Source organism: Arvicola amphibius, chromosome 12, assembly GCF_903992535.2.
Source record: "Arvicola amphibius chromosome 12, mArvAmp1.2, whole genome shotgun sequence".
NCBI lineage: Eukaryota > Metazoa > Chordata > Mammalia > Rodentia > Cricetidae > Arvicola > Arvicola amphibius.
The window spans coordinates 117,877,430-118,021,608 of NC_052058.2; the positions used below are offsets into that span (position 1 = coordinate 117,877,430).

The 144,179-nt window shown below is 38.3% G+C and overlaps 1 protein-coding gene across 1 annotated transcript; it reads left to right on the forward strand.

Annotated features, from left to right (window-relative positions):
* The first annotated feature begins 117,353 nt into the window (after nucleotides 1-117,353).
* LOC119802802 (developmentally-regulated GTP-binding protein 2-like) lies at nucleotides 117,354-119,000 on the forward strand. The gene has a single exon (XM_038313948.1). The coding sequence runs from the start codon at nucleotides 117,367-117,369 to the stop codon at nucleotides 118,459-118,461; it is 1,095 nt and encodes a 364-aa protein (XP_038169876.1). The 5' UTR covers nucleotides 117,354-117,366; the 3' UTR covers nucleotides 118,462-119,000.
* The last annotated feature ends 25,179 nt before the right edge of the window (nucleotides 119,001-144,179 follow it).

The following is a 144,179-nucleotide window of genomic DNA, read 5'->3' on the forward strand; positions in this document are numbered from 1 at the left end:
GAGTTCATATTATTATATTATTCAGCATCTAATATTGTTCATTCAGTATATTTGCTTAATATCTTATGTGCTACAGAACTGTACTTTATAATCTGTATGGAATACCTGTGACATATACAGACAATAACTATTCATGCATTTTAATCACTACAAAAATTACTATAATGACAGAGAGTGGAGCCTCACCACTTGCTCATCACATATAGGATGCATTTAGTGAAAGTAGAGCTACTTTTAAAACTAAAAATCTGATGGTGCATAAAAATTCATATTGTAAATTTCAGTCACATTAAGGGTAATTAAACATTTCAAGAAAATTTAGTAAAGTTCAAAAAATGTTGGGTCTACTAACAATTAACTTCTTAAAATAACTGTAGTGCAAATACATCAAAATATCAGCCTAGAGGTTTGGAAGAAGTAGCTACAGTGAGAGTCCTACATTAATTTCTAGGGTAAAGAGGAATAAATATTCTAAATATATTACTGAAGAAGAGAACTGCTAGATGTAGCACTCAGTATTTTACCTCAAATTTTCTCTTCCAAGAGTAGAGATGAGGGTATGTTCTCTCTTTAGACACCTCAGAAGAGACAATGAAAACCAACTAATTTAATCAGCTGTGGTATGACTGAAAAATGAATGTATTTCCCACTGAACCACAGAATATTGGTATAGATATATCTCTTGTAACTATACACCTGCATTCTAGTAACCATTATTATTAAAACATCTGTGCAGCTGCTCTACTGTGTTCAGAAGATACATTTCTTTGCTCTAGCTCTATGATCCTTTGCCCTTTCTGCTAGGATTCGTGAACCTTTACTGGTATATGGAGGTGCTATGCATATATTCTGCTTCTGGATTAACTTTCTGCAGTCTCTTATTATCTATACCTTTACCAGTTATGGGCCACAGCATTAATTATCATTCACTAAATGAAGAAGATTATTAGATGAGGGTTGAGGGGTGCAGTAATTTTGGGGTATATGTCATTAGGAGTTGGTTCAATACTGTGTCTACTTAAGCAACATAAAATTAGTAGGTTCTCTTCTAGGGTCTATGGCCTATCTTGCTATAGGTTCGTAGACAAATAAATGGTATCCTGTGTAGATTTTACCTTCTGCCATGTGTCTTAATTTCAATCAGAAAGTGATTATTTCCATAATGTTTGTTTCACTTTTTCACATGTGCATTTGTGGTTAGAACAGTTATTACTACAGTTTATAAGGCTAATAGGAACTGTGCACAAAACGTGTCTAAACCCAATCCTGACCAAATCCTAATGTGAAAAGGTAACATGGGTGTAACATCACACAGAAAGTCATAGAGCTACTGGCAATTATTAGCTCTGAGAATGGATGACTCATTTTTTTTCTAAGAATGTAGCCCCTGATCACCTAATCATTTTTCAGTTGAAGACCACATATATAAGTTCAGTTGAACAACAGAAGTTATTCTTGATGACTAAAAGAGAGGGCATGAATTTGAGGACATTGAGAGCAGAGTATGAATATTAGAATAACCTTTAAATATTACATTGTATGAAGCACTCAGTGAACTAATAAAATATTAGTAGATAGCAGTGAAGATGGTTAAATTTCTCCCCTGTGATTCTGATTGGTGTGTTTATCTCTTGCCCTTTAATTACCACCACTAATCAAGTTATACAGTTTCCTTTTCTATTTCAGTAGGAAGGTTTTCCTATTTGGAACTTTCTCTGTGATTTGTCTAGATTCTTAGAAGAAGACTGCATCCTTTATAATACTTGACGTAGACTAACAGTAGGACAATTTCACTATCTTTTGCATTTCAGCTTCCTTAATCCTTTATTCTGTCCTTAAATACACCAAGATCTTCCCATCTAATGCTGCAAAAGTCTTGTTGAAATGAATATCTTAAAACTGTGAGAATATCATACATGCATATAATGCATTTAGATAAAATCCACTCCATTTCTCCCCAATTTTCTCCTTCCACTACTTTTCCCTCTAAATTTCATTGCTCTGTTTAAAACCACTGACTAGACATAGTATGTGTATGAGTGTTAGACCATCCACTGGATCAGAGGTAGCCATTTGTAGAGAGGAGCAGCGGGCTGCATTCCTGCCACCCGGATCCTGGCCACCTGGCTAGCTTATGCCCCAAAATAACAATACACAAACTGTATTCTTTTAAACACTGCCTGGCCCATTAGTTTCAGCCTCTTATTGATTAATTCTCACATATCTTGCTTTAACCCATATTTAATAATCTGTGTAACACTACGAGTGGTGTCTTACTGGGAAAGATTCAGCAGGTTTGACCTGGTGGCTGGCTCCATCGCGTCTGACCCAGAGAGGAGAGGCATGGCAGTTGCATGAAGCTTCTGACTAACTTCCCTTCTTCTCAAGTTCTGATCTGTCTACTCCACCTATCTAAATCCTGCCCTATCAAAAAGCCAAGGCAGTTTCTTTATTAACCAACGAGAGTCCTCCATCAGCCATTCAGTGCCTACATTCCCGGAAAGTAACAACAGCATGGGTATGCATACATACGCACTCTCTCCCTCTTTCATATAATATGGTGTTGTTGGTTGGGTTAGAACACTGCCTTTACCATCTGGAGACCACAAGCTTTGACAGCAACTGTATTCAATATAAATCTCTTTACTTCATGAAGTTAATCAGCTTCAGGTATGTCATAACAGTAATACAATGTGAAGGAAACCAGTTGTTTCACTGATAAGTGAAGGAAACTTAAAACTAAACATAAACTTCTCCCAGATAATATCATCAGGAAGTGGGGGGAAACCCTTGGTCACATCTCTAAACTCTGAGTCTTTGCAATAGTAGAGACTATTTGCGTAAAAACCTATTGCCCAGAACTATGGGTGTAAGGTGAAGCTTTTCAGTGTTTTTATATTGAATAACTCACTTATACCACTCATTCTTTGTTTCTTAAACTATCTTGTATTTTACCAATGCTTCATTATTTAATTTTTTTTAAAAAAAATTCCATTCAAAATGGGTTAGGTACTTTATATTTCAATGTCAGCAAACAGCTTCTCCAGAGTCACTCTCATTGCTAATCCAATGAAATTCATGCAATTCAAAGAATAAAGTTCCCTTTGAAGATCTTGGTGTTCATATGTTTTAGCAATGGAAATTTAAACAAGAGGACTGTTGTGGAAGAAACTTTTAACCTTCAATATCTGATCTCACTTCAAATGGGTATGTAGTAACATTTCACTTTTTCTTTTTTTTTTTTTTTGGCAGGGAAAGTGGGTATTTATTTTGTGGGTTAGGAAGGGGAAAGGAAAGGGAGAAAGGGGGGAGAAGGGAGAGAGGCAAAAGTTGCCTCTTCTGCAGAGAGATGGAAAGGCTCTCTTTTTATTTTCATCTTCTGTTTTTAGTCTTGGTGTGTGAGTTAGTGTCTTTGTAAATGATGGGATGGTGGAGTAAAATGGTTGCAAAGCAACCTCATCTGTTTCAAATGGAATGTTGAGAACTATTCCTATAAGAATCTTCTATATGGAGTTTCAAAGGGAAAAATGCTTTTAAATAAAAATCCTCAAAAAAAGAGAAAAGAAAACCAGAGAGCTTTGAAGCACATATCTGCAGGGTTTAAAAGAATCACCAGAAAAAGAAAATTGGACTGCATAGAATATTTTTTTACTGACAAGTTTTAGGTGATTATTTGAAAAAAAAAATACACCACTAATTTTAAAATTTATCTCATAATGTGACATGACATAATTAGCATCTTATTAAAATTAGTTTGCTGATCTTCTTGAGTTATTATGGAATTTTAAGTTTAGGTTTGGCTGCCTGATCTCTGCTTAGAACCACTGAAGAAAGAAAGAAATCTGTTTTGGCTGCAGTATAATATATATATTTAAATTGTAGATACATATTAGCATTTAACCTTTACTTCTAGCTGGATATGATTGTTGGAAGAAGAAAGAGACTTTCCTTATAGGTAGAAAATCCTTCATTTTGTCTTATCACATAATCACAAGCATGTTAGCTATTGCTATACAGGCTAGGTAAAGGTGTGAAGAAATGTTGCCCAGCAGAGATCAGATTAAACTTCTGCTTTCAACAAATGCATCTAAAGTGTCACGCTAGAGTGTTTAGATCTCAAAATATAGAGTGAGGGAAAAAAACACAAATGCTCCTTGAGTTCTTTTTCTATGTTCCAATTATCACTAAAATTTTTAAGTTACAGGCTAATAATTACCAAAGTGAGATGAATTTAAAAACGGTATCTTCAGAATTGATTTCATGAATGACAGCAACTTTAGCCCTGGTTCCCTGGTTGTCCTGGAACTATCTCTTGTACAACAGGCTAGCCTCACATTCACAGAGACCCGCCTGTCTCTGCCTCCAGAGTGCTAGGCATGCACCAGTGCTGCCTGGCTTTTCTTCAACAGATCTTAAGTACAACTAGAGAGCTGCTGGTTACTGCCAAGCCATACTTACCACTTTTTCATCTTTAGGGCTATCATGAAATGGTGGTTATTGCTGTGGTTCATAGGTGTCATAGAAGGGTGGGACTGTTGGCTGTTTCCACCCTTTAATACTTGTATGGTGCATTCTGGTACTATGAAGAGTAGTTCTCATGGAGGAGGCACTTAAGTCAATTTGAGATATTTTCAAGAAAATATTCTTATTGTAGATACAATATATGATGATATATCATAGTGTACATATGAATCAACTATAGAAATATATAGAAAACAACTATGTATATAGAGAGTGACATCAGTAGTTTATCTCCTTTAGAGAGTAAAATAAGCAAACAAGAAAAGAACAATATAGTGAATGATGAATATAAATGCAGAGGAAAATGGTTTGAATGTTTTTAAAGAAAAACCTAAGTTACATAGGAAAAGTAGAAGCTAACTCTGGTAATAAACATATATCCACATTTTCCATTAAGAGGCAAAAACCTGCCTGGAAATGATGGTGCATACCTTTAATCTTAACACTTGGGAGGCAGAGGCAGGCAAATTTTTGTGAGTTCAAAGCCAGCCTGGTCTACAAGAGTTAGCTCCAGGACAAGCTCCAAACCTACACAGAAACCCTGTCTCAAAAGACAAAAACAAAAATAAAAAAGAGGCAAAGCCTAAGCTCAGATGACAAGTTCATTACAGCTTGTCAGAAAAATATCAGTTAAAGGCACTTATTTTCTGTAGTGCAGTAAAAATAATTAGGAGACTTTTGTGTGCTGCTAAGAGAACAACCAGAGTGTTATTAATTGCTCTGGGGAAAGGTTAGATGTACGTTAAAGAGAGGGCAATGCAAAGTTTGCTAGTGAGTTTGGAATTTTTAATTATTTTTAATAGATTCTGTAACTGATTCTTTTGTATTCCCATGTCAACTAACATAAGAGAGATAAACCACCTCCTGAACACTAAGAGAAAGTTCAATGCAATTTATTTTTGTTCATTACTGCTAATAGTTCAAATTGGTTCTTTTTATTAAAAGAATTTAAACAGCAATTTTCAAGAGGGGGCAATTTTTACAGATTTCTTTTAAAATTGATTGACATATATTCAATTATCTTTTAACTTTGAGAAATCACATTATCTAATACAAAAATATAATTTCTTATACATTTTATGTCCATGTCACAATTTAACTAAAACAGTCTTCAATATCTTCAGTTCTTTTTTTATCACATCAATCAGTCACAAATATCCAGTTATATTCTATTGGGTAATATGTAATATTAAATAATAGGCACTAATATTACTACTTCTGACAAAATGAATCATTCTTATATACTATTGACATTAGATTAAATATTGTGATAGAAAATATTAACTGAAAGATGGATTTTTTTTAATTCAAGCAAAGCAAGTGACCTTTCAGTGCTTGCCTCAATGGAGACCCAGACACTCAGGACATTTCCTGAAACTTTGCTGTGGAAGTTAGGGCTCAGACTTAATTATTCTCAGATACCACAAAAACCTGATGACTAGCTTGTTCTGTGACTACCACATTACATGTTACATACATTGAAGAAAGATTTAAAGAAGTTAAGGACTAACAGGCAAATGGTATTCAAATATCAATTGAAGAGCTATCAAATATTACATATTCATTAAGAATATTAACATTCACACTTTAAAATGAAATTGAATTTGAAAACTCATGGTTGTCTGAACATGTAAAAAATACATTCTAAGAAGGACAACATTTACAATTTTATGCTTTGTTGATAAAAATCACAGACATTAATCACACGAGGCTCATTCTTCATGGCCACACACAAAATTGGTTAGTGTGGCTTTAAAACATCTGTGTTTGAAAACTGTGGTGTATATCAAAGACCAGAGATCAATGTTGAAATGTGAGCTATAATATTAATGGTGTGCAGGCAATCTATGTGAAATTGGAGGTTTTTAAAATGATTTGATTGGGTTGGTGAAAACACAAAGTTGTATATATGTGTGCTTCAGAATGAGGAGATGAAAAGAATTGATGTGTATGATATTTGAAAAGACTGGGGACATTAGATCCTTTGCAGACAGGGGAGGTGTCTCATGTTCTACATGGTATCTCTGACACTGAAGCCTTACTTTCTCTAGTTCATGGTATGTCTCAGGTGCTGGGTTTGCACAGTTCTATACAAAGAACTTCCTAATAAACATGGTCTCTATTATTTAGAGTTTCAGTAATCCTGCCTATATTTTGCTTCTTTTCAGTTATAGTAAAATTTGTGTTCATTACTTACCACACCTTAATAAGCAGTTATTTCCTTTATCCTGCTTATACTAATCTATAGTAATATTCCTAGTATCATTCAGTAAATTATTTGTGGTATAGACCGTTACATTTGTAGCACAATTAATAAAACCCCAGAGACAGAAATTGGGGTTCAACCTGAAGGTCAGAAATGAAAAATAGCCAGCCACTGGCTCTTACTTGCACCTCAGTCCAAAATGACAATCCTGCCTCCAGGAATCGCAAGATGAAACTGTGTATGAGAACTTTCACCTCCTGTTTTATATTCTTCTCTAGGGCTGGCATTAAAGGTGTGTTCCACTATGGCCTAGTTTCTATGGCAAAATAGTGTGGATACTGGTAATTAAGGTACATGTCAACACTGCCTGATACCTAAGGTTGATCAGTGCAGCAGTTTTACTCTCTGAACTTCAGGCAAGATATATTTATTAAAATACAAAAGAAATATCACTATACATATTAAGTGAAAGCTTATGCTGGCAGGATATATAATATTTAAATATTAATCACATTACTACTTGGATATAAATAACACTGATTATATTCTTATTCAATCATGGTAGTGATAAATAAGGATAAAATTTCTGGATTATATGTCTGAAATGTCAACATGAGTTGTTATGAAATCTGTCACTTGTGAGATAGACAGTATTTGACTATCTAATCTTAGAAGCAATTAAAACAAGAACAGAATCCAAAAGCAAGATGTAATCGTAATTTGTAATTTATGCAAACTCATGTTCTAAGAGCTTCAGGAACCACATCAGCTTATGAAGAGAGTGTTATGACTTGTCTGTAAACTTCTCAACACTGTTGTTTCTGTGACCTTCATCTTTGACCATTATTCCAATCAATTATCACTGGGATAGACAGTACTACTCTTGACCATTTCTGTCATCCTTGATTTCAAAACAAATTCTGCTCTTTCCTGGCTAAGACATATATTATCTATACCATAATCAGTCCTTTTTTCTTTCCATGCTAATAATGTCACTAAACATTCTCCCCCAACACACACTGTGAACATTCCAGTACCAGCACCATCTGGCTCTTTAAATACATTCTTCCAGGTTAGTGTCTGCCCATGCAATTCAGTCTCTGCCTGTTCATTCTGCAGTTTGGATCGACTCACAGAACACGACTTTTCCAATGGCCACTATAAACACATGCAGTTTCCCTTACAACTGCCTACATATTTAGACACCTAGTTATAGTCATCAATTATTAACTTCTGGTTCACTATTTTCAGGTTGTGTTTTTTTACTTGTATTATTAAAATCCAAACAAACCAACAACCAAATATTTTTCTTCTTTCTACCACTTTCTCTTGGTCTAGTGCCCCCTGGTTGTAGCAGCATGATTTTTTGCCTATGCAGCTGAACTATCAACCATGCAAACTCATCAAGTAATGCTTGCCATTACTCCCTCTATAAATGCTATGCACCCTTCCCTGTTTGTGTTTTCTTTGCTTATTTAAATTTAGAATCTATCTCTCATTGACCAACCCCAAGATTTTTGACTCATACATTGTTATGAGGCAATATTATTACACACATAGGACTATTATGCAACTACAATTGAAAATTCAAATGAATGAGAAGTTCAGGTACAGCTTCATCAACTCTTTGGTTTAAAGCAAGGGGGCAATATCTCTTAACAGTGACCGTATATCTTGAAACCTGCCATTCAGTGTCCTTTCTTAGTTTCACAGCAACAGGTGCTTGTCTACATTTTTAAAATATCTTTAAAATCACAAAATGACCCCAGAAAGACATAGAGAAAGAAGCACACTAGACAAATGGTATATATTGGAGCCTTCGACACGTGTGAAGGCTCCAATCAGCAAGATGACCTAAATCAGAAGTAGGGCATCCCAAAGAGCAGACATGTCTACACTAGTGAGATAGAACTCAAATGGGAGCTATGGAGATCATAATGTGCAACGAGAGGTCAACAACAGAAAAAAATGGCTTGAAGTTCAATGCCTACAGTGAGAACCTGAGTCCTGAATTTGAGTTACTGACTCAGTTATAACCACTATGTGCCTTAGTACTACTCCCAAGACAGACCTACACAGCCATACTCCTGTTTATACCTATGTATTGTTGATTACTTTCCTGGTGTCTTTCTTAGCCACTCCCAACATATCCCAAGAGACCTCATAGAAAACTTAATGAAAAACAAATCAAAAAGAAATGTTTAACATTTTACTAAAATTTCATGGCCTATAAAAATATTAGGAATAAAATTACACAGGATACATGTACTGATGAAGAGGAGAGTCCATAGTACTAAACATTAAATAGAAATCTTATTCATAGCAAATAATATTGATTTGGGTAATAGATGTATTGAGACTTTATCTTATGATTTTCTAGTGTGGTGTTTTTCTTTATCTAACAAGTCATCCTTTGATAGCTAAATTTGATATTGAACTTTTAAATCATTCGCCAAGACACAATTAACTTCCAGGTGTGGGAAGGTTTTGGCTGGGCAGAAAAATTCTCTTAGCTGTTAACTTCTTAGTTGCTGGAACCTATGACCTCATAGTATGGAAGGAACTGTTCAGATATAATTAACATAAAGACATTGGGCTGAGGACATTATTTTGGATGACTTTGGGAGATCAGGTATAAGTACATACTGAAACAGGCCAAGTAAACCCTGTCTCCTAGAGTCTCCTGAGGACAGTCTCGCAGACAGAAGTTTTAGACCAGCAAATTTTTTAGATTTTTAAATGCCAAAATCATAACACTATATTTTTGTATTGTTTTACTTACTATATTGGTCTTAATTTATTGAAGAGGCCAGAAGAAATGATTCAAAGTTGACCAAGTAAATTTAAGTATCTTAAAAATGTATGTTAGGTTTTAGTTATGGATAAAAACAGACTGGCCCTAAAAGATGACAGTAAATATCACTATTTACTATGTATTTCTATTTCTATACCACAAGAACCAGAAGACATGAAAGCATAGACATTCCCTTTGTGAATGGGTTTTTGTCTTTCTGTGCATAAGTGTGAGTGTACATGTGTATGGGTATGCCTGTACGTGCTTCCAGAAGTGAGTAAGCATGTATGTGTAGCATGCATACATACACATAAATGAGTATAAACTGTGTACATGCATGATGTATGTGTTAAAACATCTGAGCCTGAATGTGTATGTGTTTGTATACACATGTGTGTGTGGAATCTCCAGCTGGGACAAGTCTGGACTCTGCCCTCAGGGCACCAAGTAGAGGAAACCTCCCCTGGAGGTGCCTCAGTCCAGACTCTGTCCCAGAGAAACCCTGCTATCAGTGGCTCCACCCTTGGAGTGCATTAAAAAGCCCCCACCTCATGGGTTCCTTTGGTGGTTCTCTCATCTTCCCTTGAAGCCACCCAGCAAACATTTGCTTAGATTAATCTGCATTTATTAATTTGATGTGATAGGCTGATTACATCAGCGGGGGCATATTTCCATTAACCAGGCATTCAAAATTTACCAATGTGTGCAAATATAGAATGTGTACTTATGTGTGTGCAGGCATAATTATGTATATAGATACGTGGGTATAATTGTGTATGTGTATATTTGTGAATGTGTATATTTTCATCTTATGATGTCAGTGCATGTGTGTACTTATGTGTGCATGTTTGCATTTCTACATGTTCATGTATGTCTATGACTATGCATGTTCATGTATATACATATGTTTGTGGGGGTACATGTGTTTTTGTATGTGTTCATGCATATGTGAATATCTGTGTGTTTGTGAATGGATAGATGTGCATATGTATATATGAATATGACTATATGTTCTGTGTGTGTTTATGTGTATATATTTGCAAGTATTTCTGTGTTTGTGCACATTTGTGTTTAATTTTCTTTGTAGTCTTTTAAAAATTGACTAGAATATATTTTTGACCATATGTTGTGAATTTTATAAAAATATTAAATGTGTGTTGTGTCCATGGAAGAAACTTCTGGGACAGTCATGATTTGGTCTGTATTTTTCTTTTATGTGGGTGATTCTGTACCAATTAATGTGGACTTAGATAAAGAGGATTGGAGTGAAGAAATAGGATCTATACAAATATAGAGTCCAAAATGAGGCAGACTAAAGTCTCGTGCAACAGCCAACTTTATTCATAAAATTAGATAATTCATACTCTGGAGGTTAACAGAAGTCACTTGAGTAAAATGTACAGTCTCAAGAACAAGACTCATGTGGCAGACAAGCTGCATGTGGTACATAAAACAAATTTGGTAAAATCATGCTTTTCTATAGAAACATATAAAAAGTAATTGTTCTTGGGGTTTCTGTCCTGCCCAGTTCCCACAGTAGTTAAGTCCCAAAGAAATCACACAGAGTTCTACATTAGTTATAAACTGATTAGCCCATTAGCTCAGACTTCTTATTAACTCTTATAAAATATATTAGCCCATTATTCTTGTCTATGTTAGCCATGTGGCTCAGTACCTTATTCAGCGGGGAAGTCACATCTTGCTTCTTCTGTGCTCAGGTCAGAACTCCTGAGGAATGGACTTCCTTCTTCCCAGAATTCTTCTGTTCTCCTTGACCTGCCTCTACTTTCTATCTGGTTGTCTTGCCTATACTTTCTGCCTGGCTACCCATCAATCAGCATTTATTTAAAATATAACTGCCATAATATACAGTTGTCCCACACTAAATAATCATCAGTTGTATTGAACAATCTGAGATAAATTCACTCCTTTCCATTTTACCCGAGAGGGACATGGGAGCATAACCCAAGAATAATTTCATGTTTTTGAAGAAACTGCAGTCACTAGACTTTAGCATTTATTTCTTGAATTTTTTTCTCACAAGCATGCAGAAATCACATTCAACCATTCTTAGACCATGTTCTGGCATCTCTTTTTTAATATTTAAATGTACAGAATTTGAGCCAAATTTGAAGCAAACTTTATTTTTATTGGTTTGTACACAAGAACTGGCCAGCTAATGCCTCCTAAGTCAGATTAAACAAAGCAGCCCTGAATCCACCTCTTGTACCTTTTTTTAAAATTTTTTTAAGACAGGGTTTCTCTGTGGCTTTGGAGCCTGTCCTGGAACTAGCTCTTGTAGACAAGGCTGGCCTCGAACTCACAGAGATCCGCCTGCCTCTGCCTCCCGAGTTCTGGGATTAAAGGCGTGAGCCACCACCGCCCGGCTTCTTGTACCTCTTTTAAGGAGTAAATTGTAGTTTTACAGAGGGGAGACAATGGGGATATAAGGAAATTTTTAAAAAATTATGTGACCATACACCATGTGATTAGGGAGGGGTCAGGGAGGGTGAGGGGGGATAAGGTTGTTCTCAAAACCAAATCAAAATCATGAACTGGGAAAGGTCAGCTTATAGGAAACAGAGTAACTCAATTCTTACAGTAAATAGAAACTTTTTTTAAATGTAGCATAATGGCTCCTGCATTCACTATAGAGTCAATCATGTTCTCCACAGGATATGCAGATGGGTTTTGATTTGATTTAGATAAATTCAATTTTTATTTTATGCATGGGTATTATATATACCAGCAAATTATAAACATACTTGAATAACATGAGAACAGTGAAAGCACTGTGTGTGACACTCTGCACCAAGAACAGAGGTCTAAACTGTGTCCAGTACCATTGTTTAAAGTATTGTATTGATCAAAAAATCTAGAGAATAGTTTGGAAAGAGACCCATAAGTTTAGCAGTTCTGGTATCTTGTGGAATGTATGTCTGTATTTGTCTTTAGTAGGAATACAAATTTTATGATGTCCTATGCAAACAGGAAGTGATTCAAATACCAAGGATAAATTAAGCATGGTCTCTTCTTCAGATGAATGAATGAATCTATTAAAATTCTAAGGTCTAGTAGTAATAAATATAGTCATGAATAAAGATAACAGCAGCTGTATTCATCAAATATTCAAGCTGAACCAAAGTAGGACATGGAACATAAGACCAATACATGCACTCACCACAGATGCAAAGATCAAAGCAGCTATCATTACCAGAAAGAAATTCTCCTGTGACAGAGGGATCTGTGTGCTTTATAGAATAGCTTCTCCTTTGGTGTGCAGGGCCTTCACAAGGCCCCTAGTGGTCAGACTTGACTTCTGATGATGTCATCGATATCTCCTTTTGCCCTTTAGCTGGAGGTTTGTTATCTTTCTGGAGACTTCCACTGTCTGTTCACCCTCCACTCCTGTTCTTTCACTGCCTAAAGCTGGAAGAACCAGAGAGGAATCCATATTATTTCTGTGGCTCAGTCTGCAATGACAGATGTATACCCCTTCCCAATTTTCTTCTGGTGAAGTAATAACAAGACAGGTTAATGCATTAACTTGTTTATTTACTTTTGAAATAAAACCAAGGATGTTAAAATGTACACATATAAGTCTAAACTTTTTTCCCACGCCACAAGAGGGTGTGGGAAATCTATCTCTCACACACACGGGACACAGAACCACTCTGTGACAGAATCGGGAGAAAGAGACTCGGGGTTCAAACCCAGGCCCTAGCATTCGAAACCACCGCACTTAACAGGCTGAGCTACCTTTCAGCTCCACATATAAGTCTATTGCTAGAAATAATTCTAAACTATAAGTAGAATCTGAAACAATATTTAAGTATTTATGAATTAATGATAATAGATAAATCAAACCATCAGTTCTATCTGTTTACCTGATGAAAGGGAATTATTGATAGATTGATGAATATCTGAACCATTGATGTGGTATTTCTCTAGGTATGCTGTGATTACCATTGATGAATAAAGAAACTGCTTTGGACCTATAGCAAGGCAGAACTTAGCTAGGCAAGGAAAACTAAATTGAATGCTGGAAGGAAAGAGGCAGAGTCAGAGAGAAGCCATGGAGCAATAGCCAAAGACAGAGGAACTGAAACTTTGCTGGTAGGCCATGACCTCACGGTGATTCACAGATTAATGGAAATGGGTTAAATTAAGATGTAAAAGTTAGCAAATAAGAAGCTAGAGCTAATGGGCCAAGCAGTGATTTAAATAATATCATTTCTGTGTGATTATTTTAGGAGTCTGGGCAGCCAGGAATGAACAAGCGGCCTCCATACTGCAAACCAGGAATCTCTCCTATACCCTTAGATAAACCATAAATAAAATAAATATCTACCTGTGGAATGGAAAAAGGTTAAACAATTTTTGTAATCACCAGTTAAATTTATGAGAAAATCCTATAAAAGGAAAAAATTGCACTGAAAGCAACATTTATTTCTCTCTGCCTCCTAATTGTAGACAAATTAAAAAGATCATTAAAAGCAGATCCATGTTGTTTATTTTTGCCAACCGTTTAAGCCTCAATAGCCTGAGTAAGAAGTAAAGTCATTGACAGCCTACATGATGGCAGACTATGGGCTTTGAAACAGTCTTCCAGAACAACAATGAAACTAATGGAAAATTTGATAAAACAAATCTTACAAAATTATGAAAATGATTCAGACTTAAAATATTCTAAAAATTATTTAACAGTTGGAAACAAGTAGATTCCTATGAATAATAAATAAGATTTATGATTTTTCACCTAGGCTAACAAATTTCCCTCCCTTTCTAAGTGTTACTTGGACTGAAATCTGATAGTCTCAGAGAGAAGCAACAACTCGGTAGTTGTGGTGTCAATCTTAAAAATTTGAGGAGAAAGATTAACCCAAATCATCATAACCAAATTTATTAAAGCTAGCAATTAATTAAAACAAGTTGTTGTGGAATAGTAGTGTAAAATGTGTTACATTCATTTATGCTATGAAATATTGTTTAAAGATACAAAGATGTGTTACTTTCTTTTATGTTGCATTTGTTTAACTCTGTAAAGCTGTGTTTTTTTGCCTAACTAAAACACCTGATTCATCTGATCAAGAGATTTAGACAGGAGAGGATTAGGCAAGGTTGCCAGGCAAAGAGAAAAAAAACAGGAGGAGAAATCTAGACTTAAAAATAGAGGAGGAGCAAGAAAAGGAGGAGAGGAAGATGCCAGGAGCTAGTCACACAGATAGAAAGGAAGTTATAAAGAAAGATGTATAGAATAAAGAAAGATAAAAAGCCTAGAGGCAATTTATAAAAGAAGGGAAAGGGGTTAAGTTAAGTTAGAAAAGTTGACTAGAAATAAAACTAAGGCCAGGCTTAGTAAGTAAGAATAAGTCTCCATGTGTTTTTGGGAGCTGGATGGTAGATCCCCAAAGAGTTAAAAGACAAACAAAATCAAACAACTATAGCAAGCAGCTAATTAATGCAAGCTTTTTAATTCATATACATAGGCTTTCTGTCCCTAATGTAGGGTTCAAGAGGTCAGCATTGGACATGGGCAAGAGGCGGTGTTATAGCTTGAGAGTAGAGGGTATCCAAATGAAAAATTTGGCAGGCAAGTAGGCAGGTTGACAGAAGAAGAACATAAACATAATAAACTGATCATGACAACACTTTTTAAAAAAAGACATAATTGCAAGTGATCCTAACACAGTCATAACAACAGGTGGTCATAATAACCTTTAAAAACAAAGACATGGTTGACATTCCTTGGAACAGGCAGTATAGAATCATGTGTACTTAAGCTTACAGTTTGAGGATGGCCCAATCCACGAGAAACAGATTTAATCATAAACAGGAAAGAATCTAGCTGTTGTAATATGTCTTTCAAGTCCAGGATAGAGGCAAGTTTGTTCATTCGTATACCAGGGAGACTCAGCATTTACCTCCCTAGCTTATTTTCTATTTGGCTCAGCTTTTACTTCCCTTAAATTCCCCCAAGTTCTCTACTGGCTATCCTGGAACTAGCTGTTGTAGACCAGGCTAGTCTCGAACTCACAGAGAATCGCCTGCTTCTGCCTCACAGGTGCTGAAATTAAAGGCATGCACCACTACCACGTGGCTCAGAAAGCATTTTGTTTAACCCACTTTAAACTTCCCTCTTTATGAAAAAATATCTACTAACAGTTTAATCAGCAGTATTTGTTTCACTGCAAACACCCACTGACTGAAACAATTCAGCCCCAGACAAAATCTGTTGATGCTTTGAATAGTGTCCTGCAGATGGCTGACATAATATTAAGAAGTCAGAGATCAATGTCATCAGGTACACCATCCGCAGGCCAACATTCCCAAGTGGTCATCTGTCACCCCTCATTGACCTTGATATCCTGTGCAAGGAGGACACAGAGAATAAGGCAGATAAGAGACAGGACCATCTTGACTTCCACAAACAGACACATAAATCCTTAGCTGAGTATCCAATTCTTATTGACTAAAAGGGTTTTAATGACTAACTGGCCTTTATAATTGTGAAGTCACTTCAATAGCCACAGTAGAGAATATGCTTCTGATCTTCTAAAGTTATCAATGCTACAATGAGGAACTCAACCACAGTGATGCAGCAATAGCTCAGGGTGCAAGGGTATGATTTCCTTAGATGATCCATGGTTTTAGGTTCTCAAATCACACACAGACAACAAAGATGTCAAAAGAAATTTCCTCTGAGACTGCAACAGTGTTGGAATTCCTACCAACCTTTATTTTTTATTGTTTTTATTTTTATTTTCATTAAATTATATAATTTTACAAATCTTCACCTCCTTTCCTCTCCCATTTCCCTTCAACTCCCCCTAGCCCCCTTCCCCTCCTCCTCCCTCTCCAGTCCAAGGAGCAGTCGGGGTTCCTTGCCCTGTGAGAAGTCCAAGTTCCTCCCCCATCCATCCAGGTCTAGGAAGGTGAGGATCCAAACAGACTAGATTCCCACAAAGCCAGTACATACAATAGAATCAAAACCCAGTGCCATTGTCCATGGCTTCTCAGTCAGCCCTCCTCGTCAGCCAAGTTCAGAGAGTCTGTTTTAATCACATGCTCCATCAGTCCCAGTCCAGTTGGCCTTGGTGAGCTCCCATTAGATCAGTCCCATTGTCTCAGTGAATGGACTCACCCCTCATGGTCCTGACTTCCTTGTTCATGTTCTCCCTCCTTCTGCTCCTCATTTGGACCTTGGGAGCTCAGTGCAGTGTTCCAATGTGGGTATCTGTTTCTATCTCCATCCAATGTCAGATGAAGGTTCTATGGTGATATGCAAGATAATCATCAGTGTGGCTATAGTAAAGTGCCAGTTTAGGCCCCCTCTCCTCAGCTGCTCAAGGAGCATGCTGGGGACATCTCCTTGGACACCTGGGAACCTCTCTAGAGTTCAATCTCTTGCCTACCTTTAAATGACTCCCTTAATTAAGATATATATTTTCTTGATACCATATACACTCTTCCTCCATTCCAACTGTCCCATTCCCCCAAGCTCTCCCCATCCTCCCCTTCTCACTTCTCTCTCCCCCTTACCCCCAACCTGCCCCCACCCCCAAGCTCTCAATTTTTGCCTGGCAATCTTGTCTACTTCCAATATCCAGGAGGATAACTACATGTTTTTCTTTGGGTTCACCTTCCTATCTAGCTTCTCTATGATCATGAAATATAGGCTCAATTCTATGGCTAGAATCCACTAATGAGTGAGTACATACCATATTCATCTTTTTGGGCCTGGATTACCTCACTCACAATAGTGTTTTCTATTTCCATCCATTTCCATGCAAAATTCAAGATGTCATTGTTTTTTACTGCTCAGTAGTACTCTAATGCATATATATTCCACACTTTCTTTATCCATTCTTTGATTGAGGGGAATCTAGGCTGTTTTATGGATCTGGCTATTACAAATACCGCTTCTATGAACATAGTTGAACAAATGCTTTTGAAGTATGATAGGGCATCTCTTGGGTATATTCCCATGAGTGGTATTGCTGGATCCTGGGGTAGGCCGATCCCAAATTTCCTGTGAAACCTGCACACTGATTTCCAAAGTTGTTGCACAAGTTTGCATTCCCACCAGCAATAGATGAGTGTTCCCCTTACTCCACATCCTCTCCAGCAAAGGCTATCATTGGTGTTTTTGATTTTAGCCATTTTGACAGGTGTAAGATGGTATGTCAATGTTGTTATGATTTGCATTTCTCTGATCACTAAGGAGGTTGAGCATGACCTTAAGTGTCTTTTGGCCATTTGAACTTCTTCAGTTGAGAATTCTCAGTTCATATCAGAACCCCATTTTAAATTGGGTTAATTAGCATTTTAAAGTCTAGTTTCTTGAGTTCTTTATATATTTTGGAGATCAGACCTTTGTCTGTAGAGGGGTTGGTGAAAATCTTCTCCTAATCTGTAGGGTGCCTTTTTGTCTTATTTACAGTGCCTTTTGCTTTACAGAAGTTTCTCAGTTTTAGGAGGTCCCATTTTTCAATGTTGCCCTTATTGTCTGTGCTACTAGGGTTATACGTAGGAAATGGTCTCCTGTGCCTATATGTTATAGACTCTTTCTCACTTTCTCTTCTATCAGGTTCAGTGCGTTCAGATTGATATTAAGATCTTTAATCCATCTGGACTTGAGTTTTATGCATGGTGATAAACATGGATCTGTTTTCATTCTTCTACAGGTTGACATCCATTTCTGCCAGCACCATTTGTTGAAGATGCTTTCTTTCTTCCATTGTATACTTTTAGCTCCTTTGTAAAAAATCAGGTGTTCATAGGTTTATGGGTTAATATCCGGGTCTTCTATTTAATTCCATAGGTCGACTTCTCTGTTTTTATTCCAGTACCAGGCTGTTTTCATTACTGTAGCTCTGTAATAGAGTTTGAGGTCAGGGATGGTAATGCCTCCAGAAGTTCCTTTATTATATCAGATTGTTTTGGCTATCCTGGGTTTTTTGTTTTTCCATATAAAGTTGATTATTGTTCTATCAAGGTCTGTGAAGAATTTTGTTGGGATTTTAATGGGAATTGCATTGAATTTATAGATTGCCTTTGGTAGAAATGCCATTTTTACTATGTTGATCCTACCCATCCAAGAGCATGGGAGGTGTTTCCATTTTCTGGTATCCTCTTCTATTTCTTTCTTCAAAGACTTAAAGTTCTTGTCAAATAGCTCTTTCACTTCCTTGGTTAGAGTTACCCCAAGATACTTTATGCTACTTGTGGCTATCATAAAAGTTGAAGTTTCCCTGAATTCCCTCTCTGCTTCCCTGTCCTCTGTGTATAGGAGGGCTACTGATTTCTTTGAGTTGATCTTGTAACCTGCCACTTCACTGAAGTTATTTATCAGCTGTAAGAGTTCTTTGGTAGAGGTTTGGAGGTCACTAATGTACACTATCCTATCATCTGCAAATAATGAAAGTTTGCCTTCTTCCTTTCTGATTTGAATCCCTTGATCTTGCTATTGCTAGAACTTCAAGAACTATGTTGAAGAGATATGGTAAGAGTAGACAGCCTTGTCTTGTTCCTTCTTTTAGTGGAATGACTTTGAGTTTCTCTCCATTTAATTTGATATTACCTGTTGGCTTGCTATATATTGCTTTTATTATATTTAGGTATGATCCTTGTATCCCTAAACTCTCTAAAACCTTTATCATAAACAGGTGTTGAACTTTTTTCAAATGCTTTTTCAGCATCTAATGAAATGATCATATGGTTTTTTTCTTTCAGTTTATTTATATGATGGATTACATTGATAGATTTCCATATGTTGAACCAGTCCTGCATCTCTAGGATGAAGCCTACTTGATCCTAATGGATATTTTTTAATGTATTCTTGGATTCTGTTTGCCAAAATTTTATTGAGAATTTTTGCATCGATGTTCATGAGTGAGTTTGGTCTGTAATTATCTTTCTTGGTTGAGTCTTTGTGAGGTTTTGGAATCAGGGTGACTGTAGCTTCGTAGAAAGAGTTTGGCAATGACTCTTCTGATTCTATTATGTGAAAAACATTAAGGAGAATATGTATCAGCTCTTCTAGGAAGTTCTGATAAAATTCTGCATTAAAACCATCAGGTCCTGGGCTTTTTTTGGTTGGGAGGTTTTTATGACAGCTTCTATTTCCTCATGACTTAAAGGTCTGTTTAAATTGTTCACCTGGTGTTGATTTAATTTTGGTAAGTGGTACTTATCTAAAAACAAGTCCATTTCTTTTACATTTTCCAACTTTGTGGCATATAAGCTACTGTAGTAAGACCTAATGATTCTCTGAATTTCCTCAGTGTCTGTTGTTATGTTCCCCTTTTCATTTCTGATCTTGTTAATTTGCATGTTTTCTCTGTGCCTTTAGATTGATTTGGATAAACTTTGTCAATCTTGCTGACTTTCTTCAAGAACCAGCTCTTTGCTTCATTGATACTTTGGATTTTTTTCTGTGTTTCTAATTTGTTGATTTCAGCTCTCAGTTTTATTATTTCCTATATCCAATCTTCTACTCATCCTGGGTGAGTCTGCTCCTTTTTCTTCTAGAACTTTCAGCTGTGCTGTTAATTCTCTAATGTGAGCTTTGCCAATTTTTGTTTGTTTGTTTGTTTGTTTTTTGAGACAGGGTTTCCCTGTAGTTTCTAGAGCCTGTCTCTGTTTTTTTTTTTTTAAATGAGGGCACTTAGAGCTATGAAACTGTGTCTTTATTTTCGTTGAATTCAAGGAAGACTTTAATTTCTTTCTTTATTTCTTCCCTGACACAGGGGTGGTTCAGTAGTTGACTACTCAATTTCCAAGAGTTTGTAGGCTTTCTGGGGTAGAATTATTGTTAAATTATAACTTTATTCCACGGTGATCCGATGAGACACAGGTGGATATTAATATTTTTTTATCTGTGGAAGTTTGCTTTGTTACCGAGTATGTGGTCAATTTTCGAGAAGGTTCCATGAGGTGCAGAGAAGAAGGTATATTCTTTCCTGTATGGGTGGAATGTTCTATAGATGTCTGTTAAGTCCATTTGGTTCATTACCTCTATTAAGTCTCTTAATTCTCTGTTAGGTTTCTGTCAGATTGACCTGTCCATTGCTGAGAGAGGAGTGTTGAAGTCTCCCACTATCAGTGTGTTCGGTTTTATTGCTGCCTTGAGTTCTAGTAATGTTTCTTTTACATATGTGGGTGCTTTTGTATTAGGGGCATAGATATTCAGGGTTGAGACTTCATCCTGATAAATTTTTCATGTAATGAGTATAAAATATCCCTAACCATTTCTTCTGATTGATTTTAGTTTGAAGTCACCTTTGTTAGAAATTAGTATGGCCACACCCATTTGTTTCGCACACTCTGCATTTTGCTGTGGAGACTGCAGTCCCTGGAAGGTTTCATTCACCAAAACTCAGGAAATTACTTTCTGCACAGTTTGTGAGTCTTAATGTCAGTCTGAATGTGGTAGCACACTGTCAATAGGGAGTGTTTGAAGGTCAGGTGGGTGACCCCTGGAGGCTGACATAGCTACAATACTGGCTTTAAATTTGGTACAGAATGAGAAAGGTATTAGAGGATATATTGAAATCACTCTTGGACCAGAGTTTATTGTATATAGGTATATACAATAATATATATTATAAATATATACATTATATATTATACACATATATGTATATATACTTTAAATTCATTGTCCATAATTTAAAAATTCTTCCAATGGAACAATTATAAAAAATTCATCTTGAGCCGGGCGGTGGTGGCGCACACCTTTAATCCCAGCACTTGGGAGGCAGAGGCAGGCAGATCTCTGTGAGTTCGAGGCCAGCCTGGTCTACTAGAGCTAGTTCCAGAACAGGCTCTAAAAAAGCTGCAGAGAAACCCTGTCTCGAAAAACCAAAAAAAGAAAAAAAGAAAAAAAAATTCATCTTAATTTTCTGCTATCTGTTAGAAAACTTCCTCTTTATAACACTTTGCTCAAGTGTGTATCAAGTTATCAATCTGTCTTCTATTAACTATTCAGCAACTCTTTATCAATCATCATGTCTCTCCCTCATAACCTATTACTTAACATCTGTTCCCATATAAGTATCTACTATCTATCTATCTATCTATCTATCTATCTATCTATCTATCTATCTATCATCTATCTTCATCTACCTACCTATCATCTATCTGTCTGCTTGTCTATCATTTATCTATCAAACAACTATGTATCAACCAGCTATATATATATATATATATATGTACATATATATATATATATACTATCTCTGTATCATATATATTTAAATAAATTTTCTATTATCTATCTGCCTATCATTTATCTACTGTTTTCTATTATCTGTATATATTTACCTATCTGTCAGTTTCTCAATCATTTGTAGAAAATAATAACTTCTATTGAAGATCATACATTATTTCCTCTTGTATGAATTCTTATTCTTAAAAGTGTTAAGATTTCCTTTTCCACAGATGCTCATCAATGATGCAGTCTCCCAGAGGTGGACCTTCTACATCTAGCACTACAGTTGTGCTTGTGATCTCTGGCTACAGAATGCAGGGATGCTTGCTGAATAGAATGCTTTGGTTCTTGTGTATTGTGCTTGAAATGTCACCTTTAGGGGTTAAAGCTTTCTCTTGATTTGAGAATGTTCTTAGAGAGAAGACACTGTGTAACAAGTGGTATGATTTTTAAATCAGTTCTTTAGTTCTGATATGACATTGAAAATAACCACTTACACTTTTAATTGAGCTGAATCTTGAGTCTTGAGACTAGACTTATATAATTAGCCTAACAAAATAAAGACATCAATTCTCTTTTCAACAAAGATTTAGAAATATTATGCTTCTCTTCATTACTCCTTGGTCTTTGCAACTGACAGCACAGGAAAGTCAAGTGCCTCTCCAGGCTTCAGCTTAAGTTAACAGCCTGCATTATGAGGAGAGATCTCCTAAGGATTCCTAACAGTGTGAAGAATTACAGGCAGAAATGATCTGGATTTCCTGGCTTTTAGATGAAGGATTAAAAATTCATTAGCTTCTGTGTGACTGAGTTTTTACAACCTCCTGCTGAAAGAGAGCAAGAGGGTTCAGCAATGTACATTTAGATACAACAAATGATATTAGTATGTGTGTTGGGGGTTTCTTTGGCTTTGTTTTTTAATAGAATATTAAAACTCTGAAATGTAATAATACAAAAAATGACCTTAACCAGTGACTATTTTTGAAATGCTTTCCTTTTCCTGATTCCTTATGTAGTTCAATTTTTCTCTCCAGAGAGGCATGGCGGCTCTCCAGGAGCATCCTCAGAGACTGCCAATGTGGTGGGCTTCACATAAACACTGGGATAAGACAAAATAACAGCAGAGAAAAATAAAATAAGGAGAAAATTTAAAGTTTAAATTGAATTGGTGTGGTTCCTCTCTTCTCGGGTGAGCTTCACAATGTTTCACAGCAGCTTGGAGGCACCATGTGGCTGGCCTTCTGTACCATGTGTTAGAGGGGAAAATCTGCATTCTAGTGCCAACACAGGCTGCACACCAAGCTGCACAGGTGTTGGGGTCACCTGAGCCCCTTTGAAATATTGTGGTCACCAACTGTAAGACCAGTAACATCTCTTTGCAACTATTTACATAGCTTGGTAGAAGTTGTATAGCACTCTGCATATTTTCAGTAAATCCTAAACTCATGGAGATGGTAATAAGTTCTAGCTGCAGTCAAAAGGGTTTCCTCTGGACTGATAGTCACAGGCTGAAGTTTTCCTGTCCTTTGGAATCATAGGAATAAAACAAGCAAAACCCATGGAAATGCTAGAATAGCATTTTCTTTTCGTGTCTGGATAAAACTGAACTTTCCATGCACACTGATTCATAAGTTATTTTTATTCAGCAATATTTTACACCATGATTACTTAGAACCACTACACTTTTACTAAGCATCAGGCCTGATTATCACTGAGCGATGCTAGCAGCCCTTTTTGTTGACAACACACCAGAAGATTAATCTGTTCTGTGAGGAGCCAGGGAGATGGCTCAGTGGATAAAATTGCACTATATACAAGCCTGGTGATCTAAATTTGTTTCCTGAGACACATGCAAAAAGCCTGATGTCCTGGAAGGCATCTGAAATCTCAGTGTTCCTATGAGGAGATAGGAAATGGAGGAGGGGAATTGACAGGAAGCTTCCAAGCCAGGTGATCTGAAAACATAGGGTGGCAGAAACAAGGAGAGATTCTGCTTCATCCAGTTAGAGAATAATTACTCACTTCTTAAAGTCACCCCTCTGGCATCCATTTGCACACATGGCACAAACATGCTAGACCACACACACCCACCCTCCCCCCCCCCCACACACACACATGGTACACACAGGCCAGAACACACACACCAAGGGATTTAGAACATGGTGAGGTGATTGGCCTGTAAATATTATGGACTTGGCAGATATCATGTGCATCCAATTAGCTTCCTTTAGATGTAGTACATTATCAAAATTTAGTACTTGTTAAGTGAATACAAATGTGCTGTCTTTTCTTTGTGCAGTTCAGAAGCTTTGGTGCAACGTTTTACAGTTTGTAATCTCTTGATCTGGAAGAAGTGTGCAGAGGGGTGTCTGTGTATTGAGATTCACTGAACTTAATACATTTTATTTTCATTCACAACATACTAAAATTAAAAGTTTAAAAACTGACTTGGGAATAATTTGAAATGCATTACTGTATTAGTAACTCATTAACAAAATACTTCAAAGTTAATGCTTACATTTTAAGCCCCAAGCAAATACATTTTCTTACAGTTCTTATAATGTTATTAGACAAGATTGTCAAAAAACTAAAATAAAAGAGACAGATTTACTCTTCTATGGAAGTTAAATGATAGGGCTTTGAAGTGATATTTTGTTTATGATTTATCAAATGAAGCTTTCCTAAATATCAGAGTGCAAAGATAGCTACACTAGTTAGTCATAGAAGCCAGGTAATGATGGCACCCATCTTTATTCTGCACTCAGGAGATAGAGGCAGAGGGATCTCTGTGAGTTAAAGGTTCTCATGAGGCTACTCCCAAGGCTATACTAGGTTGATCCAGTCTAAAAGAGAAACAAAGCCAAGTTGTAGTGGCTCACACCTTTAATCCCAGCACAGGAAGGTAGAGATGGGAAATGATAAGGCTGGGCAGAAAGAGTAAAATAAGGCAGGTGGAGACAGGAGCTTGAAATTCAGTCTGAGATTTTAAGAGACAGCATTTAGTCTGAGGCTTCATAGAGACAGGATCTACACTTTGATCTGAAGATTCAGTAGAGGTAAGAACTAGTGGTTGACTGCTCTGCTTTTCTGATTTTTGGCATTTATTCTGATATCTGACTCTGGGATTTTATTATTAAGAACATTAGTGTTTGTGCTACAGGGCTTCTATCTTTCTTTGCCTGACATAACCTCTGCAGGTAGCTATGGGCCTATAGTAGCTTCCTGTCTTCATAGATTCCACATCCTTCAGATTTTCCACACCGACTCACTATGACATGGCCTCTTCCACCCACCTCTTCTCCATTTCAGACTTTGATTTTAATAGACATCAACTATTTTCATTTATAGCTACCTGATTTCCTGGTTCAGATTTATTGTCAAGTTGACACAAAATAAGTGTCACCTGAGAAGAAATAACCTGAAATAAAGAATTACGTTCACAAGATAGAATAATATTATATCTGTGAGTGTTTGTCTTTTTTTTATTGATTGCTAAAGGAGAACAAAATCCACTGTGCATAGTTCAATCTAGGTAGGAGGGTCTAGGTTTATGAAGAGCTAGTAGGCATGAACCAATGAGAGTCAGCCAGACAGTGAGCTAGTAAATGGCATTCCTCTGTGGTCGCTGTTTCAGTATCTACCATGACTTTTATCAGTGTTGGATTCTGAAGTGGAAATTGAAATTGACCTTTCAAACTTCTTGTTCTCTAAATTGCTTTTGGTTGTGGTAATTATCACAGCAACATAAAGGATTCTATTCCGTTGGTCCTCCTGTCTGTTTTTATGCCAGTATCAGGCTGCTTTTAGTACTGCAGTTCTATAGTAAAATTTGAAGTCAGTGAAGGTGATGCCTCCAAAAGTCCCTTTATTGTACAGGGTTGTTTTGAATATCCTGAGTCTTATTTTTCCATATAAAGTTGACTACTATTCTTTTGTTTAGTGAGGGCTGCAGGCAGGCCTGCTTTTCATCCCACCCAGATCCTACATGGCTAGCTTCACACCCTAAATAATTACACGGAAACTGTATTCATTTAAACACTGTCTGGTCTATTAGTTCCAATCTCTTACTGTCTAATTCTCACACCTTGATTAACCCAATTTTAGTAATCTGTGTAGCACCACGAGGGGTAGCTTACCAGGAAGATTCTAGCCTGCATCCATCTTGAAAAGGAGAGTCATGGCAACTGCTTGAGGCATCTGACTAACTTCCCTTCTTCCCATTATTCTGTTCTGTCTACTCCACCCACCTAAGGGCTGGCCTATCAAATGAGCTAGGCAGTTTCTTTATTAACCAATGAAATAAACTCAAACAGAAGACCCTCCCACATCACTTTTGAGGTCTGTGAAGAATTTTCTGGGATTTTGATGGGCATTGTATTGAATCTGTAGATTGTTTATTGTAAGATTGTCATTTTTACTATGTTAATTCCACCTACCAGAGAACATGGGAAATCTTTCCAGTTTTTGGTGTCTTCTTCAAATTCTTTCTTCAAATTTTTAAACTTCTTGTTACACAGGTCTTCTAGTTGTTTGGTTAGAGTTACTCCAAGATATTTTATGCTATTTGTGGCTATTGTGAAGGGTAATGTTTATCTGATTTCTTTCTCAGCACTTTTATCATTTGTGCAAAGGAGGGCTACTGATTTTTGAGTTAATCTTTTATCCTGTTACATTACTGAATCTGTTTGTGAGTTGTAGAATTTCCTTGGTCGAATTTTTGAGGCCACTTATGTAAACTATAATATTATCAGCAAATAGTGAGAGTTTGACTTCTTTTCTGATTTATATCCCCTTGATCACCTTTTGGTGTTTTATTGCTCTACCTCAAGTACTATGTTGAATAGATATGGAGAGAGTGGACAACCTTGTCTTGTTCCTGATTTCAGTGGAATCACTTTGAGATTCTCTACATTTAGTTTGATGATGTCTGATAGTTGTATATTGCCTTTATTTTGTTTAGGTATGTTTGTTATATCCCTCTGTCTCCAAGATCTTTATCATAAAGGGGTGTTGTGTTTTGTCGAAGGTTCTTTTAGCATCTAATGAGATGATCATGTGTGGTTTTTTTCCACTTTAATTATATGGTGAATTACATTGACACATTTTCATATGTTGAACCATCCCTGCATCTCTGTGATGAAGCCAACTTGATCATGGTAGATGATTTTTCTGATGTGTTCTTGGATTTGGTTTTCCAGTATTTTATTGAGTATTTTTGCATCAATGTTCATGAGTGAGATGTGTCTGCTTTTTAATTTTTTTCTTCTACTGAAATATACATTCCATGTAACCAGTCAGATAAACCTGTTCTAATTGTCATTGTATACTGCATTCCTGGAGCTGTGCCTGATAGACCTTCTAACATGGGCCTTTGGGGTCAAGCCTCAAGGTCCTCTTCAGGGTTCAGATCAGTTGCTACAGCAAAGTGAAAGTAATTTAAGGTATCTGAGGTCACATGAACTCTCTCATATGTGTGCTGTTCCATACATCTTTTTATTCTTCTAACTCTATTCTAATTCTCCTAATAATTCTAATCCTTCCTAGCTTCTTCACTTCTAGCCTAAAAAAATCTCTTCTTACAGGAGGTTTGAAGCAATGAAAAAATTACAGGAATTACCTCTCATTTATCAAAAGCATATTTCTAGGGTAAGTTATAGGGAGCTGAGCCATTTACTATAGCAACATTAGGATTCAAGGTTTCAGTAGTAAAATGGCAATCAGTGCCTGGTGGTTCAGTGCCCAGTGACAATCTTTGAGATATAGGTCTTTTGCCAGCTAGACTTGGCAAGTGAAGAATTGGCATGCTTTTCTTAGAGTACCTTGTGTAGTAACCTTGGTTAGACACCTGAGAATTGACCGTATATATAGCTGTCTAGTTGTAAACTTATGATCTATTTACAAGAAACATTTAGTCAATTTGAGTTTGCTCTGAGGTAAAAGTGAGCTAATTTTATACAGTTTGAGAAAAATACAAAGCAGGCTTTTAGATCTAGTATATTTTCTATATTTTAAAATTATACAGATAAATAAAAAGTTATTTTCCTAGCCACTCACAGATATAGGTGTCCAAGATTGAGAAGTAATCATGAGATTACATATACACATCACATATTACAGACAACAATTCAGGTATTAGGGAGACATCAAGCTGCTTTAGCAAAAGTGAAGGACAGTTTCCAGAGTCAACGGTCCTTTAGATTTTGCCTGGACACACTTAACATCCATCACAGAATTCATTCTTCTGGTGGTTGACATGTGAACACTAGTCATCACTGCTGCAACTCTTATGCCTCTGACTGACAACATTCACTACTTTAAATAGAGTCTTGTTTTGGCCCAGAAGTCAAGGAATTACCTACCCAAAGTTTGAAATAGCCCTTGGGGACCAGATGTGACTCTCAAAGACATGAAGAGTAGATGAATTTGGTAAATTGGCATCTGTTGGCACATTGAAAGGGTTAAAAAGTTTCAGGGTGGGGCTTAGTGGGAGGATTCAGGTGACTGGAGGATCTTCCTCACAGGGAACTGTGGCATACTTTCTCCTTGTGTGTTTTAAGTGTCCAAGGAATGAGTAGGCTACACCACCATCAATTCCCAACCAGGATACACTGCCTCACCACAGGCCAAAATTGCAAGCTAATCAGTCAGTAACAAACTAGAGCATTCAAAATTGTGACCCAACATTGACTTTTCCCTTTGGTAAAGTGATTACTTCAGGTAGGTGTTACAGTGCAAGAGCTGGCTGTTGTTGACTGAGGTTTCTGTCCCAGGAGGTTGCACATTCGTTAGTCCCAAATAAACACACAGAGGCCTACATAATTATAAACTGATTAACCTATTAGCTTGGAGTCCTTATTAACTCTTATAACTTATATTAGCCCATTGTTCTTGTTTGTGTTAGCCATGTGGCTTGGTACCTTTTTTGGCGAGGCAGTCACATCTTGCTTGCTCTTTGGCTTCCTCTGTGTCTGGATGATGACAGCAGACTTAAACTTCCTTCTTCCCAGAATTCTTGTTGTCCTACCTCTACTTCCTGCCTGGTCACTCCACCTATACTTCTTGCATGACTACTGGCCAATCATCATTTTATTAAAATACAGATGACAGGGTACAGACCATTGTCCCACAACAATTGTATATATATTAAAGCTACCAGGAAAAACTGCTAGTATCTCATGAGTCACTAGTACACACATTTGGTTAGATTTGTTGTATTTTTGTACACTGTCTTAGTTTTGTTTCATTGTTGTGAAGAGACATCATGACCACAGCAGCTGTTATAAAGAAAATATTTATATGAGGGAGCTTGCTTACAGTTTCCAAGGTTGAGTCAATTATCATCATGGCAGGAAACATGTAGGTGTGCAGGTAGAAGTGATACTGAAGCTGAAACTACTACATCAAGGAGGCAACAGGGAAGCTACTGACATGCTGGATGGTATCCTGAGTATATGAAACCTTAAAGCCTTCCTCCACAATGGGACAAAACAGAAAGTATGGCCTAAGTTAAAGCTGTGCCCTCCAGCCTCAAGGTGTAGATCAAAGTCATGTATCATCCAACCTCCTCCAACAAGACCACCCATTCTCTAACAAGACCACACCTCCTAATAGTGCTGCTCCCTATGAACAGGGAAACAAATACATTCAAACTACCACATATGCATAAGGTCTCATTCAATAGCACAGACTAGTCTTGTGCTCTTACTGATCCTCCTGTCTCAACATCCCAAATTCTGACTTGTTTGGAATTATTTAAATTGAGTCAAGTTCATTCAATGATTCTCCATCCCAATACTCCTCATAACCACAAAAATCCCCATTAAACATTCCCTGTAATTAATATACATTTCATAGAATCAATATTTACTATAGCATACTGAAGAAGTGGTTTAGTCAGTAAAGTGGTTGCTGTGTAAGCATGAGGACCCAGATTTGGATTCTGTACTTTTATATAAAAAGTTGAGTGTGGTAGCATAATCCTACAACCCAAGTACTGTATGGAATAGTTATTGGAGGACATTTGTAGCACATTGGCCAGACAGCCTATCCAAAATATTGAACTCTGTCTTTAGTGTGAGAGCCTCTCAGAAAATAAGATGGAGAGAAATGAAGGAAGACACTTAATGTAAGTCTGGTTTCCATATTCTTGTATGCACATACTCACATGGACATATCTCTACACACTTTCATAAGCACACAGATACCCCACTACTACACACATGTTGAAATATTTTCAAACTTACTCATGCATTTAAGTTTTCTTCCAAATAAATTTTTCCTCCCTTATAAGAATTTTACCTCCTATTTGAAAAAGATATTTGAGATACTAATAAGAGATATGATGTCTTCTCTACATTTTGATTATGCAGAGAAAAAAATAAAAAATAAAAAAATAAGAAAAAAAGATTATGCAGAGCAGAGAATGTAGGAATGCTAAGTTCCCAATTTCTGCATTTATCTGCTTCTTCTAAGATGCTTCTGAGAATAATAACTGTCTCTTTTCACCAATTATAAAAGCACAAATTTGTGGAAGTATGCTTGGGCAGCTTTTTTTATCTTGTGAAAGTTGTGTCACTCTCAGAACTCTTCACAATTTATTCTTTGAACTAAAAGCAAAGACCTTACATACACTCAAGCACAACTTAAAAGGCTTACCAGCTTTGACCCCAATCAATAGCTTTCCATCTCTCTAAGGCTGAACACACACACACACACACACACACACACACACACAGAGAGAGAGAGAGGGGGGGAGGGAGAGGGAGAGAAAGAGAGAGTGAGAAAGAGAGAGAAGAGAGAGGACATAATGTGTGTTTCTTCTTCTCTGTGTGAAGATTCCCCAGGTTTGTTCTTCTCCAGAATGTTTCCCATTTCTCTCTGTACTCAAATGTCTCAAAGAGAAAACTGGAAGAACTGAAAAAAATATGTGAATGTATGCATTTTTACATTCTCTTGAATCATAAAAGGAGACATATTAATCATAATCATTTCCTTCCTTCTCATACTTTATCTTGTTCTGGGACAGAAACTCACAACCCATATGCCTACTGGGGTGGCTGCTACATACTTGTTCAAAGCAGAATTCTTCTGAGGGAAGCCTGGAAACTCTGTGTTTATACATCTCTTACAGATCAACTACACCTTTAAAGGTGACAGTTCTACATCTAGCACTACAGTTGTGCTTGTGATCTCTGGCTACAGAATGCAGGGATGCTTGCTGAATAGAATGCTTTGGTTCTTGTGTATTGTGCTTGAAATGTCACCTTTAGGGGTTAAAGCTTTCTCTTGATTTGAGAATGTTCTTAGAGAGAAGACACTGTGTAACAAGTGGTATGATTTTTAAATCAGTTCTTTAGTTCTGATATGACATTGAAAATAACCACTTACACTTTTAATTGAGCTGAATCTTGAGTCTTGAGACTAGACTTATATAATTAGCCTAACAAAATAAAGACATCAATTCTCTTTTCAACAAAGATTTAGAAATATTATGCTTCTCTTCATTACTCCTTGGTCTTTGCAACTGACAGCACAGGAAAGTCAAGTGCCTCTCCAGGCTTCAGCTTAAGTTAACAGCCTGCATTATGAGGAGAGATCTCCTAAGGATTCCTAACAGTGTGAAGAATTACAGGCAGAAATGATCTGGATTTCCTGGCTTTTAGATGAAGGATTAAAAATTCATTAGCTTCTGTGTGACTGAGTTTTTACAACCTCCTGCTGAAAGAGAGCAAGAGGGTTCAGCAATGTACATTTAGATACAACAAATGATATTAGTATGTGTGTTGGGGGTTTCTTTGGCTTTGTTTTTTAATAGAATATTAAAACTCTGAAATGTAATAATACAAAAAATGACCTTAACCAGTGACTATTTTTGAAATGCTTTCCTTTTCCTGATTCCTTATGTAGTTCAATTTTTCTCTCCAGAGAGGCATGGCGGCTCTCCAGGAGCATCCTCAGAGACTGCCAATGTGGTGGGCTTCACATAAACACTGGGATAAGACAAAATAACAGCAGAGAAAAATAAAATAAGGAGAAAATTTAAAGTTTAAATTGAATTGGTGTGGTTCCTCTCTTCTCGGGTGAGCTTCACAATGTTTCACAGCAGCTTGGAGGCACCATGTGGCTGGCCTTCTGTACCATGTGTTAGAGGGGAAAATCTGCATTCTAGTGCCAACACAGGCTGCACACCAAGCTGCACAGGTGTTGGGGTCACCTGAGCCCCTTTGAAATATTGTGGTCACCAACTGTAAGACCAGTAACATCTCTTTGCAACTATTTACATAGCTTGGTAGAAGTTGTATAGCACTCTGCATATTTTCAGTAAATCCTAAACTCATGGAGATGGTAATAAGTTCTAGCTGCAGTCAAAAGGGTTTCCTCTGGACTGATAGTCACAGGCTGAAGTTTTCCTGTCCTTTGGAATCATAGGAATAAAACAAGCAAAACCCATGGAAATGCTAGAATAGCATTTTCTTTTCGTGTCTGGATAAAACTGAACTTTCCATGCACACTGATTCATAAGTTATTTTTATTCAGCAATATTTTACACCATGATTACTTAGAACCACTACACTTTTACTAAGCATCAGGCCTGATTATCACTGAGCGATGCTAGCAGCCCTTTTTGTTGACAACACACCAGAAGATTAATCTGTTCTGTGAGGAGCCAGGGAGATGGCTCAGTGGATAAAATTGCACTATATACAAGCCTGGTGATCTAAATTTGTTTCCTGAGACACATGCAAAAAGCCTGATGTCCTGGAAGGCATCTGAAATCTCAGTGTTCCTATGAGGAGATAGGAAATGGAGGAGGGGAATTGACAGGAAGCTTCCAAGCCAGGTGATCTGAAAACATAGGGTGGCAGAAACAAGGAGAGATTCTGCTTCATCCAGTTAGAGAATAATTACTCACTTCTTAAAGTCACCCCTCTGGCATCCATTTGCACACATGGCACAAACATGCTAGACCACACACACCCACCCTCCCCCCCCCCACACACACACATGGTACACACAGGCCAGAACACACACACCAAGGGATTTAGAACATGGTGAGGTGATTGGCCTGTAAATATTATGGACTTGGCAGATATCATGTGCATCCAATTAGCTTCCTTTAGATGTAGTACATTATCAAAATTTAGTACTTGTTAAGTGAATACAAATGTGCTGTCTTTTCTTTGTGCAGTTCAGAAGCTTTGGTGCAACGTTTTACAGTTTGTAATCTCTTGATCTGGAAGAAGTGTGCAGAGGGGTGTCTGTGTATTGAGATTCACTGAACTTAATACATTTTATTTTCATTCACAACATACTAAAATTAAAAGTTTAAAAAACTGACTTGGGAATAATTTGAAATGCATTACTGTATTAGTAACTCATTAACAAAATACTTCAAAGTTAATGCTTACATTTTAAGCCCCAAGCAAATACATTTTCTTACAGTTCTTATAATGTTATTAGACAAGATTGTCAAAAAACTAAAATAAAAGAGACAGATTTACTCTTCTATGGAAGTTAAATGATAGGGCTTTGAAGTGATATTTTGTTTATGATTTATCAAATGAAGCTTTCCTAAATATCAGAGTGCAAAGATAGCTACACTAGTTAGTCATAGAAGCCAGGTAATGATGGCACCCATCTTTATTCTGCACTCAGGAGATAGAGGCAGAGGGATCTCTGTGAGTTAAAGGTTCTCATGAGGCTACTCCCAAGGCTATACTAGGTTGATCCAGTCTAAAAGAGAAACAAAGCCAAGTTGTAGTGGCTCACACCTTTAATCCCAGCACAGGAAGGTAGAGATGGGAAATGATAAGGCTGGGCAGAAAGAGTAAAATAAGGCAGGTGGAGACAGGAGCTTGAAATTCAGTCTGAGATTTTAAGAGACAGCATTTAGTCTGAGGCTTCATAGAGACAGGATCTACACTTTGATCTGAAGATTCAGTAGAGGTAAGAACTAGTGGTTGACTGCTCTGCTTTTCTGATTTTTGGCATTTATTCTGATATCTGACTCTGGGATTTTATTATTAAGAACATTAGTGTTTGTGCTACAGGGCTTCTATCTTTCTTTGCCTGACATAACCTCTGCAGGTAGCTATGGGCCTATAGTAGCTTCCTGTCTTCATAGATTCCACATCCTTCAGATTTTCCACACCGACTCACTATGACATGGCCTCTTCCACCCACCTCTTCTCCATTTCAGACTTTGATTTTAATAGACATCAACTATTTTCATTTATAGCTACCTGATTTCCTGGTTCAGATTTATTGTCAAGTTGACACAAAATAAGTGTCACCTGAGAAGAAATAACCTGAAATAAAGAATTACGTTCACAAGATAGAATAATATTATATCTGTGAGTGTTTGTCTTTTTTTTATTGATTGCTAAAGGAGAACAAAATCCACTGTGCATAGTTCAATCTAGGTAGGAGGGTCTAGGTTTATGAAGAGCTAGTAGGCATGAACCAATGAGAGTCAGCCAGACAGTGAGCTAGTAAATGGCATTCCTCTGTGGTCGCTGTTTCAGTATCTACCATGACTTTTATCAGTGTTGGATTCTGAAGTGGAAATTGAAATTGACCTTTCAAACTTCTTGTTCTCTAAATTGCTTTTGGTTGTGGTAATTATCACAGCAACATAAAGGATTCTATTCCGTTGGTCCTCCTGTCTGTTTTTATGCCAGTATCAGGCTGCTTTTAGTACTGCAGTTCTATAGTAAAATTTGAAGTCAGTGAAGGTGATGCCTCCAAAAGTCCCTTTATTGTACAGGGTTGTTTTGAATATCCTGAGTCTTATTTTTCCATATAAAGTTGACTACTATTCTTTTGTTTAGTGAGGGCTGCAGGCAGGCCTGCTTTTCATCCCACCCAGATCCTACATGGCTAGCTTCACACCCTAAATAATTACACGGAAACTGTATTCATTTAAACACTGTCTGGTCTATTAGTTCCAATCTCTTACTGTCTAATTCTCACACCTTGATTAACCCAATTTTAGTAATCTGTGTAGCACCACGAGGGGTAGCTTACCAGGAAGATTCTAGCCTGCATCCATCTTGAAAAGGAGAGTCATGGCAACTGCTTGAGGCATCTGACTAACTTCCCTTCTTCCCATTATTCTGTTCTGTCTACTCCACCCACCTAAGGGCTGGCCTATCAAATGAGCTAGGCAGTTTCTTTATTAACCAATGAAATAAACTCAAACAGAAGACCCTCCCACATCACTTTTGAGGTCTGTGAAGAATTTTCTGGGATTTTGATGGGCATTGTATTGAATCTGTAGATTGTTTATTGTAAGATTGTCATTTTTACTATGTTAATTCCACCTACCAGAGAACATGGGAAATCTTTCCAGTTTTTGGTGTCTTCTTCAAATTCTTTCTTCAAATTTTTAAACTTCTTGTTACACAGGTCTTCTAGTTGTTTGGTTAGAGTTACTCCAAGATATTTTATGCTATTTGTGGCTATTGTGAAGGGTAATGTTTATCTGATTTCTTTCTCAGCACTTTTATCATTTGTGCAAAGGAGGGCTACTGATTTTTGAGTTAATCTTTTATCCTGTTACATTACTGAATCTGTTTGTGAGTTGTAGAATTTCCTTGGTCGAATTTTTGAGGCCACTTATGTAAACTATAATATTATCAGCAAATAGTGAGAGTTTGACTTCTTTTCTGATTTATATCCCCTTGATCACCTTTTGGTGTTTTATTGCTCTACCTCAAGTACTATGTTGAATAGATATGGAGAGAGTGGACAACCTTGTCTTGTTCCTGATTTCAGTGGAATCACTTTGAGATTCTCTACATTTAGTTTGATGATGTCTGATAGTTGTATATTGCCTTTATTTTGTTTAGGTATGTTTGTTATATCCCTCTGTCTCCAAGATCTTTATCATAAAGGGGTGTTGTGTTTTGTCGAAGGTTCTTTTAGCATCTAATGAGATGATCATGTGTGGTTTTTTTCCACTTTAATTATATGGTGAATTACATTGACACATTTTCATATGTTGAACCATCCCTGCATCTCTGTGATGAAGCCAACTTGATCATGGTAGATGATTTTTCTGATGTGTTCTTGGATTTGGTTTTCCAGTATTTTATTGAGTATTTTTGCATCAATGTTCATGAGTGAGATGTGTCTGCTTTTTAATTTTTTTCTTCTACTGAAATATACATTCCATGTAACCAGTCAGATAAACCTGTTCTAATTGTCATTGTATACTGCATTCCTGGAGCTGTGCCTGATAGACCTTCTAACATGGGCCTTTGGGGTCAAGCCTCAAGGTCCTCTTCAGGGTTCAGATCAGTTGCTACAGCAAAGTGAAAGTAATTTAAGGTATCTGAGGTCACATGAACTCTCTCATATGTGTGCTGTTCCATACATCTTTTTATTCTTCTAACTCTATTCTAATTCTCCTAATAATTCTAATCCTTCCTAGCTTCTTCACTTCTAGCCTAAAAAAATCTCTTCTTACAGGAGGTTTGAAGCAATGAAAAAATTACAGGAATTACCTCTCATTTATCAAAAGCATATTTCTAGGGTAAGTTATAGGGAGCTGAGCCATTTACTATAGCAACATTAGGATTCAAGGTTTCAGTAGTAAAATGGCAATCAGTGCCTGGTGGTTCAGTGCCCAGTGACAATCTTTGAGATATAGGTCTTTTGCCAGCTAGACTTGGCAAGTGAAGAATTGGCATGCTTTTCTTAGAGTACCTTGTGTAGTAACCTTGGTTAGACACCTGAGAATTGACCGTATATATAGCTGTCTAGTTGTAAACTTATGATCTATTTACAAGAAACATTTAGTCAATTTGAGTTTGCTCTGAGGTAAAAGTGAGCTAATTTTATACAGTTTGAGAAAAATACAAAGCAGGCTTTTAGATCTAGTATATTTTCTATATTTTAAAATTATACAGATAAATAAAAAGTTATTTTCCTAGCCACTCACAGATATAGGTGTCCAAGATTGAGAAGTAATCATGAGATTACATATACACATCACATATTACAGACAACAATTCAGGTATTAGGGAGACATCAAGCTGCTTTAGCAAAAGTGAAGGACAGTTTCCAGAGTCAACGGTCCTTTAGATTTTGCCTGGACACACTTAACATCCATCACAGAATTCATTCTTCTGGTGGTTGACATGTGAACACTAGTCATCACTGCTGCAACTCTTATGCCTCTGACTGACAACATTCACTACTTTAAATAGAGTCTTGTTTTGGCCCAGAAGTCAAGGAATTACCTACCCAAAGTTTGAAATAGCCCTTGGGGACCAGATGTGACTCTCAAAGACATGAAGAGTAGATGAATTTGGTAAATTGGCATCTGTTGGCACATTGAAAGGGTTAAAAAGTTTCAGGGTGGGGCTTAGTGGGAGGATTCAGGTGACTGGAGGATCTTCCTCACAGGGAACTGTGGCATACTTTCTCCTTGTGTGTTTTAAGTGTCCAAGGAATGAGTAGGCTACACCACCATCAATTCCCAACCAGGATACACTGCCTCACCACAGGCCAAAATTGCAAGCTAATCAGTCAGTAACAAACTAGAGCATTCAAAATTGTGACCCAACATTGACTTTTCCCTTTGGTAAAGTGATTACTTCAGGTAGGTGTTACAGTGCAAGAGCTGGCTGTTGTTGACTGAGGTTTCTGTCCCAGGAGGTTGCACATTCGTTAGTCCCAAATAAACACACAGAGGCCTACATAATTATAAACTGATTAACCTATTAGCTTGGAGTCCTTATTAACTCTTATAACTTATATTAGCCCATTGTTCTTGTTTGTGTTAGCCATGTGGCTTGGTACCTTTTTTGGCGAGGCAGTCACATCTTGCTTGCTCTTTGGCTTCCTCTGTGTCTGGATGATGACAGCAGACTTAAACTTCCTTCTTCCCAGAATTCTTGTTGTCCTACCTCTACTTCCTGCCTGGTCACTCCACCTATACTTCTTGCATGACTACTGGCCAATCATCATTTTATTAAAATACAGATGACAGGGTACAGACCATTGTCCCACAACAATTGTATATATATTAAAGCTACCAGGAAAAACTGCTAGTATCTCATGAGTCACTAGTACACACATTTGGTTAGATTTGTTGTATTTTTGTACACTGTCTTAGTTTTGTTTCATTGTTGTGAAGAGACATCATGACCACAGCAGCTGTTATAAAGAAAATATTTATATGAGGGAGCTTGCTTACAGTTTCCAAGGTTGAGTCAATTATCATCATGGCAGGAAACATGTAGGTGTGCAGGTAGAAGTGATACTGAAGCTGAAACTACTACATCAAGGAGGCAACAGGGAAGCTACTGACATGCTGGATGGTATCCTGAGTATATGAAACCTTAAAGCCTTCCTCCACAATGGGACAAAACAGAAAGTATGGCCTAAGTTAAAGCTGTGCCCTCCAGCCTCAAGGTGTAGATCAAAGTCATGTATCATCCAACCTCCTCCAACAAGACCACCCATTCTCTAACAAGACCACACCTCCTAATAGTGCTGCTCCCTATGAACAGGGAAACAAATACATTCAAACTACCACATATGCATAAGGTCTCATTCAATAGCACAGACTAGTCTTGTGCTCTTACTGATCCTCCTGTCTCAACATCCCAAATTCTGACTTGTTTGGAATTATTTAAATTGAGTCAAGTTCATTCAATGATTCTCCATCCCAATACTCCTCATAACCACAAAAATCCCCATTAAACATTCCCTGTAATTAATATACATTTCATAGAATCAATATTTACTATAGCATACTGAAGAAGTGGTTTAGTCAGTAAAGTGGTTGCTGTGTAAGCATGAGGACCCAGATTTGGATTCTGTACTTTTATATAAAAAGTTGAGTGTGGTAGCATAATCCTACAACCCAAGTACTGTATGGAATAGTTATTGGAGGACGTTTGTAGCACATTGGCCAGACAGCCTATCCAAAATATTGAACTCTGTCTTTAGTGTGAGAGCCTCTCAGAAAATAAGATGGAGAGAAATGAAGGAAGACACTTAATGTAAGTCTGGTTTCCATATTCTTGTATGCACATACTCACATGGACATATCTCTACACACTTTCATAAGCACACAGATACCCCACTACTACACACATGTTGAAATATTTTCAAACTTACTCATGCATTTAAGTTTTCTTCCAAATAAATTTTTCCTCCCTTATAAGAATTTTACCTCCTATTTGAAAAAGATATTTGAGATACTAATAAGAGATATGATGTCTTCTCTACATTTTGATTATGCAGAGAAAAAAATAAAAAATAAAAAAATAAGAAAAAAAGATTATGCAGAGCAGAGAATGTAGGAATGCTAAGTTCCCAATTTCTGCATTTATCTGCTTCTTCTAAGATGCTTCTGAGAATAATAACTGTCTCTTTTCACCAATTATAAAAGCACAAATTTGTGGAAGTATGCTTGGGCAGCTTTTTTTATCTTGTGAAAGTTGTGTCACTCTCAGAACTCTTCACAATTTATTCTTTGAACTAAAAGCAAAGACCTTACATACACTCAAGCACAACTTAAAAGGCTTACCAGCTTTGACCCCAATCAATAGCTTTCCATCTCTCTAAGGCTGAACACACACACACACACACACACACACACACACACACACACACAGAGAGAGAGAGAGAGGGGGGAGGGAGAGGGAGAGAAAGAGAGAGTGAGAAAGAGAGAGAAGAGAGAGGACATAATGTGTGTTTCTTCTTCTCTGTGTGAAGATTCCCCAGGTTTGTTCTTCTCCAGAATGTTTCCCATTTCTCTCTGTACTCAAATGTCTCAAAGAGAAAACTGGAAGAACTGAAAAAAATATGTGAATGTATGCATTTTTACATTCTCTTGAATCATAAAAGGAGACATATTAATCATAATCATTTCCTTCCTTCTCATACTTTATCTTGTTCTGGGACAGAAACTCACAACCCATATGCCTACTGGGGTGGCTGCTACATACTTGTTCAAAGCAGAATTCTTCTGAGGGAAGCCTGGAAACTCTGTGTTTATACATCTCTTACAGATCAACTACACCTTTAAAGGTGACAGTTCTCTCTCTCTCTCTCTCTCTCTCTCTCTCTCTCTCTCTCTCTCTCCCTCTGTCTCTTCTCCATGGGGATCAGTGCTTACAGCACTCACAGAATCTTGCTTTAGGTCAAGTCCCAAAGCTCAGACTGGGTTTCCTTGGAACTCCATTGATTTTCCTTGCCTGCTTTTTTTAATAGTTTTATTTTTGTTTTTAGTTATGTGCATGTGTGTGTTTACATTTGTGGAGAGGGTTAGTTGTGTATATTTGTGTCTTTTATATTGTGTACATGAGTACATTTTCCTGCAGAGGCCAGAAGAGAGCACTGGGTCCTCTGATGTTGGAGTTACAGGCTGCTGTGTGTCACTCAAAGAGGGATTTGTGAATCATCTTAAGTTTCTTGAAAAAGCATTAAATGTTCTTAACTTCTGAAGCAATCTCCTGCTCAGGCAAATGGTTTTTATAAAGTTACTTAATGTCTCTGTGTATCATTAAATGTGGAGATTAGCAATACCTATATACTTCAATCATTAGGATTCTGTTTTTCCTGACATTATATACACAGAAAGTGCTCTGGAGAGGAACTTGCACAGAATAATTCTATGTAAACATTTACCCTCTATGACACACACAGTCATTTCCATTGACATTAGTAGAATTTATTTCTCAGATATTAAAAACCAAAAAACACCCCACATTCACCATTAGTTTCAAATATCAAACAGATGGAAGCCATCCAAAGAAACTCATGAGGTTTGTTGAAGGAAGGGGACCATGGACAAACACATTGCCTAGTCTATTATCTCAAGTATTCATTGAATGATCTCCCTGCCTCCTCTTTTACAGAGCCTAGGCAGGCATGGATCTTTATTATTATTTTTTTATTAAAAATTTCTGCCTCCTCCCCGCCTCCTGCCGCCTCTCATTTCCCTTCCCCTCCCCCACCCCTCCCCTTCCCCTCCCTCTCCAGTCCGAAGAGCAGTAAGAGTTCCCTGCCCTGTGTGAAGTCCAAGGTCCTCCCCCCTCCTTCCAGTTCTAGGAAGGTGAGCATCCAAATAGTCTAGGCCCCTCTAAAGCCAGTACATGCAGTAGCATCAAAACCCAGTGCCATTGTCCTTGGCTTCTTACCAGCTCTCATTGTCTGCCATGTTCAAGGAGTCTGGTTTTATCTCATGCTTTTTCAGTCTCAGTACAGCTGGCCTTGGTGAGCTCCCATTAGACCAGCCCCAGCATCTCAGTGGGTGGGTGCATGCCTCGTGGTCCTGACTTTCTTGCTCATGTTCTCCCTCCTTCTGCTCCTCATTTGGACCTTGGGAGCTCAGTCCGGTGCTCCAATATGGGGCTCTGTCTCTACCTCCATTCATCACCAAATGAAAGTTCTATGGTGATATGCAAGATATTCATCAGTATGTCTATAGGATCGGACCATTTAGGCTCCCTCTCCTCAGCTGCCCAAGGAACTAGCTGGGGATATCTCCCTGGACACCTGGGAACCCCTCTAGAGTCAAGTCTCTTGCCAACTCTAAAAAGGCTCCCTTAATTAAGATATATACTTCTCTGCTCCCATATCCACCCTTCCTTTATCCCAACCATCCCATTCCCCAAGCTCTCCCCAACCTCTCTTTCACACTTTTCTCTCCCCATCTCTTACATTGGAGGCTATTCTTCCATCCTTTTTTCAATCCTCTTGGCTTACCCTTCTCAGTGCTGGGATTTCAGGCCTGTGCCGCCATGCACAGCTTGAACAAATTTTCAAGTCAATCTCTAACCCAATCAGATTCTCAAGTGTCTAAGAAACAACCAAAACTTCACATTTGAGCCATGTGTGCTGTTGCTGGACATAGTGACACACAATAATGCCTGTATGAGGGCAGCAATATGGTCCTAAAACAAATGAGCAACAAGAAACATAAAAAAATGAAGACCTCATTCTCATTGGGTCCCACTCATTTGGTGCAAGTTGTACATCATTCTCACAAATTTCTCTATGACACATATGCATTGATGTCTCTCCTAATTGTGCCGAGCTCTCAATTCCATTGTGGTTGCTTTTACAACAGTCTAGTCAAAGTTCCAGTCTCAGGATTCTCCACGGGCCCTGGCATTCTGTGTTCTTTCTGCATGGACCTTTCTTTAAAATGAGGCATTTCTTGGGATGAATGCTTTTCCTGTGAAAGAATGCTTACGTTTTCAGTACACAATTTAGTGGGCTCTGTCATAATTATAAACATGAAGCTGTCACTCATACATTATAGGGCTCGTGTCAATATCCAGAACTTTGTCTTAAGTTCCTTTGCCAGGAACTATTATCCTATTGGAAAGATTTGGTCTAATGTCTATTAATAGTTTAGATTTGAATAATTTCTATTAAGCCACATAGTGAACACATACCCAAAGTTGTATGCGTACAAAACAAATGCAAAACACACACAAACTCATCCACACAATGACAATAAAAACACATTAACACATACAAACACAAATGAGTAATTCCATTATCTGACTATAATGTTTTTGGAACATTATAATGTTATAATATGTTCTTGGAACATATTTGAGAGATGTTTATAATATGTGTCTCACAATTAGATAATTACTCTATGCTTATGGTAACTTCATGAGTCATCTTAACATGTAACAAATTGGTAAGAATCACTAGTAATACTGACACTGTTTGCAGTAACTGGGTAAGCACACTAGGGAAAGGTGGTTGTGTTACTTTACACATTATGTCCAGTTGGTACAACAACCAATCAAATTAGAATTTACAATATGCAGGTGCTAAACTGAGTTAAAGGAGACTTGAATTACATCAATAAAAAGGACAGTTCTCAACAGGCAAATTTCAGTGAAAATTTTCTGTGTTAATGTTTTTCATTTTTACTGACAATCTTTTGTGTTCCCAATGCTCCCATAATCCCATTGACTTCTGTGAGAGGTAAGATGGCCAGATAAAGCAAGAAGAATAGTTCCTGAAGAGAAAATCTATATACTGGGCAGCTGAGGCCCTGGAGCTAGCTAAAGCTGCTGTACCAGTAATAGAATAATTCTGAAACCTCATTTATTATACAAATAATGTGTCTTCACTCATACCCAGATGGTAAGATTTTTGAAGATTAGTTCATTAATCATAGCTTCTCTTTTCTGTGGCTCCTGAAATGTTTAACCCTTTAGCTTAGATAAAAGTAACATTTTCTTTTACAAGAGAACCTAGAAGATGATAAAGCTGAAAGCCTTTGGGTCAATCACAGAGGAAAGAAAAGATCTTTCCCACTTCAAAGGGAAGGTAATAGATTCACAGCAAATTCACAGAGGATGGAATTTAAGAGGGAAACAGGGAAGGTGTGAGAGAAGCTTGGGCTGGAAACTGTCACCAGGCTTTTGAGGAGTTCAAGAAAACAACAAAGCCAATCTTTTGATATGGAATATTTACAGACACAAGTACCTGCATTGTACTATTTTTTAACAGTTGAGAGAAGTCAGTGGGACTGGACATAAAGCACAGGGTACATTCACTCACATAAAAGAAGGGCATGCACAAACTGTAGTTCACATGAGCGTGCTGATAAGAGGTAGGTACAGGTGTCTGCATGGATCTTGGCTGCAGTGACATGTACACAGTCTGATGGACACCTGTCACAGGACTGTCTGATGGACACCTGCCACAGGACTCCCGTCATAGGAGTTAAGAACATTTTCAGGTCTGTCGTAATATACTCAATGTCCTTGTTGAAATCACCACAGTCCCACTCTCTTCGATTCTGTTCTGTCTCCTTCCACTTTACAATTTCTGTATTCAAATTTAGCTTGAATTTGTCAGAAAGCAAAACAATTGTGTGTGTTAAACTGTGATTTTAACAGGTATTTCTTGTTAGAAAATTAGTTTAATATTTTCTCTTAAATATTTAGTATGATTCTACAAACAAAAGCAAGAAAAGGAAGGGTTTATTCTATACATAAAACATATTTTTTTTCTTTCTTTCCTCCAAGAGAGGCAACTTGTAAAATGGCTTTGTTGTTTTCTTGCTTGGAAAGCATTGGGATGAGGAGTCTCATGACATCCTTTGGTATTATCCCATGCAGTTAATAATGTATGGGAGAAATCTAAACCATGTAATTTCTTGAAAGTCAGTACTCTATTTCTGTTTTGATAACCCTGCTCATTTATATTTTATGGTATATTATTATAAACCCTTTCAGGATATACGTGGTATGTAAATTATGTATTAGGAACTGGTACTGCTGAGCATGGAGTCCCCATGCATCATAGTTTTGCTGTGGGTCATTAACTTATAAGTCATGCTCTGATCCACAGTCCTAAACTCTAAACGCAAGGCTTAAACTTTAGTAAGGTCTCTTGTTCTGAGTAGGCACTGCCAAAACTGGGGATGTGTTGAATGATGTTCACACATATCCCTCCATAAAATATTTATCCCATTTATTATAGCAAAAAGCAAAATAATTTAAAATGCACTGTGATAGTATCTCTCCTATCTCTCACCAAGCAAGATGGGCATTGACTGCATAATCTAAATAACTGTATAGAAAAGAAAGGAGGTTATTGGGTATATTCTTGCAGTCTGTCTTTTTAAAAGCCTGATTGGTAACAGTGTCTTACAACCATGTAAAGAGAAATAAATCTCTGCAGTGATTAACAAAGCAACATAGAACAGCATCATGTTAAGGTTTAGCTCTGGACAGACATGATCCTGGTTCCAGTGCTACTTTACCATCTCAGTTTTCCACGGTCTTGTTGAACTGACCAAATTTTCAGTCTTATTTCCTCACACTCAAAATGGACAAGGGCATATTGCCAACATTGTTATACGTAAATATAAATTAATATAAAATGAAGAATGGAGAAATAACACACAATTGTCACTAAATATTTCATTTTGCATATTTTGTATGTGTCTCTGATATGGAAATCAAGTGTAGCTTGGGTGACTTTCTGTTTTGTGAGCATCCTGATTTGTAATAAACAACTTTTTTAAGAACTCTAAGTGTTAGTTCTGAATCCTTGATGTGATCACTGCAACTACATCTGGGGAATTTCTTTTTAGTCTTTGAATTTCATATTTGTTTATTTACAAAATAAAAATGGAATCAGCACATTGGCTATATATGTGCTTTTATACATATACACATGTATAAGTATATACATGAAGCAATAATAATGAAGAGACCATGAATTTAGGATGGGCACACAGGAGAGTTTGAGAGGGGGGAGATGAGTAGAACTGATATAGATACAATGCTCAGGTCTCAAAACTAAAACTAATAGAAAAATTTTTGGAAAATTACTGAAAATTCTGTAATCCAAGAATCACCTACAAGAAAGTTGTGCTTAATTAATACTTTGTCCCTTGGGTTCACTCTTTGCGAAACATTGCCGAGGAGATACACTACATGGCTGATGGTTTAGCAAGTATAATAACATTTGCATGGATTTAGAAAGGACCACAAAATATTTTAAAACTGGCCACAACTTTGTTTTCATTCCTTTGGAAATGTCTACTTGGTGATTTGCCTGCATCCTAGTGTGAAATGCAGATTTCTTCTGCAGGAGTCTGATGATTTTGAAATGGGAAAATCCACTCACAAGAATGAATGAAAACTGCTTTAAATTCTGAGATGCCCAGGTCAACACTTGATATGCTAACAATGCTGGCATTGGCTGGAGCCCAAATCTTCCTGTTCAACTACAATAGGAACCACAGTTGGACTCCTGCTGACAGGTTTCCTCTCTGAAAAAGGTAAAATCCTCTGTCAATCCACTCCTGGAAAACCTAAGCTTCTGCCCTTCACACGCAGCAATTCTCCTCAAGAGTCTGCAAAACATATCTCCAATAATAATGATGACCTAACAATTGCCCCTACCTGGAGTGGCATTTCAGTTGTATTTTAATAAATAAAGCTTGCCTGGATGTCTAAGAAACAGCCCCACTGGTCAGCCTTACAGACAAGGTAATGGTAACATACACCTCCTTTAATCCCATATCCACACTAGTTTGCCATAAAAACTGGGTGGTGCATGCTTTTAATTACCTTAAATCCCAGCCTTAGAAAGAATTGTAAAATGGGAGGAAACAACTCTCAAACACAGTCTCACTCTGAGATTCCTGGAGGTAGAATCTCCATTTTCAGACTGAGGTCAAGGTATGAGTCAGTAGTGGTTGCTGCTTTGCTTTTCAGGTCTTCAGGTTGAACTCCAATATCAGTCTCTGGGGTTTTATTAATGATGCTTCACCTATCATTACCAGCAAACGTTTGGAGACAAAGTTGCTGTTGTCTGCCAATCCTGTCTCTCTGTTAGGAAGCTGGAGACGTGAAGTGCTAGGTCAGGATTCCCTTAGAATATGGCATTGTGACTACTCTTTCAGCATCTCCTCATAAGCTGTAGGATTGGTTGGTGACGGAGCTTGCTCAGGAGCTGTAGGAGTGACTGGTGTCAGAACTCTCTCAGATACTGGAGACATGGTTGTTATATCATAAATTCTTCAGAAATTAAACATGTGATGATTCTGTCAGTACTTTCCCAGAAGCTGGACATATGGCATGGTCGCCATGACTCTTTCAGAAGACGAGGTGTGAGAGGTACATTGGTTTCCCATAAGCATCCTCATCTACCACACAGATATCAGAGATAGGAATGGTAGACCACAGTGACTGATGCCATTGAGGCAAATGAATGTCTTTCACACTAGGTCCATTGGATTCTGGTGCTACAGCTGGCTAGCTCGGGTATGTCTTTGAATTTATAGACCCACTTCTAAAACCAAACTAAGCCCCAGTGGCCACTGCTCACTGCCTCATTTCCTGGTATCTGCATCTTGACAGCACTGCTCACACAGAGGCCATCTTCCTGGCTTTGCATAGCCTCTCTCCCCTTCTCTCTGAAATATAATCAAATTTTCTGAATTAATGGGAAGGTCCTATGACTCAATTACTTTGAACTTGCAGACACACAAATTTCTTTCCTTCTTGAATCTTTATTATCTTTTGCCAATAAACTTGCTTCCCTCTGGTATAAATGGCACCATGAAAAAAAGCAAAGAACTTCTTCATGTCTGGTACTAAATCACCCTGGGAGTTTATTACAAATCAAACCTTCTGTATAGTTCATAGTTTCATTGGTGTTTCAAAGTTTTTAACTTAGAAACATTTGCTCTATCTCAAGTGGTATTAACAAAAGAAGTTGCATTGCTGTTAATTATTCAACATATCTACGGTTAGGAGAATTATATAATATAAAAATTTCAAAGAAAATTAGAATCATCTAATCTTAGAATTTCAACTCTAATAGAGATGAATATTGTGTTGCTGAAATTGTGAAAATTACAGTCTTTAAAAGGCTTTCTCATAATCCATTTAAGTATCCATCAAATAGTTCACTTTCGAACTATTATTTGTTGTATGTGAGCATGAATGTGTGTATACATGTATGTGCATGAGTATTTTAATACTTTGCCCTGTCTTATTCTTATGTTATTCTTCAAAACTAGACAGAAAACTTTTCTGTTATTAAGAAGGAAGAGTTTAATCCACCTGAAACTGTTATTTCTCAATAGTTGTAGAAATGAGACTTAAAATACTTTCTGATATGCTTAGGGAAATTTATTTTTTGATCTTGATCCAAATTTTCATAGGCAAAATGTCTGTCATTGACAGTTGATGAAGGGTTTAGGTTTTAAAAATAGTTTGATATCAGGTACAGAGTCATTTTGAAGTTCAGTAATTTTAAGGAGATAAAAACAGGCTTATTGGGCAAATATTTTGTATAGGTAATTAAGTAAACTTCGTTCACTTTTGTTATGATAGCAATAGAAACATGCCTATTCATGGTGGGTTTTTTCTGTTGGTTTAATTGAGTTTTAAATTTTTCTTTAGTATAATGTTTCCAGCCATATCTTGGATAATTGTTTGGTCAAATTATAATACTGAGTTATTTTAAATTATAATTTTAAACTGAAATATTTAAATATAATAATATTTGTTTTAAGTTATAAAGGCTGGATTGTTAGGTTTACTTTACTTTTAATTATGATTATGTTGTGTGTCCACATGTGGGTTTCTGTATTGTGCAGTGAGTGACTTCAGAGTTCAGGAGAAGCATGATCCGATGGATCCCCTGGAGCTCGATTTACAGGCAGTTGTGAACTGCTAGGAACTAAAGTTAGTCCTCTGATAGAGCAGTATGTAATTACAACTGTCAACACATTTCTCCAGCCCCAAATTTGTGGTATAAATGAATAACTTCATCTTTGCCATTTATTTGGTAGTTGGTTGATGGAATAATGCAATAAGGAAAGTGTAAATTGTTTGAATGTATAAAAAGTACATTAGGAATCAGGGAGGGAAAGTTCCCTCAGGGGCCTAGGACCTGTTCTCTCCTGAAATGGGAATGTAGAAGAGAAAAATTACCTGATCATGACATCCAGCATCTTCACCAAAGCACCATGGTCCTTGCCATAAACTTCATAGAGCTGGGTCCTGTTGGCTGTTGATTGATACTTTCTTTAAAAGAAGTCATAAGGAAATTTCTCATGAGAGCTACCTATTTCATCCAGTCATCAGATCCAGATGACCAAGGATCTGATGCCCTCTTCAGACCTCTGTGGTCTATAGAAACACTCATGGTGATGCAGACATATAAGAAATGTAACTCCAGTTCCAGAAGATCTGATACTGTCTTCTGACCTCTTTGGTCTATAAGAAAACCCATGGTGTGCCTATAAATATAAAATAAAATAATAAACTAAAATATATTTTAAAAATATAGTTAACATTTTTTAAGTAAAGTGAGCAGAAAAAAAAAAACCCTAAGGAATATCTGTGGAGATGAATTAATGATTCAGAGCTTTGCTGCCCTCATGGGGTACCTAGGTTCAGTTTTCGCACCTTATGATGGCTCACTCCTGTCTGTAACTCCAGTAGGAAGTTGTGTGATGCCTCTTTTCATTTTCACAGGCACTATAGGCATGTGATGCATGACATTCATAAAGGGATAATACTCATACAAAAAATTAAAATGAATTTATCTATGAAAACCAAACTGAACACATAGAATATATAATATTTTGGTAATTCAAGATAGAAATGGATTCTCTATATAAAAAATACAACTGTTCTTTTTTCTCACATTTGTAAGCAACTTTTTTGTTGAAACATTTTCTTTGCCCAAATCTTAATTTTGGAGAACCTTTTCTTTTACTCATTGACTCCAAATTTAAAGTGATTTATTTTTATTAGCTAAAGGTCCAAACAGTAGCAATGTCTGAGTGGACAAAGTGACAGAATGAAATAAAAGGCTATGTGTACAAAATAAACCCTTCACCTTTGGTTGGCCTTTTCTGCTGTGTTGGGTCAGTCACAACACACATAAAGAGATGGCAGCTGCTGGCAGAGCTGTCCATTTTCCATCCCATCCCACAATGGGATATAAACATTTATACTCTGTTACTGAAAATAAAAAAATAAGAAAAAAGCAAAAAAAAAAAAGAACAGTAAGATCAAAACACAGAAATATAAAGCCTCCCCCCCCCTCTCTCTCTCTCTCACACACACACACACACACACAAAGGGGAAGTCGGTTTGGTGTTGACCAAAAACTGGGTATGCAGCAAATGTAGAGGCAGGAACATCTACCACTGACTTTATATATGTGCACAGAAGAAAAATCTCTGTAGCAATCCCAGCAACTGAAATTTGAGCATATCCATTGTCCTGATGTTAGTTGTAAGAGCTACTTTGAAAGTAAGGATGGGATCTGAACTTACAAAGGGTGAAGGCTGCAGAAACTGAGCTGATTTTACTCAGAACTCCGCTGTGACAACAGTCCCTGATGAGGCTCCCAGTCTCCAGTATGTGGTGTGTACCATGCTTCTCTACAATATCATCACAATATTGTGTACCTACCCCTAAACTACACAAGAGGACACTGAGACAGAGTGATTAAGCGACCTTCCAAGATCACCCTTACTAACCAGAGTGAACATTGATTTGTACTACATGACCACTGCTATCAAAAGCTTTATTACTATGCAGTTCAAAATATTTTAGCCAAAAACTTGACAATGTAAGTTTCTATTATGAAACTTTAAGTTTTTCCTTTCTTATTTTGTGTTCAATATAGAGTTTCTCTGTATAACCATTCTGGCTGTCCTAAACCTTGTTCTGTTGACAAGGCTGACCTCAAACTCAGAGATCTGCCTTCCTCTGCCTCCTAAGAGTTGGTATTAAAGGCATGTACCACCAGTGCCTGTAAAAACTTTAATATTTTAATACTTATAGTTCAAATGAAATTTTTTTCCTATCACTAGAATGTTGGGACATAATGACATACAATAGAGAATGTATTCAGATAACCCCCCAAAAAACAGGTACTTATGCTATCCGGTTCTATGTCTTCTGGGCTCTATTGATTTGACTACTGTCACATGCCTGGGAGATTCACACAGGGGGTTGTGTCACACTGATAGTATCTCCCAGCTCTTTAGAGACCAATATTGCTCTGAGTAGAGCTCATGTAAACTCATCCTAGAAGGATGGCTTATAGTGTCCCTACTCTTATTTCTGACATTCTCCATAGCATTCTTCCACTAACCAGAAACTTAACAATTTTTCTACACACAAATAGGATAAGCATTACACTTGGGAAAAGCAGGGCAGGGGCTATGGGAGGAATTGGAAAGGATGGGATGGTAGAGAGTCAAAACTCATTACATGCACTTGTGAAATTCTCAGTTAAAAGGGGGCACATAATAAGAGTTAGGAGGGAGGGGAAGAATAAAAATTATATAGAGTACTCATATATAAAATTCTTTTAAAAATTATAAAGTAAAAATGTTTTTAAAGTAATATGAATTTTACATCACACTATTCTCCACCCTCCCCCAAAAGAATAAAAACAAAACAGAAACCTCAGGAAATGTCAGACACACAGGCTTTAATGGGAGGTCAGTTGTTATAGTATTATAAAATATGTGGCCATAAACTGACAGACTCCTAAACTAAGACTCATTGGTAAATCCTCTCCTTATCCTGCTCTTAGAAGGGACAGATCATGCTCTGCAATGGAATGTACCCGCAAGAGGAATCGTTAATCAGATTTCACCTTCTGTGACACTGTAAGAATCAAGCTGAGCAGACACATACAAAATACCCAGGCCTAGGAGGCATGATCAGTCACATAGAAGATGGGATCCACTTCAGACCAGAGAGTCCCAACTGCCACATGTGGGTTGTGGCTAACAAACACTCCTGAGGTTTACCGTCAAGGGCACAGACTAAGGACTGAGCCTTATCAGAGAATTAGAGTTTATCCTACCTCCTCTTCTGAAGGCTCTTTGTTGCAGTTTTATCTGCATACCATCTCTTACCATCAGAACTAAGCACACTAAGTAATAAATACACAATCTGAGCAAATCAACATTAGAACCTGACACAATAAAGACTTGGAAATTGTTAAGGTGATAATTTAATACAAATAAAGTGAAAATCTAAGGGATCCAATAGTCTTATTTCATTACCATGAAAAAAACAAGTGTCACAGTGATTAAACAGAGACAATTATCAGAGGGTAAAAAACTCTACTGCAAGTGAAGAGTACATCTGATTAGCACTATAAAGACCAGAGGAAAGAGTCCGTGATCTGGATAAATTCTGAAAACTTGAGTCAAAAAAGTCTAAAAACAATACACTATAAAAGGTTGCACAGCCACTATGTCAACCATAAAATGTATAATTAGGAAGGCGGAGGAAGAATAATGAGAGAAAAGGAACAAAGAGATGGTAAAACATGATAATCAAAAATACCCTTAAAAATCAATGGAGGACTGAACAAAATGCACAAAAGCTCAAATGTTGCCAGTGTCCAGTGGGATGTTTACATTCCTAAATCAGTGGTTCTCAAACTTCAAATGTGCTGACATTTTAATAAAGTTCCTTATGTTGTAGTGATCCCCAACCTTAAAAAAATATTTCATTGCTGTTTCATAACTATAGCTTTTCTACTGTTATGAATAATAATATAATATGGGATTCCCCTCTGTATGCTGTGAATACTGTTGGTTAATAAAGAAGCTGTTTTGGCCTATTGCAGTGATAATAGGGCAAAGCGGAAATTCCAAGCAGATAGAGGAAAAAGTAGGTGGTGTCAGAGAGATGCCAGGGGAGAAAGCTGCCCATGTGTGGTTACTAGTAAACCAAGACTCATGGTAAAATATAAAATAATAAAAATGGGTTAATTTAAGATGTTAGAGCTAGCTAGAAATATGCTTAAGCTATTGATCAAACAATATTATAATTAGTACAGTTTCTATATGATTATTTGAGGCCTGGGTGGCCGGGAAATGAACAAGCAGCCTCTGCCTACAGAATGGCACTCAGCAAACGTTTGGGGCTGATGCCTGATACCAACTTCAGGTCCAGATGCTTGTGTGCTCACTTGGGGTCAAGAAGAAAGTAACTGAGACCATGCCCATGGCTCAGTGCTTCCCACTTGGGCAGGCTGCAGGTTTGCTTCTGCTAAGAGTGCACAGGCAGGAGAGCATGGCAGATTCTGCCACCATACACAGAGTTATTTCCAGCTTGCACAGTGAACTGCAAGGCTGATTTAGCTTTTATTCATATAAAAACTATTTATATGCTCCACAGTGTTACCCAGAGTTGAGGTGGTGAGGACAGCTCCCGCCTAATAGTCTCAAAGGCAGTGACATTCCTCTACCATGTTGGACTGGATGGAGCCAACAGGTAAGGCCACAGATTTGTTCCTAGCCATGACCATTTAATATTTAGAAAATAAAAAAGCACTCCTGTTCAGAAAATTATTACAGATACACAATAAAGAGAGATTCAGATAAAAAAAAAAGACCTCTATATGGATCACAGTGTTGGATAAATGTACACAGGCTTGGGAAAGAGGGAAAGAAAGAGTATAGACAATTATAAAAAGAAGTAAAGTCTTTAAAGAGACAGTAAAAGTAATATAAAAAAGTAAGACAGTCATAGTTTAAAAGAGTAAAGAGAAATAAGCCATGTAAAGATTGTAAATACACAGAGAATCTGAATTATGTATATTATTGCATTTTCCTTGAGTTTTTGACTATGAATGAGCTATGTACAGAGAGACATTTCATTGTACAGGCTGATAAGGTAAAACAACACATATATTCTAAAGGTATCTTGACATGAAAATTTAGATCTAAGGATATGTTGCTTTGTAAAAGAGATTCCATTTTCGTTTCCACAGAGGTTGATAACCTCTGGATTCCTTCCAGACTAATGTGGTTCAACGGAATAATACCCACTGAAAGGTCTCTGTAAACCCCTAAAATTACTTTGCTCAACAAAATGTAGGAAGCAGTTTGGAGAGAACTACACCTAAATTCCCAAATATTGTTTATAAATTTTTTTTCCTCATTTTTTTATTCAAGATTTCCATCTCCTCCCCTCCTCCTCCCCCTTCCCTCCCCTCCCGTCCACCCATACCCCCACTCCACCCCTCTCCAAAGACAAAGAGCCATCAGGGTTCCCTTCACTATGTTAAGTCCAAGGTCCTCCCAGCTCCCCCTAAGTCCAGGAAGGTAAGCAACCAAACTGACAAGGCTCACAGTGAGCCCGTCCATGCTGTAGAGTTCATGTTCATTGCCATTGTCCTTGGTTTCTCAGTCCTCCTCCACCGTCAGCCACATTCAGAGAGTCCAGTTTGGTCCCCTGTTCCATCAGTCCCATTCCGACTGGTTTAAATTTAAAGGAGGATATGCTATAGAGATAAATACTTTGCACTGGCATGGATCTTGGTTTATTGATACAAATTTAGGGTCAATTTTGTTGTAAGTATACTTTTGCTCTTGATTAGGGTATTGTGTTTGTGCAGCTCATTTGAAAATGTAATGTATAATTAAGAAATTCAGGTTAATAGATAGTCATCTATAATAGTCAAGCTTGTAGTCATGTTGGTTACATTTTGTAGATGCACAGAGATATATTTCATAAGGATAGGTACTCTTCACACCTTTCAAAGACTACAGAATATAACATTTAAAATGTTTTTATGAACTTAGGGTTTTTCATGATAATGAGACCCTATGCTCCCGGTAGCACCAATCTACTTCAAGAGGATGATGGGTATCAAAGAGGTTGCTTATGGAGTTGGCAAGACACTTGGGCAAGAAACTCCTCTTGCCTGGAGTGCTTGATGTTATGCTTTATGAAATGGACATGTAGGACCTACAGAAAAATGACTGCTCTATCTTGTGGAAGGGTGAGACAGTCCTTTGAGGTTCTTGCTTTATGAAATATTCTGCCAGACATTCTTCAGGATGCAAAAGAAAGTGACTGACAAACTGCCAATATAGGCAGGGCCGTCTTTAAAATTTCCTGCTTCATGGAAAAATCTGTTCGATACTATGGTGCCTCAATGTTACATAAAAAAAGAAAGAAACTTTGGATGATTGTCCAGGCAGTGAGATGTCTCTGTCAATTCTATAGTTTTGGAAGTTGCTTACAAAGTACTTCCTGCTTACTCAGGTAATATTATATCCCTCTGGAGTCTTTCATGGAGGTAAAGAACAGATAGTTATAATTATAGTTTTCCTTAGTTATGATAAAAGATTAAGTAGATATAAATATTGTAACTATAATTCGTGCTTGATAACTGATTTGTTGTATGTAATCTTGCTGTGTTAAATTTAAAACCTTCATTTTTATTTAGACAGAAAAGTGGAGGTGATGTGGGATTTACCTTTGTATGCTGTAAATAGCACTGGTTAATAAAGTGGCTGCTTTGGGCCTATTGAAGCACAGAATAGGTCAAGGCAGGGATTCCATGCAGATAGAGGAGACAGTAAGCAGAATCAGAGATGACCTGTAGTTGCCAGAGGAGAAAGACACCTGGTGCGGTTACCAGTATACCATGAGACTCATGGTAAAATATAAAATAATTGAAATTGGTTAATTTAAGATGTAAGAGCTTGCTAGAAATGTGCTTAAACTATTGGAAATACCTTATTATGATTAATATAGCTTCTGTGTGATTATTTCAGGTCTGGATAGTCAGGAAATGAACAAGCAGCATCCATCTACAATATCTGACATGCAGAATATCTGATATGCAGCTCCAAAGAAATGTTAGTTATCTCCCACAAAGGGGTTGCCTACCACAGATTGAGAACCAACCTCTGTCCTGAAGGCTGTAGGAAGCAGAGGTGTCAGTGACACCAGGAGAACACAGTCTGTAGAATCAACTAAGCAGAACTTACAGGGGCTCAGAGACTGAAGCTGAAGCCATGCAGCCTGCATAGGTCTGCTCCAAGCCTTCTGCATACATTCTGTGCTTTTTTAGCTTGGGGTTTTTGTTGATTCTCAAAAATAGGAGTAGGGTATCTCTGACTATTTTGCCTGCTTATTGGGACCTTTCCCCTCCTACTGGATTGCCTTGTCCAGCCATGATCTGAGAATATATGCCTAGTCTTACTGAATCATGTTATGCCAAATTTTATTGATATCACTTGAAAAGCTCGCTCTTTTCTGAGGAGAAATTTAGGAACAGTATATCTGAGGAAGAAAGAAAGCTGTGGTCAGGATAAATTATATGATAGAAGAATAAATAAATTAAACTAAACAAAAAAGGAAACTATGTGTGCCCTTTTCTGGTCCATCCACACTGCTACAAACAAACTACCACAATAGACAGGAAAACGTAACTCACAGTTCCGGAGGTTGGAGCTCCCAAATCAGGGCTCAGCAGGTTGGTCCCATGGTAAAGATACCTGTTTGTACATGAATGGCATCTCATTGCTTCCTAACATGGAAGCAGGGGCCATCCAGCCACATTAGGTTATCTCATAACACTGACCCATTAATAAATCTTTTGTCCTCATATTTTAACCATTTTATATATGCTTCCCTTCATAGAACCACCTTCATTTAGTGTAGACATGCCTAAATACATGGGGGATATTTGCGTGGTTTTTGTGTATGTAGGTGTGTTATATGTGTATTCATGTGGTGTGTAGTATGTGTATAAGTTGGTGTATTGTGTCTGTATGTTTGTAAACAAGAGTATGTTTGTGGTATATATGTATGTATGTATGTATGTGTATATATATATATATATATATATATATATATATAAAAATTAGTATGGTTATGCATGTAGATTGTACTGTGCATATGTAGTATATTCTCTCTTTATAGTATGTGGTATGTGTGTTTGACTATGTATAACCATGGACTGTATCAGTGTGATGCCTGTGTGTATGAGTGTGTGCATTGATCCTTAATTCTAAGTAATATGATAGATATCAGCATTACATCGGCAGGAGGGAATGAGATGGATTGCTATTACAAAGAACCATACTCCCTGTAGAGCAAAGAGAGTACCTATTAAAAGTACACTTGGATTGAATGTAAATATTTACCATGAATGCTAGATCTACCATAAAATGTAATGAAATATTGTAACTGATATGCTAAGGAAGAAATAAAGGAATTTATAGGACCATGCAAAAAATAAAATCGTGAACTATATAAAAATAGAAAATAAAAATGGGAGCAAGTGTGGGACAACAAAAGCTGGAAGGATAGATATGAATCCAAATATCTATGTTGGACATCAATGATCTAACCATACTAATTAAAGAAAATTCGTAATGTTGATCAAGAAATAAAGATCAACTGTCTATTTATATACAGCTACTGGGATATTATCAAAATAACAGTAGGAAAATGTACTGTGTAATCCCCAACTCATGAAGTATTCATTGTCAGATATTTATTAGATATTAGAGGTCATAACATACTTTTTAAAAAATTTAAACCAAGAAAAAGCATACAGCATTTGCTGGTAGAACATGATTAGATTATAACTAGACATCAATAATAAGAATACTGGGTGATACCAAGACACAGAGAAGGCAAGCATTAAACATCTAAGTGACGTATGAACCCATTAAGAAATCAAGATATTTTTTAAATGTTGAATTGAGTGAAAATGATAGGATATATGCAAATATATGCAGTTGATATAATAAAATAGAGGGCCTCTAGCAGCCCGGGAAATCCTTGTAAAATATATAAAGATAAATGAATATATTTTTAAAGGAGTTCTCACTCATCTGTGTTTCAATTATAAAGAACCACCACAATGATTAAATCCAAAGCAATAAATAGACAAAACCTTTAGAGCAGAAAATCAATTGAAATAGAGACAGAAATCAATAGAATTGATCCACAAAACCAAATGAAGGAGCTGGGCAACGATGAGGCACACCTTTAAGCCCAGGTTTCATGAGGCAGAGGCAGGATAATTTCTGAGTTCAGGGTCAGTCTTGTCTGCAGAAAAAGTTCTGAATCAGCTAGGGCTACACAGGCTACACTTCCTGTCTGAAAAACCAAAACCAACCAACCAAACAATTAGCAACAATAAAATAAAGAAATGAAGTTTCGTTGAAGTTGAAAATTATTTGGAACTATATTTCCTAGACTAAGATAAGACAACAAATAAATAATAAATATCAGATATTGTCAATATGAAAAATCTACATGACTGCAACAGTATGGAATCTTAGAATGGAAATCTACAGAAACACTAAAAATAGCATTACCTGACAAAGCATGGTGAAGGGGAGTTAAGAGAAAAGCAGTATAAAATAGGGGTTTTAATGCAATCAGGTGGCAGATGCATAGCATCCCACATTGAAGGCAAACAGCAGACTTGTGTGAGCATCAAGGTCAAGACAGGCTCTGCAATTGTAACTAATGCATCAGAACGTGATAATGGGGGAAATATTTAAGATTGGGGCCAAATGACAGTTTGATAGTTTCATGTTTTGTTTTTCCAGTAAGTTGCATGATAAAATTTATATGGAAAATGAACCCTAGACATTTAGCTAGGGAGTAAAAAGCATGTTTGCTGAAGCATTGTCCGCAGCATCTTCTAGATAACCTTAAACAGGTAAGTGGTTAAGCAAGCTGGCGCATAGTATTCCCATGGAAGACTTTGAAGAACTCAGCACACACAAACAAAAATGTTGTACTTGCTCAATCCCAAATATTGGCTGAGTAGAAAAGAATTTCAGTAACATCTATACCACATTACCATCTTCGGTATTATTTTTGAAATGATAAAACTTCAGAAATGTAAAAGGTGGATTAATAAGCAGTGAGAACAAGGAAGTGGATTGCAGGTGGATTACCCCTGTGCAAACGCTCTGTCTATTTTGGCTGTGTCCTTGTCCCGCTGTGATAGTTTATTAGTTTTCAAAATGGGAACTGCTACATGAAGTGTACAAGAAATGTATCTAAATTTCATCTTAAAGACACACAACTATATATTTCTCTCTATTTTAAGAACTAAAACAGGAATTTATACTCTTAAATAAAATGACCAATATGCACATGTAGTATTTAAAGTCATCTCCATTTTAATGATTGTTCTGCATTACTCTCACAAATGATTTGCAGTGATGAGTCTTGTGGGATGAGTTATCAGGAAAAAAATCACATCTGGTTTCATCCAGTGTAAACCATCAAGAAAACAAATCAGGTATTCCATAGACAGTCCCAGCTTCACTATTGTCTCTCATCTATGGAGGGCTCCACAGCTGTTGGTCTAGTTTATGAGTTTCCACGAGCTTGGTTCAGCTGTCTCCGTAGGTTTTCCGCTTCATGATCTTGACCTCCCTTACTCATGCATTCCCCCCCCCCCCACACTCTCTCCAATTGGATTCCCAGAGCTGTGAGTCACCTGGCAGTAGGACCAGGATCTAGCCCTGGTGGGTGAGCTAGCTTATTAAATCCCATTACTATGGTGGGATGTCATACTCAGCTTTAATGCAAGGGGACGAGAGTGGTCCTGCCCCTTTTTAATTTAATGTGTCAGAATTTGTTGACTTCCCGGAGGAGCACTTACCATTTGGGAAAAGTGGATATGAAATGGACTGCGGGGAAGGCTTGAGTGGATGGAGGGGTGGGGGGGAGTGACTGTGGATGAAATGTAAAAAGAAATTAAAAAATAAATTGAAATAAAAAAAAAGAGAAAGAAGACAAATAAGTCATTTGGGAAGACACTAGAAAGATCATCTCCAAGGTTACTTCAGTTGATGGTCATCAATTATGACATTGAACAATTATATTTCTTTTCTCAGTCTGTGGAGTCCTGGATTCATTCCCTTAATCATGGATGTTTATAAATGTGCTAAGGAAGCAGGATATGCCTCAGCAAAACTTCTGATGAACGTTCTAATGAACTCTCTAGTTCATTAGAACCATTTTCCATGTTGTCTAGTATGTCTCAATAAATCAGTGGCAAAATTTGCTTGAACTAATCAGTGCCTACACATATTTAACAAAAGAATTATGAAAGAATTCATAGCTAAGAGTGTGAATTCAATACTCATCAGGATTGGTGAGTACTAGTCTCACATTAATTTTTTATGGTTTATTTTTTTATATTAAAAAATTTCCATCTCCTCCCCTCCTCCTCCCCTATCCCTCCCCTCCCCTCCACCAATACCCCCCTCCCTCCCTCTCCAGACCAAGGAGCCATCAGGGTTCCCTACTCTATGTTAAGACCAAGGTCCTCCCAACTCCCCCCAGGTCCAGGAAGGTGATCAACCAAGCTGAGAAGGCTCCCACAGAGCCCATCCATGCAGAAGAATCAAAGCCCAGCGCCATTGTCCTTGGCTTCTCAGTCAGCCCCCACCGTCGGCCACATTCAGAGAGTCCGGTTTCTTCGCATGTTCCATCAGTCCCATTTCAACTGGAGTTGGTGATCTCCCGTTAGTTCTGTCCCACCGTCTCCATGGGTGAACGCACCCCTCACGGTCCTGACTTTCTTTCTCATGTTCTCCCTCCTTCTGCTCCTCATCAGGACCTTGGGAGCTCAGTCCAGTGCTCCAATGTGGGGCTCAGTCATTTTCTTCATCTATCTCCAGGTAGAGGTTCTATGGTGATATGCAAGAAATTCATCAGTATGGCTATAGGAACTGGCCTTTTTGGGCTCCCTCTCCTCAGCTGCCCAAGGAACTAGCTGGGGGCATCTCCCTGGAAACCCGGGAACCCCTCTAGAGTCAAGTCTCTTGACAACCCTCAGATGGCTCCCTTAATTAATAAATATGCTTCCCTGCTCCCATATCCACCCTTCCTGTATCCCAAGCATCCCATTCCTCTAAACTCCCCCCATTCTCCCCTTCATGCTTTTCTCTCCCCATCTTCCCTTGGCCCCGTCTCGCCCCACCCTTAAGATCCCAATTTTTGCCCGGCGATCGTGTCTACTTCCAATATCCAGGAGGATTACTATATGTTTTTCTTTGGGTTCACCTTCTTATTATCTTCTCAGGGAAAGTCTCTGCATGCCATTAACTTTCTCCCACAATTTCCCTGTACTTCAATTTTGACAAATTGAAATGAAGATGCTGGATAGAGCTTTCCAGAAATTGTATTTCTACAGTTGTTCATTTCCATCCTGAGAATCTTGAACACATCACACAGGTTCCAGGTAGAATTCTCCTTGCATTGTTTGGTTCCAGTGTGTCCTTGAGAGTCAGTTGCAGCTGCATCCCTTAGTGCTATCTGAATCCTTCATAAACAGGTATCTCACTCTGAGATACAACCAAAACTGCACCCATTTAACTTCTTGCAAAAGTTAGTGGGTTCTCTCTACAAAGAGACACATCTGACTCATTATTACATCCTCAAGTCTTGTGTCATGCAGAGGTCAAGCAGAGAATAAACAGACGGCAATTTTAATTAAATTATATGATACTGTACTGCCATCATTTTGCTTTCTGCATTGCTCTGTTAATAGAATTCCTGGTCATAATTAGCCCCATGACTTGTGCACGTGTTCTGGGGACTTCTTCCCCTGGGACATGTAAACAAATGTATACTCCCTTCTGATAAAGCACTGATGGCAAATCAAAGTATTTTTCCATATAGATTCAGTTTGGTAAACAGTGAATTTATTGTACTTAAAGTGGATGGGTGAAGAGTTACTTGCAGAAATGTGGGATATGACAAGTAGTTGTAACACCAGATGATGTAACACTGGATGATGACTTTCTCAGAGCTTCATAGGTGGCATCCCACCTTAATTTACTCTGCTATGCTTTATATGTTCTTTTACCATGGCTTGAGAAATGGCTTAGGTGATAGAGATATTTGCCCCAATCCTGGGGTTCCTAGTATGATGGCCCAACAAACCTATGAACCTTCATAGTAGAAGGAAAGATCAAGTTATCCTCTGGTCTTCACAAGTATACGTATTCATGTAATATAAATAAGTGAGTAAGTATTCAAAATACATACTTTACTACCTCCTAAGATATCAAGGACAAAAAGAAATTAGAACAGAACTAATTTCAGTCATAAGTTGAAATAGGTAGCTCTCATGAGAAATTTCCTTATGACTTCTTTTAAAGAAAGTATCAATCAACAGCCAACAGGACCCAACTCTATGAAGTTTATGGCAAGGACCATGATGCCCCCAGCTAGTTCCTTGGGCAGCTGAGGAGAGGGAGCCCAAAAAGGCCAGTTCCTATAGCCATACTGATGAATTTCTTGCATATCACCATAGAACCTCTACCTGGAGATAGATGAAGAAAATGACTGAGCCCCACATTGGAGCACTGGACTGAGCTCCCAAGGTCCTGATGAGGAGCAGAAGGAGGGAGAACATGAGAAAGAAAGTCAGGACCGTGAGGGGTGCGTTCACCCATGGAGACGGTGGGACAGAACTAACGGGAGATCACCAACTCCAGTTGAAATGGGACTGATGGAACATGCGAAGAAACCGGACTCTCTGAATGTGGCCGACGGTGGGGGCTGACTGAGAAGCCAAGGACAATGGCGCTGGGCTTTGATTCTTCTGCATGGATGGGCTCTGTGGGAGCCTTCTCAGCTTGGTTGATCACCTTCCTGGACCTGGGGGGAGTTGGGAGGACCTTGGTCTTAACATAGAGTAGGGAACCCTGATGGCTCCTTGGTCTGGAGAGGGAGGGAGGGGGGTATTGGTGGAGGGGAGGGGAGGGATAGGGGAGGAGGAGGGGAGGAGATGGAAATTTTTTAATATAAAAAAATAAACCATAAAAAATTAATGTGAGACTAGTACTCACCAATCCTGATGAGTATTGAATTCACACTCTTAGCTATGAATTCTTTCATAATTCTTTTGTTAAATATGTGTAGGCACTGATTAGTTCAAGCAAATTTTGCCACTGATTTATTGAGACATACTAGACAACATGGAAAATGGTTCTAATGAACTAGAGAGTTCATTAGAACGTTCATCAGAAGTTTTGCTGAGGCATATCCTGCTTCCTTAGCACATTTATAAACATCCATGATTAAGGGAATGAATCCAGGACTCCACAGACTGAGAAAAGAAATATAATTGTTCAATGTCATAATTGATGACCATCAACTGAAGTAACCTTGGAGATGATCTTTCTAGTGTCTTCCCAAATGACTTATTTGTCTTCTTTCTCTTTTTTTTTATTTCAATTTATTTTTTAATTTCTTTTTACATTTCATCCACAGTCACTCCCCCCACCCCTCCATCCACTCAAGCCTTCCCCGCAGTCCATTTCATATCCACTTTTCCCAAATGGTAAGTGCTCCTCCGGGAAGTCAACAAATTCTGACACATTAAATTAAAAAGGGGCAGGACCACTCTCGTCCCCTTGCATTAAAGCTGAGTATGACATCCCACCATAGTAATGGGATTTAATAAGCTAGCTCACCCACCAGGGCTAGATCCTGGTCCTACTGCCAGGTGACTCACAGCTCTGGGAATCCAATTGGAGAGAGTGTGGGGGGGGGGGAATGCATGAGTAAGGGAGGTCAAGATCATGAAGCGGAAAACCTACGGAGACAGCTGAACCAAGCTCGTGGAAACTCATAAACTAGACCAACAGCTGTGGAGCCCTCCATAGATGAGAGACAATAGTGAAGCTGGGACTGTCTATGGAATACCTGATTTGTTTTCTTGATGGTTTACACTGGATGAAACCAGATGTGATTTTTTTCCTGATAACTCATCCCACAAGACTCATCACTGCAAATCATTTGTGAGAGTAATGCAGAACAATCATTAAAATGGAGATGACTTTAAATACTACATGTGCATATTGGTCATTTTATTTAAGAGTATAAATTCCTGTTTTAGTTCTTAAAATAGAGAGAAATATATAGTTGTGTGTCTTTAAGATGAAATTTAGATACATTTCTTGTACACTTCATGTAGCAGTTCCCATTTTGAAAACTAATAAACTATCACAGCGGGACAAGGACACAGCCAAAATAGACAGAGCGTTTGCACAGGGGTAATCCACCTGCAATCCACTTCCTTGTTCTCACTGCTTATTAATCCACCTTTTACATTTCTGAAGTTTTATCATTTCAAAAATAATACCGAAGATGGTAATGTGGTATAGATGTTACTGAAATTCTTTTCTACTCAGCCAATATTTGGGATTGAGCAAGTACAACATTTTTGTTTGTGTGTGCTGAGTTCTTCAAAGTCTTCCATGGGAATACTATGCGCCAGCTTGCTTAACCACTTACCTGTTTAAGGTTATCTAGAAGATGCTGCGGACAATGCTTCAGCAAACATGCTTTTTACTCCCTAGCTAAATGTCTAGGGTTCATTTTCCATATAAATTTTATCATGCAACTTACTGGAAAAACAAAACATGAAACTATCAAACTGTCATTTGGCCCCAATCTTAAATATTTCCCCCATTATCACGTTCTGATGCATTAGTTACAATTGCAGAGCCTGTCTTGACCTTGATGCTCACACAAGTCTGCTGTTTGCCTTCAATGTGGGATGCTATGCATCTGCCACCTGATTGCATTAAAACCCCTATTTTATACTGCTTTTCTCTTAACTCCCCTTCACCATGCTTTGTCAGGTAATGCTATTTTTAGTGTTTCTGTAGATTTCCATTCTAAGATTCCATACTGTTGCAGTCATGTAGATTTTTCATATTGACAATATCTGATATTTATTATTTATTTGTTGTCTTATCTTAGTCTAGGAAATATAGTTCCAAATAATTTTCAACTTCAACGAAACTTCATTTCTTTATTTTATTGTTGCTAATTGTTTGGTTGGTTGGTTTTGGTTTTTCAGACAGGAAGTGTAGCCTGTGTAGCCCTAGCTGATTCAGAACTTTTTCTGCAGACAAGACTGACCCTGAACTCAGAAATTATCCTGCCTCTGCCTCATGAAACCTGGGCTTAAAGGTGTGCCTCATCGTTGCCCAGCTCCTTCATTTGGTTTTGTGGATCAATTCTATTGATTTCTGTCTCTATTTCAATTGATTTTCTGCTCTAAAGGTTTTGTCTATTTATTGCTTTGGATTTAATCATTGTGGTGGTTCTTTATAATTGAAACACAGATGAGTGAGAACTCCTTTAAAAATATATTCATTTATCTTTATATATTTTACAAGGATTTCCCGGGCTGCTAGAGGCCCTCTATTTTATTATATCAACTGCATATATTTGCATATATCCTATCATTTTCACTCAATTCAACATTTAAAAAATATCTTGATTTCTTAATGGGTTCATACGTCACTTAGATGTTTAATGCTTGCCTTCTCTGTGTCTTGGTATCACCCAGTATTCTTATTATTGATGTCTAGTTATAATCTAATCATGTTCTACCAGCAAATGCTGTATGCTTTTTCTTGGTTTAAATTTTTTAAAAAGTATGTTATGACCTCTAATATCTAATAAATATCTGACAATGAATACTTCATGAGTTGGGGATTACACAGTACATTTTCCTACTGTTATTTTGATAATATCCCAGTAGCTGTATATAAATAGACAGTTGATCTTTATTTCTTGATCAACATTACGAATTTTCTTTAATTAGTATGGTTAGATCATTGATGTCCAACATAGATATTTGGATTCATATCTATCCTTCCAGCTTTTGTTGTCCCACACTTGCTCCCATTTTTATTTTCTATTTTTATATAGTTCACGATTTTATTTTTTGCATGGTCCTATAAATTCCTTTATTTCTTCCTTAGCATATCAGTTACAATATTTCATTACATTTTATGGTAGATCTAGCATTCATGGTAAATATTTACATTCAATCCAAGTGTACTTTTAATAGGTACTCTCTTTGCTCTACAGGGAGTATGGTTCTTTGTAATAGCAATCCATCTCATTCCCTCCTGCCGATGTAATGCTGATATCTATCATATTACTTAGAATTAAGGATCAATGCACACACTCATACACACAGGCATCACACTGATACAGTCCATGGTTATACATAGTCAAACACACATACCACATACTATAAAGAGAGAATATACTACATATGCACAGTACAATCTACATGCATAACCATACTAATTTTATATATATATATATATATATATATATATATATATATATATATATACACATACATACATACATACATATATACCACAAACATACTCTTGTTTACAAACATACAGACACAATACACCAACTTATACACATACTACACACCACATGAATACACATATAACACACCTACATACACAAAAACCACGCAAATATCCCCCATGTATTTAGGCATGTCTACACTAAATGAAGGTGGTTCTATGAAGGGAAGCATATATAAAATGGTTAAAATATGAGGACAAAAGATTTATTAATGGGTCAGTGTTATGAGATAACCTAATGTGGCTGGATGGCCCCTGCTTCCATGTTAGGAAGCAATGAGATGCCATTCATGTACAAACAGGTATCTTTACCATGGGACCAACCTGCTGAGCCCTGATTTGGGAGCTCCAACCTCCGGAACTGTGAGTTACGTTTTCCTGTCTATTGTGGTAGTTTGTTTGTAGCAGTGTGGATGGACCAGAAAAGGGCACACATAGTTTCCTTTTTTGTTTAGTTTAATTTATTTATTCTTCTATCATATAATTTATCCTGACCACAGCTTTCTTTCTTCCTCAGATATACTGTTCCTAAATTTCTCCTCAGAAAAGAGCGAGCTTTTCAAGTGATATCAATAAAATTTGGCATAACATGATTCAGTAAGACTAGGCATATATTCTCAGATCATGGCTGGACAAGGCAATCCAGTAGGAGGGGAAAGGTCCCAATAAGCAGGCAAAATAGTCAGAGATACCCTACTCCTATTTTTGAGAATCAACAAAAACCCCAAGCTAAAAAAGCACAGAATGTATGCAGAAGGCTTGGAGCAGACCTATGCAGGCTGCATGGCTTCAGCTTCAGTCTCTGAGCCCCTGTAAGTTCTGCTTAGTTGATTCTACAGACTGTGTTCTCCTGGTGTCACTGACACCTCTGCTTCCTACAGCCTTCAGGACAGAGGTTGGTTCTCAATCTGTGGTAGGCAACCCCTTTGTGGGAGATAACTAACATTTCTTTGGAGCTGCATATCAGATATTCTGCATGTCAGATATTGTAGACGGATGCTGCTTGTTCATTTCCTGACTATCCAGACCTGAAATAATCACACAGAAGCTATATTAATCATAATAAGGTATTGCCAATAGTTTAAGCACATTTCTAGCAAGCTCTTACATCTTAAATTAACCAATTTCAATTATTTTATATTTTACCATGAGTCTCATGGTATACTGGTAACCGCACCAGGTGTCTTTCTCCTCTGGCAACTACAGGTCATCTCTGATTCTGCTTACTGTCTCCTCTATCTGCATGGAATCCCTGCCTTGACCTATTCTGTGCTTCAATAGGCCCAAAGCAGCCACTTTATTAACCAGTGCTATTTACAGCATACAAAGGTAAATCCCACATCACCTCCACTTTTCTGTCTAAATAAAAATGAAGGTTTTAAATTTAACACAGCAAGATTACATACAACAAATCAGTTATCAAGCACGAATTATAGTTACAATATTTATATCTACTTAATCTTTTATCATAACTAAGGAAAACTATAATTATAACTATCTGTTCTTTACCTCCATGAAAGACTCCAGAGGGATATAATATTACCTGAGTAAGCAGGAAGTACTTTGTAAGCAACTTCCAAAACTATAGAATTGACAGAGACATCTCACTGCCTGGACAATCATCCAAAGTTTCTTTCTTTTTTTATGTAACATTGAGGCACCATAGTATCGAACAGATTTTTCCATGAAGCAGGAAATTTTAAAGACGGCCCTGCCTATATTGGCAGTTTGTCAGTCACTTTCTTTTGCATCCTGAAGAATGTCTGGCAGAATATTTCATAAAGCAAGAACCTCAAAGGACTGTCTCACCCTTCCACAAGATAGAGCAGTCATTTTTCTGTAGGTCCTACATGTCCATTTCATAAAGCATAACATCAAGCACTCCAGGCAAGAGGAGTTTCTTGCCCAAGTGTCTTGCCAACTCCATAAGCAACCTCTTTGATACCCATCATCCTCTTGAAGTAGATTGGTGCTACCAGGAGCATAGGGTCTCATTATCATGAAAAACCCTAAGTTCATAAAAACATTTTAAATGTTATATTCTGTAGTCTTTGAAAGGTGTGAAGAGTACCTATCCTTATGAAATATATCTCTGTGCATCTACAAAATGTAACCAACATGACTACAAGCTTGACTATTATAGATGACTATCTATTAACCTGAATTTCTTAATTATACATTACATTTTCAAATGAGCTGCACAAACACAATACCCTAATCAAGAGCAAAAGTATACTTACAACAAAATTGACCCTAAATTTGTATCAATAAACCAAGATCCATGCCAGTGCAAAGTATTTATCTCTATAGCATATCCTCCTTTAAATTTAAACCAGTCGGAATGGGACTGATGGAACAGGGGACCAAACTGGACTCTCTGAATGTGGCTGACAGTGGAGGAGGACTGAGAAACCAAGGACAATGGCAATGAACATGAACTCTACAGCATGGACGGGCTCACTGTGAGCCTTGTCAGTTTGGTTGCTTACCTTCCTGGACTTAGGGGGAGCTGGGAGGACCTTGGACTTAACATAGTGAAGGGAACCCTGATGGCTCTTTGTCTTTGGAGAGGGGTGGAGTGGGGGTATGGGTGGACGGGAGGGGAGGGAAGGGGGAGGAGGAGGGGAGGAGATGGAAATCTTGAATAAAAAAATGAGGAAAAAAATTTATAAACAATATTTGGGAATTTAGGTGTAGTTCTCTCCAAACTGCTTCCTACATTTTGTTGAGCAAAGTAATTTTAGGGGTTTACAGAGACCTTTCAGTGGGTATTATTCCGTTGAACCACATTAGTCTGGAAGGAATCCAGAGGTTATCAACCTCTGTGGAAACGAAAATGGAATCTCTTTTACAAAGCAACATATCCTTAGATCTAAATTTTCATGTCAAGATACCTTTAGAATATATGTGTTGTTTTACCTTATCAGCCTGTACAATGAAATGTCTCTCTGTACATAGCTCATTCATAGTCAAAAACTCAAGGAAAATGCAATAATATACATAATTCAGATTCTCTGTGTATTTACAATCTTTACATGGCTTATTTCTCTTTACTCTTTTAAACTATGACTGTCTTACTTTTTTATATTACTTTTACTGTCTCTTTAAAGACTTTACTTCTTTTTATAATTGTCTATACTCTTTCTTTCCCTCTTTCCCAAGCCTGTGTACATTTATCCAACACTGTGATCCATATAGAGGTCTTTTTTTTTTTATCTGAATCTCTCTTTATTGTGTATCTGTAATAATTTTCTGAACAGGAGTGCTTTTTTATTTTCTAAATATTAAATGGTCATGGCTAGGAACAAATCTGTGGCCTTACCTGTTGGCTCCATCCAGTCCAACATGGTAGAGGAATGTCACTGCCTTTGAGACTATTAGGCGGGAGCTGTCCTCACCACCTCAACTCTGGGTAACACTGTGGAGCATATAAATAGTTTTTATATGAATAAAAGCTAAATCAGCCTTGCAGTTCACTGTGCAAGCTGGAAATAACTCTGTGTATGGTGGCAGAATCTGCCATGCTCTCCTGCCTGTGCACTCTTAGCAGAAGCAAACCTGCAGCCTGCCCAAGTGGGAAGCACTGAGCCATGGGCATGGTCTCAGTTACTTTCTTCTTGACCCCAAGTGAGCACACAAGCATCTGGACCTGAAGTTGGTATCAGGCATCAGCCCCAAACGTTTGCTGAGTGCCATTCTGTAGGCAGAGGCTGCTTGTTCATTTCCCGGCCACCCAGGCCTCAAATAATCATATAGAAACTGTACTAATTATAATATTGTTTGATCAATAGCTTAAGCATATTTCTAGCTAGCTCTAACATCTTAAATTAACCCATTTTTATTATTTTATATTTTACCATGAGTCTTGGTTTACTAGTAACCACACATGGGCAGCTTTCTCCCCTGGCATCTCTCTGACACCACCTACTTTTTCCTCTATCTGCTTGGAATTTCCGCTTTGCCCTATTATCACTGCAATAGGCCAAAACAGCTTCTTTATTAACCAACAGTATTCACAGCATACAGAGGGGAATCCCATATTATATTATTATTCATAACAGTAGAAAAGCTATAGTTATGAAACAGCAATGAAATATTTTTTTAAGGTTGGGGATCACTACAACATAAGGAACTTTATTAAAATGTCAGCACATTTGAAGTTTGAGAACCACTGATTTAGGAATGTAAACATCCCACTGGACACTGGCAACATTTGAGCTTTTGTGCATTTTGTTCAGTCCTCCATTGATTTTTAAGGGTATTTTTGATTATCATGTTTTACCATCTCTTTGTTCCTTTTCTCTCATTATTCTTCCTCCGCCTTCCTAATTATACATTTTATGGTTGACATAGTGGCTGTGCAACCTTTTATAGTGTATTGTTTTTAGACTTTTTTGACTCAAGTTTTCAGAATTTATCCAGATCACGGACTCTTTCCTCTGGTCTTTATAGTGCTAATCAGATGTACTCTTCACTTGCAGTAGAGTTTTTTACCCTCTGATAATTGTCTCTGTTTAATCACTGTGACACTTGTTTTTTCATGGTAATGAAATAAGACTATTGGATCCCTTAGATTTTCACTTTATTTGTATTAAATTATCACCTTAACAATTTCCAAGTCTTTATTGTGTCAGGTTCTAATGTTGATTTGCTCAGATTGTGTATTTATTACTTAGTGTGCTTAGTTCTGATGGTAAGAGATGGTATGCAGATAAAACTGCAACAAAGAGCCTTCAGAAGAGGAGGTAGGATAAACTCTAATTCTCTGATAAGGCTCAGTCCTTAGTCTGTGCCCTTGACGGTAAACCTCAGGAGTGTTTGTTAGCCACAACCCACATGTGGCAGTTGGGACTCTCTGGTCTGAAGTGGATCCCATCTTCTATGTGACTGATCATGCCTCCTAGGCCTGGGTATTTTGTATGTGTCTGCTCAGCTTGATTCTTACAGTGTCACAGAAGGTGAAATCTGATTAACGATTCCTCTTGCGGGTACATTCCATTGCAGAGCATGATCTGTCCCTTCTAAGAGCAGGATAAGGAGAGGATTTACCAATGAGTCTTAGTTTAGGAGTCTGTCAGTTTATGGCCACATATTTTATAATACTATAACAACTGACCTCCCATTAAAGCCTGTGTGTCTGACATTTCCTGAGGTTTCTGTTTTGTTTTTATTCTTTTGGGGGAGGGTGGAGAATAGTGTGATGTAAAATTCATATTACTTTAAAAACATTTTTACTTTATAATTTTTAAAAGAATTTTATATATGAGTACTCTATATAATTTTTATTCTTCCCCTCCCTCCTAACTCTTATTATGTGCCCCCTTTTAACTGAGAATTTCACAAGTGCATGTAATGAGTTTTGACTCTCTACCATCCCATCCTTTCCAATTCCTCCCATAGCCCCTGCCCTGCTTTTCCCAAGTGTAATGCTTATCCTATTTGTGTGTAGAAAAATTGTTAAGTTTCTGGTTAGTGGAAGAATGCTATGGAGAATGTCAGAAATAAGAGTAGGGACACTATAAGCCATCCTTCTAGGATGAGTTTACATGAGCTCTACTCAGAGCAATATTGGTCTCTAAAGAGCTGGGAGATACTATCAGTGTGACACAACCCCCTGTGTGAATCTCCCAGGCATGTGACAGTAGTCAAATCAATAGAGCCCAGAAGACATAGAACCGGATAGCATAAGTACATGTTTTTTGGGGGGTTATCTGAATACATTCTCTATTGTATGTCATTATGTCCCAACATTCTAGTGATAGGAAAAAAATTTCATTTGAACTATAAGTATTAAAATATTAAAGTTTTTACAGGCACTGGTGGTACATGCCTTTAATACCAACTCTTAGGAGGCAGAGGAAGGCAGATCTCTGAGTTTGAGGTCAGCCTTGTCAACAGAACAAGGTTTAGGACAGCCAGAATGGTTATACAGAGAAACTCTATATTGAACACAAAATAAGAAAGGAAAAACTTAAAGTTTCATAATAGAAACTTACATTGTCAAGTTTTTGGCTAAAATATTTTGAACTGCATAGTAATAAAGCTTTTGATAGCAGTGGTCATGTAGTACAAATCAATGTTCACTCTGGTTAGTAAGGGTGATCTTGGAAGGTCGCTTAATCACTCTGTCTCAGTGTCCTCTTGTGTAGTTTAGGGGTAGGTACACAATATTGTGATGATATTGTAGAGAAGCATGGTACACACCACATACTGGAGACTGGGAGCCTCATCAGGGACTGTTGTCACAGCGGAGTTCTGAGTAAAATCAGCTCAGTTTCTGCAGCCTTCACCCTTTGTAAGTTCAGATCCCATCCTTACTTTCAAAGTAGCTCTTACAACTAACATCAGGACAATGGATATGCTCAAATTTCAGTTGCTGGGATTGCTACAGAGATTTTTCTTCTGTGCACATATATAAAGTCAGTGGTAGATGTTCCTGCCTCTACATTTGCTGCATACCCAGTTTTTGGTCAACACCAAACCGACTTCCCCTTTGTGTGTGTGTGTGTGTGTGTGAGAGAGAGAGAGGGGGGGGGGAGGCTTTATATTTCTGTGTTTTGATCTTACTGTTCTTTTTTTTTTTTGCTTTTTTCTTATTTTTTTATTTTCAGTAACAGAGTATAAATGTTTATATCCCATTGTGGGATGGGATGGAAAATGGACAGCTCTGCCAGCAGCTGCCATCTCTTTATGTGTGTTGTGACTGACCCAACACAGCAGAAAAGGCCAACCAAAGGTGAAGGGTTTATTTTGTACACATAGCCTTTTATTTCATTCTGTCACTTTGTCCACTCAGACATTGCTACTGTTTGGACCTTTAGCTAATAAAAATAAATCACTTTAAATTTGGAGTCAATGAGTAAAAGAAAAGGTTCTCCAAAATTAAGATTTGGGCAAAGAAAATGTTTCAACAAAAAAGTTGCTTACAAATGTGAGAAAAAAGAACAGTTGTATTTTTTATATAGAGAATCCATTTCTATCTTGAATTACCAAAATATTATATATTCTATGTGTTCAGTTTGGTTTTCATAGATAAATTCATTTTAATTTTTTGTATGAGTATTATCCCTTTATGAATGTCATGCATCACATGCCTATAGTGCCTGTGAAAATGAAAAGAGGCATCACACAACTTCCTACTGGAGTTACAGACAGGAGTGAGCCATCATAAGGTGCGAAAACTGAACCTAGGTACCCCATGAGGGCAGCTAAGCTCTGAATCATTAATTCATCTCCACAGATATTCCTTAGGGTTTTTTTTTTTCTGCTCACTTTACTTAAAAAATGTTAACTATATTTTAAAAATATATTTTAGTTTATTATTTTATTTTATATTTATAGGCACACCATGGGTTTTCTTATAGACCAAAGAGGTCAGAAGACAGTATCAGATCCTCTGGAACTGGAGTTACATTTCTTATATGTCTGCATCACCATGAGTGTTTCTATAGACCACAGAGGTCTGAAGAGGGCATCAGATCCTCTGTGACTACAGTCATTTTGGTTATGAGACCCCGTGGTTGCTTGGAACCACACCTATGTGTTCTGCATGAGCAGTATGCATTATTAGTCTCAAGCTAATTATCTAGCCCTCAGTGTTGACTAAGGCTTCTGTCCTGCCCAGTTCTGGAGCCTTTTATCAGAGAGGCATTCTCATCTTGCTTCCTCTGTGTCTGGGTGATGACTGCAGAGTGACTCCTCTTCCCAGAATTCTCCTGTTCTTATTATCCTGCTTCTACTTCCTGCCTGGCTACTGACCAATCAATGTTTTATTAAAACAATACAAGTCCGTCATCCCACAGCACCCTAGATGTATTTTTAAGTGAACTTATCATAGTGATGACAAAGACCAACTATTTTAGCTTACCTAAACTTTTCCTGATGTCCAATTATGCAGACTTCATATATTTTTAACTTCTCAAATATTTTATGACACTAACAGCATAACGATACTTTCATATTTTACATTCATATTTATACATTTCTGAAGCAAATATTCAGTCTTAGAAATGTTTTTAATGGGAATTTTGAAATGACAATGGCATAAGTCTATATTCAGAAATATTTTTATTATAGAATAAATTTATAATTAATAATATCAAATGCATATAAGATTAATCTGTAATCTTGAGAGTATAGAGTAGATAAAGGGGAGTATCCTAGTAGGGGACTATAACAATGACCATTTCCATAAAATGAAAAAGAAGAAGCTTGGTATGGTGTGCTCACTTTTAATCTCAGCATTCTTGGGGGAATGGCGAATGAATCTCTGGGTGTTTAAATCCAATTTGGTCTCATACAGAGTTCCAGACAAGCCAGGGTTACATAATGACTCCCTGTTAGTAAGATAAGACAAAGAAAAAAAGAGAAAGAATTGAGCAATTTAAGGGTTGTTATGATAAAGATATTTAGAGTATGTTAACTATCTCAGTATTCAGAACTATTTTATTATGTAGCTAATATTATGTCTAATTAGTATTGAATGGAAGGAGGCCTGTTCTAAACAAATGGGAAAAGGCAAATCTAATATTATGCACAAGAGTCTTCATTCTAAAGCAGTCACTTCAGACAGCTTCACTCTGTTGCTTCTCCTTAAGGAGAGGGGCTTGCAGGTATATTTCACATTTGCCATACATGGATGCAAAGAGTTATGATTTTGGAGACTTAAAAGTATGCTCAGCAAAGTTTTTATTTGGTATATTGCCTGAGTACAGGGTTCAGAGGTAAGACCCTGCAGGGATATGTGGGTACGAACATGGAGGAAAAAAACTGAAGTATCTGATGAGATTTTCACAAGAGTCACTGGGTGAGAATGATGTCATAGAATCATTACTGTGTTATATTGTATTCAAAGAAAAAGCTATGTATGTCATATCTATAAGGTTGAAGAATATGAAGTGGTCAATAGTAGGTTTCATAATATTTTAAATAAAACAGATAATATTTTCTCTCATTTCTGACTGCTCTGCCTTTTTAGATTTATGTTAATTTATAAATATAATGAACCAAAAATCTTTCCATGTAAAAATAAACAACTAACAATTATCATAGCTTTATAAAAACTCAACTGGCCATACTTAGGTTTCTGATCTGTTGTGTGTCTCTGCATGTGAGCATGTTTATTAATGAACATAGCTGAGGAGAGAACACACATGGCTCTGCTGCACAATTGATTTCTTTTGCAAAGTGGGTCCTGGAAGAGCTGTGTATAAAACATTGTATAGATCCCAAAAGAAAACCTTCTTGTCATCTACTGACAGTTTAAAATCACTGGATCAAGCTGTCCTTTTACCATTTGCCAGTGTATTCCTTTTACAATCAAGTTTCCCTGAACAAAGAAAACTACTTGTTGAATAAAATTCTCCAGTTGTTGCTGTTCATAAAAGTCTAAAACAGAAAGAAGATTGGGAAGATGTTACACTACTGCCTTTGTTCTTAAAAGACTAATAACTGACATTTAAACATATGTTTGGGTTTGTGCACATTGGCATTATAAACATGAAGGATAGAAGAGACATCAGAGTTCCCCAGAGCTATACTTCTCTGGATACTCAGAATGGAGCTCAGGTTCTTTGCAAGATCTCTACACCCTTTGAAGCACTGAGGTCAAATTTACAAGCACACAGTAGTGTACACTAAAGGTATCCTAGGCAGATGCTGTGTGCAGTTGCATGCAAGGTTTTCTGAAGGCAGTTGTAGCCTTTTTCCTGAGAACCCCATTATTTTCCTAAACACAATTCCCACAGAAGCATCTGTGCACCTATGTGAGATATTACAACTACAGAGAATTAATATCCTCAAATCTCAGATCTATCACAATCCATCTTACAAACATTTGAGGTCCCTCACAATTTGTGAGGTGTGCATCGTTCACTTCTCAAGTTCCCCATAGGGAATCAACCTCCTGTCACTCACAGTAATGCTGGGGGAGGCTGCTTGTTCATTTCCTGGCTGCCCTGACTTGAAATAATCACACAGAAACCATATTATTTACAATATTGTTTGGTCAAAGCTTAAGGGTATTTCTAGATAACTCTTATATCTTAAATTAACCTGTTTCTACTATTTTATATTTTACCACAAAGCTCTACTGGAAAGGTCCAGGCTGGTGTCTTGCATGTTTCTCCACTGATGGCTACATGGGATCTTCCTGACCCCACCTACTCATTTTATATATCTCTTTCAGCCTGGCTTTATTCTGATAATCCATTGTCTGAAGACAGTTTCTTTATTAACCAAGGACAATAAAACGTAGTCATAGCATACATCACCTTCTATATCACCTCCCCTTTTCTGTCTGAATAAGAAGGAAGGTTTTAACTTTAACAAGATATTCAAATTGGTGCCAACATGGTTAGGTAAATCCACTTAAAAAACTAAGAGAGCTTGAAAAGGAATTCTAGTCACAAAAAAATAAAAACCCAAAACAGAATTTAATGCAGGTTCTTGCTCTCTTTGCTGGTAGAAAGCAGAGATGCATCTTCTTTTAAAGGTTTTCTAACTCAGTTTTAGCAGTAAAAACTGCACAGCTTCTTTAAAATGGTAGCTTCCTGGTTTACCATCATGAACAGATTTAACTCTTTGGGGAGGGCTGGCTACAGAACATTTAAATGGGTTTTGGAGCAGAATGCTACAACTTGCATACGTTCACTATAGACCCACTGTGCGCCTGAAGATGTGGCTGTAAACATGGCTCACAGGATTAGTGCTGACCAGACCTCTACCATGTATGAATGGGTGGAACCAGAAAGCAAAGTAACCTTAGTTCTAGCTGTATTGTTTAACATTTTAAGAAGCAGTCCTGGTTAGAACAGGATTACAAATACACAATAAAGACAAATTCAGATGAAAAAGACCTCTAAATGGGTCACAGTGAGATTTTTAAAATATACAAAGGCTAAGGAGAGAGAATAAAAAGAATATAGAGAGTTATAAAAAGAAGTAAGTGTTTTTTACCGCTGAGTAGTACTCTAATATGTATATATTCCACACTTTCTTCATCCATTCTTCCACTGAAGGGCATCTAGGTTGTTTCCAGGTTCTGGCTATTGCAAATAATGCTGCTATAAACATAGTTGAACAAATGCTTTTGTAATATGATTGGGCATCTCTTGGGTAAATTCCCAAGAGTGGGATTGACATCTTGAATTTTGCATGCAAATGGATGCAAATAGAAAACACCATCCTGAGTGAGGTAACCCAGGCCCAAAAAGATGAACATGGGATGTACTCACTCATAATTGGTTTCTAGCCATAAATAAAGGACATCAGGCCTATAATTCGTAAAATATCCTAGAGAACTCTCTGAATGTGGCTGATGGTGTAGGAGGACTGAGAAACCAAGGACAACGGCAATGAACATGAACTCTACAGCTTGGACGGGCTCACTGTGAGCCTTGTCAGTTTGGTTGCTCACCTTCCTGGACCTAGGGGGAGCTGGGAGGACCTTGGACTTAGCATAGTGAAGGGAACCCTGATGGCTCTTTGTCTTTGGAGGGGGGTGGAGAGGGGGTATGGGTGGAAGGGAGGGGAGGGAAGGGGGAGGAGGAGGGAAGGAGATGGAAATCTTTAATAAAAAAATGAGGAAAAAAAAAGAAGTAAGTGGCTTTTTTAAAAAAAATAAAACAAAGTCTTTAAATAGAATAAACTTGTAGAAAAAGTAATAGGGTAAGAAAAATAAGCCACATAAAGATGGAATATACACAGAGAGTCAGGATTATGTATATTATTATGTTTTATTTAAATTATTTAACTGTGAAGGATGTAAGTACAAAGTCAATTTTCATTGTATGGGCATCTAAGATATATATATATATATATATATATATATATATATATATATATATATAGTATCTTGACTTTAAAATTTAGATCGAAGAATTTGTTGTTTTGGAAAAGAGGTTCTGCTTTTGTTCTCACAGAAGATGAGAACCTGTAGATTCCTTCCAGAATAATGTGGTTTGATGGAATAAATCCCCCTGAAAGGTAACTATGAACACCGTCAAAAATACTTCACCTAACAAAAAGCAGGAAGCTTACAATCTATTTAGTTTTGTAGAAAACTATGCCCAAATTCCCTAAATGATTGTTTATAAATGTTTACATTTAAAGGGGGGATATGCTATAACTATAAATACTTTGAATTGGTATGGATCTTGGTTTATTGATACAAACTTAAGATCAATTTTGTTATATATATACACACATATATACATACACACACACACACACACACACACACACATATATATATATATATATATATGTTTTTGAATAAGGTATTGTGTTTGTGCTGCTCATTTAAAAATACATTGTAAGCCGGGCGGTGGTGGCACACGTCTTTAATCCCAGTACTCGGAAGGCAGGGGCAGGTGGATCTTTGTGAGTTCGAGGCCAGCCTGGTCTACAAGAGCTAGTTCCAGGACAGGCTCCAAAGCTACAGAGAAACCCTGTCTCAAAAAACCAAAATAAATAAATAAATAAATAAATACAATGTATATTTAAGATATGTAGGTTAATAGATAGTCCTCTATGATTGTCAAACTTGTAGTCATGTTTATTAGGTTTTCTGGATATATAGACATATATTTCAGTTAGGTAATCTCCAAACCATTTAAAGACCTACAGATTATGGCATTTAAAATATTTTTAAAACTTAGGACTTTTCATAATAGTGAGACACATCTGCTCCTGGCAGCAACAATCTACTTCAAGAGGCTCTTCATGGAGTTTGCTAGCCATTTAGGCAAGAAATTGCTCTTCCCTGAACTGTTTGACTGGACTTGCAGGACCCACAGAAAAATTATTGCTGAAGCTGCCTAAAGAAGGTGAGTCAGTCCTTCTGGGTTCCTGCTTCATGAAAGAGACTGCCAGACATTCTACAGGGCACAGAAGTAACTGACAAATTGCCAATATAGGTGGAACTATCTTTGAAATTTTCTGCTTCATGAAAAAATCTTCCAGATGCTGTTGACCAGTAGACTGAAGAAGGGCGCCTACAATGTTACAGAAGAACTTTGGATGACTGTCCAGGCAATAAGATGTTTCTGTCAATTCTAGAGTTTTAAAGGTTGCTCACAATGCACTTTCTGTTTATTTAGGTAATATTAATTCTTTCTGAAGTCTTTGAAGGAGTTGAAGAAATAGATAGTTGTAACTATAGTTTTCCTTAGTTATGATTAAAAATAAAGTAGATAAAATGTTGTAATTGTAATTCTTGCTTGATACTTGTTTTGCTCTATGTAGTTTGCTATGTTAAAGTTAAAAACTTTCCTTTTATTTAAACAAAAAAGGGAAATAGTATGGGAAGTTCTGTCTATGTGTTGCTTTTATTGGTTAATGAATGAAACTGCTTTCTGCTAATGATGTAACAGAGTAAAGCTGTTAGGAAACTTAAACAGAGATGTAGAGAGAGAGTAGACAGAGTCAAAGAGAAGCCATGTAGCCTCTGCCAGAGACAGATGCACTGGAACCTTACCTAGAAGCCACAGTCACATGGTGATACACAAATGAAAAGAAATGGGTTAATTTAAGATATAAGAACTAGCCAGAAATATGCTTAAGCTATTGGCCAAACCATGCTTAAATAATATAGTTTCTATATGATTATTTCAAGTCATGGTCCTCAGGAAACAAATGAACAACCTCCAGCAACATAGTAGTGAATGGATTGAAAAGGTTATCTTTTTTCCCAGTCTCAACCATTACTCCAAGAAGCTGTTTTCTTTTGAATCCATGCCTCTGGAATACCTCCAGGGAATACTAGCTATGACACCTACTGATAAAACTTCTTTGTGTCATGCTCTGCTTTTCAGTGACCCAGATAACTCTCTGATTAATCACCTATGACAACTTTTAAATAATCTCCAGCTTCCTCCACCCCAAGCTGTTTCCATGGAGTTTCTTTTCTCTTCATAAACTGCAAAATAATCATGCTTGCTCTTGCTAATTCTTTTTCTAGATTTGTATTTATGGATTCTTTAAATTCTATAAAAGTTAAAATTATACTAGATGAGGTTAACAGAAAGAGACCCCTTTATTTTGAAAAACAACAATGGGAAAATATTTAAGATCATCTCTGTGAAGTACAGGAGAAGCTTGTGCAAAAAGCCCTAGAGCTAGAGAAACTCGGAGAAGCACATCGAACAACACATAAGTGCAAAATTGTCTGTATTTATTAATTTTTCTTCTTATTATAATTGGGTTATGTTTATTTATTTATTGTTACCACATAAATTTAAGCCCATACTATACCCCAAAGATTGAAAATTAGATATTTATAATTTAAATATATACTTCATAGTTAATTCTAAGGAATGTACTTGGCTTTAAAAATAACAAGGCTAGTTCTTTAAGAGAGGAACATTTCTAAATTTTAGTAGAGGTGAGTAGAATACTAAGGAGAATATTATGACAAATTACTGTTAATAATCTATGAAGAAAGTAGTTCCCATTTTCTTCTTTGGTTATGGTGGAGAACAGTGTCAGAATTGGTAGAACAGTCCTCTATCATTGACATTTTACTATTTGATATCTGTAAAGTCAGATTGTTTATCAGAGTTGGTTTTCCAAATACCATTTTCCTGGCGTTCCGTTATTCCAGTCATTTCTTCCTTGTTCTATGAAAAGTACATTTATAGTGGTTTACAAAACCATTCTATGATAATAAGTAACTGTAAGTTCTTCCTAGAGGCCTTGTACCACTGAATTTTGGAGAAAGATAACTCAGTTAACAGCACATAATTCTGGTCCTAATAGAAAACTTACAATGTAAATGTTACAAACTTGATAAAGTCTAAGCTTTTAATAGAAATGAGTGAGAACATAGTGCACATAGCTTTGGGGTCAGACAGCCTGCGTTCTTAACTTAGAGGTACAACTCACTAACTTTTCATCATTTATTTAGAAATCACAATTATAAATGCATCTGGCCAGGGCCTTAAAATGGTAAGTTTTGCTTTGACTGTACAGACTGGTATCATATATTGTGTTGTAAACTTCTAATGAGAAATAGTTGCATAAAGAAAACTGTAGTATAGCATTTAAGCATCTGAGAAAACAAAATTAAACCATGCAGTTGAATAATATTACAGTTGAGTCTGAAAATGCCATGTAGGCTGATCCACTCAGCTAGATAATGTCATACCAATAGTGAGAATACATGCACACAGAGCAGGTCATTGTCTTTATGAAAACTGTGGAGAATAAGACTGTAATCACATAGTATATTCAATTACTGATAATATACATATTTTGGACTGGCTGGGAAAAGAGACAAAATTGAAAATGGAGCTTTTCTGGTGGAACCACAGCTTTTATACTTTTCTTGGCATTTTGAGACATCCAATGAGTAAGCAAAAGTTCTTTTAATCTTATGTGTGGCACATTTTTCTGTACAATGAGTAGTTTCACATTAGAATAGAATATTCCCAGGATACTCTGGTGATAGAATGAGAAGAAAATCCACACTAAATTTCAGAGCATCTGATGAGTGTAAGGGAAGCAGAAGCTGGCCATGCCTACTCCTTCAGGATGAAAAATAGTAATGCAGGACATGCAGTGACCATGGCTGGACCTCTCAGCCATTCCCCTTGACTGACAACTCACAAGACTGATCATCAGAGCCATCTCTGCCAAGGTGATGATGGATGGTAGGAGGCCCAGACTGAGTTGAGGATGGTGAAAGATGGCCAGGGAAGCTTGTCTGAGACTGCCACACCCGATGTTGTTGCAGAGCACCTTGGTAAAAGGTCCCAGTGATATTTGTGAGGAGACTACTTTCCACTTTGTGAATGGAGAGGATCTCATTCTGTCACATTAGAAAACACACAAACAAACCATGTGACAAAAATAACAAATATGAAGTAAAACAGATCAAAAACCAAAGAAACAAAAATAACCCCCAAACCCCCAAAAATCTAAGAGGCAAACAGTTTGCAGGGTTGTGTGCTCTTGAACGTAAACATTAGAAGTCCCAGTTTACTGGCTTCCTCACATCTTCCACATTGGTTATTCCATTGGATAAGTTTTGTTAAACATGCCCATTGAAAACTTCTCTATAGCTGCTCTGTCTACAAGCTTTTCAAACTCTACCACTGACATGTTTATCCATAAGGAGGCATTAGACTTGATAAAGTTTATTCCTCTCCCACTCTTTAGATAGACATATACATGAGCACACACACACTAATTATTAATAAATTCTGTCCTCCAGCCAGTAGTTTCATATAAATTCTCAGGTATGATATTCCAAGGTCTCATGATAGTTTATTTAAAAGTCAATTTTTATGATACATTTGTTGCAATGGAATCAATTCTATGGATGAGGGAAATTGGATGGTATACTCCTCAGTTGACCACACACCACATATTAAAGAACAGATGCTCTAACATTTTAACTCCCATATCACTTTGCAGTCACTGTAGGGAGGAAACCAGGATGAGTTTTTGAAACTCTATCAAGTAGCGTAATCTTGGATTATGGACAAACTCATTGTGATTTCTGTGAAGACTGACGTGTGAGTTTCCCACCTTTATTTCCTGGTTTCTTATTCAATATCATGAAAAAAATACATCTCATAAAAACACTGTGACAAGTGGGTTGATGCATGTGGAGTTCCCTGACTGTTCTGAGAGATTACTTAACAGTGTTCAGCATGAGATACAGTGATGAGAGTAGGTGATGCTGAAGCGGGTTTATTATTCATTATAACACATTTATTTCCAGAGAAGGAACAGCTTCCTCCACCATGGGTAATTCTTCTAGCTTTGGTAGAAGGACTCCATTTAAAGATCTCAAGAAACATAACAGAGTGAAACGGTGAGGCTACCTTGGCCCAAAGCAGTATTTGTTTGTCTGTGCTGTCTGCCTGCTGCCACTGCTTCAACCTCTCCCTATTCCTCTACTAAAAACAGAGATGTAGGAGTTTTTCTTTTATTTGTTAGTTTGCTTTTCCATTTTCACCATTTTTCTAAGTAACCCCTTGATTTGTTTTCTCCTATTATGGTTTTGTGAAGAGCCTGAAGTATGATGAATTTGATCACAATCCAAGACTATGCCACTTGACTCGGTTGCCTTTTGCTCCTGAGTTAGCTTTCAAACACAGAAATGGCCCCTTCTCCTGAGGTCTCCATGCTGTCTCCTCATGCTTTCTGTTTCTGCTGTTGAATTTGGTATGGGTGGGACATTAAAGGATCTCTGGGTCCACCCTGTAGTTGTAAAGGTGATTGCAAACTTTTGATATCAACCAGTTATACAGATGTTTTAGAGGCATTTTTCTGTTCCCATGGGAGGCAGTCCCAAGAACAGTGTTCTTTAGTTTTATTATTTTTAGAACAGTCTTTTTCTTTTTACTGAAAATATATTCTTCTCTCATACAATGCATCCTGACCACAGATTCCTTTCCCTCCACTCCTCTCAGTTATACCCTACACCCCCTCTACCCAGATCCACTCTGCCTCCATTTCCTCTTTAGAAAAGGACAGGTCCTCAAGGGATAACCCTGAAACAGGACAAAATAAGATATAATATAACAAAGCAAAAGCTCTCACATTAAGACTGGATGAGGAAACGCAGTAGGAGGAAAAGAGTCTCAAGGTAGGCAAAGGAGTTAGAGATCCACCAGCTCCCACTGTAAGGAGTCCCACAAATCTCTAAGGTAACAGTCATTACATGTATTAAGAACACCTGGTACAGACCCTCTCAGTCCCAGAGGTTGGCCCTTCTGTGTCAATGAGCCCATGTGACACATGCTGATTCAGTAGGCCATGTCTTCCTGTTGTTCTCCATACTCTGTAACTCCTACAATCATTCCTCCCCCTATTCCACAGTGTATTATAATCTCCTAGATGATGGAAATGATGGAGACTTCCAATTTCAACTCTTCTCATGTCTGGGTGTGAGTGTCTGTACCTGCTCCCATCTGCTGCCACAGGAAGCAATTCTGATGACTCCTGAACTTATTTAAAATAAATGAATAACTTCAGAGAGATTCATCCTGTTTTCAGATACAATCCTCATATTTAGTCAATAGCAAATATTCCTTCATAGTAATAATGCTTCCAAACATTAAAATTAATATAGTGGTGAGTATAATTTCTTTATTCTGTATTTTGTCAAAGGCATTATTAATGACTACATAGCTGATGAGTAAGGGGCTTTGTTCAGTAAAGTTTCATGGCTATTTCTGTTATATTTTGTACTTATTGTGATTAATGAAAAGGGTATTAATTTTTATTATCAACATAAAATAATTTCAGCATAATTAAGGTGTTTAATTATAATTAAAATGGAAATCACTATGGATAGACAGATGGTTTTTGATATGTTGAAGAAGGTGAGGGACTGTGTCCCTGAATGGGGAGTATAAGAACTTTTAAAATTAGAAAAAACAACTTAGAGAAAAAGTTAATACCTATCAAAACTTTTCTACTCCACACTTAGGCCTTTAGAAAAATGATTATCATCATGAAAACAAATGAGAATGAATACAAGAATACATCATATGTTGATGGGGCATGTGAACTGGACAAACAATTAGGGAAAAATAGAATTATTATGTGACCCAGATGTACCAATATTGGGTGCTCAATGACTCTACATCTTAGGGGAATCAAAACAACATTCCCCACACCTTTATATTTTTGTTACCGTACTTTCCACCACAATGAGTTTGCAGAACTCAGCCTTGGTTACAAATAAAGAAAGCACAACATGTAAACATGATTGAATATTTGTTCTTCTAAAAATAACAATAAAATTCTGCTATGTACAGAAACCAAAATGGGTGAGACTGTAGACCATCATGTTAAATGAAATAAAACAAACTCATTATGATAAATACCTTGATCTTTTCTTTTCTTTTTTTTTTTCTTTCGAGACAGGGTTTCTCTGCAGCTTTTTTAGAGCCTGTCCTGGAGCTAGCTCTTGTAGACCAGGCTGGTCTCGAACTCACAGAGATCCGCCTGCCTCTGCCTCCCAAGTGCTGGGATTAAAGGCGTGCGCCACCACCGCCCGGCTTTGATCTTTTCTTATACATAGGATATTTATCTTCTTAATAAACAATAGTAGTAGGGGACTAAGTTAGATGGAAAGGGGAACCAGTGTAAGCACCACAAAAGAAGTAATAAGCTTTAGTATAATCATAATAAACAATATGAATAATAGAAGATGCCAGTATTAAGCACATGATTTTGTACAATGAATGTAAGCTAGAGGCTAATAATAGTGAAATATCTTGTAAGTGTTGTTATGGGTTGAAGACATGGCTCAGATAGATACTATTACAATGGACTCAACTTTACTATCTTATTGGTTCTCCAAAGTACACAGCACCTGAGTTAGGAACCTTCATAACAACCTGTGACTCCAGCTCCAAGAGGTTGGACATTGTCTTCTATTTTCTGTGCACAGTGTATTCATATAGCCAATCAGCACACAGACACACATTCACACACATCAATAAAAATATATCATTGAAAAAAGACTTGTTCAATGAAACTACAACATTTTATTAGCCATTCCCTTACGGAAGTCTGTGTATTTCACAATATTTCAGAATAGAAATTGAAAATGGGTGTTAAATCCCCTCGGAAAACAATTACAGGGCTGCAAGTGCCTTATGAGACCTGAGACCCAAACTCCTGTCCTCTACATGAGCAGTTAGTGCTCTTAATTGATAAGCTATCTCTACAGTGCCTTAGCTCTAATCTCAAGATTAGATTAGAGAGAGAGAGAATGTTTATGTTTCCCCCTCAAATATTGCATTTTGATTTTTAATTATTTTTATTTTATTTTTTACCTTCTTCTTTGAGTAAAGTATTTTATATGACTAGTGAAACAATATTCACTCTTATAGCTACAGGTACCAACATCTTCAACAACTAGTTGAGATCAGCAACATAAATCTGTCAACTGCAACCACCATGCTGTCAAGCTAAAGTTGCACAAAGCTTTTACTGTGTCTTACCCCCACGGCTACTGTATGAGGTGGAACTGACTGCTTTGATTCTACTAATCAGGAAAACAGAACGTGGAGAGTCTGTACTACAACAGGTCTCCCTTTGGTTGTGGCTGGAAGACCGTGTGGAAACTTGTGGCTGGAAGACCTTGTGGAAACTTGTGGCTTGAAGACTGTGTGGAAACTTGCAGCTGGGCAGCAGCTGCTACTCTTTCAGCATGCTGACATCCTGACATCTACTCTTCAGGAAATAAAACTCTTGTATGATTTGCATTCTTGATTTACTCAGTGAAACTCATAGAAGCAAAGTATGCTAAAGTCCATTGCAGTATGATCTCCATGCCTCTTCTCCAAGCCCTACCATGTTAGACACTATAGACTTTATACCCATTAATCCTTCATGGCGTGGTGCATAGACACCTCTGACACAGTGACTATAACCTTCCCTATTATCTACAAATAGATAATGATCCAGATTCCAATTATGCTGATGTGATAAACAACTGAAGAACTTTTTTACTGAGCATTGGCCTTGACTTCAGACATTTCAGACTCTTCTGCCATTTCTCTCTTTTGACCTGCTTTTGTCACCTGACTATAAATTCCCCTTTTTAAAAAACAGATAAAAGTCATTCTGTGTTCAGTCTAGTGAGTAAAGTGATGATTATGAAGAACCAGATGTTCTAGGAATAAAATATCTCTGTCACTGTTGAGACCTCAAATAAATATCAAAGACAAATCAGTTGATGTTCTTTCAAAGTAACTTGTTTATACCTTTAAATATCTTGAAATAAGTGTATGATTTAATGCTTTAATGTTTTCTGTCTGATCTCTGATTTCTCTATACTACTATGCCTGCACTTTTGTATTTCATTTTCTTCAGTTGTTACAGATTGTTTATGAAACATTACACCAACTATTATTACAGACTGCTTTAATGAGAGAGAGAGAGAGAGAGAGAGAGAGAAGAAGGAAATGGAGAGAGAGAGGGGGTGCTAAAGTAAGCAATAACATTTGAAAAGTGAAATAAAAAGATAAATGTGTGTTGATTCTCTGTGGGCTGCCCTGACTGTTTAGATTGCCTTGTATTAAGACTCTGGCTCAAAATAAATAAAATAAAATAAAAATAAAACCAGAAGTGCAGTTCATTGTCAGAGCACTTGTTTATCATTCCTAAGGTCAGTGACTGCATTCTGGGAAATTTCAGCCCATGGTGGTTTGACTCTTTTGCTTTTTAGAGTGAGGTCACACACTTTGGTTGAAGTATATATAGAGGAAAAGTGTTTTCTTTATGTTTATTGAGGAAAAGAAAAGAAGAAGAGTGAGGGGGAAGAAAAACAGGAAAGATTAAGGAAAAGAAGGAGAAAGACAAAAAGGAGAAAAAGGGAGGAAGATGAGGAGTAGGAGGGGAAAATTTGAAGGGAAATGAAGAGGCAAAGGAAGAGGAATAGAAATGAGAAAAAGAAGAGGGAGAAGGAAACATAGACAATGACAGGTTCACAGCTCTTTCTGGGAGGAAACCCAGGTAAACTATAGACCTCCCAGGAAGTCCCACCTTCTGAAGTGTCTATCATTTTCCAAAAGCATCACCCTTTGGCCAAGCTTTAAACACATAGACTTCTGTACTCCATTCTAGATGTGAGTTATCTCCTGTACAAAATTGTGAAATTAAAACACTTAACTGAAGCTTGATCTTGGAAAATGATGCCCATTATATTGGCCAAACCTTTTTCTAAGGTACACAAATGTAAATATCCAGTGAATAGCCAGCAGCATGCTTTCATGCTGTCTGTCCCACGAGCGCACATTAAACCTGATTATCACAAGAAGAGTATAGCATGTGCTGTGATTATACCTGCTGCAAAACTAGGATTGCTTCCAATACTCACATTTATGTCAGGGTCTTATTAGTGACTTTAAAAACTATTTTTATATATTCTTTGATAATTTCATATATTGTGTTTTGACAGTATTTACTGCCTATCCCCATCAGATTCAGCCCCCATCTCACACCCACTCAACTCTGTATCTTTGTTTTTCTTAGTATTGTTTAGGTTTTGTTTTGTTTCCTTTCCTGTTACAGAAATAGTATAAGATCCAGAATGAGTGGATGACTGAAAAGAAAACATTTTCATGACAGAGTAACATAGTTACATCGGTTGTAACATCACACACAACACCTGCATAAACTTCATCCAGCAAAATCCCAGAGTGGTTATGAGAGTGGGCATGAAAGTCCATCATAGCTGAGGGACTATTGGGAATTTGTATTTCATCTGGATGGGAGATGGACTTTTCTTTAGAGGTGTGGGCCCTGGTAGGTCAGTCATGTTTAAGTGGAAGGCTACACTCTTATGAGTACACAGGTAGCACTTAGAATTTTTTTTTTTATTTTGCAAGGCAGGGTTTTTCTGTAGCTTTGCAGCCTCTCCTGGAACTTGTTCTGCAAACAAGGTTGGCATTGAACACACAGAGATCTGCCTGTCTCTGCCTACCAACTGTTCAGATTAAATATGCACATCACCACTGCCAACCAACTTAGTGATGTTTTATTGCTAATATTTTATGCTATGGTAGTTATTTATGTAAGTCACACGTTATATTGGTGTTAAACTAAAAAAAAAATCCTACTCATTAACAACCATTTCTCTTTGAAATTAACTGTACTCTTCAGTATGGCATTCTTAATTAACAACTAACTGTAAGGAAAAAATCTAACAATATCTCATTGTCAGATTATGACCACTTTAGGTATTTTCCAATGAAAACAGCATAGTTCCTATAAAAATGCAGAATTCATATATTTAGGCACTCAAAATTTTCTCATTGTGTTGAGAAGGATTGAGAAAATCATTAGTGTAGAATTCCAATGGAAAATACGAACACTAAAAAGAAATAATTCAGATATTTGTGACATTCTTCCCAGAAACAGGTATTTATTTTTATGTGTAATTAAAAATGAAAAAATATATCTATAACAATTCTTCATGCAAAATAAGGCATAAACCCTCTTACCTCAGGTTAATTAAATCTCTGATTTGGTAAATGAGTCTCTAATGAGTAATGAGGCTGAAATGCCCATATTAATGTGTTAAATTGTTCTGACTACATGTTTGAGAACTGTCCTGGCCTTGGAAAGCTGTTAGTAGTTTCTACTATAAATAATAAATTATTTTTCACTTGGTTATTTATAAAAGAAGTAAAACTCATGAGAATTTTGAAGAGTTTTAAAGAAACACTTTAAAAAAACGAGGTCACTGCTTACTAGGTTTCCCTGGGCACATAATGAATTGAGAACCTCTGTGTTCTGGCATGCAAAAGCTTATTATAATTATTTCAACATGGAGAAAATAAACAGGCACTAATTAATAATTAACCCAATAATTATAAAATGACACCTATTAAAATACATAAGCATCAGAGAGTCAGTACCCTGTTTTTGCTAATTTTCTGTTTTTGTTTTTGAGACAGGCTCTCACGTTTTCCAGAGTAGCTTCAAATTGTTACCCAAATCATCTTCAGTTCCTGATCTTTCTGCCTCCTGCCTCCACCTCCTAAATGCTGGAACTGGGCAAGGCACCATGGCCAGCTCAGTGGTGCTTATGGCAACCTTACTTAAATTCACTAATTATGGGAATTGGACCTGTCCATCTGCTGAGGCCTCAGAATAGCACAGCACAGTCCTCTCCTATTTGTTTGTGGCTTGTTGATATCCCAGTCTCTTAACCCCACTGGTCTCCAAGGAATCATTTGTTCAAAGCAATATTCTTCTGTATAATACTCTGCTTCTTTGCTCTGCACCTCCCCCTCTTCTTGCTTCCCACCTACTCTTAAAGCAATGTTCTTCTGTCTAACAGTCTTCTTCTTTGCTCTTGATCTTCCCCTCTTCTTGCTTCTAATCTACTCTTAAAGCAAAGGGAACAAAAGAGGAGAAAACATTTTCAGAGGAAAAGATAGAGGAGGGAGTCAGAGACAGACCCAGAAAGAGGGAGATATAGAGATAAAGGGGGAAGAGACAGACAGAGAAACATAAACAGAGGGACAGATAGTGAGAGACAGGCCATGGAGAAAACTGAATTAAATTTTTTTTAACCAGGACATTTGCTTATTTTTATTTTTTCTTTCTGTTCTTTTTTCTTTTCCTTTGTTTACATGATGATGATGGTGATGATGGTGATAATGATGGTGATGATGATGGTGATGATGGTGATGATGATGGTTATGATGAAGATGATGATGATGATAATGATGATGATGGTGATGTTGACGATGGTGATGATGATGATAGGCTTCTCCAAGGAACACAGAATGGCACAATGTGGGATTCGTCATATCTAGATTCCTAAAAGTAAAGATGTGAGCAGCTGAGGCTGTGAGCCAAAGCAGTTTCCTCTGAAGAACAACTTCGTTAGGTTATACTAGGTGATCTGGTAAGCATTTCTCTCAGAGTTTGAACATAGCTGTTGGGGTTACAGCTATTCTATTCTGCTGAATTAAATTTCAACAAATTTGAGAACTGGAAATACAGTTCTCAGGTCCAAATCCCCTTCACCAAGGTGTGGTGGGGCCAGCCCCTTGTTCCAGTTCTTGGGAGATGAAGAGCACATCTAGCATCAGGACGTCAAGGCCACCATTATAAGAGCTCAAGAGCAGCCTGTGCTATATGAGCCTCTGCCCCAACAACAAAGTAAAACAAAGTGAATACACCCCCATGCACAATCCCAGCAGCAATAGCAATATCATTTTATAAGCTATTTATGAAACATGACAGTAAGCATGCAATATGACAGCAAGCAGACACAGGTTAGGATCTTCCCGGTAAGCTACCACCTCGTGGTACTACACACATTAATAGAAATGGGTTAAGCACGATGTAAGAGTTAGCCAATAAGAGGCTATAGCTAATGGACCAAGCAGTGTTTAAAAGAATACAGTTTCAGTGTAATTATTTCAGGCAAAGCTAGTCAGGTGGTGGGAAGCAGCCCGCTGCTCCTATCACAACACATAACTATCTTCCTTTAGCATGTTGTAGCTTTTGATATCCCTTTCCCACACAGAATGTTTTAAAAATGGCCTTAATCCTTAGGCTTTCACCCACTGCTTTGATAGCTAAGATCATATGGTGTTCTCTACACTCTGCTTCCATTTTTATAGTGTTCGTAGCATTTTCAGCAGGACTACACACTATGCATTCTTTGTGGTAACACTTTGTTTTGTTTATTTTAGTTTAATGGAGAAATTCCTCTTCTACTAAAATTTATCAGACCACAAGAGTTACAATTCCACACTGCTTTTGGCTATTTTGCGATTCCTACAACATCTACAGTAACTTCAATGACAAGTATCTTTAGCCGCTATATAGTAAGAGGAGGCCGCTAGTTTGTTCCTGGCTGTTCAGTCCTGAAGTAATCAAACCATATTGTTTGCAATACTGTTTGGCCAATAGCTTAAATGCATTTCTGGATAACTCATATCTTAAATTAACCCATCTACTGTGTATCCCCATGAGGCTGTGGCTTACCAAGTAAAGTTCTGGCATATGTCTCTGGCAGAGCTACATGGCTTCTCCTTCGATTCCTCCTTTTTTCTTCCAGCATTCAGATTAGTTTCATCCATGTACCTCTGTTCTGCCCTGTTATTGGTTCAAAGTAGTTCTTTATTAACCAATGGTATTCACAGCATACAGAGAGGAATCCCACATCACCCCTATGACCATTGTTGGGGACTGAAGTCATCTTCCTCTAAGGTCTTCTAAGGTTTATACTTTGACCTCCTATCATGAATCACACTGACTGTAGATTTTCAGCAAAATCACTGAGGCAACTATATACTTACAAAATGTATTTATTAAATACTAAAGCATGAACATGAAAACAATTCCTTAATCCATGGGCTATAGAGTTAACCAGTGAGAAGGAGTGAAGACATCAATCATGTTCTGTATCTCAAGGCACTGGGACTTGTTTTTATGACATGTTCTGGCTTTGGGGGACCCTAGTCTTTATGGATGCACAGCTTTCTAGGCCTGGATGTAGGGGGGAGGGCCTTGGACTTTCCACAGGGCAGGGTTTCCTGCCCTCTCTCAAGCAGGGAAGGTGAAGGAGGAGGGGAAGTAGGGGAGTGGGGGTGATTGGGAGGAGGGGAGGAAGTGTAAATTTTTGAATGAAAATAAAAAGGTTCCAATAAGGTAAGGTATGTTGTGAATGAACTGTCATTTGTTTAATACACTTCTCAGCAGTGTGTTTCAAAGGTGGATTTAACATATTCAGCAGTCTATGTTATAAATATATACACTGTTATGAGGTTTTATTGATAAGCAGAGAAGACTCAAAAAGTGTTGTATTGAGTATTGGCTTTGACATAAGGTCATCAGGTCCACTCTGCCATGAGAGAGCCAGCCTATCTGTTGTGGCTTCATCACTAAGCACTGACTTCACATCACTGTCTACATCAGTTCTTAGAGTCCTTTTTAGAAAGTCTCTTCTGACACAAGGCTGTTTTCTATATGACTAGTCTGTCTCACAGACACCTTCATCCATTATCTTTCCTTGATCTTTCGGAATACTTATTACAGTTTCTACATCAGAATTCATTGTTTCACCCTGAACTTGAGAGTTATGGAATGACTGCTTTTCTTATGCCTCATGGCACATACTTCTCTGTAATTCTTCCTTTTCCAATCTTTCTACTTTTTTCAATTTTCATAGATACACAATTGGACCTCAGTCCCGAGAGTCTTTCTTACTAGGGGATGTCATGGTACTTTTATCTATCCACATGACAGATTGTTTTTCCAGTTTAAAAATGAGAATATTTTGCTTTCAGACATTTCTTTCTTTCAATGATTTGCATATTTTATTTTTTAACTCACAACTTCATAAAAAAATTATTCAGAACCCTTTACAGAGCTTAGTTTATAACACATCTTCCTTATTGACCTTAGATTTGTTTGTTAGTTACTTTGCTTAAAGTTAAATGCAACGCAGTATAGCTATGCTTATCCAAAATTAGACCTTGGGAATCAATATGAAAACAGCTTTACCATGGCCCACCTTCATCTTAGATGTACTCTATTGTCTGCTTCCTCCTAACTAGGTCCCACATAGACAACAAACATTTCAGTGTCTTATTTTTTTCTGACTCTGCTATAAGCTACTACATAAAAATATTGTTTGGATTAAACAGTTGAGACAAAGCAAAGCTTAGAGTGCTGGGAAAATCCATCTACAGTGTTAATTTAACAATATGGTCACTTTTTGGAAAAAAAATTAGAGAAAGATGCATCATAACATTAATTATGGTAACATACATTGTCTGTCACTGGAAAATTAAGACCAAATTTATTTAAAAGTATTTGGTTAGAGTGGTATGAAATTTAATATGGTAGAATCATAAATAATATGTATTATTTCTTCCTTTTTTTTTCCTTTGGAGAGTGAACACACATGCATAAAATCACTGTTGTCTAATTAGAAAAAATGGAGAAAATGGCAGCTCAATCACAGGGTAGAAAATGATACAACAAACAAGACTTGAACGCTAAATGAAGAAAATAAAATGCACAATTCTTTCATCTTTGAAGTTGTATGGGCTCCTTTATAGAGACCATTACACAGAGTAAATCATTAATTAAAGTTGGTCAGTGCAGAGGAGTCTGAGGTCACAAAGGGTAGAATTTCAGATCTTATGAAGATAACATGATGTCAAGAGTCAAGATAAATTCAGATATCATGACTGATCATTTATTGTGTTCATTGGACAAAATTGTTTAATCTTTCAGAGTTTCAGTCTCATCATTTGCATAATAAGAACACATTTTTACTAGAGGAAGAGTTAGACATTGTAGCTGATTCCATGATAAAAAGAATAGAATATCCACTAACAATAGTCAGACATTTGGAAAACATTATTTTCTCATACTTGCCTCACAATTTTGCTAAAGAACATATGAAAATGTCTTTAAAGTGTCACAATTTTAATACTTTTTAGATGCAGCCAACTGTAGCAGACAGTGGAGACATTATGATTCAAGCATTGAACTTATGGCCTTCATCATTTCAGAACATGCTTATGTTTCCTCTCAGAATTCCCCAGTAGGCATACAAGATTACCTTACTAGGAATATGTTTCCTGTGATTTATGCCTTTAAGAGCAGCATTGCAGTTTCTAATCTACTGGCTTTCATGTTGTGACCTTTTACAGTACTCTGTCAAATGCTCTGCTCTAAGGACATTAAGATCTCTGGTTCCAGATGTTCAACAGTGTTTAACATGCTCATGTTACTCCCCAGACATCCAGAATTATCACACATATTTCATGCATATATGTATGTATATATACAGTATACATATATATACATATATGTATATATGCAGTATGTGTGTATGTATATATGTATGTGTATATAAATATATATGAATTACAAGCCAACATTACTTTTGGCATCACAACTTAGTATTTTCATAGAGAGCTGATATTCCAGTCTCTTTTCAACTTTTGCATATGTTGGAGTTATTGACATCATTTACAGTAAAAATTCCATTTGTTGGCAGACAGCACATTGGTTCACCTTCTCACAAATGACTCTGCTTTTTCAAGTAGTGTCAACATCTTATTTAAAACAAGGTGCAATAAAATAAGTCAAACTATACTCTCATGGGTTTCGATGATAGTTTTACAATGTTGTAATTGTGAGATAGATTATTACCTAGTTCTCTTACTTAGACTATTTGTCCTCCATTTCACAAGCATTACATAGAATAAAGAGATGTAGAGGTAATAATTATTCTTTCTTTATCTTCACAATAATGTATAAAATTAGAGAAAATGGCAAGAAGGAAAGAAGTTCTTCTGCATAGATTGCAGAAATATAAAAAAAAAAAACTTGTAAACTGTGTAACTTTTATCCACAACCACTTGCCCTTACCTCAGAATGCCATGAACTCATAATCTAGATAAAGATTTATATCAAAACTAATGCCAAGCCATGTCTAGCAAGATCAACCACAGACTCACACCAGGGACATCTGTCTGATGAAATTCTATTCTCATGTGTCTGATATAATGATTCTAAGAATAAACTGCATCACATGAAAAAACAATACATGCTGTTGAACAATTTTTTTCTGCATAAAGGATGAGTCTCATGCCTAATAAAGATGTAGCTCCTTAGAGTCTTGGGTCTGTTTGTCATTCGCCGACTCCTTACCCACCTGATCCTGAGACCCTGTCCCTTTGGTCCCAGTACCCCAGTGGTTCCAGTGCCCAGCTAAGCTGGTCCATCACAGTTTTGAGCTGTTCTTGAGAAAGTTGGTGCCCTACAGTGATCTGCACAATGTGTCACCACAACTGAAATAGAGGAATGTTAGGAAGTTTGTATGTAAATTGAAAACTTGTTTTATATCCCCAGGATTTCCATTGCTCCTTTTTATTTACCTGATGTTAATAGCTGTAGGAATTGGAGATTTCATGGTCAATACACTGTTATAGAGGTTGTTTTCTTCTGTGTTCAGAACTTCAAAACATGAAAAATAACCTCACTGAATCCTCTTGTTTGTTATTTGTGTGCATGTCATTTATTTGTTCACATTACCCTCCTTCCCACACAACTGTAGTGCTAACCTACAGTCTTAGGATGGAAGAATTTTTCTGTATTTGAGCAGTATGCACTACTCTTATTTCATTAAACACATTGTGCTCAGCTTGCAATGGTGTGCATATTAGTCATATCAAACACTACCTCTCCCCATAGATTTAACACTTGAGTGTTTTCATGCTGAATGTTACAATATGGAAAACACGTCAGGAGACAATATTTAGGAGGAGTTAGATAAACACATAAAATAATTACTGCCCACTTCAGACTTTTAAACAATATGACATTTATTTTAGTCTTTAAAAAACCATCAAACCACATTTGAATAAAAGTTATATGCAGTTTAGGTTTAATTTCTGTTTATGAAGATTGGTCTGCAATGTTTTGGATCAAGATATCCATGCCAGCCAGAAGATTTTCATCTCACTTTATGATTTTTTTGGTACAAAACATAAAATTAATTTATTTTATCTGTGTTTGGGTGTTTTGGTTACACATATGTTTGTGTACCATGTATGTGCCTAGTGCCAAGAAAGTTAGAAGAGGGTATTGGATTTCCTGCAATCAGAGTAACAGATGGTTGTGAACCAACATGCAGGAGTTAAAATCAAAGTTTGGGTCCTCTGGAAGAATAGCCTGTTCTCATAACTGTTCAGGCCTCTCTCCAAAGTAAATAAAATTATTTTATAAACCCACTCCCATAAGTAATTTGCTTCAATGCCAAAATAGAGGTAACATCAATTTAAAGAGAATAGTTAGAGGTGTAGACATAAAACCAATCACAGTAATCTGCCCCTTTGTGATGGCATTGCCTGTGGCCAAGCAGTTTCAAGGCTGATGCAGGAACATCAGAAATTCCAAGAAAGCCTGGGCTGGGATTAAAGGTATTCGTCCTTTTAGCTACTGGGATTAAACGTGTGTCTCACTGCTGCCTGGTGTGTATGGCCGGCCAGTTTGGCTGTTTTCCTTTTCTGATCTTCAGGCTAAATTTATTTATTAAAATACAAATGAAATACTAATTTGGGATTCCCTTCTATATGCTATGAATACTACTGATTAATAAAAAAAAGCTGTGTTGGCCTGTTGATAGGGCAGAACTTAGGTAGGCAGGGAAAACTAAACTGAATGCTGGGAAAAGGGAGGCAGAATCAGAGGAGAAGCCATGTAGCCCTGCCAGAGACAGATGCCAGAACTTTACCCGGTAAGCCACAGCCACATGACAATACACAGATTACTAGAAATTGGTTAAATTAATATGTAAGAGTTAGCCAATAAGAAGCTAGAGCTAATGGGCCAAGCAGTGTTTTAATTAATACAGTTTCTGTGTAATTAATTTGGGGCTGAGCAGTCAGGGACAAACTAGTAGCCTCCTTACAACAAATTGGTGTGCCAACTTGGTCAAATAAATCTACATAATACCTGAGAGGGCTTGGAAAGTAATTCTAGACACTAAAAAACAAAGTTTAGCAACATTTATTTTCCTGAATGGGCTTTGTGATATAGGAAGATCTTCTATCTATCTGTTGTTTCATTGGTTAATTAATAAAGAAAACTGCTTGGCCTGATAGGACAGAAAATTAGGTAGGAGGAGTAAACAGAACAGGATGCTGGGAAGAAGGCAATGAGGCAGTTGCCATGATTCTTCCACCCGAGACAGACGCAGGTTAGGATCTATCCCAGTAAGCCACCACCTTGTGGTGCTACAGAGATTACTAAATATGGGTTAAAGCAAGCTATGAGAATTAGCCAATAAGAGGCTGAAACTAATGGGCCAGGTAGTGTTTAAATGAATACAGTTTCTGTGTAATTATTCTGGGGCTAAGCTAGCTGTGCAGGAGCCGGGCGGGACAAAAAGCAGGCCTGCCCGCAGCTCCTTCTATAGCTTTGCTTTGCTGGCAGCATGCTGTAGCTCCTTTTAGAGAGGTTTTCCTGGTTTGGCAGTAGCAGAAAGCAGCTCTGGTTTTGAAATGCTGGCTTTCTGGGCCATGCTGCCAGTGGGAACTCTGACTCTGGAGGCCCAGCTATGTAGCAGTTAAATGGGGTTTTCTGAGCAGAGTGCTGCAACTTGCTTAATGGCATGACTTAGACTCACTGTGTGCCTTAAAATGGGCAATATGCATGGCTATCAGAGACAGTGAACATGGCTTTGCCATGTTGGACTGGGTGGAGCAAGCAGGCAGTCCGTATTTGCTCTACCAATGCTGCAGCTTAAGTTTTTGAGAAGCACTTAGCATTATAAGAAGCAGTCCTGCTCAGAAAATAATTATAAATACACAGTAAAAACAAATTCAAATGGAAAATACCTCTAAATGGGTCACAGTGTTGGAAAAATGTACATAGACTTGGGAGAAAGAAGAAAAAGTAAGTCAGCACACCACATAAAATGTGAGGCAGTGTTCACTAAAGGAGTATGCCTGCTTACTTTATCTGCTCCAAGTCCTTTTACTATGAAGTCTGCTCCCTGCATCCTCACAGACTTGAACCGACAGACTGCAGCTGCTGCATTCTGGAATGCAGCTTTCTGGGAGTTTCTTCCCTCAGCAGGACACAGAAACTGCCATAATAGCAAATGGGGACCTCCCACTAAAGAACAGCATTTGACAGCTGCAGAGGCTGTGTCCAAATGTTTGCACAGCTCCCAGTCTCCAAAACAAACACAAACACACTGTGTTCAATAAATTTAATTAGCAGGTTGTTATTTAATTTGGTCTCTTAACAATCTGTCACTGTTTTTTTAAATAGCATTCTAAAAGAATAAAAATTGTGTCACTTAGCTATTCTCCATTCCAGTGATTCTAGAGAAACTATTTTTATCAATAATATTATGTAATTTCCCAACAGTTTATCATTCAATATTGACTATTCATTCAATAATAATAATAATGCATGTATATTGAATTTGAATGGATGTAATACATATATAATTATGTAAATATATGTGGTATATTTATACACAAATATAAATGCAATATACTATATAATATATAAAATGTGTATAAAGTATATATATAGCCTTGGGAAATATAACTCTCCATTAACACATTTTTATTTTGACTGTAAAGGTTTCAGAGTTAATACATAAAATTCCAGTTTTTCTTTGGAACCATCTAATAGCTTATTAGTTCTAGGACACAGGCCAAAGAGTGATTACAGTCAGTTTCTGTGGCCCAGGTAGAACCCTCCTCTGCTTCTTTTGAGCTATGTGTCCATGGGTTCCTGCTTCCATTCTCCGGTATCTCAGAAACCTCTTCTGTACAATGAGAGTGGCAACCACATTGACCTCAGAGCATCACTGACATGATTACAGGCCTTTTGCTTGGCCCTGTAAGAGTCCAATAAACATTGCCTATTTCTGTTTCTATTGCCTATTCATTGAGCTCAGAGCAATCACATTAGAAACAAGAATGGTGTGTATAAAAATCCCCTTTAGAAGTAAATGCCTGGCATTTCATTTAACAAAAAACAATTAGTTGTAGCAATTAAGGCTGTATCTGTGAGTATCCAAAAGCCCTGATAATCTTGAAGCCATAGAACTGCTTTCCTGTCCTACTGTCATTGGGGAGATTTGCAGTTTCTAGCCTGTGTTTAGCCACCTGGCTGTGTTGTCAGAGAAGATGACTTGAACTCTAGCCGTTTCAAGACAGGTGGTTTCAGTTACAAATCACAGAAGCTTTCAAGGGTGGGGTGGGGCAATGTCTCTGCATCTTTCCTTTTCATTGGGAAACTAATATTTTCCTGACTTTCTATTGAAATAATGCTGACCTCTTGTTCACATTATCTATGTCAGAAGCTTAGTCCTGACTGCGAGATGTTCTAAAATAGCAGAGTGGGATCTCACTCTCCCCAACAAATTCAAGATTATATTAAAAGGAAGAATAGGAATGAGATACAATGTAATATTTTATTGTCTTTTGTAATGGCTATCATGGGAAATATCATTTGGTAAGAGGTTCCTGTACTCATTTTACAGCTTAGTATTTATTGTTTTAATATTGAATTGCCTATGGGACTATGGTGCTACAAACTTTTCATTGCTTAGTTCCTCTGAAGCTTAACAAGGAGCTGATGTAAAGAGATTTTATTTTGTACCTGAATTTTTATGTGTTTTTGTTTGTTTATTTTCCTTGAAAAAGAAATAGGAGTCGAGCAACTTGAGAAGTTGGACAACACTGCTCATCTCTCGCAGGTGTTCTGACTAGTCTGGCTTTCTATATTTCTCTCAAATATGCAAAACTCATGTCTACCTCACAGTCTTTGTCACTATTCTTCCTTTAAACTTGGAAGTCTCTAGAAGTCAAAATCTCTACTGACACTGTACTTTTCTCAAGTATGTTCCTCCATTATGTATAGTGCAAGCTTCTGCTCTTTGAGGAAATTTGTCTGACCCAATAGCTTTTTAACTTTTCTGTGTTTCATTGGCCAAATTTTATTTGTTGGTTTTCCATTTTTATAGTTCTTCCTGTGACCCTGTTGCACATGTTAGTATATAATCAAACATGCCCAACATTAAAGTAATTCCTTTTGATACTTGTCTGGCTAATTTGATAGTTTTCCAAACCTAAAACAGAGCCAACCATGATTATTTAATATATGTTAATCAAATGAAAGAAACATTCCTTTCTTACCTACTTTCCAAAGTGGAAAAGATAGTAAGAAAAAAATTGATTTTTCAAAACAGGTTCTCTCTGTGTAGCTCTGGCCATGCTCAAACTTGATCTGTATGTAGACCAGGCTATCCTCAAACTCAGATATTCATCTGCCTCTGCTTCTCTAGTGCTGGAATTAAAAGCATCCACCACCTGGCAAAACATTTATGTAAGTTTTATTTATTTTTATTTTAAACAATCTTATTGTACATACCAATTTCACTTTCCTCTCCCTCCCATCCTCCCATTTCCTCCATATTCTTCTCACCCCACCCCAATATACTTCTCAAAGAGGGTGAGGCCTCCCATGGGGAGTCAACAAAGTCTGTCCCATCACTTGAGACAGTACCAAGGCCCTTCTCTCTGTGTCTAGTCTGAGCATGGTATCTCTCCATAGGGAATGGGCTCCAAAGACCCAGTTCATGCACTAGGGGTAAATACTGGTTCCATTTCTAGTGGCCCCAGAAACTGCCCAAGATACACAACTGTTACACACTTTCACATGGCCTATTTTGGTCTTATACAAGTTCCCCAGTACAGTGTTACTAAGCTCCTACTAGCTCCTGTCAGTTGTTTCTGTGGGTTTTCCATCATGGTCTTTGCCACTTTCCTTGTTATATTGCTCCTCTTTCTCTATGACTAGATTCTAGGAGTTTGGCCCAGTGCTTAGCTGTGGATCTCTGCTCTGCATCTATCAGTATTTGGTGAAGGTTCTATAAGAAAAATTAAGATAGTCATCAATCTGATTACTATCAGATTTAGGTACTCTCTCCACTATTGCTTAGATTCTTGCCCAGGATCATCCTTGTGGACTTCAGGAAATTTCCCCAGATCTTTGTTTCTTGTTAACCTCATAATGACTCCCTGGTTCAAGGTATTTCTTTCCATGCTCTCACTCTCTTTCCTTCACCCAACTGAGCCTTCCAGTTCTCTCATGTTCTCCTCCCAGCTCCCCTTCCACTTTCCTAACACACTCCCCCACCATGCTGCCACATTACTAAAGAGGTGTTGTCTACTTCCCCTCCACAGGGGAATCCACATATATCTCTTTTAGGGTACTCCTTGTTTTTGTCTTCTCTGGAGGTGTGTACTGTAGGCTTTTTAAGTTTTGTTTTGTCTAATATTCACTTATGAGTGAGTACATACTGTGTTTGTCTTTTTATGTCTGGGTTACCCCACTGAGGATGTTTTGTCATAGTTCCATCTTTTTTGCCTACAAATTTCAAGACATCATTCTTTTTCTACTGAGTATCACTTCATTGCATAAATGTACTATGGTTTATTTTAAATCTATTCTGGCTTTTACAAATAATACTGCTATGGACATAGCTGAACAAATATCCTTACGGTATGGGTCTGCATCCTTTAAGTATATTCCCAAGAGTGGTATTGCTGGATCTTGAGGTAAATTGATACCCAATTTTCTATGAAAATATCATACTGGTTTCCAAAGTGGCTGTACAAATTTCCACTCCCACCAGAAATAGAGTTTTCGCTTTACTCTGAATCCTTTCCATCAAAAACTATTCTCAATGTTTTGATGAAACATTGCAGCTCCATGGTGTCTCTATAACTTCGCTTTTCTCATCCCATGCTATAGGCCAAGCCATTTCTTTATTCATTAACCAATAAAACATCACATAGAAGGACCTCCCACACCACATGTTTAATTGGATTATTTGATATTTTGATATCTACTTTCTTGAGTTCTTTGTATAGCTTCGAGTTTAGCACTTTGTCCAACATGGGGTTGGTGATGATATTTTTCTCATTCTGAAGGTTGCTGTTTTTTTAAATATTGACTGTGTCCTTTGCCTTATAGAAGCATCTTAGTTTCAGGAGATCCCATTTATTAACTGTCAGTCTCAGTGTCTGTGCTGCTGTTTTATATTCAGGAGTTGGTTTCCTATACCAATATATTCATGGCTAATTCCCACTTTCTCTTCTATTAGCTTCAGTGTGGCTGGATTTATGTTGAGGTCTTTGAAACATCTGGACTTGAGTTTTCTGCATGGGGACAGATAAGAATCAATTTGCATTCTTATACATGTCAACATCAAGTCATACCAACATCATTAGTTGAAGATTCTTTCTTCCATTGTATAATTTTAGCTTCTTTATCAAAAATCAGGTGTTCATAGGTTGGCAGAGACTGCTTAAGTTTACCTGTAAGATTCCTGCTGTCCTAACCCAAAATAGTTACTCAAAATGTATATTAATTAAGTCACTCCTTGGCCAATCATTTAAGCATATTGTCATATATATATATATATATATATGTATATATATATACATATATATATATATGCATATATATATGACAGCCCGGCTTTACTCTTTTAAGCCATTTGACAAAGCAGCTTCTTTATTAACCAATAATAGCAACACATAGATAGAAGGACTTCCCACACCATTGATATGTGCCTGGATTTATATCACCATCTTTGATTCAGTTTCAAAGGTCCACCTGTTTTTATTTATGTGAATACCAAACTGTTTTCATTGCTTTAGTTATAAAATAGAGCTTGAAATCAGAGACTGTGATACTTCCAGAAGTTTCTTTATTATATGTAATTGTTTGGCTTCCCCTGTTTTTTGTTTTGTTTTGTTTTGTTTTTCCATATGAAGTTGCTTGTTTTTCTTTGAAGGTCTGTGAAGAATTGTGATGGGGATTACATTGAATCTGTAGATAACTTTTGGTAAGATTGTCATTTTTACTATGTTGATTCTACCTATCCAAGAGTATGAAAGATATTTCCATTTTCTGATATTTTCTTCAATTTCTTTCACTAAAGACTTCAAGGTTTTGCCATACAGGTCATTAACCTGTTTGGTTAGAATTACCCCAAAATATTTTACGTTGTTTGTAGCTATTGTAGATGATGATATTTCTCTGATCACGTTGTCAGTTCATTTGTCATCTGTATATAGGAGGGCTACTGATATTTTTGAGTTAATCTTGTATCCTGCCATATTACTGAAGTTGTTTCTCTACTGAAGTAGGAGTTTCCTGGTAGAATTTTTCAGGCTGCTTGTGTAAACTGTCATATCGTCTGCAAATAGTAAATGTCTGATTTTTTCCTTTCCCATTTGTATCCCCTTGATCTCCTTTTGTTGTCTTAACACTGAAAGATTTTCAGCACTAGGTGAGGGACCATGTGGGAAACAGAATATGCCATGCAGAAAGAAATTGATTATGGAGACCTTATTTATTGGGTATTAGAAGGGTATAGGGTGAGGAGGTAAGGGGGAAGAGAGAGTAAGGTGGGAGATGGAGAGAGAGGGGAAGAAGATGAGGGAGGAAAGCAGAGGCTGCCTTTTCAGAAGAATAACAGACAGAGAGAGATAAAAAGGAAAGAGGGCCAAGATCTGCTTGTTTTGGAGAGAGGGGGGAGATTGGGAGTGGGCAGAGCTTCTCTCTTAAAGGCTCAGGGTACCTACCTCAGGGAGTGGGCAGGACACCATAATTATAATTATAACATTCCTTTCCTTTCCTTATAATAAAAAGGCAAGGAATTAGGCATGGCAGGGTAAAGGGATTGAGGTGTTGATTTCTCAAGACTGTTTCCTCCTTATTTGTGGACATTTAAGTCTTGAGGGACCTGAGAAAGCTGGGATGCTGGCCACATTCTGGGGTAACTGGTTGCATCACTGATCTCCAGGATTTCTGTTGTGGAACTGTCTGGTGTCTTATGGACCTGGTGAGGTGTTGGCAGAGCACAACAACGTTAAGTTTAGAATGAAAAAATTTTTCCTTAGGTCCTGGTAATTGAGGAGGCTGTCAGGACAAAGAAAAGGTGGGGATATTTGGGATCTTACGGGCTGGTAATTGAGAGAGGGGTGCATCTGACCTGTTTAAGATGAATCTTTTGATTTGGCTCCCTGGAACTCAGAAGAATTCTTTGAGTTTGTGAAAACATAAGTTTTAGACACATATGTTGTATAAACTGCAGCATATTTATGCCAGAATGACTGTCACAGATGTTGCTCAGTCAAAAGTATCTTTAAAAACAAACCAAGGAGAATTTACAATCCTGATCTTGGAGTATAGTAGTGGTAGTACTCTGCCAGAGTTAGGTTAACAACATATCAGCATTTTATTGATGTTAAAACTGTGAATGGCAGCATAATAAAAGAGAAATTTGATAGCTTGCATTTGTCCTCAGACCTTTATAACTTTCATTTATACCTTTTATATATATATATATATATATATATATTATAACTTTTATTTATACCTTTAGTAACTTGCATTTGTATACCTTAAAACACCTTTTGGGTTGACCTTTGCATCTTAAAGCACCTTTGATTTAAACATGGCAAGAAGTTATGATGAAATCTGTTTTGTGAGGTTGCCTCTTTATAAACTGGAAAAACCTCTCAGCCATCAAACTGCAAAAGATATCTTTGAGAAAAATGAAAGTTTACATGAATTATTGATTTAAAAACTGACAGAGAACTTACTTGATTGGCTACATAGAGCCACTCCTCATGGTCCTCCTTGGTCACTGAGGGCAGGGGCTTCAAGTCTGCATTTGCCTTTTGTTGTTAGCATAGGGCCTGCCAGACTTCAGATGATCCTCTAGGTTAGTAATCTGTAGGAAGAAAAGCCTACCTTGCACTGAGCAGCCAGGCAGTCAATTTCAGTAGATTTCATCCACTGTCTGTAGATCTTTCAGAGTTTAGATGAAAGGCAGTCCTGCCCAGTAGTTAGCACTTTACTTGGTGACGTGAATTATGGGTGGATGTTTTTCTGTGCCAGTATGTCTTCTTTGGACAAAATGGGGTAGTGCTGCTAGGAGCCAGCTTATCTCTATGTTACAAAAAGCCTGAGCTGTTTCTTGTGTGTGTGTGTGTGTGTGTGTGTGTGTGTGTGTGTGTGTTATGAATATAGTATTGAATATGCCTGGAGAGTTGGGTGCAAGATGAGAGGTTGTGGTTGTGGAGAGGAATGTTTTGTCCAGAGTCGTCCTCCAGCTTGACTGTATTGTATTTTAACTTACCAGGTGAGATTTATGTTTGTGAAGTAAAAAGAAGAAAAAAACTGTTTTCAATAGAAGCTTAACAATAAAACTGACAATTGTGGAGACCAGCTTACAGAAAGTGCTGTAGGCTAGCTTTTGTGGATTGAAAATAGATCTTTATAACCTTAAGCCTTAAGTTTTTATGATTATGTAGAAAGCAGAGTTGAATCACTTGTACAGTATGTTGTAACAGATTTAAACATAAATTTATCATTATTTAAAAGTACATAACAATTTAAAATACTCGAGGCCTACTGCATTGTAGTCTGGAATAGGATACAATGACAAGAGCTCATTAGGACTTCTTGAGACACTTTTAACAGTAAGTCCACATATGTATTCATACAGTTGAATTTAAGTTACACATAAAGTTAAATGAAAAATGAGTGAGAGAAAGAGGGCCTTTTTTAAAAATTTTTGACTGACACTTTTTTTGTTTTGTTTTGTCTTTCGAGACAGGGTTTCGAGCATGGTCTGGAACTAGCTCTTGTAGAACAGGATGGCCCTGAACTCACAAAGATCCACCTGCCCCTGACTGACACTTTTTAACAAGCAGACAGGGCATTTAAAGGGAGAGAGAAAAAAGAAAGAAACTGGAGAGTTGAAGTCATAGGTGTTTAGCGGGTGAAAGAGAACAGATCAGCTGAAGGTGAGTGGGGTCCCAGTGAGCTGCCATAGCTGGTAGGCAGTGGCAGTGGTCACCCATTGCAAAGATGACACTGAGATCATCTGACCTGCTGCCCTTGCCCTTAGTCATGATGGTGGCAATCACATGGCACAAGGCATGGGAAAATTGTAGGAATGCTTGACCCTAACAAAGATGGTGGCAAGGTCATGGGACCTTCCCTTAGTTAAGATGGTGCCTAGAATTGTGGAAGTCATTTGGTTGCCCACATGCTGTAACTCTTTCCATTTAACTGTCTGCTGGCAAGAGTTAGAAATGTTTATGGTTTTGTCAGCCTGTTTCCCAGGCTTAGGAAGAAAGATAAACAACTGGCTCAGGCCGTTGTCTGTTCATTCACAAGAGAATGGAAGCTGAGAATAGGCAGTGGTCTGAGAGGCACTGCTGAGAGGGGAACCTTATCCTGAAAAGGATCAGTAGATCTGAAATGTGAAGTCACTGTTCAAGTGGTGCTAGGCCCCTGGGGCAAAAAACGAATGCACTGCTCAGTGATTGCAGTGCTAGGGAAAAGCCTGAAAAAGTTGCTCTTGGGAAGTGCGGAGGTGATTGTCAGTGAGAGCTGACCAGGAGGAGGGGATCCGACGAGTTCTAGTCAGTATTGGGTGGAGTATCCCTGTGGACAGGGAGCTGTTAAGTGGGCTGATAGCAGGTCAGGGTCCAGAATTCAGGTGTGCCAGTAGGAAGAGGTTGCAGTGGTTGCAGAGAGAGGGTTCCGTAAACAGAAGAGAGACAGATTCTGCCACAGATAGGCTTAGCCCTAGTGGGAGGTGGCGGGGCTCAATGGCGAGACAGAGTTTAGCATGGCTGTGAATATATACCAGGAATGAAAAGTAGACAAAATAGAAAAAGGAGAAAAAAGCATACAAGCTGCATTCACAACTAATGATTACCGGCAGAATGTAAGCTGATGATAGGAAACTATGTAGCTTGATATCTGTGGGGGGAAGGCCAAGTTTTCATGAGTGAGGAAAGAAGTAGGTAAAAGAAACCAAACTCCAGTGTCTCCTGACTGTAGATCATGCTGGCTTTTTGTCATCACTTAAAAGATCCAGGGATCTTGAGAATGGGTGGGTACAAACCAAATCCCTACCTCATCGTGTGAAGGCAAGGGACCGGACCGAAGAAGAAGTTTTAAGGCAGATAGGCAAGTGGTTGACCAGCACTGGGTCTTTTCACATGGGGAAACACTGCCCAGGCAATTCCACACTCACAGAGGCATGGCCTGAGGTAAGGGGATCTACCGTTAATGTCAATTTTGGGTGTAGAATTCCAGGAATTTTCAATTAGAAAAATGACCTTATAGGAGGGTTAAAGGTTACATTATCCCTAGTGTTCCTCAGCTGCAAGGGAGAGCCTGCCCAGCTCACGGCACCAATGGAAGATTTTTGGCACCAGTGATCCTGGAGGGCAAGAAAGGGGTCATGTAGAAAACAGAGTAAGCCGTGCAGAAAGAACTTGGGTTTGGAGTGCTTATTTAGTGAATATTTGGAGGGTATAGGAGTAAAGGGGTGTGGGAGAAAAGGGAGAAAGGGGGAAGCTGGCTCTTGAGAAGAGTAGACAGAAAAAGAAAAGGGGAAGAGGGGCAAGATGGGTTTGCCTCAGAGGGAACAGAGAGATTGGGAGTGGGCCGAGCTTGTCTCTTAAAAGGACACGGTAACCATGTTACAGGGAAGGCCAGAATAATTATTATAATAATAATTGTTCTAGCTAGAACTTTGAGGACTATATTAAATAGACATGGAAAAATTGATCAGCCTTGTCTTGTTTCTGATTTTAGTGGAATCACTTTGCCTCATTGATTCTTTCTATTGCTTTCTTTGTTTCCATTTTATTGATTTCAGCCCTCAATTTAATTATTTGCTGCTGTCTTCTCCTCCTGGGTGAGTCTGCTTCTTTTTTTTCTAGAGCTTTCAAGTGTACTGTTAAGTCGCTAGTGTCAGATTTATCTACTTTCTTTATGAGGCTCTTAGTGCTATGAACTTTTCCTCTTAGCACTGCTTTCAAAGGTTCCCATAATGTAGTAGGATATTTTGGGCTTTCATTTTCATTGAATTCTAGGAAGTTTTTCTTCTTTATTTCTACCTTGACCCAAGGGTGATTCAGTTGAACACTGTTCAATTTTCATGAATTTGTAGACTTTCTGCAATTAGTATTTTTGTTGAATTCTAACTTTAAGACATGGTGCTCCAACAATATACATGGATACTTTTCCCCGTTTTTTTCATATCTGTTGATGTTTGGTTTGTTACTTAGTATATGGTCAATTTTAGAGAAGGTTTCATGAGGTGCTAAGAATAAGTTCTATTCTTTTGTAGTTGGATGGAATATTAAATAGCTGTTTATTAAACCCATTTGAGTAATAACTTCTGTTATTTCCTTTACTTCTCTGTTAAGTTTCTATCTGGCAGTCCTACCCAGTATTAAGAGTGGAGTGTTGATGTTTCCCTCTATTTGTGTGTAAGATTTGATATATTATTTGAGATTTAGTAATGTTTCTTTTACAAATATGGATACCCTTGTATTGGGGGCATAAATGTTCAGAATTGGAACTTCATCTTGATGGATTTTTTTCCTGTGACAAATATGAAATCTCCTTCATCTCTTTGATTAATTTTAGTTTGAAGTCTTTTTGTTAGATATTAGGATAGGTACACCAGTTTTTTTTCTTTTTTTTTTTTTTTCATTTGATTGAAAAAAATCTTTTACCAACTCTTTACTCTGAAGTAATATCTGCCTTAGAAGTTTAGGTGTGTTTCTTGTATGCAGCAGAAAGATGAATCCTCTTTTCTTATACTTTCTGTTAGTCTGTATTTTTTTGTGGGTGTAACTAACTTCCTTGGGTTGACGTTTTCCTTCTAGTATTTTCTGTATGATTGGATTTATGGACAGGTATTGTTTGAATCCAGTTTTGTCATCTAACATCTTGTTTTCACCATGTATGGTGATTGAAAGCTTTGCTGAATGTAGTAGTCTGGGCTGGTGTCTGTGGTTCCTCAAGGTCTGCATAACATCTATCCAAGGACCTTTTAGTCTTCAGAGTTTCCACTGAGAAGTCAGGTGTAATCTGGTAGGTCTGCCTTTATATGTTACTTGGCATTTTTCCTTTGTAGATCTTAATATTCTTTCTTTATTCTGTATGTTTTATGTTTTGATTATTATGGGGTAAGTGGACTTTATTTGTTTGTTTATTTATTTATTTTGTGACAATCTATCTGGTGTTCTGTAAACTTATTGTACTTTCACAGGCATGTCCTTCTTTAGGTTGGGAAAGTTTTCTTCTATGATTTTGCTGAATAATTTTTCTGTCCCTCTGAATGGGGTAAACAGCTGCATGGCTGGGGCAAACTGAGGGGTCCCTGGCAGTGACACCAGGATTTATCTCTACTGCATGTACTGGCTTTCTGGGATCCTATTTTATTTGGATATATGCCTTATTCAGCCTAGATATAGTAGGGAGGGCTTTGAACCTTCCACAAAGCAATGTGCCTTTCCCTTTCTTAGGATTAGATGGGGTGGGGTGAGAGTGTGTGTGGAGGGAATGGGAGGAGGAGAGGGAGTGGGAATTTGGATTGGTATTTTTTAAAAAAAAATCTAATAAATTAAAAAAGAACAACAAAAAAAGAAAATATATGCTTTCAAAAAACTGTATAAAGAAGTTTATTTATAATTTATTCATAACCACAAGCAATCAAAATGACCTCCAGTAAGCATGCAGAATTGAAAGATGAAATATTGATTATCAATAAAATTTGGAAGTATCCAGTCATAAAACTGATAACCTTTTATAGGTAAGTGAGATAACAATATAAAAAGATTAAATAGTATATGATCTAAAACTGATACTTTCTAAAAGATATAGCTATGGAAGAACTAAAGAGATTTGTCGTTGCCAGTTTCTGAGGGTGTGAAGACAGATAAACACATGCTGTATCCAGATTTGATTACAGGGCATGAGTGGGTAAGTTGAAACATGTGTTTCAAGGGATCTGGCTAACAGAGATGTCTACTGTGGTATTGCCATGGTAGATACACCTAATAGTCTAACAAGGGCAACCTTTATTTTTGACATTTCCTCTTCACAACTTACCATCCAGTGACCATACCTCTGCATCCTGGTTACACATCCCTATTAACATGTCACATATAAAATCCTGACTCCCCATCACTGCACAACACACTGAGGCCATCCATAAAACCATCAGGAAAGACCTATTAAAGGAGCCTTCCCCAAATCCTCAACAAATGATAAGCTGTCTCCTTTCACATTCATGTATTTGTTTGGTCCTCTTCACCCCTTAGCATATTTAATAAGCAAAAGTAAAAAAAAAATCTCCAAATGCTAAGTCATAAGAATCAATTTTATTAATTAAAATTTTGTTTTTAATGGATCTTCATGATTGTTAACCAAACAAAACATCCATCATCTTCTTGGAGACAAATTTGGGTCAGGAAACTTAATGAAAAAATAATTATAACAATAATTGTCCATAGCTAAACTGAAAACATTCTGTTTTTTTTTAATGTATATATATAATTCAGTTTTAATAAAGGAATGAAAAGGGAACTTACAAAATCCAAGGTTCCAGCGAGGAGTGCAGGAAAACAAAGAGCAGGCGGCCTGTGACCCGCAAGATTTTATAAGTCAATATTAGCCTAAGGGGGACACGCCTTTAGCCAAAGGGGGACACGCCTTACAAAACAAGGTGATTGGCTAGGATTCCCCTTCATCTTCCCCTTTTGTCTAAATAAGACAGAACCAAACCAAATACAACTATATTCAATAGGAACAAATAATAAATATAAAATTACAAACAACAAATAATATTAAGCAAGAAATATATAACAAAAGTTTTACTAAACATTCTATTTCAAGGAGTCTAAATAATGTAGAGGGTAACTACAATTATCTAATCTTCAACCCCATCAAAGATCTGAGAAGGGAAGTAATATTACTTAAGCAACCAGGAAGTACAAACAAGAAACTTCCAAAATGTGCAACAAATGACAGAGACAACTGACTACCTGGGCAGTCACCCAAAGTTTCGTTTTGCAATGGTGAGGCAACCAACTTTGGCTAAGGCCTAACACAACTGACATAACATTTTTCAATGGCAAGGAACTTTTTGTAGAACTATCCTACCCTCTCTTGGCAAGATAAGACAATCCTGTTTTATCCACTTATGGATATTCTGTATCTTTGTCAGTAGTTGAGGTATGGGCTTTTCTTTGCCCAAAGGCCAGTTCTGCCAAGAAGACAAGCTCCCAGTGGAGTGCCTTTGGTGCTCAACATTCTCTCGGGAGTAGAGCAGTGTTGCCAGGAGTGATTGTGTCTCATAAGTACAAAACTCTAGGTTAGATTAAAGGCCATGTTCTACAGCTCTTCGAAGAGGTCGAAGATTATACTATCTATACTAAATATAATTTCTATGTATCTAAAAAACCTGAATATCCTAAATATAAATGTGACAAACATATATGACTATTGTTATATAATTCTCGATACTTATCTAACTTGGAGATTAAGAGAATAAACAACTGTGCAGTAAATGAGGACAATATCCCCAAACGTAAACAATGTCATTACATAAATAATATCAGAGGTAGAAATATACATTGCAATATGATAAATATCTCAATATAACAATTGTTTTAAACAGAGGTAGAAGCATACTCTCATACAATAGAGGTAGAAGCATACTCACATACAATGTTCAATATACAAGAATCAATACCAATGCAATTTTCTAAAAACAATAATTCACAAATACCAATCATCCCATCAAGCCAGGTAATCCCCCCCCTTTTTTTCATAAACACCCCTGAGTCCATATAATACCTCCCCCATCCCCTCAAACCTATACCAACTACTAAATGATGTCCCTAAACCTGAAGGTAAACACTGTTGGGAGAGGGGGCATCGTCCTCTAAGATTGCTTCCAGCTGACATGGGGACGACGTTCTTCTCAGGGGGTCTCGTGAAAGCAAATGATGGTAAAATTCCCAGAATAACATTTGGTCGAGGAAATTGTAACTAGCCTCTGAGTGTTTTGAGGAGGTCCGACCAGAGTGTTGTCAAAATTGTGCACCATTTGAAACTGTCTTGTGTAGTTGGTATCAAAAAACAGGTCTAATTTTAGCGCTATTAAAAACATGACGTCATAGTAACCAGGTGAAATTGATGTTGTGGGGCCCCATCTTCATCCTGGAAACTTCAAAGATTACTGAAGGAAAATTTGTTGTTTGTTACAGAAAAGGTAAACATTATCTACAAAGACATATACAGACATATATATATATATATATATATTCAACTGAATATATATATATATATATATATATATATTCAATGGAAGGTGTAATAAAGACAGACACAGGTATGAGGAAAGGCAAAGAAAGTTTATCAAGTATCATTATTATTATTATTATTATTACTATTATTATTATTCTGTCCCATTTCATGGCTCCTTGATGGAGGAGAGTTATTTGTCTATGTTACTTTCATTGGTTAATTAATAAAGAAAACTGCCTTGGCCCTTTAAGAGAACAGAAAATTAGGTAGGCGGAGTAGACAGAACAGAATGCTGGGTAGCAGGAGTGGGGAGACTCTTCAGGCAGTCGCCATAGTGAGTCGCCATGCTTCTCCTCTCTGAGATGGATGCAGGTTAAGACCTCTCCTGGAAAGACACCCCTCGTGGTGCTATATAAATTACTAAATATGGGTTAAAGCAAGATATGAGAATCAATCAATAAGAAGCTACAGATAACGGGCCAGGGGCCAGGCAGTATTTAAATTAATACAGTTTCCGTATAATTATTTTGGGTAAAGCTAGCTGGGTGGTGGGATGCAGCCCCGCCACTCCATTTCTACAGCTCCTGACCTGAGACAGAAACTCTGAGATATCTCTTATTAACAGGCTTGGAATTGAAGAGGGACTGAGCCATAGTCCAACTCCAAAACCAGCTCTACATACATATAAATAAAAGCACAGTAATATATATATATATATATATGTAAAAAATGTTTTATACTTATTAAACCTATTTGGGTTCTGTGTTGATCCATATTGGGTTGTAACTAGTGTCCATCCATCAGTATTTAAATATCCAGGTTCCCTTAAGTCCTTTGAAGATGAGTGGTTTCCTGTGGAGATAAGAAAAGAACCATGCCCCCAACCTATATGTTTTTCTTACCATTAGTATGATCGTCATCCTTGTGAATGAATTATTTTTCTTTTCCATGGGGCTTCTCCTCTTCAAACCAAACCTTTATTAATTTTGATGGTATCCACAATTTTTCCTCTCCTGTGGAGACAAGAGCAAAACCCCTTCCCCAACAAGGCACATCTCCTGGCTTCCATTGTGAGGTCAGCACATCCTTGAAATAAACTGGTTGATTTAATTCATCAGACTTTTCCATTACCCAGTGTCTTTCTGCAGCCATTGTCCCCTTCTCATTAGTGCTGAGAAAATTCAAGGTTAATAAAGCACTATGTAACCTATTTCTAGGGGTATTTTTCACCCCTTTCTGTTTGTTTAACATATCCTTTATAGTTCTATTTGATCTTTCTATGACTGCTTGACCTGTAGAATTGTATGGTATAACTGTAACATGCTTAATATTTTAATAAGCAAAAAACTGTTACATTTTCCTAGAGACATAAGCTGGACCATTATCTGTCTTTATTTGTGTAGGTATACCCATGATGGCCATAACTTCTAATAAAAGAGTAATTACTGAATCTGCTTTTTCTGAGCTTAAAGCAGTTGTCCATTGAAAACCTGAGTAAGTAAGTGTCAATGGTGTGGTGTACATATTTTAATTTGCCAAATTCTGCAAGGTGGACACATCCATCTGCCAGATTTCATTCCTTTGAGTGCTCTTTGGATTAGCCCCTGCAGGCAGTGGTGTTTGGTTATAGAAAGAGCAAGTAGGGCATTTCTTTACAATCTCCTTAGCTTGTTGCCATGTAATAGAAAACTCTTTCTTCAAGCCTTTGCTATTGACATGCTGTTTTTTATGAAATTCAGAGGCCTGCAACACACTACCAATCAACAATTGATTAATTTCTGCATTACCTTGTGCTAGAGGACCTGGCAGACCCGTATGGGATCAGATGTGTGTTATATACATAGGGCAAAGCCTGTTCCTGATCATGTCTTGTACCTGGATAAACAATGAGGTTAGTTCTGTATCATCAGGTATAAATTCAGCAGTTTCAATATGTAAGATAACTCTTTCTGCATATTGTGAGTCAGTAACTATATTAAGAGGTTCTTTAAAATCCCTTACCACCATAAGAATGGCATATAATTCTGCCTTCTGGACAGAATCATAAGGACTTTGTTCCACCTTACTCAAATCTTCTGATTTGTAACCTGCCGTCCCTGATTTATTAGCATCAGTATAAAATGTATGTGCTCCAGTTATCGGAGCATCACGGATGACTCGAGGAAGAATCCAAGAAGTTCTCTTTATAAAGTTAAGCCTCTTGCTTTTCAGATAGTTATTAATTTCTCCAAAAAAAATTAGCACAAGCTCTTTGCCATGGTTAATTATGTTCCCACAACTTTTTTTAGTTCATCAGCAATGAAAGGCACTATAATTTCTGCTGGGTCTATGCCTGCTAGTGGACGAAGTCTCAATTTGCCTTTTATAATTAATTCAGAGACTTTTTCCACATAAGTTTTTATATTCTTACTTGGTTTATGTGGTTAAAAGATCCATTCTAAGATAATATCATCTCTCTGCATTAAAATTCCTGTAGGAGAAATTTTGAAAGGCAACATGAGAATACAACTGAGCTCTGGATTCACCCTGTCCACATGTGTCTCTTGTAATTTCTCGTCAATCATTCTCAGCTCCTTTTCTGCTTCAGCTGTTAATTCTCTGGGACTGTTTATGTCTTTTTCACCGTCCAAGATTTTATTTAAATGAATTATCATATCATGTGTTATCCCAACAGCCAGTTGTAAGCTGGAAATGTCTCCTAACAACCTTTGAAAGTCATTGAGAGTCTGTAACCGATCTCTCCTAATTTGTGCCTTTTGTGTCTTAATTTTTTGCAAACCTATTTTATAACCTAGATAATTAACAGAATCTCCTCTCTGAATTTTTTCAGGAGCAATCTGCAATCCCCATTTAGGTAAAAGTATTTTTACTTTTTCAAACAGTCTTTCTAAAGTATCCATGTTTGAATCAGATAACAGAATATCATCCATGTAATGATAAATTATAGACTTGGGAAATTGCTTGTGTATTATTTGCAATGGTTGATTTACAAAGTATTGGCACAGGGTGGGAGAGTTCAACATGCCCTGTGGGAGGACCGTCCACTGGTATCTCCTTGTAGGTTGAGAGTTATTATAAGTAGGCACTGTGAAGGCAAACTTTTCTCTGTCTTTTTCTTGTAAAGGCATAGTGAAGAAACAATCCTTTAAATCAATAACTATGAGAGGCCATCGTTTTGGTAATAAAGAGGGCAGAGGAATTCCAGATTGCAGAGATCCCATAGGTTGAATAACCTTACTGATAGCCCTGAGATCTGTCATCATTCTCCATTTACCAGATTTTTTCTTAACCACAAATACAGGAGAATTCCAAAGGCTGGTAGATTCTTCTATATGTCGAGCATCTAATTGCTCTTGTACCACCTGTTCTAAAGCCTGCAACTTTTCCTCAGCTAAAGGCCATTGCTTTGTCCATATTGGTTTCTCAGTCAACCATTTTAGTGGCAGGGCTGTTCGTATCTCTGAAGGGCCATCAATTGCTTTGTATTCTTGTACAGCCCGAACAGCCGGTTTCTGCCTTCTGTAATATCTTTTAATATTTTCCTCAGTAATATAGGCTCTAGAAGCAGCAGGAATGTTAATCTGGGTATTCCATTGCTACAATAGGTCATGGCCTCTTAAATTCACTGCAATATTGGCTACATATGGCCTTAATTTTCCTATTTGTCCTTCTGTCCCTATGCATTCAACCCATCTCGTGCTCTGCCTTACTTGAGATAGGGTTCCAATTCCCAGGAACTGAACATTTACATCCTGAAGAGGACAATACGGATGCCAAGATTCTGGAGTAATGATACTTACATCTGCACCTGTGTCCAGTAGGCCAGTAATAAAAACGCCATTTACACACACTCTTAACTTTGGTCTTTGTTCATTTATAAAAGTCTGCCAAAATATACTTAACTCATCTTTCAGGCTGTTTTTGCTTTTAACAGCAGGCATGGGGCTTTCTAATTTTCCTGACGAGGCATGTAACCGGAAATGATTGGACCACATTTGCCATGGGGGCCTGGGAGAGGCCCCCCCCATTGCGTTTCTCAGTGGCAACAGGTTGCCTTGTCTATCTCTTGTTGACCTGCACTCATTTGTCCAGTGTCTGCCTTTTCCACATCTCCTATATATACCTGAAGGCTGAGTCCTCCTATGTCTGTTATTTCTAGAAGAGGCATTATTATTATTTATTATTATTATTATTATTATTATTATTATTTCTGAAAATCCGTTGTCTGCAATTCCTTTTAATATGTCCCATCTTGCCACAATTAAAACATTTGGTAACTTGATGTCTCCTTTTTGCATTAGAAATTGCTTCTTATACCCATGCTTCAGTGCCATAGTCAAATGATTCAACATTCATTTTATGTAAGACCCATTCGTCCAAGGTCACTGATCTCATCTTTAAAGGCCCCAGGATCCTTTTGCACTCCACATTGGCATTCTCATAAGCCAAAGACTCAATTATTATACATCTTGCTTCTGGGTCAGATATCCCTATTTGTACAGCTTTAGTTATTCTTTGTAAAAAATCACTAAAGGGTTCTCTCTGACCCTGTTTAACTCTGATATATGATTCCAGTCTCTGTCCTGGGTCTTGAACCCTGTCCCAAGCCTTTAAGGCTGCTGTAGTACATATGGATAAGGTGTGTCATCATAATTAGCATGTTCTAGAGGATCAGAGAAAAGTCCTTCACCTAGAATTTGATCTAGGGAAATCTCAATTCCCTTTGCTCTTTCCTGCTGTTCTAAAAGTCTAGCCTCTTGTCTGAACATGCATTTCCAATTTAATTGCGATCCACTCTCTAGAACAGCTGTTACTAATTGTACCCAATCGTGGGGTGTTGCCTTATTGCTTATAGACCAAGTTTTGAGCATCTCTCTAACAAAGGATGAATGTAGCCCAAAATTCATAACGGCTTGTTTAATTTCTTTGAGATATGGAAGGGTTCCCATGTATATTCCTTGGTAACCCTAGGGTTTTTGGAACCAGTCACCTTTTCTGATGTTATTATTGGAAATGCAGGTAGAACTTTACGGAAATTTTCCCGGAGAGTTTTACTCATTGACGGAGTTAAATTTCGCCTTTCTACCATTTGCTCCTGTTCATCAGAGTCTATAATTTTCTAAATCTTTTCTAATCTGCTTACTATTGCCTTCTGTAAGGCCTGGATCTCCTGTCCAGCATTATACTCCAAGGCCTTCATGGAGGATTCCAAAATATGAAGTTTGTCCAGTAGAGTTAATATCTCATCCTTGGATAGAATTTTCATGGCATGAATTGTGCCTTCTTGTATTGACAATCTGTTAGCCAATCTGTCATATCCTTTAGACAAAGTCCGATTTTCACATTCAGCAGTTTTAATTCTCTCTGATAATGTTTCATTTCCTACAGACAGGGACTGAAGTTTACGATCCAAATCAGCTGTTCTCTCCTCCGCAGCAATGAATCTCTCCTTAATATCAGACTGTACTTTTTCTAAATTTTGCTCATTTGACAGAGTCATATCAGACAAAGCCCTATTCCCTTCCTTGAGAACTTCAAACTCTTTCTTGGTGTCAGTCTGAATTGTTTTTGCAAATACTTCGACCGACTTAAAGTTGTCACTCAAAACAGTTGTGCCCTTTCTTAAGCATTCAACCTCTGTCCAAAGAATCCTGTTTTCATTCTGTAAGGACTTTATCATTTTTCTATTTTCAAACCATGTAAGGAAGAAACCAAATACGAGAAAAATTGCAAGCCCTATAAATATCCGATTTATGGGAATATCATATGTATCCTGCAATATTTCTACCATAGTATAATTAAATAGGTTGCAGAAGCTTTCAACGGTGATAATGGTCAGACATTTATTTTTAATCAAAAGAAATTTTAGGCCTCCGGCGTCAGACCTGAGTTCCCAGCGCTGTAAGCTGTAGGTAGTGTGGATCTCTGCCGAAGCAGCAACTATGGGGATCTTGGAGAAAATCTCAGAGATCGAGAAGGAGATCGCTCGGACGCAGAAGAACAAGGCCACCGAGTACCACCTGGGCCTGCTGAAAGCAAAACTGGCCAAGTATCAGGCCCAGCTCCTGGAACCATCCAAATCAGCCTCATCTAAAGGAGAGGGCTTTGATGTCATGAAGTCAGGTGATGCCTGCGTGGCACTGATTGGCTTTCCCTCTGTGGGTAAGTCCACCTTCTTGAGTCTGATGACCTCTACAGCCAGCGAAGCTGCATCTTATGAGTTCACCACCCTGACATGCATCCCTGGAGTCATCGAATACAAAGGCGCCAACATCCAGCTCTTGGACCTTCCTGGAATCATTGAAGGAGCAGCACAAGGGCGAGGCCGTGGCCGGCAGGTGATTGCTGTAGCACGCACAGCCGATGTTGTCGTCATGATGCTGGATGCCACCAAGGGAGATGTGCAAAGGTCCCTGCTGGAGAAGGAGCTGGAGGCTGTGGGTATTCGCCTGAACAAGCACAAGCCCAACATCTACTTCAAGCCCAAGAAAGGTGGCGGCATCTCCTTTAACTCCACGGTCACACTGACACAGTGCTCGGAGAAGCTGGTGCAGCTCATCCTGCATGAGTACAAGATCTTCAACGCTGAAGTACTCTTCCGAGAAGACTGCTCTCCGGATGAATTCATTGATGTGATCGTGGGCAACCGGGTGTATATGCCCTGCCTATATGTGTACAACAAAATCGACCAGATCTCCATGGAAGAAGTAGATCGTCTAGCCCGAAAGCCCAACAGTGTAGTTATCAGCTGTGGCATGAAGCTGAACCTGGACTACCTGCTGGAAATGCTTTGGGAGTACCTGGCTCTCACCTGCATTTACACCAAGAAGAGAGGGCAGAGACCAGACTTCACAGATGCCATCATTCTCCGGAAAGGGTCCTCTGTTGAACACATGTGCCACCGCATCCATCGGTCATTGGCCAGCCAGTTCAAGTATGCCTTGGTGTGGGGTACCAGCACCAAGTACAGCCCACAGCGGGTAGGCCTGACTCACACCATGGAGCATGAGGACGTCATCCAGATTGTGAAGAAGTAGTCACCCCACCAGCCTGCCGGCGTGGCTCCTGGGGACTCAGAGCCCCTGGGACTCCCCAGGATGGGACTCTTGAGTCAGCTGTTTCATAAGCTTCTTCAGTAAGCAATATTGGACAGGCGAGGCTGGGGACCAGGGCTTTGCTGAGGACATTTTCTATAAGCCTGTTCTTGTGCTAAGCTTCCTAGGAAGCCTACAGCCTGTGTCCATGTCCTGTGCCCGTCTGGGCACTCAGGAGCTAGTTACCCACATCCTCCCAGCCAGACCTCAAGCGGACCCAGGCTCAGGGTAGGCCCTCCTGGGTCCCTGGGGCTGAGACTTGTGACAGCAACTCTAGCACTTAGCGGGCTCAGGCTGAAACCTCCCACAGGTCCTCCCTTGTGGAAGCCAGGGCCCAGCCAAAGTGTCCTAAAGTGCCTCCCCCTGGGAACCCTTCCAGAGCAGCCCTGCCTGCCTGGGTGGGACCTGTGAGTCTGGCTCTGTTTCCTTCTGAGCTCCTATCTCTGCCCTCCTTTCTGAAATAAAAGAATGGGACGTGAAAAAAAAAAAAGAAAAAAGAAATTTTACCTGTAATGACCATTCCCTGCCAGTAGGTGGCGGGGTGCACCTAGATCCACATGGCCAAAAAAGTCAGAACCGGAAAGAAAGTTATAAAAAATAGAAACTCACAAACCATGCATTGTGTGGCTTATAGCTGGGCAGGGGAAGGCGCTGCCTGGGGGGATAACGTGGCCTCAGAAGCCTGCTTGTATCCAGTCACGAGCCCTGTGGTCCTTTTGCTGGCTCGCTCCCTGGCTTGGTTGCTCAGCCTTACTTTCAATATCGTGGCGAGGGCAGTAACTGCTCAGCCAAATCATCCAAACCGAGTCCGCAGTACCAGCGGAGGAAGCAGGGAAGCTGGTCGGGTGTGGACTGTAATGGCAGTGGGGTTGCGCTTGTTCACCAGTGGCTGCACAAGCTCAAATGCTGGGACACAGGCAGTAACCGCTAGTCTCCGGCAGTTCAGGGCCCAGGCTGAACTCAGCTGGGACTGGTGCTGCCTGAGGGGTTAGCAAGCTTGGACTGAGTCACCTGCATGCGTCCTGTGCTCTGTACAAGCAGGGCTGGGACAGGCTAGTCTGGGAAACTGCACTGAAGCAATCAAGAGCCCAAGGCCGAATCCCTGCCAGGCAGTGCGGGAACCGGAGCTAAAGGCTCCCAAATGCCCCGAGTTGGACGCCAAATGAAGGTGCGTGGTTGATCGGCAGTTATGATTCACCAGACTAGCTTTATTATATATATATCAGTTTTAATAAAGGAATGAAAAGGGAACTTACAAATTCAAGGTTCCAGCGAGGAGTGCAGGAAAACAAAGAGCAGACGGGCCTGTGGCCTGCAAGATTTTATAAATCAATATTAGCCTAAGGGAGACACGCCTTTAGCTGAAGGGGGACACACCTTACAAAACAAGGTGATTGGCTAGGCTTCCCCTTCAAACCCCTCACTTCAAACCACAAAATAACTAAATTGAAATGTGAAATTGTGGAACGCATGATTGAAGAGCAGCTACCCATTAACTGTAAAGTGCCTGGATAGAAAATGTTCCTGGAGCACAGCACCAACACCCACACCCTGAACTGCATCTGACTCTCTTGTTCTGGATTGTGAGGCTCACCTTTTAGGGTTGAGCCATCTCTACAGCCCTCTCTGTGTCCATGGTATCTCACAATAGTTTTATAGTCCTTGTAGTTGATTTTATCATAATCAAATATGAATCCAGTGTGAATATTAAGAGAAAAAAAACCACAAACTCTACCATTCAATGTAAATTTAGCAGTGGTAGGTCAATGTTTTCAATTCTTTAGTGTGATCCTTAAGATCATAAAAATATTATCTAGCCCTTATTATGATTACCCAATGAAGAAGTTTCACATTGCCTTTCTTTCTATCTAGTTTTCCTAACAAACATCTCTCATGAATTCTAGGTTAAGCATCACGAAGCTCACACTGTCATTCAAAAAGAATGAATGATTCATTGATCACTGGTGTCCTCACTCTTTCTGGCAACTAGCCCAAAAGTTATGTGTGCCTACTGATGAAAGTCTTGAGGTGGCATGGCAATGACATTTATTGATGAAATGTATAAAGGTGAAAAATGCAGCTACAATTTGGTGTGAGGTTCTAATTGGGGGTTGGTTTTATCTGTCTCAGTCAACAAGCAGTTCCATATCTTTTGTCTTGTGAGCCAGTGCACTAAAGGCAGCTCTCACTGGAGGAGAAGCTTCAGTGGTAGATTTTGGGTTCTTCACAAATGTTCTGATGGTACAACAGGAGTAGAGCTCTTCTCTCTGGGGCTTCCTTACCAGGAATTTGTTTCAAACACTTCAATCTGTGGCACTGGCTCCTATTGACTACACAGTAGGAAGGTAGAAACACCTGACATAAGCTGCCTGTATACATTAACTTTTTGTACATATTTTAATAAAAAAAATCCTTACTATTTAGAAACATCAGAACAAATACCAGTTTATCCAAGAAATCATGACTTTTACCAGAGTTACCTTTTAAACACTGTATAATTGAAGGATTTTAATTGCCAATGAGGGCAGATTATAAAAGCATTCCCCATAGTTTGTAACTAGGTAATGATGACACACCTGAGCAGACCATGAGACTAATAAAAATATTTTCAAATTGCAAACCCTTGACAGAAAAATCCTAGATGAATAAAGCCACTGCTTTATTCAATGGAGTACTGGGACAGATAGCTCATGGGAATACAAATGCATTTAAGTAATGATGCAGAAAATTCTAAACCTCAGTGTAATTTGCATTTAACTAGTGTGTACACAACCAAATCTAAGTACTAAGGATGCATATGAGACCAAACTTGTTAGAAGTAGCTTTACAAATCATCTCATCCCAATGAGAGAACACATGATCCACATGAAAGAGCAATAACTTGGTAAACTGCAAGTGCACTTAGACTGATGAGACTTGAAGAAGAGGGAAGACTAATTCACTGCACATACAATTTGACACCAAGAACAGGTGAGCATTTGGTTCTAGACACATTGTATTCAGTTTCAAACTTCTTGCAATTTTGAGCAGGTCAATGTTAATGTTCTTTTATTTAAAAGAGTAATTAACCAAGGGAAATTCATGAAGCGTTACACATATGATCTGTTGAGCACCCAATCACAATGTGTTCATCCTATTTACTCCTCCATTTGGAATCCATGTCCTAGGAGCTGGAACGTGGCATTCTTGTCCTAAGAATGAAAATCAGAAAGCTAGATAATACATTCTGGGTAGAGGATTAAATACTGCGATTGAGGAAGGAAATAGCCCTCATAGTAAACACAAAGGAAAAGCACCTAGCCCTAACTGAAGAAAAACAGGCTTCTGAAAGGGTAGCTTCTTATATGAGGTACCAAGCATGATATAAAGTCAAGTGAAAAGTCAGGATGGTATTTCAGATAAAAACATATGTGTAGGCACATATGATATCCCCTGAAGTCTATGTAGAGATAAGAGCTAGAGAATAAAAAGATGGAGGCTGAAGAGAAAAGAGGAGATGGCATAAGAAATTTATACAGTTGCAGCTCGGTTCCTATTGAGATTAAGTGAGGTCTTGTGTAACTCATATCTCATTTACTCTTCAAACATTTTGATGGACAGAGTTACAGAACATTAAGAATTAATGTGTTTATCAAAGCATCAATAGCTCAGAGCAGTATCGGGACTATGGAGGAGAATGATAGAATATAGCCCTGAGGGGAGAGTGTGGGTTGATGAGGACAGACTCACACAGGGCATGTACTGTGGGAGAGTATGGGTAAACAAGACTGGCAAAAGTTATAATGTTTGCATTGACTTATGCCTTCCTTGAATGTTCTTTGTATCCAATGATATTTTTCACCACATATGTATGTGCTTACCCACAGGGAAGTTTGCAAATACCATTTCTCCAATTTTTCTCAGTAGGTCACATGTTCAAGAACAAGCAGTTCAGGCTAACTGATGAAGTTGTTCTTAATCCTGAAGCCAATAGCAGGATACATTAAAATGAGGAAATACATGAACAATGAACCCTCTTGCCTCAAGGAGGAAATTTTCTATGTTTTGTTCTCATAGTAACTCAGTGTGATGTGTGGAAAAGGAACTTGACAATTTAAAAACACTCAGCAGGTCAGCTTCTGTTAGTTGTAATGTCACCAGAATTCAAACAGGGAAATGATAAAATATCTAAACTCAGAAAATGGAGAACGTGAGAACAGATTATAAAATGCTTCACAAATATCCCGTAGCATCACCTACCACAAAACCTTCACACATTTTATGTTTCCAAGCATAGAAGAACAGGAATACATTGTAACTAAAGACAATATGATAGATAATCACAATACTACACAGAGCTAACAGAAAACCCATTGTGACTTAGGGAGAATTGCAAAGAACTTACAGGGTCAATGAGGTACATTTGAGAACTACAGGGCCTGAAGGAAACTTTAAGCATTGAGTGAGAATTTCAATAGATTTATCAAATAGAGAAGATAGCAGAAGTTCCTAATAATCAAAGTGGCCTGAAAATTAGATGGGTCCCCACACAGAAGGTGACTAAACTGTCAAGAAAAGTGAGGAGACATGGTGGTTGAAATGCAGAAGGAATTTATTGTTAGGCTGAGAATAAGTGGACATGCTTTATGTATTACTGTACCACTGAATTTATGCCTTACCCCTTAAGAGCCCAGCTAGTCTTTGGAATGTATGTGAATTGACTGAGCATCCTTCTTGCTTTGGGGTGAAGACTTTGAACCATTCTCACCTTCTGACAGCAAAGAACTCAGAAAGAGTTCCTGTTCTTCAAAGACTTAGCTCTTGCTGATTAAGAATGCTAACTTTACCTTTAGCAAAGATATCTCAAGCTGAATTATGACCCTTTCAGATTCAGCAGCAATCTTGCTCAAGAAAGCCTCAACTTTATGCAAGATTCTTCTTTCTCCCCTTCTGTTTCCAGGCTGCAATTCAACTTTCTCACTGGAAGACAAAGGTAAGAAATGTATAAACAAAGTAAAAGGTAAATTTGAACAACTAGAGAAGAAGTGATTGAATCACTAAAGACTTCTTTAATAGGTATTCAAGACTTACTCAGTACTCTTTGACTATAATACACTTTCTCTTCAGGAAAATGCATAGTAAAAAGTAACAGGCCTAATGAATAGCAAACTTTATAAATGTGTTTAGAATATACACTAGAGGAATTGATGAAATGATATATGAAGAGTAAAAAATTAATATAAAAATTTATTTATTTCTTAAAATCAGAAGCAGGGGAAACAATATTAAAATTAGATTTATATACACACAAATGGAAAAAAGTAAATAAATGCAAATACAGTTTATCATCAAGGTTGGAGAAATAAATCAATTGTTAAGAACACTTACTGTCCTTGAAGAGAACCGGAATTTGATTCCCAACCATCATCTGGTGCTTTGCAACTTTCTGTAACCTTAGATCCAGGAGAGGCCACAACTTCCTCAGGTCTATGTGGGCAATGAACATAATAAGTGCACAGACATGCATTTACATGGAAAGATGAGCCTCAGAACCAACAGTGACAGGGAAGGAACATTACTGTTACCTCAAAACCAGCAGTCATGGGGAGAGAATATCTCAAGAACTTGCTGTCAGAATATATGAAGACTCCATGCCTTGTAAGGGGAAGTTTATTCAGTGACTGTTAAGTTCACAATAGCTTTCTATCTGTATTCTCTGTTAAAGATGTAAACTCTAGAAACAAAGGCTCATTTTGGAAATTGGTATCAAATTTCACAGGGAAAATGCTCATTGTACATTGAAAATTGGCAGAGTTGTACTTGGAGGAAGTGATTTCTATTAACAAGGACCTTCTGAAGGGATTACATCATTCTTAGGAGTGACTGACCACTCTTGTCCTGTAAATTCTTCTTTCTAACTCTTCTATTATGCAGCTTCAACTTTTCAGGACTGTTTCATTACCTCTGCTCATAATGGCAACCCTGTCAGTCCAGGGTATTTAAAGCATTTAGAAGCTCATTCCCATCATGATTCCCTTTAGTGAAGAGAGGAACCTATGCACAAAAGACCTCCACAGCATGCTGCCATTGATTTTGGTAGATGGCTCAGTCTGTGTGAAAAAAGTGTCCTCTGGAAGAGGTTTTCAATGAGAAGAACTTTTCAGGGGCACTAAAGGGAAAGGGACAAAAGGGGTTGGAACAATTAAAGCCAGTCAAACTGAACAAAGGCAGCTAAAGGATTTTTAGAAGTCAAGAAACAGAATAAAGCTTGCTGCTGTTCTTAATACACACTTTTAATCCTTTTGGTCAACCATTAAAAAAAGCATTTTATTTAAAAGCATTCTATTCCCAGAAGCTCTTCTTTGGTGAAAGTTGGAAAATCAAAGTTTTAAACCAAATGAGAGATATTGCGCAATTTCTAATCACTAATCCCCATGAAAGGAAATAGCAGTTAAAACCGAGAGACTTGCACATGCTGTATTAAGAATAACTGGAATAACTGGTCCCAGGTAGTGCACCATAGAAACAATATATAGCAAATATGGTCTCTATTGAAAAGTTTAATCTTGTTGTAGGACAAAGTCAATAAAACTCATGAAGAAGCCACTGCAGCATGTCAGATGCATCTTGGTGGACTGGATCTGAGATTGCTTTGTTCCTTTGCCTCTTTTACTTCCTCTCAGTACTATTAACTATTAACACAGTTAATATAAGCAGGAGACTCTGCTAAATCTGCACAAAATTCAGCAGCCATATTATATGAAATCTTCCTTTGCTGATTGGGTTGTCAATCTGCTCTGCTGGTTGTGCAGTCATAGCAAATTCAGGTAAACCAAGGTGGAGTCTGAGCCAGTGATAGGCTTTGGTTGCAAAACTGTTCAATATTGTTTCCCAGGTCCTACTAAGTGCTGCAATCTGAGAAGAGGGGATGGTAACAGAGAGAGACTGCTTGAGGACAGGCAAATTGCTACCTCTTTCACTATAGGCCTTGAGAAGCTTAAGTCAGTTATAAATCTAAGTTCATTTAATAAAAATTGCCTTAAAATGACTCACCAAACTCTAATTTGTTTACAATTAAACATAAAGTGATTTAATGATGTAAATAGATTAAATACAGTGTGGATATATATAAAGCTATATCAACTTCAGAAATATACAGCAGATTTTGTAGCAAAGGAAGTTACTAAAATAGAACTGTAGTGATACTTCTTTTGTATTTTAATAAATAAAGCTTGCTGAAGATCAGAAAGTAAAACAGCCCCACTGGTCAGCCTTACAGATCAGGCAGTGGTAACACACACCTATAATCTTAGTAGCCACACAAGTTTGCCATAGAAACCGAGCAGTACATGCCTTTACTCCTAGTAGTGCATACCTTTAATCTCATCTGTAGAGAAGAATATAAGGTAAGAGGAGAAAGTCACAGACAGTCTCACTTTGAGATTTGTGGATCACTATTTATGAATGAGATAGAGGTAAGACCCTGTGGCTGGCTGGTTTGCTTTTCTGACCTTCACACTGAATCCCACTTTCTGTTTCTGAGTTCTTAATTATTCATGCTACATGTGGTGACCAACATTTGGGGTATGGATTCATGAGAAAACAGTTTGCCTGAGACCTTTTTTTTTTTTTCATTCTCATGGTTTATTTTTTTTTATATTTAAAAATTTCCATCTCCTTCCCTCCTACTGCCCCTCCCTCCGCTCCTCCTCCCCCTTCCCGCCCCTCCTCCTCCCCCTTCTCTCCCCTTCCCTCCACCCATACCTCCCTTCCCTCCATCTCAAGGCCAAGGAGCCATCAGGGTTCCCCACTCTATGCTAAGACCAAGGTCCTCCCAACTCCCCCCAGGTCCAGGAAGGTGATCTACCAAGCTGAGAAGGCTCCCACAGAGCCCGTCCATGCAGAACAATCAGAGCCCAGAGCCATTGTCCTTTGCTTCTCAGTCAGCCCCCGCTGTTGGCCACATTCAGAGAGACGGGTTTGGTCGCATGATCCATCAGTCCCATTCCAACTGGAGTTGGTGATCTCCCATTAGTTCTGTCCCACCGTCTCCATGAGTGAACGCACCCCTCTCGTTCCTGACTTTCTCCCTCATGTTCTCGCTCCTTCTGCTCCTCATCAGGACCTTGGGAGCTCAGTCCAGTGCTCCAATGTGGGGCTCAGTCACCTTCCCCATCTGTCGCCAGCTGGAGGTTCCCTCACGGTCCTGACTTTCTTTCTCATGTTCTCTCTCCTTCTGCTCCTCATCAGGACCTTGGGAGCTCAGTCCGGTGCTCCAATGTGGGGCTCTGTCATTTTCTTCATCTATCGTCAGGTGGAGGTTCTATGGTGATATGCAAGAAATTCATCAGTATGGCTATAGGAACTGGCCTTTTCAGGCTCCCTCTCCTCAGCTGCCCAAGGAACTAACTGGGGGCGTCTCCCTGGAAACCTGGGAACCCCTCTAGGGTCAAGTCTCTTGACAACCCTCAGGTAGCTCCTTAAATTAAGATATATGCTTCCCTGCTCCCATATCCACCCTTCCTATATCCCAAGCACCCCATTCCTCCGAGCTCCCCCCGTTCTCCCCTTCACACTTTTCTCTCCCCATCTTCCCTTGGCCCAGTCTCGCCCAACCCTCAAGTTCCCAATTTTGCCTGGCGATCGTGTCTACTTCCAATATCCAGGAGGATTACTATATCTTTTTTTGGGAGTTCACCTTCTTATTTTCTTCTCAAGGATCCCAAATTTATAGGCTCCATGTCCTTTAATTATGGCTAGAAACCGAATATGAGTGAGTACATCCCATGTTCATCTTTATGGGTCTGGGTTACCTCACTCAGAATAGTGTTTTCTATTTCCATCCATTTGCCTGCAAAATTCGAGATGTCATTGTTTTTTACCGCTGAGTAGTATTCTAGCATGTATATATTCCACAGTTTCTTCATCCATTCTTCCACTGAAGGGCATCTAGGTTGTTTCCAGGATCTGGCTATTACAAATAATGCTGCTATGAACATAGATGAGCATATGCTTTTGTTGTATGATTGGGCATCTCTTGGGTAGATTCCCAATAGTGGAATTGCTGGGTCCTGGGGTAGGTTGATCCCGAATTTCCTGAGAAACCGCCACACTGCTTTCCAAAGTGGTTGCACAAGTTTGCATTCCCACCAGCAATGGATGAGTGTACCCCTTACCCCACAACCTCTCCAGCAAAGGTTATTATTGGTGTTTTGGATTTTAGCCAATCTGACAGGTGTAAGATGATATCTCAAAGTTGTTTTGATTTGCATTTCCCTGATAGCTAGGGAGGTTGAGCATGACCTTAAGTGTCTTTTGGCCATTCGAACTTCTTCTGTTGAGAATTCTCTGTTCAGTTCAGCGCCCCATTTTTTAATTGGGTTAATTGGCATTTTACCGTCTAGTCTCTTGAGTTCCTTATATATTTTAGAGATCAGACCACTGTCAGTTGCAGGGTTGGTGAAGATCTTTTCCCAGTCAGTAGGCTGCCTTTGTGTCTTAGTGACAATGTCCTTTGCTTTACAGAAGCTGCTCAACTTCAGGAGGTCCCATTTATTCAATGTTGCCCTTAATGTCTGTGCAGCTGGGGTTATGCGCAGGAAACGGTTCCCTGTGCCCATTTGTTGTAGAGTACTTCCCACTTTCTCCTCTATCAAGCTCAATGTGTTCAGATTAATATTGAGGTCTTTAATCCATTTGGACTTGAGTTTTGTGCATGGTGATAGATATGGATCTACTTTCATTCTTCTACAGGTTGACATCCAGTTATGCCAGCACCATTTGTTGAAGATGCCCTCTTTCTTCCATTGTGTACTTTTGGCTCCTTTATCAAAAATCAGGTGTTCGTAGGTTTGTGGTTTAAGATCCGGGTCTTCTATACGATTCCATTGGTCAACTTCTCTGTTTTTATGCCAATACCAAGCTGTTTTCAATACTGTAGCTTTGTAATAGAGTTTGAAGTCAGGGATGGTAATGCCTCCAGAAGTACCTTTATTGTATAAGATTTTTTTGGCTATCCTGGGTTTCTTGTTTTTCCATATAAAGTTGATTATTGTCCTCTCAATCTCTGTGAAGAATTTTAATGGGACCTTGATTGGGATTGCATTGAATCTATAGATTGCTTTTGGTAGAATTGCCATTTTTACTATGTTGATCCTCCCAATCCACGAGCAGGGGAGATCCTTCCATTTTCTGGTATCCTCTTCAATTTCTTTCTTCAAAGACTTAAAGTTCTTGTCAAATAAATCCTTCACTTCCTTGGTTAGAGATACTCCCAGATATCTTATGCTATTTGTGGCTATTGTGAAAGGTGATACTTCTCTGATTTCCCTCTCTGCTTCCTTATCCTTTGTGTATAGGAGGGCGACTGATTTTTTGGAGTTGATCTTGTAACCTGCCACGTTACTGAAGGAGTTTATCAGCTGTAGGAGTTCTTTGGTGGAGTTTTTGGGGTCGCTTATGTATACTATCATATCATCTGCAAATAATGAAAGTTTAACTTCTTCCTTTCCAAATTGAATCCCCTTGATTCCCTTATGTTGTCTTATTGCTATTGCTAGAACTTCAAGCACTATATTGAAGAGATAAGGAGAGAGTGGACAGCCTTGTCGTGTTCCTGAATTTAGTGGGATAGCCTTGAGTTTCTCTCCGTTTAATTTGATGTTAGCTGTCGGCTTGCTGTAAATAGCTTTTATTATATTTAGGAATGACCCTTGTATCCCTAATCTCTCCAAAACTTTTATCATAAAAGGGTGCTGAATTTTGTCAAATGCTTTTTCAGCATCTAATGAGATGACCATATGGTTTTTTTCCTTCAGTTTATTTATATGATGGATTACATTGATAGATTTTCGTATGTTGAACCAGCCCTGCATCTCTGGGATGAAGCCTACTTGATCGTAATGGATAATTTTTCTAATGTGTTCTTGGATTCGGTTTGCCAGTATTTTATTGAGAATTTTTGCGTCAATGTTCATGAGTGAGATTGGCCTGTAATTCTCTTTCTTGGTTGAGTCTTTGTGTGGTTTAGGTATCAGGGTAACTGTAGCTTCATAGAAGGAATTTGGCAGTGACTCTTGTGTTTCTATATTATGAAATACCTTAAGGAGTATAGGTATTAGGTCTTCTTGGAAGTTCTGGTAGAATTCCGCATTGAAACCATCTGGTCCTGGGCTCTTTTTGGTAGGGAGGTTTCTGATAACAGTTTCTAATTCTTCGCGACTAACAGGACGATTTAGAGCATTTACCTGGTCCTGGTTTAACTTTGGTATATGGTATTTATCTAAAAAACTGTCCATTTCTTTTACATTTTCCAATTTTGTGGCATACAGGCTTTTGTAGTAAGATCTAATGATTCTCTGAATTTCCTCTGTGTCTGTGGTTATGTCCCCCTTTTCATTTCTGATCTTATTAATTTGCGTGTTCTCCCTCTGCCGTTTGATTAGTTTGGCTAAGGGTTTGTCAATCTTGTTGATTTTCTCCAAGAACCAGCTTCTTGTTTCATTGATTCTTTGGATTGTTTTCTGTGTTTCTATTTTGTTGATTTCTGCCCTCAGTTTGATTATTTCCAGTCTTCTACTTCTCCTAGGTGAGTCTGCTTCTTTTTTTTTCCAGAGCTTTCAGGTGTGCTGTTAAGTCACCAATGAGTGCTTTCTCCGTTTTCTTTAAGTGGGCACTTAGTGCTATGAACTTTCCTCTTAGCACTGCTTTCATTGTGTCCCATAGGTTTGAGTATGTTGTGTCTTTGTTTTCATTAAATTCAATAAAGACTTTAATTTCTTTCTTTATTTCTTCCTTGACCCAGGTGTGGGTCAGTAGTTGACTGTTCAGTTTCCATGAGTTTGTGGGCTTTCTGGGGGTAGCATTGTTGTTGAATTCTAATTTTAATCCATGGTGATCCGATAAGACACAGGTGGTTACTAATATTTTTTTGTAACTGTGGAAGTTTGCTTTGTTACCAAGTATATGGTCAATTTTCGAAAAGGTTCCATGAGCCGCAGAGAAGAAGGTATATTCTTTCCTATTTGGGTGGAATGTTCTATAGATGTCTGTTAAGTCCATTTGGTTCATTACCTCCATTAAGTCTTTCAATTCTCTGTTAGGTTTCTGTCTGATTGACCTGTCCATTGGTGAGAGAGGAGTGTTGAAGTCTCCAACTATTAGTGTGTGTGGTTTGATGGCTGCCTTGAGTTCTAGAAGTGTTTCTTTTACATAAGTGGGAGCTTTTATATTAGGGGCATAGATATTCAGGATTGAGACTTCATTCTGATGGATTTTTCCTGTTATGAGTATAAAGTGTCCCTTTCCATCTCTTCTGATTGATTTTAGTTTGAAGTCAACTTTGTTGGAAATTAGTATGGCCACACCCGCTTGTTTCTTAGGGCCATTTGCTTGATAAACCTTTTCCCAACCCTTTACTCTGAGTAGGTGTCTGTCTTTGTGGTTGAGGTGTGTTTATTGTAAACAGCAAAATGTTGGATTCTGTTTTCTTATCCAGTCTCTTAGCCTGTGCCTTTTTATAGGTGAATTGAGACCATTGATATTAAGTGATATTAATGACCAGTGGTTGTTAACTTCAGTCATTTTTAGTAGTAGAGTTTGTGTGTTTCCCTTCTTCTAGTTGTGCTGGTGAAGGGTCGCTAGATGCCTGAGTTATTGTGGGCATTGTTGGACTCCTTGGTTTGTGATTTTCCTTCTATTACTTTCTGCAAGGCTGGATTTGTGGCTGCGTATTGTTTAACTCTGTTTTTGTCCTGGAATATCTTGTTTTCTCCATCAATGGTGAATGCAAGCTTTGCTGGGTATAGTAGTCTAGGCTTGCATCCATGTTCCCTTAGTGTCTGTAGCACATCTATCCAAGCTCTTCTGGCTTTCATGGTTTCCATTGAGAAATCAGGTGTAATTCTGATAGGTTTCCCTTTATATGTTACTTGACCTTTTTCCTTTGCAGCTCTTAATATCTGTTCTTTATTCTGTATGTTTTGTGTTTTGATTATTATATGGCGTGGGGATGCTTTCTTTTGATCCAGTCTATTTGGTGTTCTGTAGGCTTCTTGTACCTTCATAGGAACATCCTTCTTTAGGTTGGGGAAGTTTTCTTCTATAATTTTGTTCAATAGGTTTTCTGGGCCTTTGAGTTGTAATTCTTCTCCTTCTTCTACCCCAATTATTCTTAGGTTTGGTCTTTTCATGGTGTCCCAGATTTCCTGAATGTTTTGTGTTAAGAATTTGTTAGATTTGTTTAGTTCTTTAATCTGTGAGTTTATTTCCTCTATAGTATCTTCAGAGTCCGAGATTCTTTCTTCCATCTCTTGTATTCGGTTGGAAATACTTGTCTCTGAAGTTTCTGTTCCTTTACTCAGAGTTTCCATTTCCAGTCGTCCCTCAGATTGTGTTTTCTTCAATACCTCCATTTCATTTATCAGGTCTTGTACTGTTTCCCTTACCTGTTTGATTGCTTTTTCTTGTTTTTCTTGTTTTTCTTGGGTATCTTTGAGAGATTTATTTATTTCGTCTACCTTTTTGTTTGTCATCTCCATTTCTTTATGGCAGTTTTTTACCTCCTGTTTAAGGTCCTCTATTATTTTCATAAAGTACTGTTTAATGTCGGTTTCTTCTATATCTTCTGGGGTAGGGTGTTCAATTCTTGTTGTTTCGGGATGTCTGGCTTGTGGTGATGTCATGTTGCCTTTCATGTTGTTGGAGGAGCTCCTGCATTGGCGCCTGCCCATCTCTTCCTTCAAAAGGAGCCCGGAGGCGTTTGGTGTCCTAGACCAATCTTTGCTGTGACTGAAACTGGTTGGATCTCCCCAGTGCCAGAGGAGGACCTATTCTTTGCGTCACAATCTGAAGAAGCCCACACTCCCTTGCAGGAATCCTCAGACCTGCCTGGAGGCCAGGGTCTGACTCCTCTGGGTGGATGGCCTTAGAACAGGAGCAGGACACCTGAGAACACTAGGGAAAGCTTGGGAGACACACAGGGAAGGGAGAAACCGACACAAGCCTGCAGAGGGAAGTGGGGGTAGGGGGTCTGTGCTCTCTTCCAGGGCAGGTTGCCCCCGGGTCCGCATTCACTCACCAGTTCAGATGGAATGTCAGGGCACAGGATCAGGGATTCCAGGCAGGCCAGGGTCGCAGCCCAGACAAAAGGGCCAAGGTGGGGGCAGGGCGGGATGGAATACCACACAGCGAACCTGGTAGCACAATCTGAAGGAGCCCGCACCCCTCCACAGGAATCCTCAGACCTGCCTGGAGGCCAGAGTCTGACCCCTGTGGGTGGATGGCCTTAGAACTGGAGCAGGACACCCCAAAGAATGATGGATCCTCTGGCAGACTGTCAGGTCCCCTTGCAGGCCAGGCAGCTCTCAGACAAAGGCCTACCTTGCCCCGGGCAGTCAAATGAAGGAGGGGACCTCCCACCGGCCTGGGTGCACTCAATTCCAGGTCCCCAGAGCCCAAACAGGCTGAGCTGTGGGATTTTGTGGCCCCAAAGACGGGAGGATGAGGCAGGGGGAGGGGGGGAGGATTCTGGGTGCAAGCTGGGAAGGGACAGGGAGAGAGAGGCAGTATCTGGGGAGAATAACCCCTGCAGGAAGAGCAGGAAGTGTGCTGGTGGCAGGGGGAGTTGTGGAGAGTCGGTGGTCCCTCTCCGGGCAGCTGCCGCGGTTCCGGCACTCACTCCTCACTCACCCCAAAGAATGATGGATCCTCCTGGCAGACTGTCAGGTCCCCTTGCAGGCCAAGCAGCTCTCAGACAAAGGTCCTACCTTGCTCCGGGCAGTCAAATGAAGGAGGGGACCTCCCACCGGCCTGGGTGCACTCAATTCCAGGTCCCCATAGCCCAAACAGGCTGAGCTGTGGGATTTTGTGGCCCCAAAGACGGGAGGATGAGGCAGGGGGAGTGGGGGGGAGGATTCTGGGTGCAAGCTGGGAAGAGACAGGGAGAGAGAGGCGGTATCTGGGGAGAATAACCCCTGCAGGAAGTGCAATTTTCGAAAAGGTTCCATGAGCCGCAGAGAGGAAGGTATATTCTTTCCTATTTGGATGGAATGTTCTATAGATGTCTGTTAAGTCCATTTGGTTCATTACCTCCATTAAGTCTTTCAATTCTCTGTTAGGTTTCTGTCTGATTGACCTGTCCATTGGTGAGAGAGGAGTGTTGAAGTCTCCAACTATTAGTGTATGTGGTTTGATGGCTGCCTTGAGTTCTAGAAGTGTTTCTTTTACATAAGTGGGAGCTTTTCTATTAGGGGCATAGATATTCAGGTTTGAGACTTCATTCTGATGGATTTTTCCTGTTATGAGTATAAAGTGTCCCTTTCCATCTCTTCTGATTGATTTTAGTTTGAAGTCAACTTTGTTGGAAATTAGTATGGCCACACCCGCTTGTTTCTTAGGGCCATTTGCTTGATAAACCGTTTCCCAACCCTTTACTCTGAGTAGGTGTCTGTCTTTGTGGTTGAGGTGTGTTTCTTGTAAACAGCAAAATGTTGGATTCTGTTTTCGTATCCAGTCTCTTAGCCTGTGCCTTTTTATAGGTGAATTGAGTCCATTGATATTAAGAGATATTAATGACCAGTGGTTGTTAACTTCAGTCATTTTTAGTAGTAGAGTTTGTGTGTTTCCCTTCTTCTAGTTGTGCTGGTGAAGGGTCGCTAGATGCCTGAGTTATTGTGGGCATTGTTGGACTCCTTGGTTTGTGATTTTCCTTCTATTACTTTCTGCAAGGCTGGATTTGTGGCTGCGTATTGTTTAAATCTGTTTTTGTCCTGGAATATCTTGTTTTTTCCATCAATGGTGAATGCAAGCTTTGCTGGGTATAGTAGTCTAGGCTTGCATCCATGTTCCCTTAGTGTCTGTAGCACATCTATCCAAGCTCTTCTGGCTTTCATGGTTTCCATTGAGAAATCAGGTGTAATTCTGATAGGTTTCCCTTTATATTTTATTTGACCTTTTTCCTTTGCAGCTCTTAATATCTGTTCTTTATTCTGTATGTTTTGTGTTTTGATTATTATATGGCGTGGGGATGCTTTCTTTTGATCCAGTCTATTTGGTGTTCTGTAGGCTTCTTGTACCTTCATAGGAACCTCTTTCTTTAGGTTGGGGAAGTTTTCTTCTATAATTTTGTTGAATAGGTTTTCTGGGCCTTTGAGTTGTAATTCTTCTTCTTCTACCCCAATTATTCTTAGGTTTGGTCTTTTCATGGTGTCCCAGATTTCCTGAATGTTTTGTGTTAAGAATTTGTTAGATTTGTTTAGTTCTTTAATCTGTGAGTTTATTTCCTCTATAGTATCTTCAGAGTCTGAGATTCTTTCTTCCATCTCTTGTATTCGGTTGGAAATACTTGTCTCTGAAGTTTCTGTTCCTTTACTCAGAGTTTCCATTTCCAGTCTTCCCTCAGATTGTGTTTTCTTCAATACCTCCATTTCATTTATCAGGTCTTGTACTGTTTCCCTTACCTGTTTGATTGCTTTTTCTTGTTTTTCTTGTTTTTCTTGGGTATCTTTGAGAGATTTATTTATTTCGTCTACCTTTTTGTTTGTCAACTCCATTTCTTTATGGCAGTTTTTTACCTCCTGTTTAAGGTCCTCTATTATTTTCATAAAGTACTGTTTAAGGTCGGATTCTTCTATATCTTCTGGGGTAGAGTGTTCAATTCTTGTTGTTTCGGGATGTCTGGCTTGTGGTGATGTCATGTTGCCTTTCATGTTGTTGGAGGAGCTCCTGCATTGGCACCTGCCCATCTCTTTCTTCAAAAGGAGCCCGGAGGCGTTTGGTGTCCTAGACCAATCTTTGCTGTGACTGAAACTGGTTGGATCTCCCCTGTGTCAGAGGAGGACCTATTCCTTGTGGCACAATCTGAAGAAGCCCGCACTCCCTTGCAGGAATCCCCAGACCTGCCTGGAGGCCAGAGTCTGATTCCTCTGGGTGGATGGCCTTAGAACAGGAGCAGGACACCAGTTCAGGTGGAACTGAACTGGTGGAATACCACACAGCGAACCTGGCAGCACAATCTGAAGGAGCCCGCACCCCTCCGCAGGAATCCTCAGACCTGCCTGGAGGCCAGAGTCTGACCCCTTTGGGTGGATGGCCTTAGAACTGGAGCAGGACACCTGAGAACACTAGGGAAAGCTTGGGAGACACAGGGATGGGGGAAACAGACACAAGCCTGCAGAGGGACGTGGGGGTAGGGGGTCTGTGCTCTCTTCCAGGGCAGGTTGCCCCAGGGTCCGCATTCACTCACCAGTTCAGATGGAATGTCAGTGCACAGGATCAGGGATTCCAGGCAGCCCAGGGTCGCAGCCCAGAGAAAAGGGCCAAGGTGGGGGCAGGGCGGGATGGAATACCACACATCGAACCTGGCAGCACAATCTGAAGGAGCCCGCACCCCTCCACAGGAATCCTCAGACCTGCCTGGAGGCCAGAGTCTGACCCCTTTGGGTGGATGGCCTTAGAACTAGAGCAGGACACCTGAGAACAACTAAGAAAATATCACTGGTGCTACTGTGTTGAGAGGTCAGCGAGGTATTAAAGTGCATCTCCAGAAGTCATCAGGACTGCAGTGTCCCAAAGAATGATGGATCCTCTGTCAGACTGTCAGGTCCCCTTACAGGCCAAGCAGGTCTCAGACAAAGGCCTACCCTGCCCCAGGCAGGCCAATGTAGGAGGGGACATCCCACGGGCCTGGGTGCACTCAATTCCAGGTCCCCAGAGCCCAAACAAGCTGAACTGTGGGATTTTGTGGCCCCAAAGACGGGAGGATGAGGCAGGGGGAGGGGGGAGGATTCTGGGTGCAAGCTGGGAAGGGACAGGAAGAGAGAGGCAGTATCAGGGGAGAATAACCCCTGCAGGAAGAGCAGGAAGTGTGCTGGTGGCAGGGGGAGTTGTGGAGTGTCTGTGGTCCCTCTCCGGGCAGCTGCTGCGGTTCGGGCACTCACTCCTCACTCACCCCAAAGAATGATGGATCCTCTGGCAGACTGTCAGGTCCCCTTGCAGGCCAAGCAGCTCTCAGACAAAGGCCTACCTTGCCCCGGGCAGTCAACTGAAGGAGGGGACCTCCCACGGGCCTGGGTGCACACAATTCCAAGTCCCCAGAGCCCAAACAGGCTGAGCTGTGGGATTTTGTGGCCCCAAAGACAGGAGGATGAGGCAGGGGAAGGGGGGGGAGGATTCTGGGTGCAAGCTGGGAAGGGACAGGAAGAGAGAGGCAGTATCCGGGGAGAATAACCCCTGCAGGAAGAGCAGGAAGTGTGCTGGTGGCAGGGGGAGTGGTGGAGTGTCTGTGGTCCCTCTCTGGGCAGCTGCCGTGGTTCGGGCACTCACTCCTCACTCACCCCAAAGAATGATGGATCCTCTGGCAGACTGTCAGGTCCCCTTGCAGGCCAAGCAGCTCTCAGACAAAGGCCTACCTTGCCCCGGGCAGTCAAATGAAGGAGGGACCTCCCACCTGCCTGGGTGCACTCAATTCCAGGTCCCCAGAGCCCAAACAGGCTGAGCTGTGGGATTTTTCTGCCTGAGACCTTTTAACGACCAATACAGGCCAGAACTGCACATGAGTCTCCCACTGGAGCTGCCCATGGGGCTTCAGTCCCACCAGGTTAGGATTTTTTTCTTTTTCTTATTCTGTCTCCATCCCGAAACCAAAAGTTGCAAGCTATCCCTGAACCCACTTCCTGGGCTGTTGTAAACCTAGACAACTGACTTGAAATCCAGCCAGGATTTTGTAGTGATGTGGCAAGCATGCCTGCTTTTTATTCCGCCTGGTTCCTGCATGGCTAGCTTAGCCCGGAAAATAATAACATGGAAACTGTATTCATTTAAACACTGCCTAGCCCATTAGTTCTAGCCTCTTACTGGCTAATTCTCACATCTTGATTAACCCATTTCTAATAATCTGTGTAGTACCATGAAGTGGTGGCTTACCAGGAAAGATTCTAGCCTACATCCATCTTGGGTCGAAGAATCATGGTGACTGCCTGACTCTGCTTTCTTTCTCCCAGACTTCTGTTCTCTCTTCCCTGCCTACCTATGTTCTTACCTATCAGGCCAAGCAGTTTTGTTTATTAATTAACCAATGAAAGCAATAGATAGATAGAAGACACTCCTACATCAGGTTTTTTACTATTTTTTATTAATTAATTAATTTATTTATTTATTAAAAATTTCCACCTCCTCCCCTGGTTTTTACTATCCTATGAAGCAACAACAAGCCTCACATCTTCATCAACATCACTGATAGATTTGTTAAGACAATTTGGAATTTTTAAAGGGAGAAATTAGTTAAAAGAGATAATTTTTCCCACATTAAAAAATGGGGAAAACATTATAATGGAGGGATTAGGTCATTGTATGATGATATGTTAGACAGTTTAAAATGTAATGATTAAGTGAGAGCATGTCTAATTTAGATGGGATTCATGTGGTGTCAATTACAAACGTCATCAGCCTTGTGACTTTTATCTTATCACTAAAAAGATTGATTAATTTGAGTGCTAAGATAGGCCTTAGAAAAATCTAATAAAACAGATAATGAAGACAGTCAAATCCAGATAGAAGAATTTAATGAAAAGTCAATTTTCAGCATTGCATTATAAGAATAGAAAGGAGCAGTCTAAAATTTTCAGACAACCAAATTCAATATATCAGGTAATCATACAGGAATTGTCAAATGCCAGAGGCTCTGTTACAGGAAAATGGACTCCTGTGCCATTATGGCATTCTGAATCCCATCGGGATTGTGGAAGGTATGGCAAAGGCAAGCGTTGTAATAATGAATGTAGGTCAATGAAGAATATTTATGACAATCCTTTCCCATTGGAAAGCTCCCTGAGGGGCCGCTCACAAGCCCTTATGCCAAATACAGTCCCTAGGCTAAATTTGATTCAGTCGTTTATGCCATCATAGAAGAAATTGCTTCCTAGAAAAATTAAAAAATCTAATACCTGCCGGGCAGTGGTGGCGCATGCCTTTAATCCCAGCACTTGGGAGGCAGAGGCAGGTGGATCTCTGTGAGTTCGAGACCAGCCTGGTCTACAAGAGCTAGCTCCAGGACAGGCTCTAAAGCTGCAGAGAAACCCTGTCTAGAAAAACCAAAAAAAAAAAAAAAAAAAAAAAAAAAGAATCTAATACCTACTGCCAGAAACCATACTCTCTGAATAATAGAACAGCAATAGAAGGGAGAGCAGAAAACTCGGGATAAATCATACAGCTAGTATTTTGGCAAACATCTATAAATGAACAAATACCAAAATTAAAAATGTGAATAAATGACATCATGGTTGAAGGAATGATAGACACAGGTGCATACATAAAAATAATTTCATCAAAAACGTGGCATCCAAATTGCCCTCTTCAGGATGTAAATGATAAGTTTTTAGGGATTGGAACATTATATCAGGTAATGCAGAGAGTGAGATGGGTTAAATGCCTAGGTCCAGAAGGACAGTGAGAAATATTAAAATCATAAATAGCTAGCATAGCCATGAATTTTTGAGGATGTGATTTGTTACAGAAATTGAATATTCAGATTAATATTCCCCCAATCATAGAAACAAACCATAAATTAACATTTGTTTCTGTGAAAAATATTAGAAGAAAATAAAGAACAAGCATCAACCACTCAGGATACAACAACAAGGTACAACAGTTGCTGATATTTAAAAGCACCAACAGCCATACCTTTAAAATGATTGATAGACAAACAGTATGGCTTAAGCAATAGCCTTTAACCATAGAAAAATTGCAGGCTTTAGAACAACTGTCACAGGAGCACCTAGATGTTCAGCATACTGAAGAATCAACCAACCCGTGGAATTCTCCGGTATTTGTTGTTAAAAAGAAATCTGGTAAATGGAGAATGCTAACAGTTTAAGAGATGTCATGTTAATAAGATGATTAAGCCAATGGGATCTCTATAGTTTCAAATTCCTTTGCTTTTTCGGTTGCCTAAAGGACAGTCTCTAATAGTTATTGATTTAAATGACTCTTCAGTATACCTGAGTAAGAAAAAGATAGAGAAAAATTTGTTTTCACAATGTGTACTCATAATAATTCTCAGCCTGCTAAAAGATATCAATAGAAGGTTCTCCCATAAGGAATGTTAACTATCCACACTCTGTACCAATATTTTGTAAGTCAGCCTTTGGAAATAATACATAAACAATTTCCTGAAACTATAGTTTGCTATTACATGGACCATATTTTACTAACCAATTTAAATGTAGATAATTTAGAAAGAATTTTTGAAAGAGTAAAGAAAATTATGCCTTGCTGGGGATTATAACTTGCTCCTGAAAAAATACAAAGAGAAGATTATATTAATTAAATCAAAAATTTAAGTATATTGGAATGAAGCCCTAAGATCCTGTCAAAAGTCAGAAAATATGCTATTCTCATGGTACAAAGGGATTTAAAGACCCTCTCAAAATAGTTTACTGATTCACGATATGCAGAAAGAGTTGTTTTGCATATTGAAACCACTGAGTTTGTATAAGATGATACAGAATTGTCTTCATTACTTATTAAGGTGCAAGTCATAATCAGGAATATGCATCATCCATATACATAACACAGATCTGATTGCATACAGGTCTACCAGACCCTCTAGCACAAGGTAATGCAGATATTGATCAATTGCTGATTGGAAATGTGTTGAAAGCCTCAGAGTTAAAAAAAAAAAAACAAAAAAAAAAAACAAAAAAAAAAAACTTGCTAGTAGCAAAGGTTTGAAAACGGACTTTTCTATTACACGAGAACCAGTCAAAGAGATTATAAGAAAATGTTCTACTTATTCCAAAATAACCAAACACCACTACTTGCAGGAAGTAAACCTAAAGGGTATGTAAAGGAATGAAATAGGGCAGATGGATATGTTCCATTATTTTTAGAATTTGGAAAACTAAATATGTACACCATACCACCAATACTTACTCAAGTTTTTCAAAAGGCAACTGTTTTGAATTTGGAAAAGGTTGATTCAATAATCACAACTTTCATAAAGTTACTATTGAAATAGGTATACCTGCACAAGTAAAGAGAGACAATGCTTAGCATATGTGTACTAAGAAATTGGAAATAGATTTTTTTTACCTATAAATGAAGATATTACTGGTTACACCACCCAATCTTACAGGACAGGCAGTTATAGAAAATCAAATTGAGTCTAAAGGATTTCTATTAAATAAACAGATAGGGATGGCAATACAGAAAAAGATTGCGTAATGCTTTATAACTATGCCTTTTCTAATGCTAATGAGAGAAAGGAAAAACAGCTGTGGAGAGACATTGATTAGATGAAACAACTTACAGAATTAAAGCAGCTGATATACTTTAAAGATGTATTGACCTCAAAAATAGAAAACAGGACATGTGTTATGTTGAGGAAGGGGTTTTACTTTCCATTCCACAGGAGAAGAAAAGTTATGGATACCATCAAAATTGATAAATATTCAATTTACACAAGAGATACCTCAAAACTAGAAGAGATAATAGTTCACCAAACTTTATGGCCTTTTAATCAGAATTAACCTATAAATCTAACAAATGCTTTTGATTTGAACAGATATAATTTTTCATAGTTGAATCTCCAAAAATTTGGTTTGGGGAAGCATTTTGTTTTGTATTTTCAGGGAAATAAAAGTATTTCAACTAAGGAATCTGAAGACTACTGGACAAATGAGACATCTGAAAAAAAAAAGAAATAAAAATCATCCCAGAAAAAAATATTCCTCCAAAAACAGAGTAAATTGCATATTGGTATAAACACATTTCCAACAGGGTAAAATTTTATAAATCTTCCCAAATGATTGCTTTTGCTATTCTTTACAAGTATGTAATGCAAATGGTCTTTCTGTTGTTCCAGTCCAATTAAAGATTAAAGCTGAGCCAGATGCCCGAGGTACGAAGAATAGGCCCCTTCCAATTCCCTAAACGTTTCTGGCCACTCAATGGGGCTTCTCCCCAGCTACTGGCTCTCACTATTTATTTCCACCCCCAGCTTGCTCCCAATCACCCCTTCCCATCTTCGGGGTCCTAGGATTGCACCAAATCAGCCTGCTTTGGGGCTGAGAGAATGGGGACCCAGTGGAGAGTGCTCTTAATGCAAGGGGTTCCTTGTTCCATACAACCCTGCACCTGCCAAGCCCAACCTTTTGTCTGTGAGGTCCTGGGCCAGCAAGAAACCCTGCTTCCTGTACTGAGGAGATCCTTCTGGAGGGGTAAGTGTGTGCCCACCCGGATGGCCAGACACCCAGGGAACAGAGTACAGCCCTCCCACCGCCCCCCCAGTTCCCTAAACTTTCTGGCCATTCAGCGGGGCTTCTCCCCCTGCTACTGGCTTTCTCTATTTATCCCATCGCAGCTTGCCCCCAAGCACCCCTTTCCATCCGTGATGTCCTAGGATCCCCCAACTCAGCCTGCTTTGGGGCTGAGAGTCTGGGGACCTAATGGTGAGTGCTCCTGCTGCAGGGATTTCTTTTGTTCTACACGAACCCCTGCACCTGACAAGCCCGTCCTTTCTGTCTGTGAGGTTATTGGCCCAGCAAAAGACCCTGCACATGTACTGCAGAAATCTATCTGGAGGGGTAAGTGTGTACCTGCCTGGCCAGATGGGCCGGGAATAGAGTACAGCCCCTCCTCCAATTCCCTAAACATTCCTGGCCATCAGTGGGGCATCTCCCAGGCTACTGGCTTTCTCTATTACCCTATCCCATCTTGCATCCCAAACACTCCTTTCCATTCTTTGGGGTCCGTGCATCCACCACCACCACCTGGCTTTCAGGGCAGAAGAGGACTCTGAGAGCCAACTCCAGTGCTGAGGGAACTAAGAGAAGGCAGACCAAAAAAAAAAAAATCCCCAAGTATACAGTTAGCCACAGCAAAGATTGGACCAAGATGCCAAGACTCTCCTGACATCTCATCCTGACAGAAGAGAGAAGCAGGCACCAATGCAAGAATTCACTCTAACCACATGAAAACCAACACAATAACAGCAGAATCCTGTGGGACATGCAACAGGAAGACTTGAACACCCTAATCCAGAAGAAGTAGAAGAAATCGACTTTTAAACATAACATTATGAAAGTGATAGAGACCCTTAAACAGGATGTGAAAAGCTCCCTTAAAGAAAAGGAAGAGAAGACTAACAAAAAGTTAGAAGAAATGAATGAATCCCTCAAAGATACCCAAAGAAAACCAAGAAAAAGCAATCAAAACAGGTAAAGGAAACAGTTTAAGACATGAAAACTGAAATGGAGGTAGTAAAGAAACACCACAACCCAAGAGAAGGCTGGATATGGAAAATCTGGGTAAATGATCAGGAACTACAGAGACAAGTATAACCAACAGAATACAAGAGATAGAAGAAAGAATCTCAGACGCTGAAGATACTGTAGAGGAAATAACTCATTGATCAAAGAAGAAAACAAGAAATCCAACAAATTCTTAACACAAAACATCCAGGAAATCTGGGACACCATGAAAAGACCAATCCTAAGAATAATAGTGGTAGAAGAAGGAGAAAAATTACAGCTCAAAGCCCAGAAAATATATTCAACAAAATTATAGAAGAAAACCTTTTCAAACTAAAGAAGGATATTCCTATGAAGGTACAGGAAGCATACAGAACACAGAAAGACTGAATTAAAAAAAAAATCCCTCACCATATAATAATAAAAACACAAAACATAAGGAATAAAGAAAAAATATTAAGAGATGTGATGGAGGATTATCATTGGCTAATAAACAAACTGCCTGGCTCATTTAGTGGCCCAGCCCTTAGGTGGGTGGAGTAGACAGAACAGGAAGAAGGAAGTGAGGTAGATGGCTCAGTCAATGGCCATGCCTCTCCTAAGTGAGACAGATGCCATGCTTCTCCTCTCTGAGCCAGATGCGATGAAGCCAGCCACCTGGTCAGACATGCTGAATCTTTCCGGGTAAGACCTGATTATTCGATATGGGTTAGTCAAGATGTGAATAAGAGGCTGAAAATAATGGGCCAGGCAGTATTTAAAAGAACACAATTTGTGTGTTGTTATTTCGGGCATAAGCTAGCCAGTGGCCGGGAGCAGGGCTGCAGGAACGTGGCCCATAGCTCCTCACATCAGAGATGCAAAGGAAAAAGGTCAAGTAACATATAAAGGTAAACCTATCAGAATTACACCTGACTTCTCTTTTCATGGAATTCCATGAAAGTCAGAAGGTTTGGGATCGATTGCTAAAGACACTAAGAGACCATGGATGCCCAGGACTACTATTTCTCAGCAAAGCTTTCTTTCACCATCAATGGAGATAGAAAGCAAGATAGTCCAGGACAAAAACAAATTTAAACAATACATAGCCACAATACCAGCATTACAGAAAGTACTAGAAGGACACCACAACCCAAGGAAGCCAACAACACCAATAATAACACAGAATCTGACAACCCTCCACTAGCACAGCTTAAGAAGGAAAACACAAAACAACAATACAACAACACAAAACGAGTTAACAGCCAATCGTCCTTAATATCACTTAGTATCAATGAACTCAATTCACCTATAAAAAGGCACAGGTTAAGAGAATGGATACAAAACAGGATCCAACATTCTGCTGGAAACACCTATCAATCACAGACATTACCTCAGAATAAAGGGTTGGGAAAAGTTTTTTTTAATCAAATGGATCTAAGAAATAAGCGGTGTGGA

What these genes read in the sequence shown, in the direction of transcription:
- LOC119802802 (XM_038313948.1), top strand. Translation starts at nt 117,367, where the DNA reads ATGGGGATCTTGGAGAAAATCTCAGAGATCGAGAAGGAGATCGCTCGG.